This window comes from Eleutherodactylus coqui, chromosome 7, assembly GCF_035609145.1.
Source record: "Eleutherodactylus coqui strain aEleCoq1 chromosome 7, aEleCoq1.hap1, whole genome shotgun sequence".
In the NCBI taxonomy this organism is placed as follows: Eukaryota; Metazoa; Chordata; class Amphibia; order Anura; family Eleutherodactylidae; genus Eleutherodactylus; species Eleutherodactylus coqui.
In genome coordinates this window covers 121077340-121221518 of record NC_089843.1, presented here as the reverse complement: position 1 = coordinate 121221518, position 144179 = coordinate 121077340, and the positions used below count along the sequence as shown (strand labels likewise).

At 42.6% G+C, this 144179-nt stretch overlaps 1 protein-coding gene across 1 annotated transcript; it reads left to right on the top strand.

Moving 5' to 3' along the window:
- Window positions 1-51082: 51082 nt before the first annotated feature.
- On the top strand, window positions 51083-123873 carry GUCY1A1 (guanylate cyclase 1 soluble subunit alpha 1). Its single transcript, XM_066573603.1, has 8 exons — window positions 51083-51434; window positions 79329-79396; window positions 85549-85652; window positions 87597-88300; window positions 106112-106597; window positions 115665-115808; window positions 116771-116925; window positions 119762-123873. The coding sequence occupies exons 1-8, from the start codon at window positions 51183-51185 to the stop codon at window positions 119943-119945; spliced, it is 2097 nt and encodes a 698-aa protein (XP_066429700.1). The 5' UTR covers window positions 51083-51182; the 3' UTR covers window positions 119946-123873.
- Window positions 123874-144179: the final 20306 nt, after the last annotated feature.

Sequence of the window (144179 nt, the reverse complement as noted above, 5' to 3'; positions counted from 1 at the left end):
AGGAACTGTTCCCGGGCCCCAGCCCAGAATGGCCAGCAATGGTTACTCTCCCACCGGATGAGTTTGTCGTGACCGATGCCCAACCTTTGGAAAGTTCCCGGGGTCCGGGGGATGAGGCTGGGGACTTCCGGCAACTGTCTCAAGAGCTTTCAGTGGGTGAGGAGGACGATGACGATGAGACACAGTTGTCTATCACTCAGGTAGTAGTAATTGGAGTAAGTCCGATGGAGGAGCGCACAGAGGATTCGGAGGAAGAGCAGCAGGACGATGAGGTGACTGACCCCACCTAGTTTGCTACGCCTACTGAGGACAGGTCTTCAGAGGGGGAGGCAAGGGCAGCAGCAGGGCAGGTTGGAAGAGGCAGTGTGGTGGCCAGGGGTAGAGGCAAGGCCAGACTGAATAATCCACCAACTGTTTCCCAAAGCGCCCCCTCGCGCCATGCCACCCTGCAGAGGCCAAGGTGCTCAAAGGTCTGGCAGTTTTTCACTGAGAGTGCAGACGACCGACGAACAGTGGTGTGCAACCTTTGTCGCGCCAAGATCAGCTGGGGAGCCACCACCACCAGCCTCACCACCACCAGCATGCGCAGACATATGATGGCCAAGCACCCCACAAAGTGGGACGAAGGCCGTTCACCGCCTCCGGTTTGCACCGCTGCCTCTCCCCCTGTGCCCCAACCTGCCACTGAGATCCAACCCCCCTCTCAGAACACAGGCACTACCGTCTCCTGGCCTGCACCCACACCCTCACCTCCGCTGTGCTCGGCCCCATCCACCAATGTCTCTCAGCGCACCGTCCAGCCGTCGCTAGCGCAAGTGTTGGAGCGCAAGCGCAAGTACGCTGCCACGCACCCGCACGCTCAATCGTTAAACGTGCACATAGCCAAATTTATCAGCCTGGAGATGCTGCCGTATAGGGTTGTGGAAACGGAGGCTTTCAAAGGTATGATGGCGGCGGCGGCCCCACGCTACTCAGTTCCCAGTCGCCACTACTTTTCCCGATGTGCCGTCCCAGCCCTGCACGACCACGTCTCCCGCAACATTGTACGCGCCCTCACCAACGCGGTTACTGCCAAGGTCCACTTAACAACGGACACGTGGACAAGCACAGGCGGGCAGGGCCACTACATCTCCCTGACGGCACATTGGGTGAATTTAGTGGAGGCTGGGACAGAGTCAGAGCCTGGGACCGCTCACGTCCTACCCACCCCCAGAATTGCGGGCCCCAGCTCGGTGGTGGTATCTGCGGCGGTGTATGCTTCCTCCACTAAACCACCCTCCTCCTCCTCCTACGCAACCTCTGTCTCGTAATCAAGATGTGTCAGCAGCAGCACGTCGCCAGCAGTCGGTGTCGCGCGGCGTGGCAGCACAGCGGTGGGCAAGCGTCAGCAGGCCGTGCTGAAACTACTCAGCTTAGGAGAGAAGAGGCACATGGCCCACGAACTGCTGCAGGGTCTGACAGAGCAGACCGACCGCTGGCTTGCGCCGCTGAGCCTCCAACCGGGCATGGTCGTGTGTGACAACGGCCGTAACCTGGTGGCGGCTCTGTAGCTCGGCAGCCTCACGCACGTGCCATGCCTGGCCCACGTCTTTAATTTGGTGGTTCAGCGGTTTCTGAAAAGCTACCCACGCTTGTCAGACCTGCTCAGAAAGGTGCGCCGGCTCTGCGCACATTTCCGCAAGTCCCACACGGACGCTGCCACCCTGCGCACCCTGCAACATCGGTTTCATCTGCCAGTGCACCGACTGCTGTGCGACGTGCCCACACAGTGGAACTCTACGCTACACATGTTGGCCAGGCTCTATGAGCAGCGTAGAGCTATAGTGGAATACCAACTCCAACATGGGCAGCGCAGTGGGAGTCAGCCTCCTCAATTCTTTACAGAAGAGTGGGCCTGGTTAGCAGACATCTGCCAGGTCCTTGGAAACTTTCAGGAGTCTACCCAGATGGTGAGCGGCGATGCTGCAATCATTAGCATCACCATTCCTCTGCTATGCCTCTTGAGAAGTTCCCTGCAAAGCATAAAGGCAGATGCTTTGCGCTCGGAAACAGAGGCGGAGGAAGACAGTATGTCGCTGGATAGTCAGAGCACCCTCCTGTCTATATCTCAGCGCATTGAGGAGGAGGAGGAGGAGCATGAGGAGGATGAGGAGGAGGGGGAAGAGACAGCTTGTCCCACTGCTGAGGGTACCCATGCTGCTTGCCTGTCATCCTTTCAGCGTGTATGGCCTGAGGAGGAGGAGGAGGAGGAAGATCCTCAAAGTGATCTTCCGAGTGAGGACAGCCATGTGTTGCGTACAGGTACCCTGGCACACATGGCTGACTTCATGTTAGGATGCCTTTCTCGTGACCCTCACGTTACACGCATTCTGGCCACTACGGATTACTGGGTGTACACACTGCTCGACCCACGGTATAAGGAGAACCTTTCCACTCTCATACCCGAAGAGGAAAGGGGTTCGAGAGTGATGCTATACCACAGGACCCTGGCGGACAAACTGATGATAAAATTCCCATCCGACAGCGCTAGTGGCCGAAGGCGTAGTTCCGAGGGCCAGGTAGTAGGGGAGGCGCGGAGATCAGGCAGCATGTACAGCACAGGCAGGGGAACACTCTCTAAGGCCTTTGACAGCTTTCTGGCTCCCCAGCAAGACTGTTTCACCGCTCCTCAGTCAAGGTTGAGTCGGCGGGAGCACTGTAAAAGGATGGTGAGGGAGTGCATAGCCGATCGCACGACCGTCCTCCGTGACGCCTCTGCCCCCTACAACTACTGCGTGTCAAAGCTGGACACGTCGCCTGAACTCGCGCTGTATGCCCTGGAGGTGCTTGCTTGTCCTGCGGCTAGCGTCTTGTCAGAGAGGGTGTTTAGTGCGGCTGGGGGAATCATCACAGATAAGCATACCCGCCTGTCAACCGACAGTGCCGACAGGCTAACACTCATCAAGATGAACAAAGCCTGGATTTCCCCAGACTTCTCTTCTCCACCAACGGACAGCAGCGATACCTAAACAATACGTAGGCTGCACCCGCGGATGGAAGCATTGTTCTCTATCACCATCAAAAACGTGGACCTTTTAGCTTCATCAATCTGTGTATAATATTCATCCTCCTCCTCCTGCTCCTCCTCCTGAAACCTCACGTAATCACGCCGAACGGGCAATTTTTCTTAGGCCCACAAGGCTCAGTCATATAATTTTTGTAAACAATTTTTATACGTTTCAATGCTCATTAAAGCGTTGAAATTTGCACCTGAACCAATTTTTATTTTAACTGGGCTGCCTCCAGGCCTAGTTACAAATTAAGCCACATTATCGAAAGCGATTAATGGGTTTCACCTGCCCTCTTGGTTGGGCATGGGCAATTTTTCTGACGTACATTAGTACTGTTGGTACACCAATTTTTTGGGGCCCTCGCCTACAGTGTAATCCAATTAATTTTTTGCCCACCTGCATTAAAGCTGACGTTACATCAGCTGTGCTGGGCACTGCAATGGGATATATTTATGTACCGCCGGTGGGTTCCAGGGAGCCACCCATGCTGTGGGTCCACAGGGAGTTGTAACTGCATGTGTCTACTTCTAAAGAACCCCAGTCTGACTGGGGCATGCAGTGTGGGCCGAAGCCCACCTGCATTTAATCGGACGTTACCTTAGCTGTGATGGGCACTGCAATGGGATATATTTATGTACCGCCGGTGGCTTCCTGGCACCCACCCATGCTGTCGGTCCACACGGAGTTGTAACTGCATGTGTCCACATCTAAAGAACCCCAGTCTGACTGGGACATGCAGTGTGGGCCGAAGCCCACCTGCATTTAACATGACATTACCTCAGCTGTGATGGGCAATGCAATGGGATATATTTATGTACCGCCAGTGGGTTCCAGGGAGCCACCCATGCTGTGGGTGCACACGGAATTCCCATTGCGGAGTTGTAACTGCCTGTGACTATTTATAAAAAAACGCGGTCTGACTGGGGCATGCAGACACCTTGACAGAATGAATAGTGTGTGGCACATAGGTTCCCCATTGCTATGCCCACGTGTGCAGCTCCTGATGCCGGTGGCACAGGATTATATTTCTCATTGCTTTTGTACAGCTTTGTGGGCTATCGCCCCGCCCCTTTTAAAGAGGGTCGCTGCCTAGCCGTGCCAACCCTCTGCGGTGTGTGCCTGCGGTTCCTCCTCATGGCAGACGCACTTATAAATAGACATGAGGGTGGTATGGCATGAGTGCAGCTGAAGGCTGCACAGGGACACTTTGGTGTGCGCTGTGGACACTGCGTCGTGCGGGGGAGGGGGGGGGGGTTGGGCAGCATGTAACCCAGGAGAAGTGGCAGTGGAGTGTCATGCAGGCAGTGATTGTGCTTTGTTGGAGGTAGTGTGGTGCTTAGCTAAGGTATGCATTGCTAATGAGGGCTTTTCAGAAGTAAAAGTTGTTGGGGGGGGGCCCACTCTTGCCACTATTGTGGCTTAATAGTGGGACCTGGGAACTTGAGATGCAGCCCAACATGTAGCCCCTCGCCTGCCCTATCCGTTGCTGTGTCGTTCCCATCACTTTCTTGAATTGCCCAGATTTTCACAAATGGAAACCTTAGCGAGCATCGGCGATATACAAAAATGCTCGAGTCGCCCATTGACTTCAATGGGGTTCGTTATTCGAAACGAACCCTCGAGCATCGCGATAATTTCGTCCCGAGTAACGAGCACCTGAGCATTTTGGTGCTCGCTCATCTCTATTAAAAACCGTGTATAAAGAGCATTTTTTTTTTCAAACTGCACATTTTGTTTAAAAGCGCATGTTTTTCTTAAAAAATGCATAAGGTTTTTTCACAATACTTCTAGTTTTTAAAAAATGCATTTGGTTTTTGAAAACTGCACCTTGCTTCTTGACGTGGTTTTTAATTGCGGTTGAAAACCACAAAAAAGAACCACAGGTGGGAACGCAGCCTTAAATGTCTTAATCTTAAAAGGTATCTGTAACCCCTTAACCCCTTGAGTGGCAGGTTTCCTACCACCCTGTCGTGCCCACCAGGGCAGGTTTTTTAAAATGGTCTAATCATTGAATTTCAACTAGTTTTGCAGTTGCGTCTCAAGAGCCATAACTTTTTCATTTTTCCATTGACATGGCCATATAAGGGCTTGTTTTTTGCGGGACAAGTTGTGATTTTTTAAACAGGGGGGAGGAAAAAAAGAAATGGGGAAAAAAGAAAAAAAGGGGCCATGTCATTAAGGGGTTAAATAATGTATTAACTTCCTTCTCTGGGTCATTACGATGCACACGGATACCACATGTGTGATTGTATTTTTGATTTTTTTACAAAGTAAAGGGAGACAAGTGTTTTTTTAATTTTTTTAATACTTTTTTTCCTTTTTTTTTTTTTTTTTTTTTTAATTTTTTTATTTTTTTTGTCCCTTTAGGAGACTTCCACAGGGACCCATCAGGACCCCTGATCACATTCCGGGGGTCCGATGGTGACAGCCCTTTACATGCTGCAGTGACAGCCCTTTACATGCTGCAGTCACATAGACTGCAGCATGTAAAGGGTTAACACAGCAGAGATCGGAGGTTTTCTCTGATCTCTGCTGTAAGAGCTAGTACCTATCTGTCCTCTGACAGCTAACAACCAGCTCTCCCTGCCACAGAGACCATCGGCTTGCTTCTGACAAGCCGATGGTCTCTATGGCAACTTGTAAACAAAGCAGGACATTGCCGACATGTCGGAAATATCTTCTGCTGGTTTTTCAAAGCCCTTGCACTGCTCTGTGTGGGTCTGTGCAGGCAGAGCACACTGTCACAGCTTGTGGCATTGTGCTCTGCAGCTCCCATAGTGATACATAGCCCGGAAATCTTCCGGGCTATGTTGCTATGAGCAGTGGAGCTCGTCCCCGGAAATTTTCCGGGCGTGCCACTCAAGGGGTTAATGCTCCAGGATGTACAGTTATATCATGGAAGTTTCGGGTTTGTATGAAAGGGGATCGGAAGCCAAACCCGCTTCTAACAATGCGAGTGCTGGCGGTTTCTCACAGCTGACACCAGTCAGAAACAACCACGATCAGAGCTCAAGCTGATCACAGCTTTTAAAGTTTGTGGCATGGCTTGATAGATTGCCTGTCAGATCGTGGAATAATGTATAATACTACAATATAAAACTACAGTATTACATCATACTGCAGGAGCGATCAAGCCCTCACAAGTTGAAATCCCCTATAGAAACTTAAAAAAAAATTAAAAATCAGTTTTAAAAAGTTTGAATAACTTTTTAAAATAATTACCATAATAAAAGTTTTATGATGAACTACCACAACCTGTAGGTAAATGCGTTGAACCAAATCCAAATAACATAAATATGTAGAACTGTGGGTGTTCATATATTAGATATCCCAGACATTTCTAAACATCTATAAGCAGTAGATCTGAAACGATACTACGATCACTGCGATATCTTGCAGATCATGTCAGAGTGACTACCCATCATGAGAACCAATTTCCCTCGGATGGCAGTGGCCCTATCTCTGTCTCGTTCTGTGATGTCTGAAACTAAGTGAGTGTGTGTTGTAGGTCCCCGCCACCCATCAAGAGAGTATAGCGGACTTTGCCAGTGCCCTGATATTTTAATCTGTTTATAATAAAGTAAGAAAATTATTAATTATGTCTACACTGTGAAAGAGTGTGTACACTGTAAAAGCAAGACCCCCTCAAAGATGGCGGAATTGTGTTTTTTTCCATTTCACACCCCTTAGATTTTTTTTTTAAGTTTTCCAGTACATATATGGTACATTAAATAGTACCATTGAAAAATACAACTCGTCCTGCAAAACAAGCCTTGAGACAGCTCACTTGATAGATAAATAAGAGTTAGGATTTTTTGAAAGTGGGAAGGAAAAAACAAAAATGAAAAAAAAAGGGGGACACGTCATTAAGGGGTTAAGAACGACAGAGAGGGAAAATTTAGAAACTCAAATTGTTAAGAACCTTCTAGTGATTGATATAAGGGCTTAATCTTGCCTCTGGATTTATGATTCATTACATGGACACTTCACACACCCATCAGTCCAAATCCATGACCTACGTCATCATCTTATACAGAAAACCTTGGTTTTATCACTCTGGCTTATCTTAATGATTTATTGCCCCACGCACTGTACAATGCCCTGATGTTACATGATTTAAAGGTTGTGCATTTCTTTCAGTTTTTCATTTGTTAATCTGCCTGCCCCTGTTATCCAAAAGCTTAGCCAATAGCGGTGTCACTTTTACAATACTTTTTCATACAACAGTATTTAACATCCAATTCGGAATCCCAGATTTCCAAGTCTGCAAACTTGCCTACTGTCTACAAAGCCATTTTCCCCTTAGACCCTGCTAGTCATATATACACTTTCTATAGATTCCTGTAGACACATAAAGTTCATAACTGCTAGTACAGCTTTCTATCACATGATGTTGCAGAAGATTGGCAAGCTTACCAGATGATAAATATTTAGACTGCCAAATGACTTAAAAAGAACAAAATATTCTGACATAATTCTTACAGAAATAGGATTTGCCAATTTTTCTGAGCAAAACAAAGTTGAGGATTTCTCCTCCCCTAAATACAGCTTTCCTTTTCTTTGGTGTACATGTTGTGTGAGTTTAGTGTATCATGTAAGGTGTTTACTAGCGTAATCAATGCTAATTATTTCCTTTTTTCTATTAGAGTATTCTTGATATAAATATGAGTATTGCTCAGGTGTTGCCTGTGGGTTGTTTTTTTACACTCAAACTTAAAGCTCAATGAGAAATCATTTTATAGTGGAAGTCCTGCAAAGTAATGAGTTGTACAATGTTCTGGCAAAGGATATGAGAATAAGATAAAGTTCCATGAAGAAAGGAACTGCAGTCATTAGGTAAAAGTCTTCTTTTACTATAGAAGCTGTCAAATTGTGAAGTACGTCCCCATAAGAAATGGAACAGCAGGCACAGTTCCTACATTTGACAGACTGTTTGAAAAAACAGAATAGAAGGCTTGTGGCATAAGTTAGGCTATGTGAATATTACAGTTGTCAACTATCATCCGGTGTTAAAGATTGTCCTCTTGCCATACATCGGGCTGCTATGTGTCAGTATAATTTTGTGTAGAATATCATACTAGACTACATTATTCTGTAACGAGGAATACACTATATATATTTTTTTTTTTATAGGGGGAGCCTATAGGCATATGCATTTGCATAAGCCGCCTTCATCTGAGATATATATTGGTAAATCCTCCTGACATTTAATTAAGGCTTGAATGCTATGTGACCACATACGAGCACAATATAGTATGAGCTCCGGGCAAACTTTCACACAATTTTTTGTTAGTTTCACTTTGGTGAAATGCGTCGAAGAGTTGCTAAAATAATAACTTGATATCATGGAGCTATCAGATTATTTATTTTTACCTTAGTAACACGCCAGTACTCATATGCATTGCTGTGGGAAATATCCAGATTCACAGCATGTGCTCAGCAGACACAGGATATATTCTAGCTTTTTCATCTATGTGAAACATGGCATCACGTCCCTATGAAAGAAAATGTCATCACAGCCTATAGCCACTTGTACAAAGTATCACTAAGGGCTCCGTCACATGAACGTTTGGTGACAGTGTATTATGCGCAAGTAATACGGTGTACCAATGTACCATAGGGGCCAATGTTGCCGCTCACACATATTGAGTGAAATATGTGCACAATAAAGATTGCAGCATGTGCTGCAATGCCATTGCATACTTGTTGTGTGCCTGAATTACGTTCGTGTGAAGCCACCCTAAGGCAGAAAAAGCAATAGAGAACCAACCATGATGGGCAAAGGGAAGATTTCCAAAGATACAGTGGGGAAAAAAGTATTTAGTCAGATACCAATTGTATAAGTTCTCCCACTTAAAAAGATGAGAGGCCTGTAATTGACATCATAGGTAAACCTCATCTATGAGAGACAACATGAGAAAACACATCCAGGAAGTCACATTGTCTGATTTCTAACGAATTTATTTGCAAATTATGGTGGAAAATAAGTATTTGCTCAATAACAAAAGTTCATCTCAATACTTTGTTATATATCCTTTATTGGCAATGACAGAGGTCAAACGTTTTCTGTAAGTCCTCACAAGGTTGGCACACACTGTTGCTGGTATGTTGGCCCATTTCTCCATGCAGATCTCCTCAATAGCAGTGATGTTTTGGGGCTGTCGCTGGGCAACACGGACTTTCAACTCCCTCCAATTGTTTTCTATAGGGTTGAGATGTGGAGACTGGCTAGGCCACTCCAGGACCTTGAAATGCTTCTTATGAAGCCACTCCTTCCGTGCCCTGGCAGGGTGCTTGGGATTATTGTCATGCTGAAAGACCCAGCAACGTTTCATCTTCAGTGCCCTTGCTGATGGAAGGAGGTTTGCACTCAAAATCTCACAATACATGGCCCCATTCATTCTTTCATGTATACGGATCAGTTGTCCTGGTCACTTTGCAGAGAAACAGCCCCAAAGCATGATGTTGCCACCCCCATGCTTCACAGTAGGTATGGTGTTCTTTGGATGCAACACAGCATTCTTTCTTCTCCAAACATGAGGAGTTGTGTTTCTGCCAAACAGTTCTACTTTGGTTTCATCTGACCATATGACATTTTCCCAATACTCTTCTGGATCATCCAAATGCTCTCTAGCAAACTTCAGTCAGCCCCGGACATGTACTGGCTTAAGCAGGGGGACACGTCTGGCACTGCAGGATCTAAGTCCCTGGTGGCGTAGTGTGTTACTGATGGTAGCCTTTGTTACGTTGGTCCCAGCTCTCTGCAGGTCATTCACTAGGTTCCCCCGTGTGATTCTGGGATTTTTACTCACCGTTCTTGTAATCATTTTGACCCCACGGAGTGAGATCTTACGTGGAGGCCCAGATCGAGGGAGATTATCAGGGGTCTTGTATCTCTTCCATTCTCTAATTATTGCTCCTACAGTTGATTTCTTCACACCAAGCTGCTTGTCTACTGCAGATTCAGTCTTCCCAGTCTGGTGTAGGGCTCCAATTTTGTTTCTGGTGTCTTTCGCCAGCTCTTTGGTCTTCACCATAGTGGAGTTTTGAGTGTGACTGCTTGAGGTTGTGGACAGGTGTCTTTTATACTGATAACAAGTTCAAACAGATGCCATTACTACAGGTAATGAGTGTAGGACAGAGGAGCCTCTTAAAGAAGAAGTTACAGGTCTGTGAGACCCAGAAATCTTGCTTGCTTGTAGGTGACCAAATGCTTATTTTCCACCATAATTTGCAAAAAAAATTGTTAAAAATCAGACAATGTGATTTTCTGGATGTGTTTCCTTATGTTGTCTATCATAGTTGAGGTCTACCTATGATGTCAATTACAGGCCTCTCTCATCTTTTTAAGTGTGGGAACTTGTACAATTGGTATCTGACTAAATACTTTTATTCCCCACTGTAACTATAGCAAGAAATTTATACTTTTTTTATTCTCAATATCAGAAAAAGAGAGCTCCAGCCTGTTATGATAAATCAAAAGCTTAAAAAACTTTAGGACCTATAGAACCTACGTGAAAAAAGAAAAATAGATATATAGTCATTATAATCTCTGTTTTTATTGGGAAACTCTGCTTAAAACTAAAGTTTCCCATATGTCAGCCTCATACTTGTCATTTGCTACTTTTATCACTCAATCAGATCTACGGCACTCACCATTGCATCAAGATGACATCTGATTGGAACAGCTAGGATGCTGAACTGCAGGGAAGTACAAAATATTATACATGGATATACATTTCACTGATGGTGTTAACTATGATAAAAAGTTGTGTTTGTACTGGAAGTCTTCCTTAAAGGGGTTGACAGAGTTTTTTTTTAATGTTAAAACCCCCGTTACCCATGTAGCAACATAACTAACCAGCAAATACTCTCCCCACTGTGTCCTGTGCCGCCACTCTAGGTTTCCCATCTGACATCATGTTTATAGGCTATTTAGGTCACAGAGCATTGCATACACAGACTGCAAAAAAACGTTTGGCCCTGTGGTAGCAAGTAGAACAAAATGCTATTGCTCTCAGTAAGAGAAACAAAATGTTCTTATAGATATGATACCTTTTAATGGCTAGCAAAAAAAATGATGTTAACAGTAAGCTTTCAAAAATACTTAGGTCTGCTCAATAGGCATCAGACACCTTGCTATACGATGCCTGATGAAGAGACCCAAGTAATCTCAAAAGCTTGCTGTTAACATAATGTTTTTTTGTCATCCATTACAGGTAAAATATCTAAAGTATTTTGTTTCCTTTTACTGACAGTAATAATTTGTAGACTGGATACAATTATATTCAATTCTCAGCTATGGGCAGTATACCAATATAGGTGAAAACCACAGGAGAGGAGACTACGTTTTTTTTTGCTCCAAACAAGTGCTTTGTGTTAAAGCTTGAGATTTTTTGTAGACGTTTTAACTAACTTTTTAGGATACCAGGTTTCTGCTGAAACCTGCTACATAGTGTTCCAAATTGTTTGTCAAATATACTCTCCTCCGAGAAGTTCTTTCTTTAACTGTCCATAGGGGATGTTCTTAAGCCAAGCGGTCTGTAAGTTTGCCCTCATTATTAAAATACATGTCATGCATCGCCTTCCCATTAAAATAAATAGTCAATAAAATGATGGTAATATAGTATATTATTTTTTAAAGGATGCAGAGCGTCCAATACCTCCAATTCGAGTGTTCAGTGTGACGCAGAAATGCATTGCCATTAACCCCTTAATGACATGGCCTATTTTGGCGTTGAGGACCAAGCGATTTTTGGTATTTTTCCATCTCCATTTTTCAAAAGCCATAACTTTTTTATTTTTTCGTCGACGCAGCATTATAAGGGCTTGTTTTTTTGCGTGGCGAGCTGTAGTTTTTATTGGTGCCACTTTTGGGTACATAGGCTATATCGTAAAACTTTTATTATTTTTTTTATGATAACAGGGAGAGAAAACGCATCAATTCTGCCATAGATTTTTTTTTCTACAGCGGTAATCATGCAGCATAAATGACAAACTAAATTTTTTCTGTGGGTTGGTACGGTTACAACGATACCAAAATTCTTATATTTTTTTAGGTTTTTACACTTTTTTGCAATAAAAACCCTTTTTTTTGGAAATCTTTCTTTTTCTCTATAGCTACATTTAAAGTCCTGTAGCTTTTTTATTTTTCTATGTACGGAGCTCTATGAGGGCTTATTTTTTGCGAAACGAGCTGTAGTTTTTGTTGGTTCCATTTTGGGGAATGTACGGCTTTTTTGATCACTTTTATTGCATTTTTTGGGAGGCAAAATGCTAAAAATTAGCATTTTGCCTCTGTTTTTTAGCGTTTTTTGTTACGCTTTTTGATGTACAAAATAAAAGGTGTGTTCAACTTTTTGTACATGTCATTACGGACGCGTCAATACCCAATATGTGGGGGTTTAATTTTTTTTAACCTTTTTTTATGCTAATATTATAAAAAGCATAAAAAAGGGTTTTTTTTACATTTTTGTTTTACATTTTTCTTTTTCTACATTCTTATTTTCTTTTTTTTACACCATTTGAGTCCCTCTGAGGGACTTGCAGCACTGTGCCTATGATCACTGTCATAAGGCATGGCAGAGCTACTGCTCTGCCATGCCTTATCGCTTATACAATGATCATAGGCATAGGCAATACAGGGCGCCAGTGCCTGGTGTCCTGTTGCCATGGTGACAGGCCAGGCTCTCACGATGACATTGCGAGTGCCGGCCGGAGACACAGAGGGAGTGCGGTCCCTCTGTGAACTCTTTCCCTGCCGCGATCTACTTAGATCGCGGCAGGGAAGGGGTTAACAGCGGGGGGGCGCATCTCCGATGCCCCCCCGCTGTTGCAGCGGGACGCCGGCTGTGTCTGACAGCCAGCTCCTGCTGCGGGATAGCACGGGATCATATGTACGTCCTGTTGCGGAAAGTACCAGGCTCCCAGGACGTACTGGTACATCCTGGGGTGGGAAGGGGTTAAGCCGCGGATTTTGCATGCGGATTTACGCTGTGGAAGACCTGTTTTTTTTTCGCGCATTTGAGTTAAAATCGGTTGCGGATAATCGCGTATTCCTCGACGATCGCAGAATTTTTAAGCACCAATGTACGCGTATGGACAGAGGATCATCCGCACGGAAGAAAACACGGCCACATTCCAAAAGTTGCCCAACCCTTTGGAAAAAAAACTTTTATAATGGGAATGTAAACGCCCTGACTCCATTACCTTTGTGCTGGAGTTGAGAAGAGAGCTGCTAGTCTTTTTATCTTTTGGAATACCTCCATTTTTGTACATGTATTAGCTTTTTTCTAGTCTTTTGTTCTTTTGGAATGCCTCCATATTTGTACATGCAATAGCTTTTTGCTAGTCCTTTGTTCTTTTGGAATGCCTCCATATTTCTACCTGTGTTAGCTTTTTTGCTTGTTCTTTATTATTTTGTAATGTCTCCATATTTGTATGTGTGTTAGCTTTGTTCTTTTTTTATCCTAGAATTCCCCATTTGTACATGTGTTGTTGCTACAGATTCCTCACCACCGGGAACTCATTTGTATCCCTGCACTATGAGTTCCTATTAAGCCATAGCACCATCACTGGAATCTTCAGGAAGACCTGCAATGTGATCTGGGAGTGTCTGAGGAGATCTGTCATGTTGCCGCCATCTTAGCATCGGTGGCTTGAGATGGCTGCTGGTTTCGCAGCAGCAGCACAGTTTCCAAACTGCATGGGGGCCCTGGATGGTAATCACATCCGTGTGAAGAAGCCACCGTGCTCAGGGTCCCGATATTTTAACTACAAATATTACTGTCCCGTAGTCCTGTTGTCGGTAGCCAACAGTGACTACCGGTTCGTAATGGTTGATATCCGGGCCTATGGAAGCTCTGCTGATGCTTGCATTTTCAGGGCCTCCAGAATGGGCCAGTGGCTTCTGTCCAACCAGCTGGCCCTGCCAGAGCCAGGGTTGCTTCCTGGTTTTTCAGGTCCAACTGCCCCATTTGAACTTGTTGCAAATGAGGGTTTTGACCTGTCAACCCATGTTATGTAGCCACTTCCTTACAGAGGGTTGGACACCAGAAGACGAGTCTTTAACTATCAACTCACACGGGCTTAGTTTTTCATCAAAGGTGCCTTTGGAATTCTTTCCAGTAAATGGAGAGTTTTCCTTGGCACTATTTAGATGGAACCTGAAAACGCATGCTCGGTAGTTAAAGCCGCTGTGATTCTGCATGAATTTTGCTGGATCAACGATGTGGGTTGAATGGTTGCAGATGATCCACAACAAACGACAACAACAGTTGGAAGTGTGGTTCAGAAGAAATCGAATAGTCCTGCATCTTCTGGACTTCAGGTTAGAGACCGCTTTGTGGACTACTTCCTGACTCCTCAAGGAGAAGTTCTGTGGCAGCTGGCCTCTATCCACAAAGTCTGAGGATCAGGACTTTTCAAACCATGTTGTTGGTTTTTTTTACTGGCTTCCAAATATTTTTAGGTAGCTTTTTTTTTATAGTTAGGGACTTGCAATACAATGAGGACCCTTGACGTGGGTTGCGAGCTGATATAATATGGCCCAATTTGTGCAAGTTAAGTCAAAACAAATACCATGTTGTATATTGGAAAAATTGGCCCATATTATAGACCAATACCTCATTTCAGCCTTTGCTTAGGTACAATAAAAAATATAATATATTAAAAAATGTTTTACTAACAAGATACGAGTGCAGTGTTTTTTTTTTTTGTGGTGCTGGATGCAAGGGTTAAAACTTTTTTTTACAAGAAATTCCTGCATAAAGCACGTTTTTGAAAAAAAAAAAGTATATATATTTTGTCCATGGCCAGTAGAACAAGTATACAGGAATATTCAGTTATAACCATTGTGGATTCGGAGTATACGTCAGCACTGTATGGGTAGTGCTGCCATACAATGTGAATAATTAAATAAACCCAACATTATTTAAAAAGAAATACATTACTTATTTTAGAGAGCATGGAGAAGACCACATTTCATAATGATTGCACCAGAGGGCACTCCCACCAAGTGGGAAGTAAGAAACCTAATCTTCCACAGTTTCTCCAGCACAATGGGGATATTGTTGGATTTATTCTGGTAGTGGTGGGGAGGGGTAGTACCATTGTGTCACAGCCTTATAATGGGACTCTAATAGATTAGCATTCTGACAGCTTTTATGGGCCCAGCTGAAAGCATTCGCCCATTGTTGGGGAGAATATGTCTCTCCTATGTCTTTTTCCCAATTCAGTAGATGTACTTTTTTAAACTGTTTCTCCTCTGTTTCTCTTTTTTCTATGAGGATTTCGAAGAAGTCCATTCCAATTTGGAGGGCGGGGGCTTGAATAGAAAGTCATGGTGATACATTGACAAAGAAAGCACCAATCAGTATCGACCATCAGTGTATTTTTTAATCTGGATGTAATTCAAAAAGTTCAGTCCTGAGAGGTTAAATTTTCCTTTTATTGTTTCTAAAGGAAGTAATTTGTTTTCTATTATCAGGTCACTGCTATGTTTAACTCCTCTCTCCTTTCCCTCCATCCTAATACTAAAAGCTCAGGGATAGGAAAACCAAGACTTTCTACTGGGAGGCGGAATTTCTTTCTTGGGGAGTGCGTCTTGGAAAATTGTATGAGATAGAGCCATGCAGAGGCCATTGCATCTGTGGTGGGGCATTTTGGTAATATTAGGAATTGGTCAAATGCAACTGCTGTGAGGAGGGGATGCAAGGAATGTCCCCTCAGCACCTGACTTTCTATACACGGCCAACTTGGTGCTTGTGAGGGGAAATGCCAGGAAAGAGCCTGGCTGATTAAATTATCTCTATAGTAGGCCATGATGTTTGGTACCCCCATCCCTCCCCTTTCTCTCGTGGCATATAGAATAGAGGCTGCCACCCTAGGTCTTCTTCTCCCATTCCAAATAAATGTTAACATTTATCGCTGTAGTGATAACAGGAATTTCTTCGGGCATAGCAGTGTCAAAGTGTGGAAGATATATAGAATCTTTGGTAAAATCATCATTTTATAAACAGCCATTTTTCCAAGCCATGATGGATTGGGCAAGATCCGTTAGATTCTTTCTAAGATTAGCAATCATGGGCTCCATGCTAAGGGCATGAGATCTCTCTAGGGGAATGGAGATGTTGAATTCTAGGTAGGGTATAAAGGACTCCCTTGGAGGTAATCTTTAATGCACTATAAATAATACAGCATTCTGAGCACTGACAGGGTTATGCACAGATGCAAACATTGAAGAGGTCGTGGTGTTCACATAATCGCTACGGTCCCTTCAATCAGCTGATCAGTGGGTTCCTGAGCAGTAAACTCCCTCTAATCAGATGCCGATGGCCTATCCTGAGGATAGGCCATCAATTTTAAAAGGCTGTATAATTTCTTTAATGTTCATAGTCCAATTCAAGCATGTAAAAGTGTTCACAATGTAAGAATGGTTATGACTGTGCTACCATAGTGTTGAATTGATGGCCATCATATGGTTATGTTAAACTTATATGTATACTTAGTCAATCTCTTAAATCTTGACCAATGAAGGTAAAATTAATTCAGTTCTTGAGATAGAAAATGTACAAGCCTTGCCATCATAAACATTTCAACTAACTATTTGACACATAACAGTAATTATATTCCTTGCACAAAATTGGCAGGAGTATTGGCTTGACTAAACAACACTGTTCATTGAAAAGGCTTTATTTACTACCAAGCAGAGAAATGGCTATAGTTAAATAGCTCATGCAGATAATATGTGGCTTATAAAGGAGGAGGGAACTGCCCCATGTATTTGACAAATCTGTACATGCATACGGAAAAAGAAGCATTAATAAGGTATTTAGTGTGTTCTGTGTAGAATGTTATCACCAATGATATGTAGGCTTTTTAGAGTCCTATTCATGCTTAAAGCTACAACTGCTTTTCTCTTGCCAGTGGGAGGGTCCACTCACATGCCTACCCTTAAGCCATGTCAAAGGCTTGTCACTAATGCTGCATTATATTTGGCTAATGACAAGAAAACAATAGCATAGCTACAGGGGTTGCAGTTGCAACTGAGCCCCTAAGCCAGGGAGTTCTACAGGCCCCCTTCACCACACCAAGGCAGCCTCCAGTATTTTGGTTTCTCCTACTGTTGGGCATCGGAGTAAAGGAAACAGGAGGAAGGATCAAGCTAAAAAATTTCCTACATGATGTGCGGAGGATATAAAAAAGGAATTTATTAGTAATGGAAAGGAATGAAAAATGAAAAGGAATTTGTTAGTCTTGGCTTGAGACGGGTACTAAAACAGTGGGGCACTAAGGGGATATTATTTGTGGGAGACACAAAGAGAGCACTATTACCTTGTGGTGGCACAAAGGAAAGGAATATTATTGCTTCGTGGGGGAACAAAGGTGCTACTAAAGCTGGGAGGCACGAAAGGGACACTATAAATTTGCAGCACTAAGGGCACAAAGAGAGAAATTACTACTGTGTAGGGAGCACTGAGAATAGTGGAGATAGCAGTAGGACGGGGTGCAGCGCTGAAGTGTGTCAGCAGCACCAGAAAAACCCAATCTGGGTAGGGCCACCAAATGCAACAGCAAGATAAGAGTCCAAACCGCACTCCCACATGTTGAAAGGCCTCACGGCCGAAACGTTGCTGTCTCTGTGTGATGGGAGAATAAAGAGTGTATTTTATATAGCATCTCTACATGCTGCCAGGATTTTCTTCTACATTAAGGGGTGCAGGGATGAGTCATCTCTGGAAGAAATCATCATGGCAGTCTGAGATGGATAGAAAATAAAATGGAAAGTAAATGACTCCAATAAGAGAAGACTTCACCAATCAGATGACAGCACCTGTTATCACTTCAACATACACAGACAGAAGCGGCACTCAGGAACTCAATTCCACTTTTTTAAAGTTTAAAAAGGAGAATCCATCAGGTTTATTGTAACTCCATAAAAATGCGACATTACGACACAAGATGCTTGACAAAGACCACTTGTGTCGAAACGTCGCATTTTTACGGAGTTACAATAAACCTGACGGATTCTCCTTTTCAAACTTTAAAAAAGTGGAATTGAGATCCTGAGTGCCGCTCCTGTCTGTGTATGTTGGATTGGAGGCTGGGGAGTCAATGGTCGTTCTTGGTTGCTGACCCCGGCTGCTATACGAGGGGCTGCTGATAAGTCTTTGGCTTTACCCAGAAAGAAACAAGATAGGAAGATGAAACTTTACATGTATTCCACATACTCTCCACTGATGTCAACACACTTCTTATATCAGTATTCCAAGTTTTGTAAGCCTTGCAAAAAAAAAGGATTTTGGTTGTGCCTCAAACCAGTCATCCGTAGCAGCCATGGCATCAGAAATGGTGTGAAATTTGGTACCCTTGAGGTGTTTCTTCAGGTTTGGAAACAGATGATAGTCGGAGGGAGCTAGATCTGGTGAATAAGGTGGGTGGTCAACCAGCTGGAAGCCTAGCTCCACCAGTTTTGCCGTGGTCGCTTGTGCAGTGTGAGCGGAGGCGTTGTCGGAACAAGACTCCTTTGAACAGCTTGCCGCACCTTTTGGCCTTCAGAGCTGCCTTTAATTGGTCCAAAAATCCAATGTAATACCTTGCATTGATGGTGGAACTATTTTGAAGGTAGTCCACTAGCAGCACACCCTCCCTATCCAAGAACACAGACGCTCAACTTAGTGGCTGATTTTTGCACCCTGAACTTATTTGTGCGACGAGAACCACTATTCCTCTAATCTTTTGACTGCTTCTTGGTTTCAGAGTCATACAAATAAATCCAGGTCTCATCCATAGTGACCAGTCCATCCAGGAAGTTTTTATCAGTCTGCAAACGCTGACAAATGGGCCGGGAAGTTCTCACTCGCATGCTCTTCTGTTCTGTTGTCAAACATTTGGGGACGCACTTTGCAGATCGCTTCTTCATGTTCAAATGTTCATGGATGATGACACAAACACGTTCACGAGAAATCCCCATGATGTCTGCTATTCCTTTAGCTAAAATTTGCTGATTCTCCAGTATGAGGTTGTGCACAGCATCGACGATCTCTGAAACAACAACCTCTCTCGGTCGTCCAGGACGTTTCTCATCATTGGTGCTAAAGTGGCCCGTTTTAAATTTGGCAACCCAGTTCTTAACTGTAGAATATGAAGGGCATTGATCCCCCAATGTCTGCGACATATCACCATGAATATCCTTCAAGGACTTTCCTTGCAGAAACAAGGATTTTATCACTCCTCTGCTCTCATTTGCTGTGAATGCGCCGTAAAAACCGAAACTTAAAGTTTACTGATGTTGAGCAGTCTGCAACTGGTTAAGAACTACTCAGCAAAAACAAGGTATTGTAGGGCAAATATTAAAATCAATGCATTTTAATGGTATATATTGGTTATCAGTTGAGAAATGTATTCAACCTTTAAGATGTCAAATGTTCAGATCATTAAATGTGAAGCATGTCAGCATTCAAACCATAATTGCTACAAAGATCTGAAATATTGCTGAAGATCACCAATGGAAATAGCAACTCAATGGAAATATTCAAAAATCAAGAGTTTATACCCCACACCTACAAAAAGGATACAGCATATAACTGTGTATCTTGTAACACACCTCAATGAGGTTTTCTTCTTACAATGTATGGTGAAATTATTGAATATAATCAGGAAGATGTGTTCAGCTGAGCGTCCCAGTGTTTTTATAAGCCCCATCTCATAGGAACAATAACCCAAAGCACAAACATATTGTCTGAAGAGACCCAGTAGATCAAGACTAGTTGAAGAAAAATAAAAAGTTGATATGTTGAAAGAATATTTATAGTTTAAACTAATAAAGACCAGGACAGTATAAAAAAAACCCGGAAAATATGGATCTTCAACTAAACATGGAAATAAAAATGACAGAATGCCAGTTAACTACAGTTTATAGCAAAAACATAACAGTTTGTAGATTGCAAGGCACAATTGTTGACAGTTAAGGATTAAGCAGTGAAAAAAGGACCATGATGGAGAACGGTAGTAACACAGTAGTATGGGAAAACTGTTGTTGCCTCTCTATTATTGCTAGATTGACCCGGTGTTTGCTACGCAAACATAAAAGGTTTCGAAAATGTTTTTTTGTGTTTCATTGCCTATTTTTCTGTCTGTGCCTGTGTCTATGTTTTTCTGCCTCTCCGCTCTCCTTCAGCATCGCCTGCTCTCCTTCAGCGCCGCCCACTCACCTTCAGCGTCGCCAGCTCTCCTCCAGCGTCGCCTGCTCTCCTTCAGCACCCCCCTTTCTCCTTCAGCGCCGCCCACTCTCCCTCAGCACTGCCAGCTGTCCTTCAGAGTTGCTCATCCTTCAGAGCTGCCCACTCTCCTTCAGCACCGTCCACACTCCTTCAGTGTTGGACGTTCTGCTTCAGTACCACCTGCTCCCGTTTGCTTAGCAACGGTTTACTGTCCCCAGGCACGTACCTGTATACTTAACACAGGAACTTTGGGCTGCCCTCACAGGTCTCTCGCTGTACCAAACTCCAATTTTAGGATTTTACGGCGGTGATGAGGGTGTCACTAATCTAATGACAGCAAAATCATCCACCAAAGGTCAGTCAAAGGGGTCAAAGTGTCGTACAAGAAAAAGCCTGCAATCTTATTTATATTAGATGCATTTGTATGTATATATATATGTGTATGTGTGTATATATATATATATACACTACCGTTCAAAAGTTTGGGGTCACATTGAAATGTCCTTATTTTTGAAGGAAAAGCACTGTACTTTTCAATGAAGATAACTTTAAACTAGTCCTAACTTTAAACAAATGCACTGTATACATTGCTAATGTGGTAAATGACTATTCTAGCTGCAAATGTCTGTTTTTTTGTGCAATATCTACAAAGGTGTTTAGAGGCCCATTTCCAGCAACTATCACTCCAGTGTTCTAATGGTACAATGTGTTTGCTCATTGGCTCAGAAGGCTAATTGATGATTAGAAAACCCTTGTGCAATCATGTTCACACATCCGAAAACAGTCTAGCTCGTTACAGAAGCTACAAAACTGACCTTCCTGTGAGCAGATTGAGTTTCTGGAGCATCACATTTGTGGGGTCAATTAAACGCTCAAAATGGCCAGAAAAAGAGAACTGTCATCTGAAACTCGACAGTCTATTCTTGTTCTTAGAAATGAAGGCTATTCCATGCGAGAAATTGCTAAGAAATTGAAGATTTCCTGCAACGGTGTGTACTACTCCCTTCAGAGGACAGCACAAACAGGCTCTAACCAGAGTAGAAAAAGAAGTGGGAGGCCGCGTTGCACAACTAAGCAAGAAGATAAGCACATTAGAGTCTCTAGTTTGAGAAACAGACGCCTCACAGGTACCCAACTGGCATCTTCATTAAATAGTACCCGCAAAACACCAGTGTCAACATCTACAGTGAAGAGGCGGCTGCGGGATTTTGGGCTTCAGGGCAGAGTGGCAAAGAAAAAGCCATATCTGAGACTGGCCAATAAAAGAAAAAGATTAAGATGGGCAAAAGAACACAGACATTGGACAGAGGAAGACTGGAAAAAAGTGTTGTGGACGGATGAATCCAAGTTTGAGGTGTTTGGATCACAAAGAAGAACGTTTGTGAGACGCAGAACAAATGAAAAGATGCTGGAAGAATGCCTGACGCCATCTGTTAAGCATGGTGGAGGTAATGTGATGGTCTGGGGTTGCTTTGGTGCTGGTAAGGTGGGAGATTTGTACAGGGTAAAAGGGATTCTGAATAAGGAAGGCTATCACTCCATTTTGCAACGCCATGCCATACCCAGTGGACAGCGCTTGATTGGAACCAATTTCATCCTACAACAGGACAATGACCCTAAACACACCTCCAAATTGTGCAAGAACTATTTACAGCAGAAGCAGGCAGCTGGTATTCTATCGGTAATGGAGTGGCCAGCGCAGTCACCAGATCTGAACCCCATTGAGCTGTTGTGGGAGCAGCTTGACCGTATGGTACGCCAGAAGTGCCCATCCAACCAATCCAACTTGTGGGAGATGCTTCTAGAAGCGTGGGGTGCAATTTCTCAAGCTTACCTCAACAAATTAACAGCTAGAATGTCAAAGGTGTGCAATGCTGTAATTGCTACAAAAGGAGGATTCTTTGACGAAAGCAAAGTTTGATGTAAAAACAATGTTATTTCAAATACAAATCATTATTTCTAACCTTGTCAATGTCTTGACTCTATTTTATATTCATTTCACAATGCATGGTGGTGAATAAGTGTGACTTTTCATGGAAAACACAAAATTGTTTGGGTGACCCCAAACTTTTGAACGGTAGTGTGTATATATATATATATATATATATATATATATATATGTGTGTGTGTATATATATATATATATATATATATATATATATATATATATATATATATATAGTGTGTGTGTGGCCCTGCCAGCTTTCCCTATGTAGATTTCCTGCTCCTTCCTGATGGGAGTCTGCCGGGCTGTCAGCATGTGTGCCACCTAGGAGGGAGGAATCCAGAGGAGGGAGGATTGCTGCGACCCTGTGCAGTGAAGGACTCTGCCACCTGTGGAGGGAGGAGGACTGCAGCCTCCAACAGAGGAGGGGGAGGAGCGCCGGCGTCCAATGCAGAGAAAGAAGGACTTTGTGAAGCACTTCGCCACCTTTCTTCTGGTGACACTGTCCATTCCGGTAGATCAGCTGTGCTCTGGGCGGTGAGTGATTGGTGGGTCCACGTGGAGTAGTTGCTGAAGAGAACAGCCATGCATGGAGCTAACAGCTATTCTCTTTATATCAACGTCACTTAGCAACGCTTCTCTCCCTAACCACGCGCCCGTAGACTTAACATTGGGAAGGTTAGACAGCTCTAACGGGGGCCTCGCTGTACCAAAGTTTAATTTTAGGATTTTACAGCGGTGGTGAGAATAGTACAAATCAACTGACACCAAAATCAGCCACCAGTGCTCTCGCGAAGAGTGGTGCAGGAAAAAGACTGTAGGTTTTTTTTATATTAGATGTCAGTTATTGAATTTTGAGATTAATGTTGATGTCAAGATTAAACCTAGATTATTTTGGATATATTTTGAGAAGACCCAGTCTATTTAAAAACAAATAAAGGACTGATCGACAAAGAAATGAACAGATAAAATGACAGAAATCATGAAGTATAATTAAATGGGTTTTACAAAGATACAAACTCCCCCCCTTCCCCTTCCCTGCCTTCAGAATAGGAAAAAAGTGTCTGATTGGTAGCTGTCCAACAGCTTTTTTCCCTACTGGTGATGGGAGTACTTGCACTCAACATATTAATGAAGTCTCAGGCAAGTATGCTTGCTGCAGCTCAAATCATCTCTATGAGACAGGCGGAGATTGGCGAGTGCTATTGAATAAACCCTTTAAAGCTTTGTTCACACCACTTTTTTTCCATGCTATACAGGTACTACTTTGTTTTGATTCTCAAGATTAGGAAAAAGGCGCCATTAACTCGAGATGAAACACGATGCTATTCTTCTTCCATTCTGTTGACATTGACAATTGTACAATAGGTAAGATCCATTTGAACAGGGCTGGCCTTTGGTTAGCTGGCACTGAGCAAGGTTATTTTGGCACTCCCCATCCTCTCCACAGCTATCGTAGATGGAAATAAATTAAATTTGTACGACTGCATAATCAATTTTTTCCAACGCATCAAGAAAGAAAAACTAAGCAACTTTGCAAATAATCTTTTGATTACCTATAGTTTTTAATGAACAGTTTCTATATGGACTACAGAAAATACCCATTATTTAATTTTAAGACATTTAGGAAATCTTTGTTTCTAGTACTTTCTAATTTCTTACAGTTTCTCCTTTTCTCCCTTTTCTTGTTTGCTTTTAATATGTACTACTGGTATCTTTTTTTTATTACCAAAGTGCATTAGAAAATATAGTCCCTAGGACTTTTTTTCTAATAATAAAACATTTTTTCTTACCACTAAATTTTGAGTTCTACTTGTATCTTCAACAATGTATACCAAAGTAAGAAACTATTGTAGTGGCCCAGTACATCCATTCCTGGCCCCCTCCATAATATCATGTCTTATGTTGTTGCGCTGTGTAAATCTGTCTAGTCATTCTGTTATATGTATTGCACAGCTGCAGCGTGTGATGGATTAAGTGTTTGCAAGAGCCTGTAGACTGTCTGAAAATGTATCAATCTACGTCCTGTCACGTGGTATGAGTGAGGCTATAAATGTGAGTGCTTGAGAGCGGGAAAGGAGCTCCATGCCTTCTGTGTTCCTGATCAAGAGTGCCAGCTGCATGTGGGTACCCTCAACCCTCATGCAGTGAAGGATGGAAGAGGAGAAGAGGTTCCCTGGATTGACTGTTGAAGCATGAGAGACGAGTGAGCCCTAAAGAGAGAGAGCGTTAGTAAAATGTGAATGTTACCAGTGCAGAGGTACTCTTTGTCAATTGATCATACCCGAGCGTCCTGAAGTCTGGGACCACTAGGTGGAGGTACTCTTCTTCAATTCTTGACCCCCAAGTTTCCTGAAGTCTGGGACTGCTGGGTGGAGGTACGCATCTTCGGTTGTTGACACACGAGAGTCCTGAAGCTGGGGACCACCGTGTGGAGGTACTCCTAATCAAGTCTGTCTAAATGCCTGCACTTTGCCTTGTACTGTTGGAGTTATATTGAAGTAAAGTTTTGCCAGGCCCTGACCGTTCCCAGGGACTTGAGGTACATTATATCTGTCTGCGGCTTCTTTTTTCTTCATCGAAAGTCATTCCGGTGTGTGACGGAACGGTGGCGTCACCCGTGATGACTACTATCCCTATTTTACTGTTTATTGGGCATTCCCCTCCGGAAGTGGCCCAGCGCTGCCCTGACCAAAGCTACATGTTTCCTTCTGGGAGGGAGTGTGGTAAGTGCCGCCGTAAAAAGCCAGCATCTTACCCTCCCCGCTCCTCAACATATGCCCTGTGTCCGGGGGTCACCCTACGAGATGCTGCACTATTACTGCATGCTTTATATTTTCCGTCTGGAGAAGAATCTGGATTTGGCTTATATTCCCAGTCATGTTACAAGGCCTATTAAAAGCTCAGACATTGATTTGTAGGAATGCTGCCTTGTAATAGGTGGTGCTGCAGAGTTATTGTACCATACCCTGTTGCAATTGACTATACAGTAACATAGCAACATAATTTGTAAGGCTGAAAAAGACACATGGCCACTGATTCAGTATATTATCTTGCAATTTTGATCCAAAAAGCAAAAAACCCATGAGGTCAATTTTCCTAATTTTAAGAAAAAATTCTTTCCTGGTGCCAAATCTCGCAATCAAAATAAATCCCTGGATCTACAACCCTTCTGAAGTAATCTAGTGATTGTATTAATCTCTTAGTGAAGAGCCTATTTTTTGGTTTAAGGACCAAGTGATTGTCATTGTCGCATTGCAAGAACCATAACTTGTTGGTATAGCCATATGAAGGCTTGGGTTTTTTTGGACAATATGTATTTTTTAATGATACCACTCTGGGGTACATATAATGCTTTGTATAACATTTATTGAATTTGCTTGTGTGTAGATGGGAAAACCCCTCAGAAATGTGCTATTTTTTTGCGTTCCTTGGAACACACCGCCCATTGTTTTCAACGGGACAGTCAAACACACTGCATGCTGTGCAATGTCATGTTTTCCATTGAAATCAATGGGAAGCACTTGCCGATCCTCCGACACACGTGAAACAAGTGACGGAGGATTGGAATTTCAGAGAAGTAATGTGAGGCATTTTTGCATTAGAAACATCTTGCATGCATGCGTAAAATGCATATTGACAAGTGTGATATCAGGCCAGGTTTCTCAGCCCGATACTGCACTTGCCGTGTGAAGGTAGCCTTAAAAAGATGTATATGCAAATTAAAAACCCCAATTAGTGAGGTCAGTAAGAAGGCGTATTGGCATGACTAAAGGCCCATGACCCTATGATCGCTCAATGATCGCTCAAACGACAGTTTGCGTGACTGCTTTGAGCAATCATTTTGCATAAACTTTTAAGTAGCTACTCAGCTACCTAAGAGCAATTAAGTGTGCAAATGAAGCCTTAGCTTAAAGCAGTTATTACCTGACAGATCTTATCTGTCTTCAGATCCTTTGTTCTCCAGCGGGAAACAATGCTATCAGCACTCCCTGTGGAGAACTGCTGATAAGGCTGAACCACGATTTTTAGGTTGGACTGAATTTAACGATCAGCTAGCAGTGCATGAAAAGTGCACAATGGGCGCGTTTTTAGACGCAACGATTATCGCTCAAACGATCGCTTTTTAGCGATTTTTGAGCAATTATCGCTCCGTGTAAATGGTCCTTAAGGGTTAAAACTTAAATTATTAATGCACTACACCATGGCACTCTATACTATTTATGCAGATTGGCCATTATAGCCCCATTTACACTCAATGATTGACATTTGAACGAATAAACGACTTTTTTGCTTTCGAATACTGAGCATTTACACATAAAGATTTTTGTTTGAAATCCTTGCCATTTTCTTCATCAGCTATGTAAACACTGTATATGTGGTTTGCCCTGATGGGGTGTTTTTATGCAAAGAATCTCTCAGCAGGAGGTTTTTAATTAGTGCTAAGAAAAGCCATTGTCTATGGCGGCATGAGTCATTGTATTTAGCTGGGCAAACAATCACCTTTCCCCTAAAGTCTTTAGAAAGACTGAAGAACTGTAGGAATGCTGTTTAAACCTAACCACAAGTCAAACTAAGGCCTATTTTTATGCAGGCTGTAACTCAGCGATAAATGCCAAGTGAAGGAATAGTGCAAGATGACATTGCTTTTACACGTAACAATTATCGTTCATTTAAATGAATTTTGAGTGATAGTCATTGCATGTATATGGGCCTTTAGGCCGCCTGCACACGAGCGGGTTGGATCCGGCAGCGAGAATTCTCGCCGCGGGACCCGACCCGAGAGCCTGCAGGGACGAGCGCGTACTCACCCGCGCCTGGCGGCCCTGGCTCTTTCATGTGCCGGCTGCCGCGCAGCCGGCGCATGCGCAGACCGGAGCCGGCGGCCGGGTAAGTGCATGCCCCGCACAAAAATAGGACATGCCGCGGTTTGTTTGCCGCGCGAGATTTCGCGCGGCCAAACCGCGGCCGTCTGCATAGGAGTGCGTATTGTAATGCACTCCTATGCAAACTTTCAGTGGCGGAAATCCCGCGGGAAATCCCGCGGCGGGATTTCCGCCCGTGTGCAAGCGGCCTTAGTCTATAAAGAGTGCTGTTGTTAAGTAAGCCGCTGATACATTCCCATCAAATCTGTAATTCTTTAGGACATTATGGTAATAGTAAAAGCTAAAGCTTAAGCCATATTTTATAATAATGCAACCAGAGCATTACAAATCACCTTCCAAAACTTTGATAGACTCATTTAGCAGCAAGTGAAGACAGCAGTCTAATCTCAATAGGTTAATGGCTGTATGTTTTCACAGACCATTAAAAGAGAAAAAAGGGATTTTATTTTAATTATTAGACATATCCCTTTGGAATGGCAGGCATTGAATAGAGCATGCGTGATGTCAGATCCCAGATTAATGTTACAGCACAATCAGAAGGTTTGCATATGCATTTGCTACAGTGAAAATAAAAGGTCAAATTTTATATGCTCAATGAAAAAGTCTTGACGGCCAACGCTAATTACCTGTGAACAGCAAGCAACAGTTGGAACCATATAACTCAGAGACTGCAGCCATAGGTCAATGGGATACAATGTCTTTAGTGATGAAGGGATTCTGTGAGAAATTGTGTTTAAACCTGACTACAATGCTTTGGAATGCTGTCTTTTGTCTTTGTATTATGTAACCTCAGCTTCTTCTTAGCAGGTAGCTAATACAAAATGTTACAGTAGTAAGAAATGTTCCAGATGCAGGAAATCATGTTTGGTTGATGTACTGTAGTTCTATTGACCTTGTTTCCTGTATTTGTAAAGCGTTTCTTTATAAGGGATCTGGGACAGATAAAATGTGTTTTAAAACAACCTTGCTTAGGAGATTCAAAGTAAATGTCATAATGAACAATCTCCAATGGCAATTGTTTTGGAACTTCAAAGTAAAAGCAAGCTTTAAAAAAAATACTGAATGAGAATTCTGTGCAGAAATTACTATCAGATCTAGTATCTCCACTAGACTACTTTGTAACTATGTTTTGTTATTACGATGATTGGGATGTTGAGTTGCCACCTCCCAATTTAGCTTTTACAAGTATCCAAAGGTTACGTTTTGAAGAGGTTGGTAATTTTACAATTAATATTATTAAAGCTTTGCAAATGGGACACTGGGTAATTTAGTAATGCACTTTTATTCATCCACTGCTCTGTACTGGTGAGTCTGTGAACCCTTTTTTAAGGTGAGACCGTTCAAAATTTTTTACCATTTCCAATCCAATTTCACTGCCACCTGCGCACTCCACAACTCTTATTTATTTTCGTTGGGAAAGTGAATTGTGAATTCTTTGGAATAACTCAACAGAAACACATAAAAATGAACTGTCATAGAATCATAGAATGGTAGAGTTGTAGGGGACCTCCAGGGTCATCTGGTCCAACTCCCTGCTCAGTGCAGGATTCACTAAATCATCCCAAACAGATATTTATCCAGCCTTTGCTTGAGCACTTCTATTGAAGGAGAACTCACCACCTCCCATGGCAACCTGTTCCACTCATTCATCACCCTCACTGTCAGAAAGTTTTTTCTAACATCTAATCTGTGTCTCCTCCCTTTAAGTTTCATTCCATTGCTTCTAGTCTTTCCTTGTGCAAATGAGTATAGGGCAGATCCCTCTGCACTGTGACAGCCCTTCAGATATTTGTAGACAGCTATTAAGTCTCCTCTCAGCCGCCTTTTTTGCAAGCTAAACATTCTCAGATCCTTTAACTGTTCCTCATAGAACTTGATTTGCAGACCACTCACCATCTTGGTAACTCTTCTCTGAACTTGCTCTAGTTTGTCTATGTCTTTTTTTTAAAGTGGGGTGCCCGGAACTGGACACAGTATTCCAGATGAGGTCTGACTAAGGAAGAGTAGAAGGGGATAATTACCTCATGTGATCTAGACTCTATGCTTCTCTTAATACATCCCAGAATTGTGTTTGTCTTTTTGGCTGCTACATCACATTGTTGGCTCGTGCAGTCTATGATCTAATAGTTTACCCAAGTCTTTTTCTCATGTGCTGCTGCTTAGCACAGTTCCTCCCATTCTGTATGTTCTTTTTTCATTATTCTTGCCCAGATGTGGGACTTTGCATTTCTCCTTGTTAAATACCATTCTGTTAGTTGCTACCCAAATTTGATCAGTTTCCTTTCAATTCCCTTCTCCAGATCATTTATAAAAATGTTGAAAAACACTGGGCCCAGGATAGCGCCTCGTTTTACACCACTTGCCACATTCTTCCAATTAGAAGTACAGTCAATTAGGACCACTCTTCCAGTACGATCACTCAGCCAGTTGTGAATCCACCTAACAGTTGCCTTGTCAATCCCATATTTGATCATTTTTTCAATAAGGATTGTATGAGATACTTTGTCAAATGCTTTACTAAAGTTAAGATATACTATATCTACCGCATTTTTCTGATCAACCCAGTCAGTGATTCTGTCATAGAAGGAAATTAGATTTGTTTGGCATGACTTATTTATTACAAACCCATGCTGGCTTTGGTTAATTACTCCATTCTCATCCAAGTACTTGCATACATACTGTTTAATAATTTGTTCAAAGATCTTTCTCGGTATAGAAGTCAGGCTCACAGGCCTGTAGTTTCCTGGACCCACCTTCTTCCCTTTTTTTGAAAATAGGGACAACATTTGCTCTTTTCCGATCTTCTGGAACTTCTCCCATTCTCCAGGAATTTTCAAATATTATGGCAAGTGGTTCAGCAATTACCTCCGCTGTTTCTTTTAATATCCTAGTATGTAATTCATCTGGATCTTGAGACTTGAATTCATTTAAGTTCAATAGGTGTTCCCTCGCCATCTCTCTGATTATAGATAGCCTGCATACTTTAATTCTCCCAATAGCACAGGGAAGATCAGTTGATGTTACATCTACTTTCTGAGAGAAAACAGATACAAAATAGGAATTTAAAAGTTTGGCCCTTCTTAACCAATTCACCATTTTCAACTTGTATTCATCCAATAGCATCTTTGACTTTTCTTTTGTTTTTGACATACTCTCAAAATCTTTTTTTTATTGCTTTGGGCCTCTGTTGAAAGCCTTAATTCATTATTAGCTTTTCTGACACTAGCCCTACAGTTTCTGCAGACCACATTATATTCTTCTTTAGATATTCCCCCGTCTTTCTGAAATCCAACCTTGAGGTCTGAGTTTTTTCAGGTTTTCCTCCTCTTGTTATCCAAAATTCAAAGATAGGATCACTCCCTTCTAAGGTTCCAGCCACCCGTACTTCCTCAACCATTCCCTCCCTGTTTGTAAGAATTAGGTCCAAGGTACCAGATCCCCTTGTCTTCTCTTCTACCTTTTGGAAGATAAAGTTGTCCGCCAGAGCAGATAAGAATTTATTAGACCTATTACTTTTGCCTGAGAGAGATTCCCAACAAATATCTGGATAGTTAAAATCTCCCATGATCACTATGTCATGCTTTTTTGAGAGCTTTGCCATCTGATGTAGAAAGAGTTCATCCATATGTTCTGGTTGTTCAGGCGGCCTACAGTAAATGCTTACAATGGTGTCCTTTCTGTTGTTCTCTCCTTGTATTCTTACACAAACAGTTTCTACAGAACTACCATGCTCTGAAGCTTGAATCTCCGTGGAGATTAATATTTTCCTAACATAAGACACCATACCTTCTCCCCTTTTTTAGGTGTATTTCTTATAAATAAGTTGTATCCTTCAAGCCTTGTATTCCAAATAATTTGCATCATTCCACCAAGTTTCCGTGATGCCTATGACATCATATTTCTCTTCCTTGTTTCCCATGCTCTGTGCATTTGTGTAAAAACATTTTAGTTTGTGATCGGTGTCTCTTGTTCCTCTGCTTCCCTTCTGAATTTTTTGTCTTTGTTCTTTCTTTCCACTTATAATAGTAAGGTTCTCAAATGTATTAATAATATGTATATTTTTACCTGACCTTTCACTTCCTTTCCCATATTGTTCTAGTTTAAAGCTCTCCTGATGGGTGTAGCAAGGCGCCCACCAAATATATGCTTACCTGTTTTTTGTAAGGTGCAACCAGTCTAGCAAGCAGTCCATCATATAGGTAATTCACTCCATGGTCTAGAAATCCAAATCTTTGCTGACGACACCATCGACGTAGCCAGTTGTTTACCTCTAGAATCCTGTTCCATCTTCTTATTCTATGGCCATCCACTGGGAGGATGAATGAAAAGACCACCTATGATCCTAGTTCCTTCCGAGGTCTTCAAAGTCTCCGCAGATAGTGGCAAGGTCCTTTTTTGCAGTGTCATGATCATTTTATTAGCAAGTTTTTGAAAATTATTTCTTTCCAATTCTGTGTTGCTCCTCGTCTATCATTAACAATGTCCTGCATAGCCCTGATGTTGGATGAGGGCCAACATATGTTTCTAAGAGTATATAGGACAGCGCTCCAATGTTGGAGGCTGTTCTGCATATGTATGCTACATCTCAGCTCTGTCCTGTAGCATACATGTAGAGAACAGCCTTCAACACTGGAGGGCTGTCCTGCATACTGTTAAGGCCCATTTAGACACAACGATTATCACTCAAAATTAGCTCAAAAGGCATCTTTTGAGCAAATTGCTGCATCTAAACATGTGCCCATCATGCACTATTCGTTCATTGCTGACTTCAAGCTAGCTTGAAGTCAGCAATGTGTTTTATCGGGACCACATGCTGAGTTCTCAGCGGGATAGCGGTGATAGCATTCTTTCAGATGCAGTCCTGCTCGAGAACAAAGCAGGACACCGAATCACAGTGTCGCGTGTAACAAGGCTGGACGACATCTGACAGAAGATCACACAGCAGCAGGCCATGTGTGGTTGATCCTGGAGGCAAGCATTGGGTGGCACATTTGGTATTTCAGCAACGATGTGCTACAGTGGAGTAGGTGACAGCAGTACAATAGCAGGAAAGTTCAATTTTCACAATGACCATGCATTATAACCTATATTGATTGGGGTTCAATCGCTGAAGATCCACAAGAGTGTTCCCAATGACCCCGCGTCATGGACCTAGGAAAACTGTCAATAGAGCCTAGACGCATGGCAGAAGTTCATCTGGAGTGACAAATACTATAACCTGCTAGACACTATGGTTCACTGGGTCTGCATCTGGCATAAACGGCATATTCCATGGGTGTACTGCTGGGGTTCAACAGGCCGGTCATGGCAGTGCCCTGGTCTGAGGAATGTTTTCCTGACATGGTCTAGAACCATTGGTCATCATTCTTAAACAGTGAATGCTACAGAGACCTGTTATCTGACCATCTGCACCCATATATGCTGGAAGTCTTCTCAGACCACATTGCCATCTTTAAACAAAACACGCTCTGTGTTATCGATCTTGATCCCTATGGAGAGGTTGGAGGAACATGACGGTGAATTGTCCACATTGCCTTGTCCTCCAAGTTTGGGATATGCTGAAGAGGGTTGTGAGATCTGCTCCCACTTATCCACAAAATCTGCACCAACTGATGGAGCTACTGCAGCAGACATGGGTTAGGTTGAGAATGGAGCATGTTCGCCACCTTGTGGAATTTGTTCCTTGGTATCTGAAAGATGTCATCACCCAAAATGGTGGAGCAGCCCATTATGGAGTAGATGTCTTTAATACAGAGTTCATTCAGTGAATATTTATATGCAAAATATTGTATGCAGCTATTATGTGAAACGCGCACTGGGGTGATTTGCACTGTAATCTCTATGGGTATGTAGCGGTCTGTGTTATGTTTCATATATGGACTTGCTATGTATGATTTCTAACAAGTGTTTTACTCCTTTACCCTTTACATTGAAGTAGGTTTTGTCAGTCCATATCATTATATAATTTTGACTATCTAAGATACATTTTCACACTTTGTTTAGTACTTGTTTTGTGAGATTCTTCTCTTTGTTAGGCCTCATGTCTACAGGCATGCACGGATTCTGAGTGTGGAATCCTGCAGCGGATTCCACTCGTGCCCGCAGACATGAGGCATAAAATGACATTTTACTCACCTGTCTGGACACTGCGGGGCTCTCCTCTGTTGCGGATGGATCTTTCTGCTTCTGCCTGTCAGATGTGCTCGGCACGCCGGTGATGTGCTGCGTATGCGCCGTGCTTTTTTTTTTTAAATCTCCTACTCTCCCACGGATCCACGGCACAGCCACAGTGACAGCTGCGGGTGTGTTGCGGTGGGGACGGCTTCCATTGACTTTCATGTGATCCGCAAGAAAATGGAGCATGCTACGATTTCTTCCCGCGCATGTGACCCGCATGCCGGGAAAAAAAATCACATCCACATGCCCTGCGGATGCTAATGCATCCCTATAGGCTTCTAGATCAGCGGCTTTCCCGCACAGGAGACACGTGCGAATTTTATAATTAAAATCCGCCCGTGGACATTGGGCCTTAGGCTGGCATTTATGCATTTTTTTCAACCTTCCTTACTTCAACCTTTCTTTTTCTAGGATACAGTGACCTCATATAATTTCTTATTTTTTCCATATGATTGACCGTATTTTTGCAAAATTGCCTAATCTGCCCATAATAATAATAGAACAACAATATAAAATGAATGCTTGAACAAGAATGAAGGGAAAACAATTAGATGATCACATTTTTCAGACTTCATAAAATTATACTGCATATTATGCTTCCTACTTCCTACAGATATGAGAAAGTATAAGATCGGTGTCTTTTAATTAAATTAATTGATTCACATTACATTGAACACAAATAACTTTACTTACCTTTCACGATGCATTATGCAATTTTTATCAGGAAATGTCATAACAAAAGCGTTATTTCAGATTCATTAAAAGTCAGATCTTTAATTCAATGTGTTATTAAACACTACAAGCCTATTAGCATGCGTTAACCAGAGTAAAATGACTACTATGAATCATCCTAATGTATACTAACTAAATAAGCAGGTGGCTGGTTTGGGCTTGTGCAGAGCAAGAAAGAGAATGGCTTTCATGAGCTAACAGCCTGCAGTAATGACAATGACATCAACTTGGCACAGCATTCAATATCCATTTAACTGATTAATGCAGGAATTGAGCTTTTTGGTATTCTGTTCACTATCAGTCTCATAAATGAATGTGTATTGAAAATTCCCAGAAGTGCCCCACTGCTGACCATGACTAATCTTTATTCATTTACAAAGTGTTGGAATTACAGTACTCTCAGGATCTTCATCAAAATAATTGTGTTAATTCTAATGTTATCTCATTCCATTTCACTGTCCTAATATTAACTGCACACTTATTTCTGTACTGTCATTTAACTGTAGACATTCTGAATCCCATGTAGCCCGGAGGACTTCATACTTCCAACATGTACAAAACAAGGAATAATTCAGTTTTTAAAAGTCCATATATTTTTATGTTTAAAAGGTTTTTATTGAAAGTCAAGGTTTTTAATGATGCTTTACAAGGAAGGCACACTAAACATTAAACATATGTACCATCACGTCGATTAGTCCTCTGTTTTAGTGACGATAGCTTGTTTTTCATAATAAACATTAATTTATGTGTTGTCTCTTTTGATATTTACCTGCGTCTGGCGTGAGCCTGATGAGATATATAGTGGTCATTATGAAAGGGCTAATCCAGTGTAGGCCGGGATTTCACATTGATTTCCTAGCGATGGGGGCGACATCTAGTACTACTGTGCAAAACAACCTTAAATAATAAAAAGAGAAGACAGGAAGAGAAGGGTGAGTTAGAAATAAGGAAGAGATAAAGAGACTATAGAAGATGTGGTGCAGAGTGTTAAGGCAGCAGAAATGCAGTCCTTAGCTCTCGCTCACGACCTGAGGGTTGCAGTTTCAATCCCCGCTTGGTTCAGGTAGCCGGCTCAGCTTTTCATTCTTCCGAGGTCGGTAAAATGAGCACACAGCTTGGTAGTGGGTAATAAATAAATTACCCGAAAGCACTGTGGAATAAGTTGCCGCTATACAAATAACAAGATTTATTATTTATTTTTTTAAGATGAGAGAGGAGAGTATGGTGTACCCATCGAAGGCAAACCCCACCCGCCAAGCACACCTCAAGAAACTGATCCATTTAATAACAAATTAGAGTAATAGGTCAAGCTTCTGAATTCTTTCTACTTCATCCATGTAGAGATAAACCCCTCCAGATCCTCATCTTGGCCTGAGCATCTAAGTTCTTCCATGGATCGTAAGTGATATAAAGCGTTCACTCATTCAATTCTTGGGATTGCAATTTTAAAAAAAATGCCAGAATTTATTTTTTTTTACCTGCCCCCAAAAAGAATTAATAACATTTTTACAATTGTCGTTTATGTACTTAAAAATTGTTAACAATAAAAATTAGTTTGCCACGCAAAAAAAAGTCCTCATATGGCCATGTCGATGGTAACATTAAAAAGTTCAGAGCTTTTCAAAAGTGGAGATGAAAATCACCCAAAAATCGTTGCGTTCTTATAGCCAAAATAGGCCAAGTCATGGCTGTACATAATAAAAAGTGTTTTCAACTTTTTGTACACGTCGTTACGGTCGCGTCAATACCCAATATGTGGGGTTTTAATTTTTTTATTACCTTTTTTTATGCTAATATTAGAAAAAGCATTAAAAAAGGGTTTTTTTTACTTTTTTTTTTTCATTTTTCTTTTCTTTTTTTTACACTATTTGAGTCCCTCTAAGGGACTTGCAGCAATGTGCCTATGATCGCTGTCATAAGGCATGGCAGAGCTACTGCTCTGTCATGCCTTATCGCTTATACAGCGATCATAGGCATAGGCAATACAGGACGCCAGTGCCTGGCATCCTGTTGCCATGGCGACAGGCCGGGCTCTCGCGATGACATCGCGAGTGCCGGCCGGAGACACAGAGGGAGTGCGGTCCCTCTGTGAACTCTTTCCCTGCCGCGATCTACTTAGATCGCGGTAGGGAAGGGGTTAACAGCGAGGGGCGCATCTCTGATGCCTGCCCCCGCTGTTGCAGCGGGACGCCGGCTGTGACTGACAGCCGGCTCCCGCTGCCGGATAGCGCGGGATCATATGTGATCTCGCTCTATCCCCAGGACGTATCGGTACGTCCTATTGCGGGAAGTACCAGGCTCCCAGGACATACCGGTACGTCCTGTGGCGGGAAGGGGTTAAACTTAAAAAAAAAAACAAGAAGTCACAGGGGCGGAGGAAGTCCCGACGGTTTGTATACAGTGTCACGGGAGAGGACCCCTTTAAAATATAACCTTTATTAAATGCAATTTAAAAACTTTAAATATGTTTTTTAGGACCAGTAGCAAAAAAAAAACAAACATGTATCAAGTGAGGCTGACGCAAGAAAATTGCATCACCCACGTGCATATACACTAGTGGTAGGCTATGTACTATCTTGAGCACCTACAATAAAGGTGCTGACAATAGCCTACAGAACTCTCCCCTTGCACCTATGTAATAATGATTACGGTGCCAGTGTGAACTTGTTTCTGGCAGCGTAAAAGAGGTGATCAATATATATGTCTCCACCTCTCTAAAAGTGCAAAATCGTGAGTAACCACCCTGCTGGGTAAAAAACGGCAATGTGGGAGGATATTACTCAGCAATCGTATGTAGAGACTGCATGACTCATCATAGCTGTGAGGTGTTGCAATGCTTAAATAGGGGCATTGGAGGTCTGGTAGGTAACCCCCTTTGTTTAGGAATATTCAGGACTGGGTTTACCGACAAAAGTGCGGGGTCAGCATATAACACGACCTAAAGCGGTTTAACCCCTAATCTGAGAAGCCAACTCCAAATGAAGATAAGGAAAAGGTTTGAGTGGCGAATCAAATTTCTGGTTCAAACTCAACATGGATGATAGGTGCAGTGAGTTGGACCAGTAAGTCGGTTCGCTAAAGGGTTCAGATTTGGTTACAAAATTTAATTCATATTCAGATCTCGGTTCAGTTGGTGGTTCTACGCGTTTCGTCGCGAGAGCGACTCATTGGGAAATCATGAAAAAATAGAACCTTTAGAAAGTTTTAAAAATGGCTCAAAAGGAGGATGTTTGAAGTACTGGTTGCCTAAAAATGAAAAGCGACACATGTGAGCCTCCAGAACAACTGTAAAAAAGGAGAGTAGTATAAAGTAGCTGAAATAATAATAATAAACTTTATTTGTATTGCGCCAACATATTCTGCAGCGCTTACATAGACAGGGGATACAGAAAGACAAAAGTACAAACATTACAGAACCACGGTTACATAGTAATCAGTTGATAGAAACAATAGGGGTGAGGGTCCTGCTCCAACGAGCTTACATACTACGAGTAATGGGGGGATACAGAAGGTAAAGAGGCTGGAGATGTGCACGGTATGACGAGGTGGAGAGTGAGGGGTGATATACACATAGACAATGGTCAGACATTTAGCCGTGTGACGGCAGAAACAGTTTGACTGCAGGAGTGGTTTATGATGGCTGGCAGGGATTGCAGTCAATAGGTCAGGGAGCATGTTATCAGGTGGTGTACAGAGGGGTTTGTTTAGGGTATGTGGTATGCCTCCCTGAAGAGGTGCGTTTTTAGAGCACGCCTGAAGTTCTGTGAGTCCTGGATTGCCCGGGTATCCTTTGGTAGTGCGTTCCAGAGGACCGGTGCTGCTCTGGAGAAGTCTTGGAGGCGGGAATGAGAAGTTCAAATTAAAGGGGCGCTCAGTCTGGTTTCGTTCGCAGAGCGGAGAGCCAGGGTTGGGTGATGGATTGAGATGAGGGGGGCGATAAAGGGGGGCACTACGCTGTGGAGGGCTTTGTGGATGAAGGTAGCGAGTTTAAATTTGAATTCTGTATTTAAAGTAAAGCACTCAAAAATAAGAGTGTTACAAAAATACTCAAATAATAGATTAGAATACTCTCCACTATGCTGTCCCTATTTGACTGGGTGAGTGGAAAAGTGGCTAGTTGAAGCTCAGATATCTAAAGCCCTAGTGAATAGAGATGAGCGAATATACTCGTTTCGAGTAATTACTCGATCGAGCACCGTGATTTTCGAGTACTTCCGTACTCGGGTGAAAAGATTCGGGGGGCGCCGGGGGGTAGGGGGGAGGCGTGGCGGAGTGGGGGTAGCAGCGGGGAACAGGGGGGAGCTCTCTCTCTCCCTCCCCCCCCCACTCCCTGCTGCAACCCCCCCACTCACGCACGGCACCCACCAAATCTTTTCATCCAAGTACGGAAGTACTCAAAAATCGCGGCACTCGGGCGTAAAAGGGGCGTGTCCGAGTAGGTTCGCTCATCTCTACTAGTGAACAATCTCATCAAGGCTAGGAGAAATTCCCCATCCCCCATGAAAAATAACAAACAAGGACAAAGATATAGTCTCTAGCCTTAGTGGTAGACTGGAGAGCAAAAAAAAGCAACAAAAAAAAAACAGCAAATAAAAAAACTTTTCCTGCAATTAAAAGAGAAATAAAAAACCCCTACCAAAACAGATTTAATATTGCCACATCCATAAAAGTTTGATTTATCAGAATAACTAGAGATGAGCGAGCACCAAAGTGCTCGGGTGCTCATTGCTCGAGTCGAGCTTTCTGCGATGCTCAAGAGTTCGTTTCGAGTAACGAACCCCATTGAAGTCAATGGGCGACTCGAGCATTTTTGTATATGACTAGAGATGAGCGAACGTACTCATCCGAACTTGATGCTCGCTCGAGTATTAGGGTACTCGAGATGCTCATTACTCGAGACGAGCACTACGCGGTACTCGAGTCAATTCCATTTCCTTCCCTGCATGTTTTGCGCCATTTTCTGGCCAATAGACATGCAGGGAAGGCATTACAGCTTCCTCCTGTGACGTTCCAGCCCTATCCCACCCCCCTGCAGTGAGTGGCTGGGGAGATCAAGTGATCGCCAAGTACTTAAAGTAGTCCCGCCCGCGGCTCGCCTTAGACACAGGCTGGCAGAGATTAGGGAGAGTGCTGTTCCTGCTATAGGGAGAGTGTTAGGCTACTGTTTGCGTCTTCAAGAGCCCCAACGGTCCTTCTTAGGGCCACATCTGACCGTGTGCATTACTGTTGTGGCTGCTGGGAGCAGTTTTGCACAATTTTTTTTTTCATCTTTGGCTGTGCAGACCATTGCGTTCTCAGTCTGCAGTCAATTATACAGAGTGGAGGGGCAGTACTGGTGAGGCAGGGACAGTGGTAGTGTAGAATCCTGTCAACAAGTACCCCAGAAAAGCTCCTTCTTAGGGCTACCTGTGACCGGGTGCATTTTACTGCATGGCTGCTGGGAGTTGCCTCACTATTACCCAGCTAGGCCTTTTTGCAGCCAATGGGTGACTCGAGCATTTTTGTATATGACTGATGCTCGCTAAGGTTTTCATTTGTGTAAATCTGCAAAACCTACGAAAGTGATGGAAACGACACAAAAACGGATAGGGCAGACAAGGGGCAACATGCAGGGCTGCATCTCAGGATCCCCGGTCTCAGAAAAGTGCCCCTGCGCAGCCTTCAGCTGCCCTCATGCCACACGCTGGCTTCATAGCCACACCACCCTGATGTCTATTTATAAGTGAGTCTGCCATGAGGAGGACCCGGAGGCACACACTGCAGAGGGTTGGCAGGGCCAGGCAGCGACCCTCTTTGAAAGTGTGGGAGATAGCCCACAATGCTGTTGAGAATTGATAATAGATTGACGTTCGATCTTCATTCCAATCCTGTGCCACCTCCGTCAGGAGCTGCAAACGTGGGCATAAAGGGGACTCAGCTGCCAGCCCAGCACTTCTACATATCTCCACAATGCAGCAATACTCAGTGTGGGAAGTATGTGAGCGGGCCCTGGGTCAGCCTCTGTCCCAGCAAACACCCTGAGTGGCCCAAGGTGCTGCGAGTGACATAGCAATGGGGACTCCATGTGTCCACACACTACTCATTCTGTTTGGGTGTCGGATTCCTCATCGACAACGCAAGGGGTAAACCATCTGCACTCTGCACCCTACCCAAGTCTGTCAGTGTTTTGGGGACAGACAGGTACAACTCCGCTATGGCAAGTCTGTGTGCACCCGCAGCATGGGTGGCTAGCAGGAACACACAGACGGTACATAAAGAAATCCCATTGCAGTGCCCCAGATAGCTGAGGTTACGTGAGAGGAAATACATGTTGGCTGCAGCCCACACGCCATGCCCTAGACATTCTGTTTTTTGGGGGGGGCCAGATAGGTAGAACACCGCAATGGGAAGACTTAGTGCACCCATAGTATTTACAGACCCCTGTAACATTTACGTGGCAGAAGTATAGGCAGACCCCAGTAACATTCTTGTAGCAGAAGTATAGGCAGACTCCTGTGACATTTAAGTGGCAGCACTATAGGTAGACCCCTGTAACATTTATGTGGCAGAAGTATAGGCAGACCCCAGTAAGAGTTATGTAGCAGCACTATAGGTACACCCCTGTAACATTTATGTAGCAGCAGTATAGGCAGAGCCCTGTAACATTTCTGTAGCAGCAGTATAGGCAGACCCCACCACCATTTCTGTTGTTGAAGTATAGGCAGACCTCAGTAACATTTTTGTAGCAGAAGTATACACTGACCCCTGTATCATTTCTGTAGTAACACTATAGACAGATCCCAGTAACATTTCTGTAGCAGAAGTATAGGCAGACCCCTGTAACATGTAAGTGGCAGCAGTATAGGCAGACACCTGTAACTTTCTTGTAGTAGAAGTATAGGCAGGCAGGCAGATCCCAGTAAAATTTCTGTAGTAATAGTATAGGCCAACCTCAGAAATATTGGGATACCATGAGCATAGGCGAAGGCCGGAAAAATTAGTTGGATAAGAGTGTAGGCGTGGGCCCCAAAAATTAGTGTACTAAGAGTACAAGTGTACCTCTGAAAAATTTATCAACCGAGAGGGCAGGTGAAACCCATAAACATTTTTTTAAAGATACAACTCACTGTTGCTTAATTTGTAACAGAGCCTGGAGGCAGCCCTGTTGAAAAAATTGGTTCATGTAACAGTCTCAATACTTTTGAAACTTAGAAAAATTGTAAAAACATTGGTAGATGTAGATGACCCTTTTGCGCCGCAGAAAAATTGGCCGTTCAGAGCCATGACATGTTGTTTCTGGAGGAGGAGTAGCAGGAGGAGGACTAATGTCAGAGACAGATTGACAAAGAGAAATGCCCCGCTTTCCCCATGATACAGAAGAGTGTTTTTATCTGCGGTTGCAGCGAAAAGATTCTTTAGGTTCCGCTGCTCTCCGCTGGTGGAGAAGAGAAGTCTGGGGAAATCCAGGCTTTGTTCATCTTTATGAGTGTAAGCATGTCGACACTGGCAGTTAACAGGCGGGTACGCTTATCCATGATGATTCCCCTAAACACCCTCTCTGACAAGACGCTAGCGGCAGGGCAAGCAAGTACCTCCAGGGCATACAGCGCAAGTCCGTGCAACATGTCCAGCTTTGACACCCAATGGTTGTATGGAGCTGAGGCATCACGGAGGACGGTGGTACGATCGGCTACGTATGCCCTCACCATCTTTTTACAGTGCTCCCTCCGACTCAGCCTTCACTGGGGAGTGGTGACGCAGTCTTGCTGGGGAGCCATAAAGCTGGCAAAGGCCTTGGAGAGTGTTCCCCTGCCTGCGCTAAACATGCTGCCTGATCTCCGCGCCTCCCCTGCTACCTGGCCCTCGAAACTGCACCTTCTGCCACTAGCGCTGTCAGATGGGAAGTTTACCATCAGTTTGTCCACCAGGGCCCTGTGGTATTGCATCACTCTCGAACCCCTTTCCTCTTTGGGAATGAGAGTGGAAAGGTTCTCCTTATACCGGGGGTCGTGAAGGATGTACACCCAGTAATCCGTAGCGGCCAGGATACGTCTAACGCGAGGGTCACGAGAAAGGCAGCCTAACATGAAGTCAGCCATGTGTGCCAGGGTGCCAGTACGCAAGACATGGCTGTCCTCACTAGGAAGATCACTTTCAGGATCCTCCTCCTCCTCGTCCACAGGCCATACACGCTGAACAGATGAGAGGCAAGCAGCATGGGTACCCTCTGCAGTGGGCCCAGCTGTCTCTTCCCCCTCCTCCTCCTCCAAAACGCGCTGAGATATAGACATGAGGGTGCTCTGACTATCAAGCGACATACTCTCTTCCCCCGTCTCCTGTTCCGACCGCAAAGCGTCAGCATTTATGCTTTGCAGCGAACTTCTCAGCAGGCATAGCAGAGGAATGGTGACGCTAATGATTGCAGCATCGCCGCTCACTATCTGGGTAGACTCCTCAAAGTTTCCGAGGACCTGGCAGATGTCTGCCATCCAGGCCCACTCCTCGGTAAAGAATTGAGGAAGCTGACTCCCACTACGCCGCCCATGTTGGAGTTGGTATTCCACTATTGCTCTACGCTGCTCATAGAGCCTGGCCAACATGTGGAGCGTAGAATTCCACCGTGTGGGCACGTCGCACAACAGCCAGTGCTCTGGCAGATTAAACCAATGTTGCAGGGTCCGCAGGGTGGCAGCGTCCGTGATGGACTTGCGGAAATGTGCGCAGATGCGGCGCACCTTGCCGAGCAGGTCTGACAAGTGCGGGTAGTTTTTCAGAAATCGCTGAACCACCAGATTAAAGACGTGGGCCAGGCATGGCACGTGTGTGAGGCTGCCGAGCTGCAGAGCCACCACCAGGTTATGGCCGTTGTCACACATGACCATGCCTGGTTGGAGGCTCGGCGGCGAAAGCCAAATGTCGGTCTGCTCAGTCAGACCCTGCAACAGCTCGGGGGCCGTGTGCCTCTTGTCACCTAGGCTGAGTAGTTTCAGCACGGCCTGCTGACGCTTGCCCACCGCTGGGCTGCCGCCGCGCCACACCGCCTGCTGGCGAAGTGCTGCTCACATTTCTTAATTGAGAGGTAGAGGTTGCGTAGGAGGAGGAGGAGGGGAAGGGTTTAGAGGAGGTGGCATAGACCGCCGCAGATACCAGAGCCGAGGAGGGACCCACAATTCTGGGTGTGGGTAGGACGTGTGCAGTCCCAGGCTCTGACTCGATCCCAGCCTCCACCAAATTCACCCAATGTGCCGTCAGGGAGATATAGTGGCCCTGCCCACCAGTACTTGTCCGCATGTCCGTGGTTAAGTGGACCTTCCTAGTAACTGCGTTGGTGAGGGCACGATTGATGTTGCAGGAGACGTGCTGGTGTAGGGCTGGGACAGCACACCGGGAAAAATAGTGGCGACTGGGGACCGAGTAGCGTGGGACAGCCGCCGCCATCATGTTTTGAAAAGCCTCCGTTTCCACAAGCCTGTACGGCAGCATCTCCAGGCTGATCAATTTCGCAATGTGCACGTTTAAAGCTTGAGCGTGCGGGTGCGTGGCGGCGTATTTGCGCTTGCGCTCCAAGGCTTGCGCTAGCGGCAGCTGGATGCTGCGCTGAGAGACATTGCTGGATGGGGCCGAGAACAGCGGAGGTGAGGGTGGTGAGTGCAGGCCGGGAGGCGCTTGTGCCTGTGTCCTGAGAGGGGGGTTGGATCTGAGTGGCAGGTTGGGGCACAGGGGGAGAGGCAGTGGTGCGACCTGGAGGCAGTGAATGGCCTTCGTCCCACTTTGTGGGGTGCTCCGTGTCCTCGTCCGTGTCCACGTCCACGTCCTCTAGGCCAGTGTTCCCCAACTCCAGTCCTCAGGGACCACTAACAGGTCATGTTTTTAGGATTTCCTCAGGATTGCACAGGTCATGTAATTATTGTTGGTGCCTCAGACCTTGCCATAGTTGTACTTACCATAGGATACCCTGAAAACACGACCTGTTGGTGGTCCCTGAGGACTGGAGTTGGGGGCCCCTGCTCTAGGCCTACCCCTACCCCTCAGTATGGTGGATTACGAATAGAGCAGACACAGAGCGGTCTGAATAATTATGCAATTATTGGCATGCAGTTGGAGGCTGACAGCGGTTATGTAACGCACATTGCAGTCCCCAAAAAATTATACGCAAGGCTGCAAAAAGGCCTAGCTGGGTAATAGTGAGGCATTACAACTCCCAGCAGCGATGCAGTATAATGCACACGGTCACAGGTAGCCCTAAGAAGGAGCTTTTTTTTCAATTTTTTTAAAAAAAGCTAACAGCCTAGAGAGCGCGTATATGTCTTTCCCTCTATCAGGGGCTGTCGCGGCACTCTGTGCGTGAATTTGCAGGCACACACAGAGCGGTCTGAATATTATGCAATTATTGGCGTGCAGTTGGAGGCTCACAGTGGTTATGTAACGCACACTGCAGTCCCAAAAAAATAATACGCAAGGCTGCAAAAAGGCCTAGCTGGGTAATAGTGAGGCAACTCCCAGCAGCCACGCAGTAAAATGCACCCGGTCACAGGTAGCCCTAAGAAGGAGCTTTTTTTCAATTTTTTTAAAAAAAGCTAACAGCCTAGAGAGCGCGTATATGTCTTTCCCTTTATCAGGGGCTGTCGCCGCACGCTGTGCGTGAATTTGCAGGTATACACAGAGCGGTCTGAATAATTATGCAATTATTGGCCTGCAGTTGGAGGCTCACAGCGGTTATGTAACGCACACTGCAGTCCCAAAAAAATAATACGCAAGGCGGCAAAAAGGCCTAGCTGGGTAATAATGAGGCAACTCCCAGCAGCCATGCAGTAAAATGCACCCGGTCACAGGTAGCCCTAAGAAGGAGCTTTTTGGGGTACTTGTTGACAGGATTCTACACTACCACTATCCCTGCCTCACCAGTACTGCCCTTATACTCTGCATAATTGACTGCAGACTGAGAACGCAATAGTCTGCACAGCCCAAGATGAAAAAAATTGTGCGAAACTGCTCCCAGCAGCCACAACAGTAATGCACATGGTCAGATGTGGCCCTGAGAAGGACAGTTGGGGTTCTTGAAAACGCAAACAGTAGCCTAACACTCTCCTATAGCAGGAACAGCACTCTCCCTAATCTCTGCCAGCTTGTGTGTGAGGCGAGCCGCAGGCGGGACCGCTTTAAATACTCGGCGGTCACTTGATCTCCCCAGCCACTCACTGCAGGGGGGTGGGATAGGGCTGGAACGTCACAGGAGGAAGCTGTAATGCCTTCCCTGCATGTCTATTGGCCAGAAAATGGCGCAAAACATGCAGGGAAGGAAATGGAATTGACTCGAGTACTGCGTGGTGCTCGTCTCGAGTAATGAGCATCTCAAGTACCCTAATACTCGAGCGAGCATCAAGCTCGAACGAGCACGTTCGCTCATCTCTAAAAATAACGCATTAATTATGCATATGCCGAACATTATCAGAAAAAAATACACATTGCCAGAATTGTATTTTTATGGTCACCCCTCCAAGAAAAAATGTAATAAAAAGTGATCAAAGTCACATTTACTCAAAAATAGTACCGATAGAAATCACAGGTCATCTTGCAAGAAAATGAGCCCTCAAAGCCCCATTGACAGAAAGATTTAAAAAATGATGATGGTCAGAAAATGGCAACAGATAATAAATTTTTAACCCCCTTAATGTAACCTGACCTAATTTTACATCCCGGCTGCAGGGTACTTAACGCAACAGGACGTAAACTTACTTGCAGCGGGAGGTGGCCTTTACTGATAGCTGGCCTCTTGCTGCAACTACAGAGATAGATAAGAACAACGATCCCCTACATGCTGTGATCTATGACAGTGAGGACGATCAATGATTGGAACAGGTTGCCATGGGAGGTGGGGAGTTCTCCTTCAATGGAAGTGTTCAAACAGAGGCTGGATATCTGCCTGGGATGATTTAGTGATCCTGCATTGAGCAGCGGATTGGACCAGATGACCCTGGAGGTCCCTTCCAACTCTACCATTCTATGATTCTATGAGATCAATGGGAGAGCACTAGAGATGAGCGAGCATACTCGCTAAGGCAAACTACTCGAGCGAGTAGTGCCTTAGTCGAGTATCTGCCCGCTCGTATCTAAAGATTTGGCTACCGGCTCGGGTGACAGGTGAGTTGCGGCGGTGAGCAGGGGGAAGTGGGGGGGGGGGGGGGAGAGAGGGAGAGAGGGATCTCCCCTCCATTCCTCCCCGCTCTCCCCCGCTGCTCCCCGCCGGCACCCAAATCTTTAGACACGAGCGGGCAGATACTCGACTAAGGCACTACTCGCTCGAGTAGTTAGCCTTAGCGGGTATACTCGCTCATGTCTAGAGAGCACGCATACAACCTCCAGCTTTCAGTATAATGACACAGTCCATGTACGGACGTTTGAGACTGATAGTGTGGGTCCCAAAAGGCAGGTAAGTATAAAAAATACCTCCTTGCATTCCTGGGCACCTGTGCTATAATCACCATAGCTTAGTTTATGGTGCTCATAGACAGTTACAGGTGCCCATGAACAGACAGCAAAAATTGGCATAAATTATAATGGAAACTTACACTATTACATAGTTGGCATAAATGTCAGTTTGTGATGGAAGATCAGACCAAAACGCACAAAATATATGAATATAATAAAAATTATAATAATAATAAACTTTGACTTCACCTATTAAGCGGCTTTTATTTATTTGTCAATTTAAAGTTAACTGCAACTGTGCATATACCGTGTTAAGTGTCAATTTAATGTATGAGTACATACTATGCAGTGTGTGCCATAAATGGGTGTTGTATGGCACTGTCTGGGCACTGCACAGCACTGCCAGTGGAAAGTGTTTATCTGGGAACTGTACAAAGTTTAATTATATTTAGAAGTATCTGTGTTGATAGGGAAAGGGTGAAGTGGAGCGCTAAGTTGCTGTGTGTTTGTCCTCACATAGATTTGGAAGATACGAGTATGCTATTAGTCTTCTGCATAGTAACACAGCAAGTCATACCCTATCACACATAGACTGCAATTTCAGAAGGGACATTGTGCAGGCCTGGGGTTAAGCACATGAACATCATCAACTGAGTTTGTGACTGATGTGTGATGACAACCTTTGTACATTGCTATGGAACTTGCTGGTGCTATAAAAGAAACGTGAAATATATAAAAGAGAGAAAATACTACTGATAACCTATTCTCAGGAGTATTCCGAGAATTCTGTGATCGAAGGAAAACATCCAGCAAAAGGGCACCTGAGAATGTAAACAATTCATTGACAAAAGGGGTCAGAGGAGAATGTCAAGAATTGTTCTGATGAACAGGCAGTGCAAAATCAAGCAAATTGCAGCTGAATATAACACTGGTGCTCTAACTAGAATGTGCGAGCGCCCCAATTGTCATTCCTTAGGACAGATGGGCTATAACAGCTGAGCAGATCAAGTGCTATAGCTGTCTAAGGCTTCTTTAAAGGGGTTGTCCCGCGAAAGCAAGTGGGGTTATACACTTCTGTATGGCCATATTAATGCACTTTGTAATGTACATCGTGCATTAATTATGAGCCATACAGAAGTTATTCACTTACCTGTTCCGTTGCTAGCGTCCTCGTCTCCATGGTGCCGTCTAATTTTCAGCATCTAATCACCGGATTAGACGCGCTTGCGCAGTCCTGTCTTCTTCTTTTCTGAATGGGGCCGCTCGTGCCGGAGAGCGGCTCCTTGTAGCTCCGCCCCGTCACGTGCCGATTCCAGACAATCAGGAGGCTGGAATCGGCAATGGACCGCACAGAAGACCTGCGGTCCACCGAGGGAGAAGATCCCGGCGGCCATCTTCACCAGGTAAGTAAGAAGTCACCGGAGCGCGGGGATTCAGGTAAGCACTATCCCGTTTTCTTTTTTAACCCCTGCATCGGGTTTGTCTCGCGCCGAACGGGGGGGCTATTGAAAAAAAACAAAACACATTTCGGCGCGGGACAACCCCTGCACGGGATAACACGTGCGCATAAACGGTGATGTTTTTATACCTGACTGATATACACGACCATCTGAGGCATTTGTTTCCAATGCATTCGTTCAGACGGGCGAATATATGAAGCGTAAATATGTTGCACCATCAAAAATGAAACATACGCGACCGAAATACAGCCAGCGTATATATGGTGGGTAAAAAGATAGTTCTGGAACTATCTTTTGCCCTATATACGCTGGAGGCTCCCATAGACTCCTATGGAAAAAGAAAGGGAGGGAGAGGCTTTTTAGCAGCGTCCAACACTGCGAAAAAGCTTACAGGTGCCTCTATATAGGCATTTGAAGGGATCCTGAGGATTTTTGCAGAGCGAGGGTTTTCCGGGGTGCAACGTATTTTTTCACTTAAATCGTCGCTCCGGTCGTGGTAATCGGTGAGAAAACGCTGGCTGTGATTGTGGAAAAATATCTATTCAGGCGAATATACGGCATGGACAGAAATTCGTAAAAATGCATACGCCCGTGTGAAAGAGCCCTGAGACTGTATTTAAACAGGGGATTTTCCCGTGCAAGAATATATGATATGGACCATGATAGTATATAATGATATGAACCATGCTGGTATAACCTGGGTATTTCCAGTTTATAATTATATATTTACAGCTAGTATAAGTTATATATCCTGTATATAGTGATATGGAGCATGCTGGTATAACCTTGGTATATTCTGTATATAATTATATATGTACAGCTAGTATAAGTTATACATCTCCCTGTATATAGTGATATAGATCATGCTCATATAATCTGGATATGTCCTGTATACAATTATATATGTACAGCTGGTATAAGTTATATATCCTGTATATAGTGATATGGAGCATGCTCGTATAACCTGGGTATATCCTGTATATAATTATATATGTACAGCTAGTATAAGTTATACATCTCCCTGTATATAGTGATATAGATCATGCTCATATAATCTGGATATGTCCTGTATACAATTATATATGTACAGCTGGTATAAGTTATATATCCTGTATATAGTGATATAGAGCATGCTCGTATAACCTGGGTATATCCTGTATATAATTATATATGTACAGCTGGTATAAGTTATACATCTCCCTGTATATAGTGATATGGACCATGCTGATATAGTATGGGTATTTTCTGTATATGATTGCACACAATTAAAAAACGCATCAAAGTCACGTGTTTAAAGTCACATGCGGTTTTTATTAGTGTATGCAGTTTCTTAAACACCCATGTAGTTTTTGAACACTGTATGCAGTTTTTTGATGCGATTTTTACTTGTGGTTCAAAATGCAACATAAAGCATGAACACAACCTAAGGCTGCCTTCACAGGTCTTCGCAATATGAATGGGGTCATACACGAGCGATATTTCACCGCATGGCACCGCGATGCTATGTGAGAAACCAATTGCGACATGTTCTATCTTGCTGGGTGCTCTCGCATTGCTGTGCCTATTGTTTTCAAGGAGATGGGCAATAGCTTTGCACCACGTGCTAGGTGCACACAATGCGAGGTCTCCCATTGAAAACAATGGGAGAAAATCCGCAATCTTCCACCGCAGCTGACAGCCGCGGCAAGGGATTGCTTCTTCCCCGAAGTGATGCGAGGCTGTTTTGACATAAAAACGTCTTGCATCCTTGGAGAAATCACATGGTGGGGCTCACAATATTGGGGCGGGATTCATGGCTCCATATTGCGCTCACCTATGTGAAGTTAGCCTAAGCGGCAAGAAAAAAATGTTCCACGTAGTCCAAGAAATGAGTCATGTACGGAAAGCTGATGCCAGGGACTAGATCATGTATGCAAATTTGTCTTGCAGCTTATGCAGCACAGCTTAGATATGGGTACGGGTACAGGTGTGTGTAGGTGGGGTGGGTTGCTGAACTTTTACACCTGGGCCCATGAGCCTTTAGCTACGCCGCTGGTGAGGGCCATCTATATATCGAACATGGACAGTGTCTGTGGGGTGTCCGATGCAAGTTGCAACCTCTTGGTAAACGTGCACCCGGTCTTTGAGAAACAGAAAGCCAAGTCTCCAGGGTGCAAAAATCGGATTATCGAGCAGTAGAAAAACATCACCTGGTCAGATGAAGGCCTCCTTCCCACGAACGGATTTCCGCCGCGTAATTCGTGGCGAAAATCCGCTGCATTGCCCACTGCTATTAGGTTCTATTGAACCTAATAGCACAATGCTCACGGTGCGGAATTCCACCGCGGAATTCCGCACCGGGAAATCTCCCGTCCTCACCCGCGGCATGCTCTATTTGCCACGGGTGTACGCGTGGCCGGCTCACATTGCAGTCAATGGAAGCCGTCCGTTCATGCTATCTTCCACTGTAGCACAGCGGAAGATAGCGTGAAAACGCTTCCCCACCTACCGCCGCCGCGTCATATGACGCGGCAGGCGCGTCACATGACACGGCCGGCCGAGTCATGTGACACGGTGGGCGTGTCATGTGACGCGGCCGGCGTGTCACATGACGCGCGGCGGTGGGCGGGGAAGCGTCATGCGGTAGCGAGAACGCCGGATCCGCTGGTAAGTATGGGGTCTCTGGGGGGGGCGCCACGACGGCCTTTGCCGCGGAAATATTCCGCGGCGGAGCCCGTCACGGCCGTGTGCAGTTGGCCGAATCCTGATTTCCGCTGCACCATGCTGATTGAAGGTCAGAATTTGGTGCAAGCAGCATGAACCAATGACCCCTTCCCGTCAGCTGTTCAGAACATATCAGTACCTCCATCTAATTTACAGCAAAAACTATCCTGTCCGCATGGGCCGATATTCTGTGCTAGTGGGATCTATGCCATGATGCACCTCTGAAGTCCAAAGAAGGTCCAAGACCAAAGGGGGTCTCTAATAAAGTGCCCTTTCAGTGTATATAATACTAAACTGCTGGAATTTAGAGAACAGATTTTTCTTTGCCCTTGAAGACAACAAGTCTCCTCTTCACCAGTCCTGTGGGCGATCCAAGCTGCTAGCCACATCAGTGTGCCACCAGTCAGTCCCCTATAGAGGGTGCAGAGGGTGGCAGCTGCAGCCTGTCGGTGCCTCCCCCTCTCCGCCCCGCCAGACTCCAGCAGCCGCTCATGTGAGACCTTCCCTCAGCCTGTCATGGGGTCCGGCTCCCGCTAGTTCCGTTCTTCCTCTGCAGAAGACCACCTGAAGCCGGCAGGAGAGGCACCGGAGCCGGCAGCATGTTCTGCACCAAGCTCAAGGACTTAAAGCTGTCGGGAGAATGTCCCTTCTCCCTGCTGACACAGAGCCAGGGATCAGAGGAGGGCGACGACGAGGCTCCTGCGGCGGCGGCGGCTGCCGGACCGATCTGCACCGACACCACCGTCCGGCAGAGGAGACTGCACGAAGAGCTGCCGCAGAGGAAGAGCAGCCGCACCAGGGTCTACCTGCACACCCTGGCCGAGAGCATCCGCAAGTTGATCTTCCCGGAGGTAAAAAGTCACTTTGTCAAATTCTCGCTGGATGTTTGTATTTAAGGAAATGGGGCGACTTGTGAGAAATGTGTCACCTGCTGCCCCGACTGATAGATGTCGCACATGCGATCGCTTGTCATGGTGCTCTATGCAGGAAAACCTCTGTTTGCTCACTTTTGTGTACTTGGATGTCACACATGTAGCTCCAGGAATGACACTTTTATGAAGAGTCAGTGAGAGTCATTAGTATTTGGGAGGTAAATATGGCACTTCTAACGATGTGATGTGTGCAGCTGTGATATTATGTACAGGACTATACAGTCCAGCAGGGTGTTCCAGACACATACAGAAAAAGTACCTTCAAACAATTCTTCACCAGCTTCACATGTATCATTCTTGTTAGTTACATAGTATGCTAGGCTGAAAAAAGACAAATGTCCATCCAGTTCAGCCTGTTCTCCCCCTCCCTGTTTGGGGGAAAAAAAATCCTTCCCGACTCCATAATGGTACGGTTTATAAGTCATGACATGCTTGTCAAAATTCTACGCAATTTCCTAATAATCACCATACAGTTCTTAAGAATTGTACCACATTTCAAACAGTACAACCTGACCAAAAAAAGTCCAGTACAATCGTGATACACGACCCCCACTGTAATTAAAAAATCATAAAACAACACCCATTATACAAAATCTGGGAATGAAATGTGTCATCTGCATGATGTAGAGATATGACTGGTGGCTTTTTTCTTCTAGTGCCCATTAACCCTCTAAGCAGTTAGTGATACTGAAGCTTGGCGACATTCTTCCTGGTGTGTGTGGTTGTATAAAGCAGCCCTTATGGATGTGACATGTCTGTGTATGTAGAGATCATGTGGGACTATTGATCATTTCTGGCCACACTGTTTCTAGATAAGACATGGGAACTATCTTCTGTTTTGCATTTTAGTTATTTGTTTCTATTTGATACTTTACATACTAATAACATTTGTTACATTGTTGTGACCATAAACAGTGCCAGGACTGACGCAACAAGTGACGCACTGCTAGTGGCATACCAGGTTTTTCCAATCATCTTGCAGTCCTGCAGTACTGTAATTAGCATTTATACGGTGTGACAGCAGCCTGTGTCTGTAGCACAGAAACATAGGGCATTTATTTATTTTTCCAGAGCAGATACATTACTGTTTGTACTGGTATCGTATACCGGAATGCAGGTCGTTTACCAAACGTGTACATTAATGTGTGACCTGCTTATCTATACCACATATTACTTGACCTACTTGCTTATGTCACCTTAATATACATTGACTTTTTTTTAGACATGTGCCTTCCTGTGATTGCTTGTATCCGCTGTTACATATATGTTGCCATGCAGGTGCCCACCTATCTGCAGAGGTTCCTATCCTAGAGGGAAGGAGTCATGCAGGTCTGGCAGATTGGCAGCATCTGCAACAAGAAATATTAGTGGGATCAATGCTAAATGGCTTTTTACAAGAAACACGGTGTCTTATGTTACAGGTTGACTCTCTGCTATAAGCAGATTATCCATTCAAGATGCAAAATGAAGTTTTTTCCCCCTAAAGTAAAAAAATAGCAGTAAATATAAGCTTTTTAGTAAAATTGTATGAAGTGTTTTGTTTTACCTTGTTGTGAGGATCTGGATAAAAGCAATGTGGCTGTTCTTACAGTTACTACAAGGGTGGGTGCTATATTTCCCCATATTCCTAAATATCCAATTTGCTTAGTTAAGCAGTGAACACCCCCCCCCCCCTCCCCATCCTGTATTGATGCATGGCTGATTTTTCCAATTCAGGAATCTATAAAAGAGAGGAGTGTCAGTGGTATGCGTCGGTTGCGGTTGCTGTGCGTCATGTAGTGAATCCAGAACCGCCGTCAATTTTGACTTTCTGCTCCTATAATAGAGCAGAACAATGGAATTGATGAAAAGAGATGTGAACAAAGTCTAACGGCTGTCATACGCATTGGCATTGAAACATTCAAACTTCCCGACTGTGGTGGGCTCTGTAATGTGTATGAGGGTCACTCAATTTTACTCTACAGATGATGTTGCCGAAAGAAGGATGGGGGATGCTGAATTTCAGTCTCCAATTATTTTGTCTCCCAGGAGATAAGCCACAACTGTTTGGCAGTGGATTACCTCTCTAACACATGTATGTCAGCCAAGTGTCCATGTGTATGGGGAAGTTGGGAGATACGTCTCAGCCGGCAGCTGTTGAACGTGTATGGAGGGCCTTAATGGAAGATAACCCAGCAACTGCTCTTTATTATATATAAGACCTTTTCTACAGGTACCCATACACAAAAAATAAAGTTAATGAAAATGGCAGATTTCCACCTAAATGATCATTTGTCACTGGGATGTAACAACTAACAAATATTTTAGCCAACCAATGACACCGTCATCGTCTGGTAAGAAGTCAGCCTCGTCTGAAATTTTAGACCTATAATCGGATGAAGGATCCTTGAGTCTTATGAAAGCTTTTTCATCAGTGAACAATCCTTCTTCAAAAGGACTTTGCCAGCAATATCGTTCATCTTTTACCCGCTGTCGTTGAACATGTATGGCCAATTTGAACGACTGTAATGGCCAGTATGGACTAAAATGTATATAGCTTCATCTGTGAAACAATGGTTCACCAAATGATCAGTCATTCAGTGGTTTCTCAACCTCCAACGTCCTTCTGTCCAATGTGCATGGCCACCTTAAAAGTCCACTTTGAAATCCCAAGAAAATCGTGTGAGATTTGTGCATTGTGAGATGCACAAATCTCGCATGAATATGAACCCAATTCTTTTGAATGGGGCCATATGCATGAGCTACGTTATCCTGCATGGCAGCATGATGCAATGCAGGAAACAAATTGCGGCACGTCTTATCGTTGGGAGTGCCTTCACATCTCCCATTGTTTTCAATGGGGCTGGTGGCAGCATTGCACTACATGCTAGCTGCACATGGTGCGATGCAAGGTTTCACCATTGAAAACAATGGGCGATGTGAGGGATCGCTACTAACCCAAAGTGATGTGAGGCGGTTTTGAGATAATACAGATTAATAATAATTCGCGAGTGCGAAATTGGTCCGTGATTCACTGCCCGATATCGCACTCACCTGTGTGAAATTATACTTAAGATTTTTGAGCAACAGATGCATTTTTCGTTATTTTGTCTTTCTCAGCGCTCTACATAGTAATTGAATATGCGTAGCCTGGCAGTCAATAGCCTACAATAGGCTACACAGATATGGTAAGATTCTGAACAAATGTCTGGCGCGTTAAAGAAACAGATGTATCACGCTTAATATATGTGTAATGCCAGAAGATTGGGAATATACAGTATAGAATGTGCTGTGTGAGTACTGACATGGGGCTCTGTCACTTTTCTATAGATGCTGTACATTGCTAAAGTCACAGTTTCCTTCCTTGGTATCTTTCTGATCTCTTTGACAGCTGAAGGAAAAGCTGTATATACAAGTCATCTCTGGTGAATCGTGCTATACTTTATCTCTGCTGACTTGCTTTCAATCAACCCAGGAATACTCTCCTCTCTAAATGTTTTCTTGTGACATTTTCTAGTCTGGTCTGCAGGCAGCATGTCATAGAACAGGAGGTGCTGAGCAGATTGATATGTAGTTTTGGGTAGGATTGGGTGATTATTCCAAAAATAAAAATTTATTTATTTATTTATTTTAAACCAATGGATAATTCTCGTGTTTAATCTTGATTTTCTTTTTTTTGCTAAATGAACTGAAAAATAGCCATACGCAGAGCCCTGTTTTTGTAAGATGAACTGTATTTTTGGGGGGATGCACATAATGTATTTTTAGCTTTTATTAAATATGTTTGGGGAGATGGAAAAAAAACAAACCCAGAAATTCCATTATTGTTTTTTTACGGTGGTCAATATACGGCATAAATCTTACTTTTAGGCCGAGCTCACACAGTGTGTGGTCTGCGAGATATGCACACATGGTACATAGTACGCAATGACATTGACTAGGGCTTCAGGCCGCCCATCGCCATGCACCTTCTCTGCGTGTATGTACACATAAAACCTGCTATGATATAACATGGTGCAATTTCTTTTCGTGTGAGCGGCAGCCTATGCAATATTGGTACAGTGTATTACGCTCACAAAACACACTCGTGTGAGACTCCCTATTCTGTGGATCACTATGTGTATAGCGATACCAAATGTCAAGGTTTTTCTTATTCATTACTGTTATACACAGCAAACAATTTAAAAAGAAAAGTGTTTTTTTACTTGGTTCAATCCCAAGACCCATAAGACCCATTTATTTCTCTGACAATAGAGCTGTGTGAGGTCTTGTTTTTTGCAAGATTAGTTGTAGTTTCCATTGGTATGATTTTGGGGTACACTGCGGCATTGTAGAATAAATACACTAGAAAGGTTGACTTGGAGCTGAGCTGCATCGGCCTTTTTCCCGCCCACTGCATGCAGAATGACAGCTCTCTTCCCTTTTGTGTACAGGAGAAGTCTGTATGCTGCCAGTGGGGAGAGGTTGGCACAGCCCGCCCCCATGAGGTCTGAGGCGGGCTGTGCCAATATAAAATATTATTACTTTAAAAAAATGACGTATATCATGTAGCGGTGTGCAGGCTTGTGTTTTGCGGGGCAACCTATGGTTTCTAATGTACAATTTTGGGGTACATGTGATTATTTGATCACTAGCAGTACATCTTTTTTCTTTGAGATCGGGTTATCAGAAAAGCACAATACTGGCATTTTTTTTTCTGATAGAGTTCATTTTGTAAGATAAAGTGCTATTTTGATAGAACGAACTGCTATGCATGCAACAATAACAAAGAAGTTTTTTTTTTTGCTTAGATTTTTTTTTCTATTATGAATAGGGGAAAGGGGAGGTGTAAACTTTTATTTATATATTTTTTAATTATTAAAAGAAACGTTTTTACCTTATTTTTAGCCCCTAAGGAGACTTAAACTACTGATCGTTTGATCACTTCTACAATATACTGCAATACTGAAGTATTGTAGTATATTGTATGTCTGCAGATGTTCTATTAGGACATGCCACAGACACAACTTAATAGGCAGAAATGCATGACAGCCCGGGGACTTCTGACATCAAAACGAAACCCCAAGATCTCACCATTCAGAACGTTTAATTGGCCTTCGCGACATTTAGATACCGCTGTCAAAATTGACAGTGACATTTAAATAGTTAACAGTGATCGCTGTGATCATGTCTTTTGTGCCTGCATGTCAGCTGTCAATGACCCGCTCTATACAAACCCTATGCACATCCGCTGTACATGTCTTGTGAATGACAACAAGTGGTTTAATCGGTTATCAGGACTCACAATTGTGTTATGAATTTCCTCTAGCAGGAAAATGGAACTCGTGACAGCAAAGTATTATCACCAGAAGAAGATATTGGTGCTTACTACATTGAGATGCAATATTACCCATTTAAGGCAACCCATTCTTCTTTTTTCTCAATTTTGCCTCCACAGTTTTTTTTTTGTTTTAAATATGAGAAAAGGTTTTTGTTTAAACTTTTAAATTTTTTTGTAATGAAGTTTTTAAATAAATTTGTACATATTTTCTAGTCTCCACAGGGCACTTGAACTTGCGATTGTTTGTTCACTCGTTCAAGCTAATCGAGGCTGTTGCTTGTGGGTGTCAGCTGCAAGACACAGCCAGCACCCACATTGTATGGAGCGGGATCAGTACCCCATCCCTCTCCACCCAAACTCCAAACACACGGGACGTAACTGTACATTCTGTATTGTTAAGTGGCTAAACATCCATGAAATTGATGAGCAACCATGTAATAGAAGTTTCTTAGAGGGTAAACCTCCCTCCTTGAGGTGAACTAAGCACACCCATTTTATCATTTTGTGCAGCTTACCCCAATTCAGCTAAACAAAAAAATCAATCAAGTCCTCTAGGGTATATTTATTTCAGAAGGTACTTATTTTCTTTCAGCCTTTGTTCTCTCTCATTTATTGCTACCACATGTGTAAATGAGCAATGGCAACAGATTTGTTTTTTCTCTGACTTGGAGGTAACCTGTTGCATCTTACCCTCTCTTACTACTCATTTGTAATGGAAACTGGACAATCTAAAACCCTGCTCTTGTTTTCTTAAAGGGAATGTGTCATCAGAAAATGACCTAATGTATAAATCAAATTTTTATTTCAAGCATATTTTTAAGAATTTTTCACTATTTTTTTTTCTTCTCAATAACATGATCTATATTTAAAAATCAACAAAATCCTGATATGCTGCAGATTTCAGACTGACCACTGAATCTAATAATAGGATCCTTTTAGTAATCAGCTCAATATCATCACAGGTAAGATATCAATTAGATGTGTGTGTATGTATATATATATATATAAACACTGGTTCCATCATTCAAAGTAGGTGATAATCCCAGTTTATCTTCTCCTCCTCCTCGAATGTATTACAGAACATGCCTAAAATAATAGTCAATGGGTCAGATCCTATCCATTGTGTGATAAGCTTTACAGTATTTTACAGTAGGAGGCTGCTGTAAAGCAATTCTAATAGGAGCTGTAAAGCATGGCTCTACCTCAAAGGCCAGTTAGCAGCCCCCTCAGTCATGTACAGACAAAACAATAAAAATATCTAGTCAGAAAAAAAATGGATCTGTAAAATGGAACGCTTTCCTATAGGGTTTTAATTAGAAAAAAATAGATGATCCATTACCTTTAAGATAAAACTGTCATTCTGCACTTAGAGGAGACTAAATAAGTATTTGGGTTTCTGTTTTGACTATCACATATATCTGCAACTTAGTTTTCTTCAGGTGTCTGTAGGGGTATTATTGTATCTTGTCCCCACCAGGAAGGTTTGACAGGGCGATTGGGTGACTTTTGTAAGGTCCTTGAAGGTCCTAGCTGTAGAATCTGTACTGCTTTTTGCATGCCCTGGAGGGTTAGGGTTAGGGATTAGTTTTCCTGTCAAGCTTACTTTATGAGCTGTAAATGCAGAAGCTTTAACAGCTAAAAATGTAAGCCTAATAGGAAAACTAACCCCTAACCCTCCAGGGCATACAAAAAGCAGTACAGATGCTGCAGCTGTCCCTGCGCTTACTCACTGTCCTGTCCTAGCATTTATTTGCAGGCACTGTGCCGCCTGTCAGCTCTGTAGTTGCCGCCAATTGCCCCGGGCACTCACTCATGGGGTGTGGTGTCGGTGTGGCTTAGCCGCCGCTTCTGCCTTACCTGCCGCTCAGTGTTGCTGCGGTCGTCCTCCTGTGTGAGGACGGCACTTGGAGTACTGTGCCGCCTCTGCCTCCGGCATCTCTGTGTGCTGGCGCTCCCAGCCTCGGCCCTGTCTTGATGCCGTCGCAGAACGGCAGTGCCCGGTGTCCTCCAGCGCCTCTGCCTCTAGGTGCACGGCTACTCCCAGCATTGCTGCTGTCCTTCTGCCCTCTTAAGAATTTAGTAAAGACCCCTCTCCAGTCAATCAGAAGCTGGGGCATGACTAAACTCTTTGACAGCTGCTACCTTGTCTCCACCCCTAATTTCCGAGGAGTGACCAGGTACAATAATACCATCTCTAGGAAGTTTTGCCATCTGAAAAACAGTTAAGGGTTTATTAAGTCTAACGTTTTTTTAGAAATCTTTTAGATGATTTTTACTTATCACATTGCTGGATTCCTTTATTGTGGCCATTGAAACTTTAGTGCCGAAACTCCAGCTACAAGGTGCCCTTAGGCTAATTGGGCTGATGGGTAGAGTAGCCTAGTGGCCTCTCTACACAGGATGATAGTCGGGTAAATGACTGCACAAGCGCTGACGTCACCACTAAGATCGTTAGCGCCCGTGCAGAGTGTTTACACAGGCAGGCTTCTCACTCAGCACTTCACCTTCTATGGGAAGCGCTGAGTGGGGAACGTTTACACGGAACAAGAAGCCAGCAATCCAGCGATAGTTTTTAAGCAGACTGAAAGTAAGCCATAACGACAAGGGAACGAATAGTGAGCGACTGCTTTGCATTTACACTGCACGAGTATCACTCAAATTCCTTGTTTGAACAAATTTTGAGCAATAATCGTTATGTGTAAATGGGCCATAACTTGCATGCACATTAAATCAGCATCACAGCAGTTTGAGTTGAAACTTAATAGGTGCTGCTGACATGATTTAAAAAGATCATCTTGTGACAAACCCCCTTCAAGTACTGGTTTTGACTCTTGGCCACCAGATGCTTGGTGATTCTTCAAAATATCCTGTCTTCTCAATGCATCTGCAAGCTTATCAATCACTATATATGTGCTAGCTTCCATCTGAGGGGATGCAGGCAATCTGCAAGGTGAGAGATCACACAAGGTTGTGTATTAAAGAGAAAAGAGCATCCTCGGTAGAATCTGGGAGGGTGGTTGGGGGCTGGAAAGGGAATCGCACACTTCTCAGCATCATTGTCTGTCATCACAAGGGAGGTGAGATCGCTCATGAACTCTGGATGTAGAAAGCAGTCCAGAAATAAAGCTTTACCTGTATATGTGATCCAGTGAGTTTACCAGCTTTCTGAATTCGCAGACCTCACATCTAGTATGGCAGGAACACATTCACATGAACAGATGAAACCAGGTGCAGGTTGCAAAAAACATATCAGGGAGTCTGAAAATGAATTAAGGAAACGAAGATTGCAGCTTGAAACTTTCCAATGAGATTTCAGTCAATAGCTGTGGTCATAAAATTTAGTTTGACCACCGTAAAGAAAAAAACCTCATGTAAGGCTGCTGTTAGAGATTAACTGGATCACACCATGTTGCAGATTGAGGTACAAAAAAGACATTATCTTGGTGGACTGCCCAATATTTCTTATCTTTATACACTAATTTCCAACTCTTGAACCTATGTTACTCTTGACAAATATCCTGAATAGCCACTTTTTTAGAGACTTCTGCCTTTTAAAGATTGGAGCCCCCAGCAATTAAAACCTTTGACATGTCCCTATAAAATGTCAAAAGTTTGTAGAAAGTGCAGAAGTGCAGTTGTACTTTAATCACGCCTGCAAAGTTAATAAAATTTGAGGGATCCTACATATGACTGAGGCAGAGGCGGAACTTGAAGCTCCCAGGCCCCGATGCAAAACTTGTAATAGGGCCCCCCAACTATAATGCTTTATTCATAGTACTAGGCTTACTGTATGGAGAAGAGAAGCCTTATGGGCCCCTAAGGCTCCTGGGCTCGGGTGCAACCGCATCCCCTGCACCCTCTATAGTTACGCCTCTGGACTGAGGATAGTGGATGACAAAAGAAAAAGCTCTGATGGAGATAATATGCCTGACTGTGGTAGCATAGGCAGCAGAGATCACACTGTTATGGGAGTTTCACACGTGCATTTTATGGAAAAACGCCACTTTATGTGCAGCACTTGTTATGTTTTTTCCTGTGGTAAAACCCTGTGGTTAGATGTTAGCTGTAGGTCAATGGGAAGTTAAGAAACACAATTCATACATTTTTATATGTTTTCCTCACTGTTAGTTTTCCTCCCTTTTTATTCAAAATGCAGCAGTTTGGCTTTTTTCCATTCTTCCAAAAAAAGGAAAAGAAGCCCCCTAAACAGACGAGTATGTATAAAAAAAGAAATCCACCTAAAAACACCTGTTAAAAAATGATTACAATTCATGGTGGATTTTATAAGCCTCAAAAAACCCATAAAAACTGTGAAGAAAGCCTTACGTCTTGAGCTGGAGGTATGCAGGAGACAATTGTGCTGACCATTTCATATCCAGTATGTGAGAAATATATAACATTGTGTAGCCAAGTCTTTCCTGCTTTAAAATACTAATTACTAAGCGCTTGTTTGCTTCACTTTTCTTCTGATGTTAAACAGTGAAGTCAGTAGCAAATTATGCAGCCCGCTAATTATATTGCCTCCTTTGCTAAGCAAGTAATGATGTTAATATGTGCATAAATTATGCTCTTGAACAACATGTTTGACTGTAAAGGTTAAGCAAAATATTTAGTGTTTACTTGTGCCGTATAATATGATTGTGTTCTTTATCAACAGCTAAGGCTTCTTTCACACCAGCATTATGGGTTCCATTATTTTGCTCCATTATGGGAAAAGTCAAACGGAATCCACTGGTCAAATGGATCCATCCTATGACGGAACCAAATGGTGCCAGATGGACCCCCTAGGTTATAATTATGGCCCTTTGGTTTCCATCCAGCTGTCTGGAATTTACCTGAATGAAATATTGCAATCGCGTCTGGGATTTTCTCATCAGAGACGGAGGCTCTCAACGAAACCTCCGACCTTGATGTGAACACAGCCTAACAAAAAAAGCTAATAATTCATGTTAAACTGGTTGTTTATTGTATGTTTTTCAATAGAATTAATTTGGACTACTTAATTCTTTTGCTTTATTGTTTTTGATTAACAACTGTGGACCTGAACAAATTGTAAGCTGTGACCTAGAGTCCACCTGAACGCCCCCTAACGTAATGCATTTAAGTAAAGCAATGGCAGTTAGGTCTTGGTGATATCATCATTGCAGATTTCCTACCCAAAGAAGACGATAAGGCCTGATGCGCAAGGCAGAAATGCCATATGGAGTCCCATACAGCTCCGAAGACTCTGTGTGCTGTCCTCTGATGCTCATGTGCCATACCAGAGAAATTATCCCCTAGAAGCAATGTTTCTGGGGCAGAATATCACAATAATAAGGCATATAATGTCATGGTTTTTCTGTAGCTGGACTCAATTGGACACAATTCAAGTAAGAATACTTCCATATTAAATCAGAGGTATACTGAGGTACAGTGACCCCATGCATTTCTGTGGGTGCCCTATTATGGCTTTCATTCAACAATACTATCATATGCGTGAAGCCTAAGATCCAGGGACCTTCTACTTTAGTGCCTGTTTTTGGATTCCTACATTCTCCACTAATAAAACAAAAAATGTTAAGATATGAAACGAAAGATAAACATACAGACATTTATTCCTATATAAGGCTTCCTACACATGGCCGAGCTGGGTATCGGGCTCAGAAGCTCTGCTCGTGCGATTTACTGGCGGATGTGAGGCGTTTTCTGTAAAGAAAAAAAAAAAACTTCTCCCATCACTTCGGGGAGGTTGTGATCCTCTGGCGCAGCTTTCAGCCGGGTTGGAGGATCAGCAACTGTTTCCTATTGTTTTCAATGTGAAACCTCACATCGCAATGGCATGCACATTGCACACTGTGTAATGTGTTTTCCTGTCCCATTGAAAACAATGAGCGATGCGTTTTGATGGCATGCCCAAAGGTAGGACATGCCATAATTTTTTACTGCAATGCAATGTGGGGAAAAAAATCGCTCATGCATATGACTCCAGTCAAAAGAACGGGGTCCATATTTGTGCAAGATGTGTGTATTGTGCAACGTAAAACACTCCTATTCCCCTCATTCCTGAATCCCCTTCTTCTTCATTCTTAAGCAAGTTGGCCTTGGCCAAGCCATTACTGAATTAGCGGATGAATGATGACGTTCATATATAGCCTGAGAATTTTTATCATTCAGAACAACATTTATGGACTCATCATTTAACTCATTTTGTACTTTGTTTGATTGTATTGTAATGACATTAAGTTGTACTTGGCATAACCTCTTCACTAAAAATGTCAAAGTTTAATAAAAATTATTGTTACAAAAGAAAAGTACAGGATCACTCGGAATCCAAAAGCAAATCAACCTCTTACTGCTGATCCGTGGTCGAAGTTGAGAATTCACACCAGCAGATTCAATATTAAATGGGGTTTTCCAAGTTACTTTTTAACTACATATGCCCAGGCCCCAAAATAATAAATAAGCCTTTGCTAACCTGCCCCAGATCCCTGAAGGGTGAGCATAGGCTCATTTATTATTTTAGGGCATGGGCAGCTATATTTAAAATAAAGCCTGGGAACACCCCCCCCCCCTCCCCCCAAGCTCCACAGCTCTGCGATAAAATTTAGCATACCATCTTTTTCTGTTTAGAAGTAAAACAAGCAGGTGGGCCTAGTACAATCAATTCCCAACTGGTTAAAAGGCTGCGTAAAGGTGTTTACTCATACTCACAAACGCAATAAAATAGATGCATGTAACAGTAAAATCAAGTCCTTCTAGAACTCAGCCCCCATTGAGTTTTACCTTCAGTCTGGCTTCTTCTGGAGCATAACCTTCAACACCACAGCAGCCAATATATAAGGCTTATTTATAATCATTACTATGACAGCTGTTCCAGGATTCCTAGACGATCAATACAGAATACAGAGTTAATGTCTGCCTGCTTGTTTTTCTTCTAAACAGAAAAAGAAAGTATGCTAAATTTTATCATGGAGGTATGGTGCTTAATACTGAATCAGCTGGTGCGCATTGTCAACCTTGCTTTTGAATCAGAAGGAAGACGTTGCTCCTCGTTTATTTATATTTGGTTCCCTGGTGAAGTGCAACCGAAAACATAAAGGCCCATTTACACAGGCCGAGTGTCGGGCAAACGATGCCCGACACTCATCCCTGTATCCCCGCGCTCCTGCAGGGGACCTAGCAGAGCTGTCTTGCACATGGAGTGGCCAGCAGGGGGGCAGGGCAGTGCAAGAGATTTCTCTCCTCTCGCTCCCCCGCCCCTCTCCATTGAGATAACAGCGGCCGTTCGCTACTGAACTAGATTGATGCTGCATAAAAGATGAGCGATAAAGCTCATCGCTCATCATGCAGTTTAAACAGCCGCCGTTCAGTAGCGAACGGCCGCTGTGTTATGTAAATGGAGAGGGGAGGGGGAGCGAGAGGAGAGAAATCTCCTGCACTGCCCCACCTCCCTGCTGGCCGCTCCATGACCCAGCCAGCTGTGCCAGCTCCCGTGCAGGAGCAGAGGGGCGCAGAGACACAGGGACGAGTGTCGGGCATCGGGCATCATTTGCCCGACACTCGTCCTGTGTAAATGGGCCTTAACTTTTACTTCAAATCTAGATAAAAACAGAGCAAATAGACAAAAAGATACATATAGATACTTTCAACCTGAAAGCACTACTGTTCCTACCATAAAGAATAAGGCCAGCTGCAGATGATCGGATTGGATTCCCGCAGCAGAATCCGACCCTGTGCTCGGCTGGTCACCCAGCGTACCTGCAGATGGTCTGCACAGCGTGCCATCAGACATACGCAGTACAGATTTTCTCATGCCGTCGCTAGGCAATGACGCGGAATCTATGACCCTTCCGCAATGCACATCCGGCTGTGTGCAGCCGGCCTAAGGTGTCAACGGAGTATTTTCTCAAAAAGGGATTGCACTCACAGTCATCATGGTTATGATTAGAGATGAGCGAGCACCAAAATGCTCGGGTGCTCGTTACTCGAGTAAAACTTTCAGTGATGCTCGAGAGTTCGTTTCGAGTAACGAACCCCATTGAAGTCAATGGGTGACTCGAGCATTTTTGTATATCGCCGATGCTCGCTAAGGTTTTCATTTGTGAAAATCTGCAAAACACAAGAAAGTGATGGAAATGACACAGAAACGAATAGGGCAGGCGAGGAGCTACATTTTGGGCTGTATCTCAAGTTCCCAGGTCCCACTATTAAGCCACAATAGCGGCAAGAGTGAGACCCCCCCCCCCCCACTGTCAGCGTAAAGATCGTTTTCCTCTGCCACAGCTGTAACAGCTGTGGCAGAGAAGAACGATGTTAGCCCATTGAATTCAATGGAGCCGGCAATACAGCCGGCTCTATTGAAAGCAATGGGCTGCCGGCGTACGCGGGATGAATTGTCGGGAAGGGCTTAAATATATAAGCCCTTCCCTACAATTCATCCAGAAATGTGTAAAAATAAAAAATATATATATACTTACCTGGTCCCGGCAGAACGATGTTAGCCCATTGAATTCAATGGAGCCGGCAATACAGCCGACTCCATTGAAAGCAATGGGCTGCCGGCGATCGCAGGATGAATTGTCGGGAAGGGGTTAAATATATAAGCCCTTCCCTGCAATTCATCCAGAAATGTGTAAAAATAAAAAATATATATATACTTACCTGGTCCCGGCAGACGGAGTTCAGCGCGGCAGGCTGCAGTTCTCCTGAACTGCTCTGAACAGCTGTGAGTAGTATTCAGCAGCCGGGGATTTAAAATCCCCGCCTGCTGAATGAGAGGCCTCTGATTGGTCACAGCCTGACCAATCAGAGGCATCCCTCACTCACACCCATTCATGAATTCATGAATGGGTGAGTAAGGGCTGCCTCTGATTGGCTCAGGGGCAGGGACAGCTGAGAGCTGCCCCTGAGCCAATCAGAGGCAGCCCTTACTCACCCATTCATGAATTCATGAATGGGTGTGAGTGAGGGATGCCTCTGATTGGTCAGGCTGTGACCAATCAGAGGCCTCTCATTCAGCAGGCGGGGATTTTAAATCCCCGGCTGCTGAATACTACTCACAGCTGTTCAGAGCAGTTCAGGAGAACTGCAGCCTGCCGCGCTGAACTCCGTCTGCCGGGACCAGGTAAGTATATATATATTTTTTATTTTTACACATTTCTGGATGAATTGCAGGGAAGGGCTTATATATTTAACCCCTTCCTGACAATTCATCCCGCGATCGCCGGCAGCCCATTGCTTTCAATGGAGTCGGCTGTATTGCCGGCTCCATTGAATTTAATGGGCTAACATCGTTCTGCCGGGACCAGGTAAGTATATATATATATTTTTTATTTTTACACATTTCTAGATGAATTGCAGGGAAGGGCTTATATATTTAAGCTCTTCCCGACAATTCATTGGGCGTACGCCGGCAGCCCATTGCTTTCAATAGAGCCGGCTGTATTGCCGGCTCCATTGAATTCAATGGTCAGTGCTCGTTTAATCGAGACGAGTACCGCGTGGTGTTCGTCTCGAGTAACGAGCATCTCGAACACCCTAATACTCGAACGAGCATCAAGCTCGGACGAGTATGCTCGCTCATCTCTAGTTATGATGAATAAATGTAGAGAAGAGAAAATATGAGTAAAAAACCCCACCTCATAGGCATCAGGAAGGAAGGATGTATCCCTGAATGATTGCACAGCCCAATAAATTGGCCAATAAATGTGCAATAAGAGGTCCTTCCCAGCAAAAATGAGGACCTCTCAAAAAAAAGAGGGATAGTAAAAACTTGCGGCAAGCAGAATCTAAAAGAACCACCCAGGCAATTCTAGCCCAATGGGGTATCACTATATCTCTGACTCTATCTCTAACCCTATAAATCAGAACGGAGCCTGTTGCCCCACCAGCCGGACTCAAACTGGCTTGATATGCTGAAGATGTCCTTAAATGTCTTTTAGCATCTGGCTCAAATGGATCAGAAGGAAAAGGTTTCTCCTTGTTCATTTATATTTGGATCCCAGGTGAAGTGCAATAATTATTTCATTTACTGACACGAAGGAGATTGGAGACGTATTTATAATATTTGCTGCATGTGAATGCGTAGTGGCCCAGAGTTAGCGAGCCTCTCCATAAGTTTGAATGTGTTTGTCCTGTGCAATCGTATTGTCAGCGTCTTTTATGTGTATGCATTTGATGTGTATCACACATCTGCAGCACTGAAAGGGTTAATGTCTGGGCTATGTCTGGAAAATGCATTATGTTTTATGTCATGTGACTGTGAATCATATATGTGTTTGCAAGGTATATGCAAGGGAGTCTAGTCTAGCAGTCTAGAGGGTTTCTTGCAAGAGTGAGAATAGGAGTCCGTGAGAGATGGACTTAGCAGTGTTTGCTTTTATCCTCAAATTAAAAAAAGGGTTTTACCAGTTTAAGCCACTCTACCCAGGTCAAATTAATGTGAGAAGCCTATTTTGTCAAATGAGAAAAATAAGTCCTGCTAGGGATTTAAAATAGAAAGATATTGGGGTAGCAAGTCCAGTAATGTTACCCACTATGTAGATGACTGGGTGATACAGTACACTGTGATTTTACTTTAATCGAGGTTAACACATCAAACCGATCATTTCTGATGTATGAACATAATCATATCATAAGCATTAGATCCACCTTAATTGATCTACATCTAGTACAATTTAGGAAAGAGTAATATCCATTCTTAAATAGGAAAGAGGGATTATAGTGCAATTTATGAACTATCGATTTGTGTCACTGTTTGGTCATAGTTGGGTGAAGAATTCTGAACACGTAGCAAAATATTTTGCCCAGCGCTACCAGACATTTCACCTACCTCCCTTTTTCAATGCATTCTTACTTTAAAAATTACCATATATACTCGAGTATAAGCCTAGTTTTTCAGCACATTTTTTTATGCTGAAAAAGCCCCCCCCCCCCCCCGGCTTATACTCGAGTGAAGTACAAAAAACAACAAGAAAACCCCGCAATACTCACCTCCCAGTCAGCGTCTGTGTTCCCGGCGCGATGGTCTACCCGGCAGTACGGCAAGCTGCTTGAGAATTCTCCTCACTGTCCTCTCCCTGCCCAGCTTTGAATTCTCCCGCCATCAGCACTGTGTAGGTAAGCGCTGTGATTGGATCAAGCGCCAGCCAATCACAGCTGGCGCTCAATCATTCACAGCCATTTAGTGAATGACATCACTGAATGGCTGAGTGATTTATCGAGTGCCAGCTGTGATTGGCTGGCGCTCGAGCCAATCACAGCTCTTAGTTACACAGCTCTGACAGCGGGGGAATTGAAAACCGAGCCAGGGAGAAGTCTGAAGCAGCTTACCGCACCACCGGGGAGACCATCGCACCAGGGACACAGACAATGGCTGGGAGGTGAGTATTGTGGGGTTTTTTAAGCTAGTATATACTCTAGTCTAGCTAGGCTTATACTCGAGTCAATAAATTTTACACATTTTTTGTGGTAAAACTTATTGACTCGGCTTATACTCGGGTCGGCTAATACTAGAGTATATATGGTATGTTGAAAAAAACAAAATCAATAACTAATTTATATGACAAGTACCTTCCTGATGCAAAAAGTTGGACATGAGAATGTTTAATAGTGAAAAAGGGGTGACTGTAAAAGTTTTATTCAGTGAAGATAAAAGTGCTTAGCATAACTGCAAAGAATTAAAATAATCTGTTGAGGATAACGAACATAAGACCTAATAAGGCCTCATACACACTTTATTGTAGACCTGAAAGTAAAAAGGAAGTTATACATACACGTGAATAAAAAAAACCCCAAGAGATGATTGCAGTAAAACACGTTTATACGGTCCTCACGTGGCCTCCGTACGGTTTTCTAAGCCACCAGCTATTAAACGGGATTTTCACACAACCCCCAGTACTTATGTATTCCATTAGACACTAAAACACTCATATAGCCATTATAGCATTTCTACTTCTCAAAGAAGAGACTTCCATCCTGATGCTTACAGCCTGAGCTTTCTTGCAATCTTTTTGCACCGCTAAAAAATCTTCACTTTCCATCTTAAGCAATTTCCATGCTAAGTACTGTGGAGTTGTTTTAGAGCGTTATACAATCTTTTTCATTTTCAGAACTCCAAAAGAAAATGGTGTAATCTTCTCTGGTTCATACAAAATATGATACAGTGTGATACATACACCTCATTTTTTAAAATGCTTTTATACACATAGCCCACAGCACAATCAGTTCTTTATGTGATCTTTAGTTCTTTAGTTTATCAATGGGGTTCAAATTTTCTGGAAACTTTGTGTCTATATTCGACTGTCGATGTTAATTTTTCATTAATTATATACTAATTCATAAGGTGTTTTATTGCCGAGAAATCCAGGGATGCCTCTTTACACAATTGGGCGATAATTTGTTTTGTAGTTTCCTGGAGGCTGAGGGGATGTTCTCAATACGCTTATTAAGTAAAGGGATCCTCCCAGGGATTCTTATGTACATTGCAGTAGGTTACTGTGTATATTAATGAGTAGACTCTGATCCAAGTCTCTTAACTCTGGGACAGGACCACCAAATGTGGAGTGTGTCACCTGGGGACGAACAACCACGAAAGCAGTTTGGGGAGTAGCCTGGCACTGCATGAGCTATACGGGTGGGAACCAAGTACCAACGTAATAAGACTTTAAATGATGTTTCCAGTATTAGTATGTTACGGGCACTTCTATTGGTGGATTTCCAGATCCTGGACCAGTCATCATCTGATAGGGTGCTACCTATGTCTTTTTCCAAGCATGATACAAATGTTAATTGCGCACGATATAGATCACCTAAAGAACTGGATCCTTGGACCGCTGGGGCCCTATCTCGTGGGGTCAGTGTCCGAAGAAGTAGTACAGGGCTATGTGGTTGTGTTTATAAATACTGTTTACCCTGAAAGTAAGTCCTGACATGGCTTTCGGAGGAGGCTAGAAATATAAGCCCTCCCCTGAAAATAAGCCCTAGCTAAAGTACATGTAAAAAAAAATCAATACTTACCTGGCCCGTGGCGTCCCTTGTTATGTTACTCAGTGCTGCGGCAGGCTGCCGTGTCCTCTGCGCTGAGAAATCCTCTTCTTTCTGGTGACAGTGCTGTGAATACCCCGCCTCCAGCAAAGTGAGCGCTGTGATTTGATTAAGTGCCAGCCAATCACAGCCAGCGCTCGATCATTCACAGCCATTCAGTGAATAACATCATATCTCAGCGCGGAGGAAACTGCAGACTGCCGCATCACCGCCGGAGACCAGCAGCACAAGGCACCAGGACGCCGCAGACCAGGTGAGTATAAGCCCCCTCCTATCCCCCACCGAAAATAAGACACTGTGGCACTTTTGGGGCAAACATTAATATAAGACAGTGTCTTATTTTCGGGGAAACACAGTAGTAACTTATACACTGTTTGGGGGACCGATGTTTTGGGAAGGGAGGGTGTAGTTTATCAATGGGGTTCAAATTTTCTGGAAACTTTGTGTCTATATTCGACTGTCGATGTTAATTTTTCATTAATTATATACTAATTCATAAGGTGTTTTATTGCCGAGAAATCCAGGGATGTCTCTTTACACAATTGGGCGATAATTTGTTTTGTAGTTTCCTGGAGGCTGAGGGGATGTTCTCAATACGCTTATTAAGTAAAGGGATCCTCCCAGGGATTCTTATGTATATTGCAGTAGGTTACTGTGTATATTAATGAGTAGACTCTGATCCAAAGTCTCTTAACTCTGGGACAGGACCACCAAATGTGGAGTGTGTCACCTGGGGACGAACAACCACGAAAGCAGTTTGGGGAGTAGCCTGGCACTGCATGAGCTATACGGGTGGGAACCAAGTACCAACGTAATAAGACTTTAAATGATGTTTCCAGTATTAGTATGTTACGGGCACTTCTATTGGTGGATTTCCAGATCCTGGACCAGTCATCATCTGATAGGGTGCTACCTATATCTTTTTCCAAGCATGATACAAATGTTAATTGTGCACGATATGATGAATGGACAACTCCAGAGTATATCTGTGAGATAAGGCCCTTGGCCTGTGGGTACCTGAGGCAGTAGGATTTATGGTTCAAAAGTTTTTTATTTTGTCTGTTTTGCAAATATGAAAGTTACAGAATTGTAGTATCATTTTCAACAAATAAACATTTCTATGATAACCGAGATAATTTTTCTTTGTCTGGTCTACTTTCTTGTTCTCTTAAACAGACTATTTAGACATTAACATTAACTGTAATACTATCAACATTTATAGCTTGTAACTCTCAAATAGATTTCTGAAATCTCTGGTTCCAGTTACTGATTAAATGAAATAAGATTAGGAACAAAATTTAAACGGTCTTATATAATAACTTCCTATAAAAAGCATTATGGAAATAAAGGGGGGGGGGGGGAATAAGGAGGGTTGGGATGTTAAGAGTGGAGAAGGGAAGAGAGGGTTGGTCTGGGATTGGGAAAAGAGGGGGGGGGGGGGGTCGTTTCACACCTCGAGCGAAGGGTTGCAGTTTCAGGGTCTAGTTGTGTCAAGGAGGCCATTGACTGTGTTTGCGTTGGGGAGTAACCCCCTTTCAAGCCATGGGTCCAAGTCGCAAGAGAAACGGAACTGATTCCACGACATCCAAGTAGCTTGGTGTTTGTCAAGTTTCATCTCGTCTCTGGCACAAAGTTCCTCCATATATTTTATGTGGTCTAACTCTTCTAGCCACATTAGTCTGGAGGGAGAGGTAGAGGATTTCCATTTTTTTGGGGATTATCAGGCGCATTGCCAGGATGAAGAATCTCAGCAGGTAACCTTTCGACTGTGTCAGGGGACCTGGGAACATTGACAATAGAGCTGGGTCGGGGGTCAGCTGTATTTGGTTTCTGCTAACTGCGGTGTAAAGGGAGCCGATTTCCCGCCAGAGGGAACAGATCAGTGGGCTATCCCACCAGATGTGTGTGAATGTTCCAATGTCTGTCATGCATCTCCAGCAGGTATCCGGATACTGGGGGAATATCCTCGCTAATCTTGTTGGTGTCTGGTACCATCTGGTTAAGATTTTGTAGTTTTGTTCTTGTAGTTTGCTGGATATGCTTATTTTGTGGGTTAATGTATAGGTCTTTGCCCATGACTCCTCTGGGGGTGTAAAGTTCAGTTCTCTCTCCCACTCCTGCTCCACCGCTACAATGTCGTGTATCTTCAACTAAGAGCATCCGGTATAGGTTTGAAATTTTGTGGTGCTCTGTGGGCGTTGAGAAGCATAGATTTTCAAAGGGGGTCATGGGGCACCTCAGCTGTTGTATATCTCCTAGTGAGCCAACATAGTGGCACAGTTGTAGGTACTGAAACCACGCTCCGGGACGGGGGCGCCGTTCTCCTAAGATCTCGTGCAATGGTTTAGGGCCGGTGTCAGAGATCACGTCTCGTACTCTTGGGATTGTGTTCGTGGTTGTGTTAATTAACGTGGATCCCCTTAGGAAAGGGGGGCATCTGGGTTTCCTACCAAGGATGTAAGTGGGCCCAGTCTGTGGATCAGGCCTGTCTTGGTCGCGGGACCTATCCAAGCTGTGACCATGTCTTCCATGAATGGGGATAATCCCAGCCCTCTATGTTTCCCCTTGCCCGGCAGCCATATGATCCCCTTGCCCTGGCAATGTATCATGTCTTGCTCCATCTCTACCCATTGTTTCCATGATCTCCCATGAAGAAGGTCAAGAATTCTTTTGGATAGTGTCGCTTTATGGTATAGGGCTATATTCGGGACCCCCATGCCTCCTGACTCTCTTGGACTAGTTAGGGCTTTCCACTTACGCCTAGGTTTAATACCTCCCCATATGAAGGTCATGATCGCCTTCCTAACCCGTGCCAGAAAAGAGCCCGGTAGGGCGATTGGAATTGTCTGGAGGACATAAAGGAACCTAGGGAGTGCATTCATTTTTACTGTGCTGATCCTTCCGAACCAGGACAGAGGGGCTCTTTTCCACCTATCAAAGTCTGACTCTAGTTTGGTTAAGAGAGGTATGTAGTTTTTTATAAAGAGTTTGTCCGGATCTGTAGTTAGTACTGTTCCCAAGTATGTAATTTCCTCTGACTTCCATTGAAATGGGAGGGATGGTTTTAGGATCTCAACTTCTGCATTTGGTAGCGTTACATTGAGGATCAGTAACTTGCTTAAATTGACTTTAAAGTTGGACAGTCTACCGAATCTTTTAAATTCTTCTAGCGTGTTAGGGAGCGCTATTCTTGGATTTCTTACGTAAATCAGCAGATCATCTGCATATAAAGCTACCTTGTGTTCCTTATCACCTGTTCTAATTCCTTGCAGATTGGGGTTCGTTCTAAGTGCACTCGCCAGCGTCTCCATTACTAAGATATATAGGGAGGGAGACAGAGGACAGCCTTGTCGGGTGCCGTTGCGGATACAAATTGGGCGTGATAGTATGCCGTTGACTCTCACACGGGCTGAGGGGTCTCTATAAAGTGCCATCACCCATTCCATGAACCTAGGACCAAGGCCGGTGCGATGTAAGGTTGCCTCCATGAATCCCCAGCTCACTCTATCAAATGCCTTCTCGGCGTCCACCGAGATTAGGCATAGGGGCACGTCTGGAGGCACGTGGCCAGAATTTTTGCGAATATTTTCGTATCTATATTTAAAAGGGATATTGGTCTATAGCTACCACAGGTGGCCGGGTCTTTACCTGGTTTGGGTATTACAGTTATTACTGCCTGTAGCGCCTGGGGGGAGAAGGGGCAAGTCCCTGATATAGCGTTAAATGCATTAAGCATCAAGGGGGCTAATTTTTCTCCCATTAATTTGAAAAAACGTGGGGTATAACCGTCGGGTCCTGGGCTTTTGCCATTTTTGAGGGAGTGGATCGCTTTTTTTATTTCCTGGAGGGTGATGTCTTCCTCTAGGGCCTTTTGTGTGGCTTCTGATATTCGTTTTTGGGCGTAATTATTTAGGTATTCGTCTCTGTCCTGGATCAGGTCTTTGTTTTGTTCCCTGTATTTTTCAGGTAGATTATATAGGTTGTGGTAGTAGTTCAAAAAGTTATCAATTATTCCAGTATTGGTGTGGGCCATTTCTCCCGCTGGGGTTTGAGTTGCGAAAATATATGTCTGGGGTGCCCGGGGGTTTAGGGCCCTGGCTAGGCCTCTGCTGCATTTATTGCCATATTCGTAAAAGTTCCCACATGCTCTATCCCGTCTGCACAATGAGATCTGGTCCATAAGTAGGAGTATTTTATTTTGGGTGGCGGATATTTCCGCTGTCCTAATGTCTGAGGTTGCTTTTTTGTTTAGATTTTCTAAATAACTTAGATGGTCGAGGAGTCCCTTTAGGGTGCTGGCCCTTTCCCTTTTTAACCGTGCCCCGTGTGAGATGAGGATTCCGCGGATCACGCACTTAAGTGCTTCCCACTTAGTCGGAGCGGGGGTGGTATCGGAGGTGTGGTCGTTTATAAAGTTTTCGATAGTCTGCTGAATTTCCTGCACGCAGGTTGTATCATTCAGCAGGTTATCGTTTAGGCACCAGTTAAACTCCTTTTGTTCCCCATGTCTCCCTCTCAGCGATCCCCATACCGGAGCGGGGTCAGACCATATAAAGGACCCTATCGAGCTGAGGGGATTTTGGTCAAGAAGCTTGTGTGAAACTAGTAGGTAGTCTAAACGCTGGTAGCAGTTGTGGGAGGGAGAGAAAAAGCTATAGTCTTTTGTTTTTGGGTGTAATGTCCTCCATAAATCAACTAGCCTAAGGTCGTGGAGCTCCCTGCAGAATCTGCGTAATGCTGTGTGTGTGATTTTGGACTTACCCCCAGAGGAGTCGAGCACAGGATCCAGGCTGAGATTGAGGTCGCCTCCAAGGACGATGTTTGAGCCGTCAACGAAAGCCCTCAGTGCCCCCAGCATCCGGACTCCGTAGCGTACCTGCGCTTGGTTTGGAAAATATGCGCTAGCAAAGGTCAAAATTTAATTTCCGGTTTGAATTTTTAGGAAAAGGTAACGTCCCTCTGGATCTACTGATGAGGAGATAAGTTTGTGGGGAAATTGTCAGTGGATTGCGATAGAAGTGCCTCCTGTTTTTTTGGTGGGATGTGGGCTATGGTGCCAAATAGGTTCTTGATTTTGGGAATTTTGTTGGCCTGAAAATGTGTCTCTTGCAAGAGAGCTATCATAATTTTGTATTTGTGGAGGTGGTCCAATATCTGTCCCCTTTTGGCGGGATTATTCATCCCCCTCACGTTATATATGCCAAATGAGATGTCCTCCATTTGTAGCTGGAGTTACTGTTTTTATTAGGTTGGGCGAGGGTGGTAGAGGTAGACTTTAAGGGGGAGGGGGGAGAGATTAGGAGGGAAGAGGGCTGAGGGGGAAAGGTAGTAAGAGAAAAAAGAAGTAAAGTTTTGTTTAACAGGCCTTATGCAGCTAAAGGTGGCTGCAAGTGGCTTCGTGGTGAAGTGTTAGCAATAATGCTAGTAGTCGCAGTTTTATGCGACGGTTCACCCTGGGTGGGAAGTGGAGGGAGACCTGCAAGGGTGTGATCGGTCTCCGGTTATCCTCCCCCCCCCCCAGAGTGAGTATGGATAAGCTGAGGTACCCGTAACTGGTCCTTGTTATATTTGATTCCTCCAAATTTTTGGCAAACGAAGACTAGAAAATTCTGAGTCCAAACTTTGAATGAGCATAATCAAAACAGGCAACAGGTGAATAGTGTCCTCTATAGTTCTGGGCTATTCAATGGTGGGGTGCGAGCCCCTAGTCAAAGTCCTGCAGCTGTGTAGGTTATATAGGATGCCGTGATGCATTTTCAGGTGTCTTCTGTGTGTCTTCTGCGTCGGTCGCGGCGATGCTTAGGTTGTGCTGTTTGCCACTGGTCTTTGGTCTTTTGTGTTAGTAGATTCGGTGTTGTGGGCCAATCTGGGAGGTTGATCTGCGGGAGCTGAAATGTGTCATAGGAACTTGGGCAGATCTCCCAGTGAGCGCAGGATGGATGTTTTGCCTTCTTTTGTGGCCGTCAGGGAGAACGGGAACCCCCACCTATATGATATGTTGTTTTCTTTAAGTGCTGTCAAGAGCGGTCTGAGGGCTCCTCTGAGTCAAAGTGTATGGCGAGCAAGATCTTGCAGTATGATTATCGGTCTGTCCTTGTGTAGGAGCTCTCCCCTCTCCCTGGCGGCGCGTAGGATCGCATCTTTTTCTTTGTAAAAATGGATTCTACAGATTATGTCTCGAGGTCGTTTTGGGTCTGTTGCTCTGGGCCCTAGTGCCCTATGAATTCTGTCCATTATAATGGGGTTTTCAGGTGAGCGGCCCAGGAGTTGTAAGAAGAATATTTGTGCCCAGTCTTCTAGTTGATGACCCTCAATTTCCTCTGTTAGGCCTCGGATACGTAAGTTGTTCCTTCTATTTCTATTCTCGAGGTCGTCGAGATGTATTGTGAGATTGTGGATCTGGTCTGCCTGATATTGAATGGCCTGTCTGTGTGATTCAAGTATAGCTGTTGTTTCTTCCTGGGTTTCTTCTACCTCTATGAGTCTGTGGCCCATTTGCTGTATATCTGTATGTTTCCGCTCTAACGCTTGTTTGTTAGATGACTCAAATCTGGCGAATAGGGCGTGTAATTCGTCTTTAGTAGGTATGGACATGATGCGTGTTTTCCATTCATCTTTTTCTTCTCTGTTTATATTTTTTAGATTTATGGCACGTTCTGGGCTGCTGTAGGGGCTTGGGTCTGGTGAAATTGACCACCCCGTGGCATCTGCCTTCTTATTTGCTTTAGGGGCTGTTTGTGTCTCCCTGTGGGGTGTATTATGCAGCGTGAGTGTAGGTGGTCTGCTTTGCCTTTTACTCACTGTTTTGCTGCTCTCTGGTGTTGTCTGTGGGGTCTCTTGGTCCTCAGTGCCTGCTTCTTGTTGTCGTCTTGGTTCTTCTTCTCCTGAGGAGCTGCTGGTCTGTGGGCTCTGCAGAAATTGATGCTGTTGCTCTGGCTGCTCAGCAGGGGGGGGGGGCTCCGCTCCACACGCACTCCCTGGGGTCGGCGCCATTTTCACTTTTTGGGCTCCCCTCTGTGGGATATCAGCTCTGCAATCTGCTGCTGTCGCTCCCCTTATCGTTTTTGCCTGCGGGGGTAGCGGTGGTGAGCACTGTTGTGAAGTGCCGGCAGCCTGTGGGAGGGAAGTCTCAGTGCTCTCTGGTGCCATCTTGCTCTTCCTTACATGTGGCCCCGGCGCTCCGAGGTAGCATTCCATGCCGCTTTTTTTTCTCCCCTCCGCCGGTGTCTTGGCCTCTGCAGTCGCCCGCTTCCTTGTCTGGCTCATTTGTGGCTATTTCGCCATTGTTTGGAGGTATTTAGTAGTCTCTAGGGGAGATCTGACCGGGAGCGCTCCTCTCAAGCGTCCTGCTCAGCCATCCGCTAGCCACGCCCCCAGGCAGTAGGATTTAAAGGGGGTTAATGTCAAAGGGGTTTTGTATTTTTAAGGTAAGAGGATACAAAGTGTTTTAATTGTAGGTAATAGAATATTTTAGAGGACGGCAGATTATACTTTCTCTGGAGGGCCGGGTATTTTAGTGAGACCATTTTCGGTCCAGGCTTTAAAAGGATTGTGGTGGATCATTGCCTGGAGAGAATAACAGGTTTTCTAGGAATGGTAGGAAGGTGATTGGGGAGAGATTAGGTTTCCAGAGTATTTAATGGAGTCGCAGATCTTAAGGCCATTTTTGTTCTTTTTTATGTGCTGTAAGGTATAAACATTTTGATTGTTAACTTATTTTTAATGCTATACAACAGTCAACTAAGAATGTATTACACAGATTATTGCAATAACAGCTATACTAAATATGACTATATTATATGGTGCAAGTTGACGTATGTTTCATATAGAGAAGTACTGAACAGTGTAGATGTGATTTCAGTAGCTGAGAGACAGTAAATCACTTACTAGATGATGCACCCACATCTGTATGAGTATCTCTGACTCTCTCCACCATCTGTTTCCATAAACTTTTATTGGTACCATGAGACAGCAGCAAGCGGAGATTGATTATCGCTTCCTGTAATCCATCTCGCTGTCTCTGTTTCTAGAGACGACTTCACATGACAACAGGCAAAGGACAGCAAGTTAAAGGGAAGCCGCCAGCAATTTAGAGTGATTTAAGAAAAAAAACATTCTAAGTAAAGAAAATGATTTGCACTTTGGCTAATTATCACTTTATCGATCAAATAAGCTCAAGAGTGGATTTAAGATAGCAAGCATATTGAAATGAATGGCTGCTAGTGTACATGCACTCCTACGTATATCCTACACCTTATGTATTTCATGGTCTGTAGCTACAGAGTTGTATATTCTACGGTAAGAAGCACATTAAGGCTCAATGTTCATGTGCAAATTTGATTTGCGGAATCTGCGTGGGAAATCTGCAAATCAAGCCGCCCAATGGATTAAAGCATGCAGATTTGTTTTGCGGACTTTTTGGCCCGGAGAACAAATCACAGCATGCTCTATTTTTGTGCGGTTCTTACACGAACGGCTTCCATTGAAGTCAATGGAAGCCATCTGATCTGCAGCACACCCGCAGCTGACACTGTGGACGGGCCGCGGATACCGTAAGAAAGCAGCAGATTTTAAAAGAAAAGCAAAAAAACCCTGTACTACGTCTGTCCGACAGTGAGCCGTGAGGACTATGCACAGTACAGCGAACTCGGAAGTGGAGAGGTCTGCGCGGATGCCACCACCGAAGTAATACAAGTACACAGGGCTCACTGGCCGCAGGCAGGGCTGGATTCCATGTGGGATTCCCCGCACAGAATCCGACCCGCCCGTGGACATTGGGCCTAAGGGTGAATTCACACGTGGCATAAATATTCTGCGCAAAATCCGCAACAGTAATTCCGTACAAAAAAGTATGAATTACTATTGTGAATATAGTGGTGTATTGACAGCGGAATTACTGTATGTTGCAGATTTTGGTGTGAAATTTTGCATCTCATTGAAGTCTATGATGACATTCCGCATCCAAAATCCACAACCAGGTGCGGAAAGCATTTTTGCAGCAGACAATACAGTAGAGATGAGCGAACGTACTCGTTAAGGGTGTTTTCGCAATCGAGCATTGCTATTTTCGAGTACCTGACTACTCAGGTGAAAAGATTCGGGGGGTGAGTGGGGGGGTGTCAGAGGGGAGTGGGGGGGGGGGGGAGAGAGAGCTCCCCCCTGTCCCCCACTGCTACCCCCCCCCCCCCCACGGAGCCCCCCCCCCCCCGAATCTTTTCACCCGAGTAGTCAGGTACTCAAAAATAGCAATGCTCGATTGCGAAAACGCCCTTAACGAGTACGTTCGCTCATCTCTAGAATACAGGGTGTAAGTTTCTGCAGTGGATTTCTCTACTAAGAAAATGATTCCTAAAAGTTACATCAATATGACAAGAATTTGTGAAAATTTTTAAAAAAGGACAAAAATGAGAAGAAACATTTCCTACATGTTGATTAGTGATCCTTGTCATCACTGTTGTTAGCTAATTTGAACTGTTTGCCTTGTTTCCTAGTTTGAAAGGCTGAATCTTGCTCTTCAAAGAACAATTGCAAGACACAAGGCCAAATATAACACCAACAGGTAAGCTGCAGTTCTACATTTGTTATGGTGGTTTTATATTGTTTTCGTTTTAGCAGTAAAGCAAGTTTCGGCAATAGTCATCGCTCGGGCCTTCACCGTACGCCTGCTGTTCTCTAGTGTTTTTGTCGTAGACAGCCAGGATAAAAATAGTCCTGCGTAAGTCCTCTTAATTCTCTGAATGATGACCTGTCTTTCAAAACCATCTGAGCTAAAACTAATCATATTAAAAAGGGGCCAGCATGTCGAGCGCTCGCAATATTTTGCAGCTGCTTCAACCATTCGCCATAGTCTATAAGCATTATTGCGGCTCTAATGAGGTGAATGATAATGTACTTGATGGAATGTTTTGTATGCATGCCTCTATCCGTTGGAACACTTTCAAAGAGTTCGTTGTTACCTTTGGGTATGTGAAAAGTAATTTTTTTCCTTTACTTGACCTCTGTGTGAGAAGTACAATGTCTATCTGATGTTGGAGCTATTTTATATATATACCGCTGAACTCTCCCTTTCTATTGAAGGCGGCACATTAGAAAATTAAAAAGCCCAGTAGTGATGGCTTCTATTAGGGGAATAACAAAGCAGTCTGCCTGCAGGTTGACACTGATTTCCACATCTTTTAATGTTGTCACACATAGGAAGTGAAGGTGCCAAAAGAAACTGATGCATAATCTTGATTCCGAGAGCTGACAGGATGAAAGAACTGTTCAAGTCATCCAGATACATCAGTGTTCGTTCCTTGAAGAATTACATTGACCATTTTAGGTGTAAATATCTTATCTAAGACCATGCAATAACCTTGCAATAAGAAGAGCATGCATGACCTTTCATTGCACAAATGTTGCAACAGTCATTTGGAAAAAATACTCAGTTTCTGTAACATTGTATTTTGTCCAGTAGCAATTTGCACAATTTTTTTTCAGGCTTTATCATTTTTTTTATAATATTGAGATTTCTGCGGTAAATACCGTATATACCGGCGTATAAGACGACTTTTGAACCCCGAAAAATCTGCTCTGAAGTCGGGGGTCGTCTTATACGCCAGTAATACAAAAAAAAGAAAGTGTCAAAAAAAAAAAAATCATTACTCACCTCCCCCGGCGTTCTGCGGCGCTGCTGCAGGCTGTCGCTCCCTCCTGCTCCCCGGCAGAGCATTGCTTTCTGAACGCAGGGCTTGAAATCCCCGCCTCCAGAAAGCTAATACTGTGATTGGCTAACACACGCTGTCAGCCAAGCACAGCCATTCAATGACATCATTGAATGACTGTGATTGGCTGAAGGCGCACGTGTGTTAGCCAATCACAGCCATTCAATGATGTCATTGAATGGCTGTGATTGACTGAAGGCACGTGTGTTTTAGCCAATCACAGCCATTCAATGATGTCATTGAATGGCTGTGATTGGCTGACGGCCCTGCGGCCAGAAAACAATGCTCTGCCGGGGGACCAGGAGGGAGCGACAGCCTGCAGCAGCGCCGCAGAATGCCGGGGAAGGTGAGTAATGATTTTTTTTTTGCTCCACTGTATTCCTGGCGTATAAGGTGACAGTTGGGGGGTCGTCTTATACGCCCCGTCGCCTTATACGCCGGAATATACAGTATATTTTTATACACATATTAGATTTATACAATAACATTTTAAAGTATCCACATTATCTTTTGGGTTATAATACTGATAGAATTTAGCCAGATGAAGATTCTTCATCTCAGATCTTTCTCCCTATGCACCGTTTTCAACTGTTGGTCATTCATTCAATGATATTTGAAGCTGGTTTGCACATCTCAGCACTTTACACAGAGTTATCTGATGTTTTCAGTAATAACACTTCAGTGATGAGTATTCTGCTTGATAGGGATACAATTGACTTTGGGTCTATTTTATCCTTCAGGAACTTAATTAAATTAGCATTACTGTATTCTGTAGTAGTGCATATACAATGCTTTTAACCCTTTCCAATCCACTGTCTGACCTCTGAAGACATTATGATTAAAGGCTGTACAGCTCTGATGTTGGAAGACGTCCGTCGGGGTTCTCTTACTGTATATTGCCAGCCTCTCTGCTGTCGGAGCCTATCCAACGTGTCACCTCATGCAGTACTGGCTTTAGCCAGAAGATAGCGCTATTGCATAGCGGCAGAAAAAGAGTAATCCCCCTAGGAAAACCAGGATACAAATTGGATTGGAAAGGGTTAAGGGTCTTCTACACAGACTGATCATCCGCAGTTTGTAACAAGCACTGATCAGCACTAGCCTGCATGATATGATTGGTGCTCATTGTGATATTCACATGTGGCAGAAGACTGGGGAGGAGCGATCATTTATACAATCATGCCCATAAGAACTTGCGTTTGTTAGCAGTACATTCCTTGTTTATATGGAGAGATATGCTGCAGACAAGTGAGCATTCTTATCTCCGCAGGAAATATCCAATCAGCCAATCAACAAGCGCTTGCTTCTTCATTGGCTGATTGGGGGCATATTCACACGGGCTGATCAATCGAACAACATTTTTATGAATGTTTGTGCCAGGTCTTAAAGAGCCTTAAAGGGGTTTTCTTACACTTAGATATTTGTGATATCTGTTTGCTGGTGTCCCCTGCTCAGAACCTCTGCTAATCAGTTGATCGAAGGGGAGTCTACAACAGACACAGCTCTGTACATTATATAGTGGCTGTGCCTGTATACCTGCTCAAGCCACCTCATTCACTTGAATAAGACTGACCTGGTTTCATGCCATGTGACCACTGAATGAGACATCACATCCCAGAGTAGAGGGTACTCATACGAGCACCGCAGCCTCTTCAGACAGCTTATGGGCTGGGTTCCAGGTTGGCAGACCCTCATCCCTCTCTTAGTGCTGGAAAACCCGCTTTGGTATTCTAGTGACTTAATGTTTTTTCAAGTTTTCAGCCAATCACTGGATAGGTAAAAACTGATAGACAGCTGGGACCTCCACCAGTCTGGAAACAAGAGGCTTGGTCGGTTTCCAAGTGAATAGAGCATAGGTCACACAGGCACACGACCACTACATTCATTCTAGCCCACTGCTAACTAAAGACTGGCATAAGGTCACCAGTCAATTTAGTAAATTTTCCCCATTTTGTCAACTTCTGGAAAGACAGTATTTTTTAATAAAGCAAAGAAGTAAAACTGGCCATTAGAGATGAGCGAGCACCAAAATGCTTGGGTGCTCGTTATTCGAGTCAAGCTTTTCGTAATATTCGAGAGCTCTATTCGAGTAACGAACCCCATTGAAGTCAATGGGAGACCCGAGGATTTTTGCAATGGACCCGCCGGGTACCAAGCTTTTTCTTTTCACTCTCTCTCTCAGCCAGCCAGCCAGCCACATACTGCTGTGGACATGCACACGCTGGCACATCACAGTAGGAAGTGGTAATGCAGGGAGGGGTCGAACACGGCGTGGTACTCGCTCGAGTAACGAGTACCATCGAGTATGCTAATACTCAAGCGAGCATCAAGCTCAGTCAAGCATGCTCGCTCAACTCTACTGGCCATACATTGAGATATTTTCAGATCACTGGCAGATCCAAATTTGATGAGAATTGCCATGAATCTGATGTCTCTGGTCGTCATACACATAAAATTAACAAAGGTTGCTACTAGAGATGAGCGAGCATACTCGCTAAGGGCAATTACTCGAGCGAGTATTGTCCTTAGCGAGTAACTGCCCGCTCGGAAGAAAAGATTCGGGTGCCGGCGCTGGTGAGCGGTGAGTTATGGGAGTGAACAGGGGGGAGCGGGGGGGGGGGGGGGGGAGAGGGGGAGAGAGATCTCCCCTCTGTTCACCCCTGCTCTCCCCTGCTGCTCCCCGCACCCTGCCAGCACCCGACTCTTTTCTTCCGAGCGGGCAGGTACTCGCTAAGGACAATGCTCGCTCGAGTAATTGCCCTTAGCGAGTATGCTCGCTAATCTCTAGTTGCTTCTAAAATAAAATGAATCTGCCTATAACTGGCAGATACAGATCTTGAGTATGTACAATAAGGGCTTTCATAATATCAAATTTTGCACCTCAACATTCAAGACCTTCAAATTTTAGTTTCACTATTTCCTTTAGTTTAGTGGAAAGAATTGTTATGTTATTGCTATGAGAACCTTGCCATTAAAAGTGTATGACTGGCTTAAAAGATCCTCACACCATAGGTCGTCTGAGATCATCATCCAAATTCTGCTTTACAATTTTAGCGGTTAGTGTTTAACTACAATTTAAACATTTAGGCCGCCTGCAGACGAGCGGGTCGGATCTGGCAGCGAGAATTCTCGACCCGAGAGCCTGCAGGGACGAGCGCGTACTCACCCGCGCCTGGCGGCCCCGGCTCTTTCTTTGTAAAAATATTTAGAAGCAGCAGTCAGCAATGACTGCAGTATCTAAATGTCCTCAACTTTTCACTCGTTTTCTAGGGAAAAAAAGACCCCCATGTGTGATAACGAGAGAGCAAATATGCTCTTTGATTGATGGGGTGAAAACATGAAGAAAAGTCCATGTTACATCTCCACTGGGACAGGGAGAAAGACGGGGGAATTACAGATCTTCTCTGCTTGGTCTCCTTCCCCCTCCCTCTTTGCTTTGCACACTGGCTGAGAAGTGACAGCTGTAAATTCAGTATTCCTGACCCCACTTCAAGCAGCTGTAGGTCAGTGCTACTGATAACATTGATAGAAATGGAGCTACATCCGTTTGAATCACAACAAGCTCTGTTTGTCCAAAATGATGTCCTTTTCCTGCAGGACAAATGGAGCGCTTCCTAAACTGTTGAGGGTTAAAAGCCTCATCTGCTGTACAAAGCACTCTCATGATTTGTTCACTCATCTGTATATAGAAATAATAATATTGGACCCTTTCATTACTGGATCCCAGGTGAATACGAAATAACTCTCAATATAACGAGAATATGAATTTTCACACTTTGCACTGAGTTAGAGTTAAGATAAACCTATAACATATTATAAAACAGTTAGGGCAGTTGTAATAAAATTGAGGCTTCGACACAGTGGGAATCTTTGCAGCCATCACAAGGTTACTTGTTTCCCCATAGGTGAATGGGAGAGAGCTGCAGTATCATTCTGGGTAACTACGCAGCGGTCAGTGTTTTGCTACATCTGGCATGTCATGGCTCCAATGAGAAACTGGTTGGTGGGAAGCCAGTTGTTGGATACCCACAGATCTATTGTAGTTGGCCTATCCAGACGATAAGTCATCAATAGTTGAGTACTGGAAAGCCCCTTTAACTTTATATAAGAAAAGTCCAATCAAATATTGTCATGTTTCCATGGAGTTTCCAGAGGTGTATAAAAATGTGTGTGTGTGTGTATATATATATATATATATATATATATATATATATATATATACATCTACATATATCTACTAGAGATGAGCGAGCACAAAATGCTCGGGTCCGCGTTATTCGAGTCGAGCTTTTCGTACAATTTGAGAGCTCTACTCGAGTAACGAACCCCATTGACTACAATGGGAGACTCAGGCATTTTTGTATGTGGGATGCCGGGTGCCGAGCTTTTTTTTTTTTTTCCTAGGTTCGTCTCTCTCTTGAACCTAGGAACGAGCATCAAGCTCGGCAGAGTATGTTCGCTCAACTCTAATATCTATCTATCTAATGTAGATATATATATATATATATATATATATATATATATATATATATATATACACCTCTCTCTCTCTGTGATAATAATGTCATAATCTGTGTATTTGATAACTGTCTTTCCTGATAATTGACTAAGAGCTTCCATACATGTCATGCATCAGTACAACAGTGAAAGCCCTGCCCTCTTCAGAGAAGAGAAGTGTCTTAGTAAAAAAAATTGTACAAATATTGTACTAATATGGCACAAGGCCGTGAACATTTTTTAATACAAAAAAGTAACATTTTATAAAATGACCTCCATTGGCATTATAAAAAAGTACGATGTAAGTGTTTGTGCTACAGGCTTGTATTCCATTACAGAAACCATTATCAGCTAAGGGTTAAATACACAATCCAAATGAACAATTCCTAACTAAATATCAATTAGTGTTACTTGTGCAATAGTACAATAGAGCGGTTCCACACATTCATGTTTATATTTGTCGTGTGTTCATTGTACTGAATGTAATTACATCTGATTGTTCTGTCTGCAGATCTACTTGTGTTACTTTCAAGCTGCCAGCTTTACCAGTGCGTGGAAGATCCAGTGAAAGAGATGATTTTGCGAAAATTGTTGTAGACCAATCAAATGCTGCAGGTAACATTTCTCTGTGTCATTTTCAATTCCAACATGTAACTATAGCCTGTGGTTCATCAGGAGACCATACTGGGGCTTGCAGGATGTGTTGGCTGCAGCAACTGGTGAAGTTGCCGCTTTTGGCCAATTTCATACAAGCATTTAGCGCGGCTATTATGCAGTGATAAAACGTTAACCGAAAATTGCGACCATTTGAAGCATTGGATTCAGATGGCCACGTCAAAACATTGCGGCCGCGATGTCTTATTATACGCTGGCTGATGTTTTGGCGGGGCCAGAAAAGATATGGGCTTTGTCCTATCTTTTGGCCGCAATCAGCCGGCAGCTCCCATAGGCTTCTATGGGAGCTGCCGGCAAAAGGAGGGGGGAGGAAGTTCAGCAGCAACTAGCGCTATTAAACGATGTCAGTTGGCTCTATTGAGCCAGTAGAAATATTTATGCCGGCCATCTATATCCCACACCTGGTCGTGTAAATGGCCGAGAAAAACACAAGATTTAGACGTGACTTGGTTGCGGCTTTTGCTCATTTATGCTTTTTTCGGCCATGATGCGGTCAGCCAAAAAGTGCATGGCCCATGTGAAAGAGGCCTTAATGTGATAAACTGGTATCTGGTCTGTTGTAGGCCACCCATTTAGGCTCCTTTTACATGTAGTGATAAATTGTTCGCACTATTTCTACAGGCACTGGAATTTTGTTCGCTGACCATTAAGTCGTTCATAGTCAATGTACCAGTGAATGTGACCGACTGAACGATTACGGTTTACATATAACAAGCGAACAATAATTTTTCTGCCTGCATAAAATGAATGATGAACGATCGATAAGTGAACAAATCCTCATTCGTCGTTCAATCGTTGGTCATGCTTACACTGAACATTTGTCATTCAAACTTGCACGATCCAATGCTTTTTCTGAATGATTAGCATCGCTGCGTGTAAAAGGGCCCTTACTTCTATTTGCATTGGTTTTCATAGATAAGCTTCACTGTGTGCATTGTTTAAGTTCATAGAACATAAAAGGATCACTTAGGGCTCATTCACATCAGTGCTTTTGGGTTCCATTTTCCTGCTCCATTTGGTGAGTAGGAAAATGGCATTCCCTGCCTGAACAGATCCATCTTATGATGGAACCGAACAGACCCCATTGACTATAACGGGCCTGGCTTTTACAGAACAAAATATTGCAGCATGCGGCACTGTTTCATCCCGCTTTTAAATGGAGTGCAGCAATGGTGGTACAGAAAAAAAATACTGATGCCGATGTGAATGAGCCCTTAAAGGGGCATCTTAATCACCGTTTAAAACTATCCCTTACTTCTAAACAACTTTACATGAATCTATAGTACAAGTAATTATACTAAACAATATATAATGTAACTTAATGGAGAAAAATGTGTCTTTCTACACTTATCAGACTCCCCTCCTCAACTCCTGAACTGTTCACTCTGAATTTACTGATAAAAGTTACAACCTCCATTAGAAGTCTATAGGTGAGAGGGAGGTGGAAACAGCTGCTGAGAAAGAGACAAGCAGAGGGACACAGAGCAACACTGCTGTACCCAGTTCTCCAATCACAACTACACTGCTCAGTAATGCTGTTTAATGTTCTCCATGTTGTTGCTGTTTTTGAGGGTGTGCTACAAACAATTAGGGGAGTAGGATTTCCTAGTCTCTCTGTGTGAGATCACATAACGTATAGTCTCCTTTTTCTGGTGCCCCTCATCTCTGTAGACATCTATGGGCAACTGTAATCGGATCTCAGTGAAGGTGAAAATCTACATCCTCTCTTGAGGGGATTTTACCAGTGATTTCGGATTTGGTAAACTGTTAACAAGGCAGGGGAGAAGGAAAGAAGCCTGAAAAAGTGGCGATTTATGTAAAATTGTTCACAATCGGGGAGACACTTAAACTTTATAGTCTAATGCTAAAATATTTTCTTTCTAGGAATTCCTGTAGAAGATGTAAAAGCATCACTAGGTGAAGAGCTCTTCAAAATATGTTATGAAGAAGATGAACATGTTTTGGAAGTTGTTGGAGGGACGTTGAAAGACTTTTTGAACAGCTTTAGCACCCACTTGAAGCAGTGCGGACAGTCCCGACTACAAGAAGATGGTGGTGGACTTCAAGAGTCAATTCTGTGCCTTGAAAAAGATCCAGATTTTCTAAATGTATATTATTTTTTCCCTAACAACATTACTACACTTATTCTACCTGGAATAATTAAGGCAGCAGCAATTATTTTGTACGAAACTGAAGTGGAAGTGAAGTTGGTCCCACAACGTGTCAATGATGGCAATGACTTTATTAAGGAACCTTATATATTATATTCTGTGCAAGTCAGAAATACCAAACCTTCCTTATCTCCATGTAAACCCCAATCATACGTTGTTATTCCAGCCTCCATCTTTTGCAAGACCTTTCCTTTTCATTTCATGTTTGATACGGACATGAATATGTTACAGATTGGGAATGGCGTTAAGAGACTACTCAACAGAAAGGACATTCCTGGAAAATCTAACTTTGAGGAATACTTTGAAATCCTGTCTCCAAAGATAAGCAGTACATTCAGTGGGATAATGACCATGTTAAACATGCAGTTCACTATAAGAGTAAGACGATGGGACAGTACAATCGAGAATTCATCAAAGGTGAGTCGCCTAGTCATTTACCTTATGCTGTTTATACTAACTACAATTGTTGGTTCAGTTCTGACAACTTTCCGTTAGCTTTTTTTTAGCGTTATTAATTGCTGATGAACCATTAGACTGACCAAGTTTTCAGTCTAAGGGCTTATTCACACTAGAGTATATCAGCCGCCGTTTTCACCGATGGCCGATATACGCTACCATCTGAGCTTTCTTTCCCCTTCCCTCCCCCTTGCCTTCTCCCTGCCTCTCTGTTCCCCTCCGGCTGTTTGGAATGGGGGGCCTAAGCTTCACCCCGTCCCATCCCCTCTCATTGCTAGCTGCGGACAAGTGGCGGGGATGGGGTGGAGTATAGTCTTGCTCCCTCCCATTGCAAACAGACGGAAGGGAGGAGAGAGGCAGAGAAACGGTGAGGGTGAGGGAAGGGGGAAGACAGCTCAGATGGTAGCGTATATCAGCCGGCCGTGAAAACGGCGGCCGATATACACTCATGTGAATAAGCCCTTAGACTGAAAACTTGGTCAGTCTAATGGTTCATATTCGTGAACAATAATGTTTGGGCTAAACTTGAGCCAATGACTGGCCAAGAATCGTATGCTTTTCTCTCGTTGTTTATTTTATGCAGACATAAACATCATCATTGACTCGTTCAGTTTAAACAGCACTTGTTCATACAGCGAATGTGAAAGACTGAGAAAGACAATGGGTCTTGCCTGTCTAAACAATCTGAATGAGAGCGAATGAGCTAGTGATGGCATCGCTCGTTCAAATGAAAATCGGCTCGTTAAAAAGCAGCCGTATCTACAAGTGCTAATTAGAACGCATATAGAACGGCGCTCATGTCATTTTCCTTCAATCGGCTTATGGGGAGGAATGTGTGTAAATACTACTATTCATCGCTGTAAGACGGCCGTACATCTCCCCATTCACACAGGGAGAAGCACAGCTGATCAGTGAGCATTTTTATGAAACGGAATGATTTGTGTGAATGAGCCGAAGAGGAACATTTGGGCCAGTTAATTGAGCCAGTGTAAAAGGATCATAAGCTTTAGCCCATTAATGTGCTCTGAGTTTATTAACTAATGCTGTAACCAAAAAGTTAGCTAATTTATAGCTTTTATACATATATATGATCTATCTGTTCACCTAATACTTCTCATTAACTAGGTAGTAAATAAGTACACTTTTATGGATTCATGGGTTTTCTTAAAACTGCACAGTTGATTCAGTAAAGGGGTTGTTAGGCCCCATGCACAGTATGGTGGCGCACAGAGATTGTACAGATTCCTAGTATATATATACGCCGGTGCAAACCCATAATATAACCTCAGGATATGAAGCTTAACACATAAGGTATTTAACCCCTTAACGACACAGGACATAAGCTTACGTCCTGCAGCGTCAGGGTATGTATGAAGGGAGATCGCCCGGCGGGCGTCGGCTGTTTCTCACAGCCAATCCCCGCCCGCAACAGCTCCGATAAGCTGCGCAGTTCACTGGAGCTGTTAACGCTTTAAATGTCACTGCCAATACTGATAGCGGCACTTAAATTTCCTGGCCGATATTCAGGGGTCCCATATGGATCCTCGCAATGAGATCACAGGGAGCCGTGTGGATGTCTTCGCAGCTGGGGTCCTTCCAAAAGGCCCCAGGGCTGTCACTGTATAGTGCCAATCAAGCCATGCTCATGGGGTAGCTTGATAGAATGCCTACCTGATCGCAGTATGATGTAATGCTATGGCATTACATTATACTGCAGGAGCGATCAAAGCATCGCAAGTTGTTGTCAATTCTGGGGACTAATTAAAAAAAGGAAAAATTAAGTTTCTTTTTTTTTTTTTACTAATTAAATAAAAAAGGCAATAAAAGTTAATAAAACAAACCTTTTGCCATATTTATAAAAAACATAATCTAAATAATAAAACAAAAAATACATATTTGGTATCGCTGCATCCATAAAGGTCCGATCTATCAAAGTAATACATTATATACCCAGAACGGTGAACATCACCAGAAAAAAAAATAACGCTTTTTTAGTCACTCCGTCTCCCAAAAGAAATGTAGTAAAAAGCAATCAAAAAGTCATATACTCCAGAATGGTACCAGCGGAAACTAAAGGATGTCCCACACAAAATGAGACATCGCACAACTATGTTGGTGAAAAAATAAAAAAGTCATGGCTGTCAGAAGATGGCAGCAGAAAATAATTTGAAAAAATTAAATATCTTTAAAAAAAAAAAAAAAGTAGTACAGCAAAAAAAAATAAAAAAATTTGGTATTGTATTATTCACACTGACACATAGAATAAAGTTATTAGGTCATTTTTGTTGCAGTGTGTACGCTTAGAAACAAGACGCACCGAAAAATAGCGAAATTTAGTTTTTTTTCCATTTCACTGCACTAAGAATTTTTTAAAAGTTTTTCAGTACATTATTTGGTACATTATATAGAACTATTCAAAAATACAACTCATTCCACAAAAAAACAAGCCCTCAGACAGCTACGTCGATGAATTAAAAAGTCATGATTTTTTAAAAGGGAGGAGGAAAAAACAAAAATCGGAAAAAAAGGGAGACGAATAAGGCCTTTTATTGTCTATTAGGAGATGCTGGACTATATTAGTCTGCAATTTTGGGTACATTTTTACCAAACTTTAAAATACTTAGTATGGTAAATGAAGAATACATATTTTGTCAGTTTTACAGAAAGATAATTCTGCCCCCTAGAAAGAATTATGTTTTTTTAATGTTAAATAGTTCTGTTTTTCTAAAATTTGTGTCTCAATAGGTTTCAGATTGAAGATATAATTGGAACATGCTAATTACCTTGATTTTCCTGATCTCATGACTGATGCAGTACATATTTTGCCGCACTTGCAAAAATGTATGGAGTATTTGGTGACTAGAACTGTCTGTGAACACTGTTTGGCTGTCTGCTATCTAAAGTGTATGACTGTATAGTATAGTCTGAATTTTTTCACAGTTAGGCCAATAAGCATGCAAAGTGATGTATGATACTGTATTAAGTCTAAAGCCCTATTTACTCACAAAGTCAATCTTTCAAACGACTGAAAGATTGACAGTTTTAGCGATTGTTTTGCATAAAGTGTTAATGGACCCTAATGTCCATTACCACTTTATCAGTTTCATTTGCATGTAAAAGGGCCTGTGGAGTTGTTTGTGGTCTGAGCTCTGCACGCAGCTCCGTTGTTCTCGCACGGGCTGTCGGCAGAATACAATGTAATCTCCAACTCCCATGCAGAACACAGCGTGCGATCTGTGTTATCTCTCTTTGACTGAACGATGGATTTTGGGCTCACCTTCAAATCATTGTTCAGCTGAAGAGTGAACGATAGCAGCATTTACACGCAAGGATTCGCTCATATGTCATCATTTGAATGAATATCGAGCGTTACTCGTTGCGTGTAAATGGGACTTTAGGGACCTTTTACATGGGATGATTATCATGTGAATAATCATTAGATTGAGTGGGTTGCACAATAATTGTTAGGTGTAAATGCGCTGAGCCAGCGAGTGATCAGTGATAAATTATTAGATCACTGATCAGGTCTTTCATGCAGATCTAAAAATCTTTGTTCGTCTGCTGCAAGCCTTTTTGTGTAAACAGGCGTCTTAACGATTTGCTGAATAGAAAGCATTGGCTGAAGGTGCGACTAGAGGTGTGATTATATTCGAATGAACACTTGATTATTGTTCAGTGTTAATGCCTGCCAAGCGAATGATATATAAACGTTACCTTACCGCTGGTTGTATGCTCATATCAATTTATGTTGCTGTGTAAAAGGACCCTAAGCCCACTTGAGGCTATACTGCAACTTTCATCAGGCAACAGCAGTTGCTTGCAAACTGCACCAAACCAGTTCCATGTAAGGGCTTGGTCACACCAGCATTCAGCCTGCATTCATGCTTTCCATCTCTCTCTGTCGTGTTTTTTCCTCATTGATTTAAATATTTTTTGTTTTTTTTAAAAAAACGGAACGGAAACCAAATCTTTCAGTTGCCTTCTGTTCTGTTAGGTATCTGTTTCTTGTTTTATCAGATCAAATAGCGCTGAAAACTGCACTATTCTGTTAAAAACTGAAAACCTAGCAGAACGAAAGTAAATTGGAAGTTTTTGTTTGCTTTCCATTAAAAATAAAAAAACATTTAGCTCATGTGCGGAGTTTGTGAAGGGTGGCTTTTTCTTCATGTTTCTTTTAATAGTCAAAGTGAGCCACCACCAGTACAGGGATGATGAGCTACTTTAGTACTATTCAGACGTACTGCTGTTCATTGGCTAAATGTTGGCCTGGTGCCTGGCTCATGTCATGTGGAGTCATCCAGCAGCCGTCCTTATTTTAGGAAGAGCTGGACTACGCTATAACCCCTCCTTGCCTTCTATAGTCACAGGGCAAGTTGCATTAGAGATGTGCTAGAGATCATTGGAGGACTGTAGCTTCTCATAATACGGTTTCTGTAAGAATAGATGATCTGTTCAGAAACAGCTTCACTTAGATGGAGTCAAGGTAGACTAACATCACCTAAAAACTGATTACATCCAGCATAAAGAAAATTCCAATACACTTGTCGTTTACATTTTTGGTAATTCCAATGCAAATAGTCTATAGGATTCCCACACATAGAACTAGTGCCAAAATCAGGTTTGATACCTTGGATTGTCATTAAGAAATTATTAAATACCCTATGGTATATATCTAGTCGATTTCTCTGTACATTAACTGGAAGTTCACTTCAAGCTAGCCAAACATCTTTGGATTTCCTGTGGATCAGAGTTCAAATAAAGAGAAGTATTTAGAGATCTCCTATAATGATGATCTGCTAACATTCTGGGTAGGGTCTCAAGATGAGTGTCAGCCTGATAGTTGGATGGAACTTTTTGATGTTCTAGTCGAAAGTCAGCAACTCAACTGCTCACAATCTCTAATACATTTACTGGATACAACCTTATACATCAAAAACAATACAACACAAGCATTAATCTGTCATAAGCCTAAAGACCGTCTACCATATCTAAGATGGGACAGTATCTATCCACAACACACAAAGAAGTCCGTGGCCTACAGCCAAGTTTTTTGATACATCCGGTATTGTTCAGACAGTGAACACAGAAAACATCTGTCATATCTGAGGAATACATTCCTACAACAGAGATACATCCACTGGTTATAGATGATCCACAGAGCCGCAAGGATTTCAACGTGCAGCTTCTTGGTCACAAACAGAGGGAAGAGAACAGCAAGATGCCCCTAGTGGTCACATTAAACCTTCAGATTAATACCTTGAGGAAATTTACTGCTGATTCCAAACCCATTTTCTAAGAAGACGAAAGATTGAAAAAAATATTCCCAGCTTTACCTCTTCTCGTACAAACAGCCACCAAACCTAAGGAATGCACTTGTCAGAAGTGCCTCACATCACCATCAGAGACTGGCAGCCTCCCTTGTAACATCAAAATATGCAAGACCTGTACCCATATCTGCAAACACACACATACAACAGGACTATAAAATCCCTAACGCGTTCTCATGTACATCCTCCAACATGCTGTACATTATACGGTGTACAACGTTCCATCAAGAACTCTACATCGGGGAAACAAAGCAAAAACTACAATCCAGGATGAATTTGCAGAGACATACGAGTGCGAACAGCTTGATACACTTGTGGGTAAACATTTCTCCGGACCAGACCACAACGTGACAAACTTTAATGTCTTAATCCTCAAAGGTCATTTTAAGAATGAGCGAGAGAAAAATCTGGGAATTCCAACTGATAAAACCTTTCCAGCCATTAACACAAGAATTGAATCTAATCCCTGGATTTCTGACTCATTACACGGACACTTCACACCCGTCAGCCGAGTCCAGATCTGTGACCTAAATCATCACCTTTTCCACTTTCATTTCAAATACAACACCTTCGTTTTATTGCTCTGGCTTATCTTAATGATGTATCACCCCATGTACTAAAGTCTTCATGTAGCAGCATTTAAAGGTTGTACATTTCTCTCAGTTTTTAATTGATCTGTCTGTTGAAGGGGCCCCTATGCTCTGAAAGGTTGCAAATATCGTTTTTCTGGTTAGCCAAGAATGTTACCATCTCTATAATACTTTTGTCTTTTTTATACAAGAGTATTTAGCGTCACACACCGTAGCTGCAAAATTGAAATAGTTATTTGACAATCAAAGATCACAATCTAAGCAATCCTTCAAGACAGATGCGTAACTCGGAGCCCTTGGGCCCCAATGTGAAATATGTAACAGGGCCCCCTATCTATCATGTGCCATTTATAATACTGGTTCTTCTTATGAAACAGGGGCGGCCTTTGGGCCCCTTAAGGTTCCTGGACCCGGTAGGGACTGCTACCTCTGCATCCCCCTATAGTTACGCCACTGCTTCAACATCTGAACATCTTATGGTAGAAAGAGATGTATGTCTTAGGTTTTTAAGAGACTGAAGAGGACTGAAAACTAGTTAAACCGAGACCAAAATGTCCTCTGTTTCATACATTTAGGGCAAGTTCATACGGGTTTATAATTGTCAGATCAAGCCAAAAAAATCTGACATCGACGTGACCATTTAATCCAATGAGGAACGTCAAGGCCAAGCCTCAAAGTTCTACTGGGATTTTCATGCGGATTGGCTCATGGATTTTGCCTCAGGAAATTGGGGAAATCTGCCTAAATTAACATGTCGATTCTTTTTTGCTACAATCCAGATTTCAGAATTCATATATGGAAAATCCACACTGTATGAACTACAGCACAAATGCTCATTCACAAGTGCTGCTCATTTTGATTGGCCAGGCGATAAAGTAGACCTGATTTTTGCAAAATCACATTGTGGCTAGTTTTTAACAAAAATTAACAGAAAATTATTTTACAAAAAGAGGTGTGTGTGTCCTTTCTAGGAATGCAGCATTATTGCCCTTCCTTGCTGGGGTCTTGATTTCAAATTCCATCAAGAATAACATTTGCATGGACTTTGAAAAACTCCATCCACATGTTGCCCGTGTCAGATTTGAACCTACAACTGCAACTAACAACTGAGCAACCACACTTGTCTATTGTTCTCTGAACGAGAAGAAAAACAACAAAAATAAACACAAAGATAACCTAAAAAAAAAACATCCAAATGTGACTCTTGGTCAGATTTGAACTTACAACTCCAGAACTGCAAAAGCGCATTGCTAACAACTGAGTCATCACACTTGTTTGTTCTGCTCCAGAGGAGAACAACAACAAGAATAAACACAAAAAGAATATACAAAAACATCCAGATGTTGTCCTTGGTAGATTTTAACCACAATTCCAGTTCTGTAATGCAGCAGTGCAAACAACTGAGCCACCAGACCTGTTCTTTCTACTCTAGAAAAGGAGAAGAACAGGAAGAAGAAAAGATGAAGACGAATAAGAATAATAAACACAAGGAGAACATACAAACTCCACACAGATGTGGTCCATAATCAACCATAAACCTAGAACTTCAGCGCTACAGTGCACTAGTGCTAGCCACTGAGCCACAAAACTTCCTTCTTCCTCCTCTTACTTCTCCTTTTTCTCCTTCTCCTCAAGAGAAGAAGTAAACGATCTTATTCTCCTTCCTTTTCACCTTTTCCTTCTCCTTCGTATTTTCCTCTTACCTCTTCTTCTTCTTCTTAACTTTCTTCTTATTCTCCTCCATCGAAAGGAGGAGGAAGAAGTAAATTGAAGAACAAGCATGGTGGCTCAGTCATTAACACTATTGGCTTGCTGGACTTCTAGGTTAAAATCTCTCCAATGACAACATTTGGATGGTGTTTTTATGTTCTCTTTCTATTTATTCCTCCTGTTCTCCTCCTCTTCCTCTTCCTCTGGAGCAGATAGGATAGCTGTGGTGGCTCAGTTATTAGCATTGCAGCTTTGCAATGCTGGAGTTGTAAGTTCAATCTCACCAAAGGGCGACATCTGGATGGAGTTTTTCTAAGTCTATTCAGATGTTATGCTTGATGTGATTTGAAACCCAGCAGTAAAGAACAAGAGTGCTGGCAACTGAGCCGCATTCATAGATGGGACACACATTCACATTCTTCAACGGGCATTAGAATCGGCCATCCTGATTCACGATCCTTTTTATGAAATTGGGTCTAGAGATATTACAGTAATGGCTCAATACTAGTTCACATTCAAAAAATAGAATGCTAAAATGGTGCAGATGTCATCATGGATTTGGGTGCAGAATCCAAGCCTAAATCCACAGTGAAATTCTGCCGTGTGAACAAGGCTTAAAGGCTATGGCTCCGTCTAGGTTTCTCTGTCAATTTTGTTTTCAGCATTTGCGCATGAAGGACTTGCCGCGTGGGCAGTTTTACCTGCTCTAACCACTGTTTGGTAGGGCCCCAAAATTCAAGAATTCTCATCAACACTTCATAGCATGTCAATTTATGTTTTGGATTTTCACACCGTGGAATGCCTATGTAACAAGTCCTGTTTGCCCTATTCTAGAGGTGCAGATGTTTGAATCCCACTGGTGTAGGGTCCTAGACCTAAGTGTTGACACTGCTGAACAACAGGCTGAGAAGTCAATAAGACAACCTTTTAGAGTGGAGTAGGAAAATAGGTATAGTCTGCCTGTAACCAGAAAGCGAACTGCAGTAAAGTACAGAATACAGATATCAATGGTGGGACAAATAAACACAGTAACCATAGAAAGAGAGAAAGCTGCCATGTATGGAAGGGAAAAGATTGAACTAAAGCCACCACTACCAGCAAAGTAAAGAGAAAAATATATGTATTTTTCAAGAAGTGTGAAATTGGCGCAACTGTTTAACGTGAAACAAAAAAATAATGATTGAAAATAGATGTGTTAGCCCAAAAGATCTAAGTTTATTTTTTAAACCAGCTTGTATACACGTTTTGAGGTGTTAGAAGCTGCTCCTCAGTACTTGCTGGGGTTATACATCCAAAGATGCTAACTATGTTAATGAAAACAGGGTCTTTTTAGCTGATACTTCCTTTTTCAATTATTATTTTTCATCATGTTAAAAGGTTGCGCCAATTTCACCCTTCCAAAAAATTACATATATTTCTCTTTTCCCTAATTCGTTGTTCCACACGTTTGCCTATTAGGTATACCGTCGGTTAGGGTCGGCAGCACCTTTCGAATACAAGCTTCTCAATCATACGACAGCGATTCAGCTTCATATCGCCATTTCTTCTTCACTGGGGTTGCTCCAAATTTTTTATTCCATTTTCTCATGCTGCATGGTGATGTAAGGCTTGTGCAGGACTCCTGTGTGTTGGCTTTGCCCTCACTTGGCTGCTCTTCTGCAGGGTGTACAGTCAGCAAAGTGATCACTGCACTGTAGTAGAGTGCCTACTTGTGGTAGATTCACATAGACTCAATTACAGGATTGTTAATTGTGTAAGGACACATTGCTAAATGCTGAGTCCCTATTTTGACAATGATGTCACTGGAACTCCCTGGGATACCCCTTCAACGGAGGCCAATGACGGATCTGTCTTGAATAGGCTATTATGACCTCCGTTAAAGGGATACATTACAGAACGACATTGAATGGAATAGCATAGTCTACTACATTATTGCTTCCCTTTTTTGTGGTATAGTGCTCATACCAGTTAGACGGAGGCCAGAAGGACATTCTTTTTGACTTCCTTTTGACTGCGGAGCCCTGTGGACATGTTTAGCACAGCCATACACACTATACATAGGGCAAAAACATATAAACAGCCCCTAAGAAAGGTAAGTACACATGTATTGAAAAGTTTATTTTCTTGTTAATTAAGGTCATTTGAAATTTTTTTACATACTAGAAATTTTAGAGCAAGCACAATATTTACATTACTGGAGCCATTAGGAAAAGAAATGAGATAAAAATGTGTAATTGTAGTCATTTTCAAATCCATTTTAAATGCATTTGCAAAACATACAGATCTAAACTAAGATGCACTTCAAAACCGTGACAAAAAAAGCATCAAGATTTTCACAATTGGTGAGGATTTTGATGTGGACCTGCAGTAGATTTCACCCTTTCCATTGCAGTGGTGAAAGTTGCTGCAGATCCACAAAAATGGCGTGGATTTTAGCATGTGTTCTTGTCACGGTTTTGATTTGGATTTTGGGGCAGATTTTCCACTAAGTGTGAACGTATCCTTAGAGATGCCTGTGGTCCTACCATATGTATTTTGCCAAAAACAAGTACAGCTCTTGAAAGATCTTTTTTTGTAATTGTTTTTGGTCTGATTTTAGCCAAATAAAATCTGTGGAGGAAATGTTGGCCATAAATGCAGCTGTTTAAAAAAAAACAAAAAAAAACGACACCCTAACCGTGGTGGCTTTTGAGAGGCCCCAGAATATATCAGGCTGATCACCACTGCTCTATAGTACATTTGTAAAGTCTTCAGACCTTTTCACTTTTTTACATTTTGTAATGTTGCGGCCTTGTGCAAATTGGAAAAAAAAAATCTAGTTTTTCCCCATCATTCTGCACTCAATACCCTATTATGAGAAAATGAACACAGGATGGTTGACCTTCTGGTTTCTCTCATCTGCACACAAGATCTATTGAGATTAGCCAGAATGACTATTGGGTTCTTCGTCGTTTATCTTGCCAAAACCCTTCTCCCCAGATTACATAGTTTGCAGAGTCGTCCAGGTCTAGGAAGAGTCCTCATAGTTCCAAACTTCTTCCATGTAAGATTTATGGAGGCCACTGTGCTCTTGGGAACTTTCAACGTAGCAGATTTTTTCTGTAGCCTTCTCCAGATTTGTGCCTCTACACAATCCTGTACTGAGCTCTACAGGCGTTTTTTTTTCTCCCCGTGGCTTTGTTTTGGCTCTGATATGCATTGTGAGCTGTGAGAACTTATCTAGACAGCAGTGTGTCTTTTAAAATTATGACCCATCAACTGAAATTACCAAAGATGGTCTCCGATCAAGGTGTAGAAACATCTCAAAGATGACCAAGAGAAATGGGTGACCCTCAGAACTAAATTTAAAGGGTCATACCAAAGGGTCTGAATAGTTATGTTAATGCAAAATATTACATTTTCACCTTGAAAGAATTCAAGGAAAAATGTGAGTTCTTTTTTTTTATAAGGCCACAATATAACAAAATGTAAATAAAGTGAAAGGGTCTGAAGACTTTCCAAATGCATTGTAAGTGTCACGCTTTTTACAGTCTTCCTTCATTTATAGCTTTTCAGATAAAAATACCTATGTAGCATAAATGCATATACCTAGATGGTATTAGCAATAAATTGCATACACTATGTGAAAATCAATTTATTTCCTAACTCCACGCAAAAGTAATACAGCTCTGCTTATCATGAAAACCATAATTCAGCACCTCATTAGATTCAATACAAAAAGACTGAAGTGAAATGTGACAGATTTTTTTTCTTTTTGGTAAAATAGAAACTAGAATTCTCTTCTCTAGTCAGATTTTATTAAAAAGTTTGCAGAATGTTATTTTGGGGGGCGATTAGTTATTAAATAGATTTATAAAAATGATATTTTATATGACTGGTAGTCAGAATATGCGCATATTTTTCTCACTTGAAAGTAAACTTTTTAGGCCCGCATTCCAGTTTTTTGCAGAACAGTTTATTCTCCAGACAAGCGATTCTTTGTCTCCCGGCAGGAACAGTTTCTGAAAAGCTGATGGCATTTCGTTTGACATGTTAAGATAGGATATAGTACAGCACCTGATGAAACTGTATGTCACATCATTAACTGTGCTGGTGAAGTATCTTTTACTTTTTATGGTTAAAGGAAAGCTCCAGTTAGAAACAAAAAAAAAATCTCAAAAGTGTTTGTATGCGTTCCTTACTGGCACACTGCAAAGACTTTGGAGGGAGTTTATCAAGGTACTTGTTACAGAAGTCACAAATTTAAGGGTGCACTTTTTTTGCACAGCGTTTTCCATTTTTCTGAAAGTGGGTGGGTCTTAACAGGAGGGGCATGGTCTACCAAGGCCTTAGAGATTTACTATAATTTACACATGAATTTGGAAGATTTCTAATAACTTTTTTTTCCTCAAAAAACATTTCTGCTGTCCCTTTACAATTAAATGACGCTACAACATATATGTGTTTTATAAACCAGTAGTCATCCTATTAATTGGCAGATTTTGCTCTAACATTGTCTTATCTTTTGAATAAATCTGTTTTAACAGTTTCAATTAAAAAAAGGAATAGCACAATGGATGGCATTGGTAAAAAAAAAATTAAAAACTACAATGTTGGGTTTCCATTTTTTTGCCTCTATAGAATAGCATATTTTCTTTCCTCCAAAATGATGGTTTCTCATGAAACGGGCACATCGGCAGAGTTTGTCAGCAGAAAAATCTAATTGAAATCAGTGGAGCCATTACATGAAATGTTGGTCTTTGTTTTCCTGTAAAAATATGTAATTACAAAGATTAATGTAGAGAAAAACATTTGCGTGAACAGAACTTAAATTCTGTTTATCATAATGAATAGGCATGCAAAGCATTTGCTATATTTATAGTTAAACAAGTCAATTTTTGGCCATTTTCCAGACATTAACACATCACTCATAACTAGATGAATGCATGTAGCAGCATTTACCTTAGGGACTTACTTCAGAGTTTGTTCATCATTTTTTAGAATTTATATACCATATATACTCGAGAATAAGCCTAGTTTTTCAGCATATTTTTTTATGCTAAAAAGCCTCCCTCGGCTTATACTCGAGTGAGGTAAAAAAAATAACAACAAAAACCCCACAATACTCACCTCCCAGCGTGCGTCTGTATCCCCAGCACGAGGGTCTCCTCGGCGGTGCGGCAAGCTGCTTGAGAATTCTCCCTGCTGTCATCTCCCTGCTCAGCTTTGAATTCCCCCGCCGTCAGCACTGTGTAGGTAAGCACTGTGATTGGATTGAGCGCCAGCCAATCACAGCCGGCGCTTGGTCATTTACAGCCATTCAGTGGATGACATCACTGAATGGCTGTGATTGGCTGGCGCTCGATCCAATCTCAGCGCTTACTTACACAGCGGGGAGATCATCGTGCCGGGGACACAGATGCCGGCTGGGAGGTAAGTATTGCATCTTTTTCTTTACCTAGTATATACTTGAGTATACCTAGGCTTATACTCGAGTCAATATGTTTTACCAGTTTTTTGTGGTAAAAGTTACATCAACATTAATTTATAGGCTAATTTAAAAGATTTTTCATAGATATTACTTATGACACTCATGCTATTGGGTGACTAGTTGGCTTCCCCCTTTGGTTTCTTAAATGGATCATAGAAAACAACATCCATATGGAACCCTGGATGAAGCCACAGGATTTATTAGTCAAACAGAAACCAGTATGGTCTCCGTTTGACCAGGTTTCCTTTTGTTTTTGACATTCATTTGTGCTAGCCAGCATAGTATAGTCAATTATTCTCGATGCTGTTTTTCAATCCAGACGAAAAACCAATATTGGAGGTTGGAACGTAATGTGTGAACACACCCTTATTTTGGCTAGTTTTGTGGTTTTCTAATGTCCCTGTCACTACTGGTAGGATGATGTGGTACCTACAGCCCGGTCAGATTACAAAAGGGTAGTCCTACTCCTTCAGGTACTCCCTCAGGACTAAGATTCGATTTTACCAGAACCTGGATAATGCCAATGTTATTGTACGGCTCGGAGACCTGGACCTTGCTGTCACAAACAACTGAGCATCTGGAGTCCTTTCACATGCGATGCCAACACCAGATTCTCTGTGTCCGTTAGTTTGACTTCATCAGAAACAGCGAGATACAGGCTTGCACGGGGCTTGAGTCAATCACAAAAACAATAACAAGGAGACGACTTGCACTTCATGTTGCACTCTTGTCAGAAGCTGTTCCGGCCCACGGTGCTCAGCAATTGCTAGGAAAATTGAGAGACGACCCCCTGCCGGATGGCGTAGGCCTCCTGGTCGTCCGCGGCACTCATGGGTGCAACAGATAGGTAACGGGACCTCCTCCAACATCAATACTGAATGGAACAATACTCTTGGTCGTGGTCATTCTAGATCGGTGCTACGGACCCTCGTTGTACAAGCGAGATAACTAACTAAGTCCTACTCCTTCAGGAAGACACATTCAGATATGCAGTTGTAAGAAGGCTTACCGTGTCTCCCAGCAGAGTTTCAAGCGTGGAGCAGATACCAGGGCTCTGGTCATTACATGAATAGAGTTAGACAGAGCCATAGAATGGTATTAGCTCAGCATCAGGAATGGTATCTGCTGCTTTGTGCGAAGAGGAACTGGAAGAGCATTCCCTGAACCCTACAAAATTACCTTCAGCGGGATACTGGTCTGCACGTTTCTGACCAAATTCTCAGAAACAGTCTCCATGAGAATGGCATGAGGGTTCAATGTCCTATTGTTGGACCTGCGCTCACAACCCAGTGCCATACAGCTCAAATGGCATTCTCAGAGAAGCTCAGAATTAACAGGTCTACTATTGGTACCATTCATAGATGAGAGCAGCTTCACAATTAGCATGTCTTTCATTCATCAAGATATGATGTGTGATTTGTCTTCCCCTAAAAAATTTTTTTAGCAAAGTGTTCTCTTAATTTTTTTGAGCAATGTACTTTTATATCTAGATTGAAACTACCCTAATTTATAGCAATTGGCTCTTATTGTCAGAATAGCTGCTCTTTGAGCTTTCTTATCTGAGGGGTTTGGAATGGATGACCTCTACTTTTTGTCATGTATTTACCCATGTGGGGCATATGGATTTCTTTAAAATCAGATTTCACTGGCAATAATTTCTGTGACGGTAATAAAAGTTTTGCATGTTTAAAGAGACCCTGTCACCTTCCTATTCCTGCCCGCGCTGAGAGCACCATAATGTAGTGCCTGTCACACTGATTACAGTGATATGTCTGCTGTGTTGATCTGTGCAGTAGTTTTGGAGAAACTTGCATTTAATTAGTAGCAGCCACTCAGAGAATGAGTCTTGCATATTCATGAGCTGCCGCCTAGCCACACCCACCCCACCCTCTAGCCAATGAGTGGCAGCTCTCTCTCTCTTTTTATGCACAGTAATAAGCAGAGAGCTGACAATCATTGGCTGGAGGGCGGGCGGGCGGGCTGGATGTAGCTAGCTTGCAGCTCAAGAATATTCAGGACTACTTAAGGCTGCCTGTCCATGGGTGTTGTGATATCCCGGAGCCGGTGCCAGCTGACAGATCTCCGCGGTGAGCCTGTCTAACATGGTGCTTTCCATAGCAACGCTATGGAAAGGATGCATTGCGTTCTCCACAACCGGAATATCGCCGCGGGGAACGCAATGCAAAAACGCCTATGAACAGGCAGCCTTAAGTAAATTTGCTGCTACTGATAAAAGGCAAGCTTCTCCAAAACTCCTGCACAGATCTACACAGCAGACATATCACTATAACCAGTGTGACAGGCACTACATGATGCTGCTCACAGTTTAGAGGACTTGCAGTTTATATATTGATGTTACCTATAAATGAATCTTATAACCCGCAGCTGGATTCAGATTTCTCTGGTTCCTGGTAGGATTAAGGCCGGGCTCACACGAGAATAAGATTACACATGCGCTATACGCTCATGTGATATGCCCTAATTCACAGGCAATCCAATACACAACTCTACTCACATTAGCATGTAGGAATTGTGTAAAACGACAGCGCAAAAAAAACTGCAACAGGTTCTATTTTGCCGCCTTATTCTTGTGAGAGCCCATTGTTCTCTATAGGTCGTATGTATACGCGCTGTTGCAAGTGGGAAATAAAAACAAAAAAAACACAGGTGGAGATACGCTGCCATGCGCAGCACAATTTCACTGCCATATGTGCCGATAGGTCAGCTCCACAGCAGTAAAACTCTGCATTATCAACACAGCATTTTATGCTTTTGGCCACCTGACCCGGCCTAAGTGAAACTGTTGACATTCTCCTAGTTTAGTTTCAAAATACTTTATTCGAGAAGCAATCACGTTAAGTACAGCTTTTCCGAATGTTCAAGAGAAAATTTCCCCTTGCAGGGGGCAAAGCAAGTCATACAGCGTAGATCTTGTTCTTAAAATGAATGTACTATTCTCTTGCCAACACTTTTTTTTTTCTATTACTCATTTAATTCACTATCTCCAGTTTTCACTAGAGGATCTATATCATCAAATAGTTGTGATTACTAACTTTATCAGTTCAATCAATAAAATTTTAACAAGGTTTTAACAAAGATCAGCTGTGGTCGTCTCTCGTTCCTTATCTGAACACTATCATTTTTCTTTTTTGTCTTGAGGATATCATTTTTAGGTCGACTGGAGGATGTGTCTTATTCCTGGTATGTCTACCATGCTCACCCAGGAATCCCATATCTCACCGAATTTTTCTAGAGCGTCTGCTCCTATTGCGTGCAGTCTCTCGTACATTGCAATACAAGAGACTCTATCAAGCACTTCCCGGAAGGAGAGTTTTCTTTGCCTCCACCTAGATGCAATATGAATTCTTGCTGCCATACAGATCACCTGGATCAGCTTATGGGCTCGATATCTGATCCCTGGTTGGCGATCCCCTAAGAGGAGCACTGCTGGAGTTTTATGTAGGGTTCCTATGAATAGCCTCTGTAGAAGCCTATGTACTTGTGTCCAGTCTTGCTACTACCGGGCATGTCCACCAGATATGGGCTTGTGTGCCTATTTCGGCACATTCTCTGAAACAGAGGGGTGAGGTTGATTGGTATATTTGGTGCAGTCTATATGGCACCAGGTGGGTTCGATGGAGAATCTTTATGGATGTCTCCGTCAAGGTCACCTGATGGCTCCCCTTCGCCACCGTCTCACAGCATTGTCTCCATTTCTCTAGTGACAAACTTATATTTAGGTCCTTCTCCCATTTTTCCATATATGGGAGTTTCCCCTCTCCCCCCGCTTTGTTCAATACGTTGTAGATCAGGGATAAGGAGCCCTTTTTTCATAGGGTCTCTCAGGCATAGTCTCTCGAACGTGGTTAAGTCCGGGAGGGTTCGTGGGAGCCTGAGTGAACCTAAGAAATGGTAGACTTGGTTGATCCTAAAATTCTCAGATGTGGGAGGATTGAATTTGGTTTTAAATTGGGTTATGGTAAGTATTCTGGAATTTTCTATCATATTGTGTATACTTGTGAGTTCATTGATTTTTCACCACTGGAAATGTACCAGGTCCTTACTTGGGGGGAAATTTTTGTTTGGTATCATAGGTAATAGTCTAGATGGATTGGTTGATAGTTTATATTTGTATCTAGTTTCCCTCCATAAGCGTATTGAGTGGTATGAGAGGGGGCTCTTGTCTAGAAGGTTTGTCTTTATTGGACCTGCCGACCAGGTCAATTCTGCGGGGGTATGTGGAGCCAACTTGTATGTCTTCATGTTGACATTCTCCTAGTTTATTTGATCTCTATACTGTAACATAAACTGCACTATTTGTTTTTTGGGAGAATTTTTTTCAGATTGAGAACTCTATGTTTTATTAAGATCGCGTCTTCCAATAATATACAGTTGAATATTCTCTCTACATTTACTGAACTAGCTGCTGTTAATGCAGGATGTCAGGTTCGAAACCTGCATATTTTTTGTGCAGTTCTGAGTGAAAATAGGCTTTACGACCTGATGCAACTCTTCAGGCACTATAAAAGATAACGCATAATTAGTCGGTAATCTACACATAATATGTAGATAAAAAAATGTGATTAAAGGCAAAACTATACTTTATGGGAAAACAGTGAAAGTTATGCAAAACTTAGTGTTTCTAACTATTTTATTTTCTCTCCTGCAATCACAGGCAATGAATCTGAAAGGCCAGATGATCTATGTTTTTGAATCAAGTGCTATTCTATTTCTGGGCTCTCCTTGTGTTGATCGATTAGAAGACTTCACAGGACGAGGTCTCTACTTGTCAGATATTCCTATCCACAATGCTCTGAGAGATGTGGTACTAATAGGAGAACAGGCCCGAGCACAAGATGGACTGAAAAAAAGGTTAGGAAAGCTGAAGGCTACCCTGGAATGTGCCCACCAAGCTTTAGAAGAGGAGAAAAAGAAAACGGTTGACCTCTTGTTCTCAATTTTTCCTGGTGAAGTTGCTCAGCAGCTGTGGCAAGGACAGACTGTGAAAGCCAAGAAGTTTAACAATGTCACCATGCTTTTCTCTGATATTGTGGGCTTCACCGCAATCTGTTCTCATTGCTCACCCATGCAAGTTATCACCATGCTGAATGAACTTTACACGCTCTTTGATTTCCAGTGCGGAGAACTAGATGTCTATAAGGTAATGTCCCATTGTGAAGGAATGTTCGTTGGAGCTATGTTCAGTTTGAATTGATGTAAGCTTTTTTTAGTTTGTGTCATTGTAACATTTTTGTGTTTGTTTTTCTATGTAAAGGAGTAATATTGTTAGTTTAATTTATACACCCAAGTTCACTTCTGTTATCAAAAAGCAACAAACCCAACCTAGGCAGAGTAGAGAGCTACTAAATAAGACCTGCTCCAACTCTTTTGGACATGATTGTCCATTCATTTGAATTACAGTTCTTTTGGTTGGTATTAGTGTATCTTGACGCCACCGGAACTAGGGGGTGGAGACAAGAAACACTCCTACAACCAACGCCTCCAGCTGCATTGGCTGCCCAGGTAAATGGGTGGCCATCATGTCCCCAGGCTGCTGGTGTGAATGCCCCCTCTGGCACTTGAGATTCATGGGCTGCTGCTCCTTAGAATGTCTCCTCCGGTGCTCGGCCTTAATGGGCTGCTGCTCTCAATGTCGGGTCCGCTGCTCGCCTGCTCCCATCATCTCCACAGGCTGCTGGCCTAATATTGCCCTCCGCCGCTCAACATTAATGGGCTGCTGCTGTTTATGTCCACTATCCTGCTGTCTGTTGTAAATCCTCCCTCTGTCACGCTTGGTCTGAATGCCCTCCTGTCAATGTCCCCTCGGCCGGTCGGTGTTGTTCGCTTGCAGCCGTCCGAGGATAGTGACAGCAGCGGAGCTGGGAGGGGTGAAGCCAGCCCTGTGCCGAAGGCTCCACACACACCAGAGTCCATGTTAGTGTGAGCAGGGGACCTCCACAGCAAAGAGCTTGCAAGCGTCGCACCCAGCAGAGGAGACCGTGACAGCAAAAAATCCCGTGATCAGTGTTACAGCAGGGGAGGGGGCCGACCATGCCAGACAGAGGACCGCGATGCAGTGCCGCCGGTTGGGGTAATTGTGAGAAGCGTCGCAGTAGCAACGGCCAACCTCGCATACGTCATCCACAGGACAACACCGGGGTCTCAATTGCCAGATGTGAGCGCTGCAGAGCGGCGGTGGGCCCAACAGTGAGCAGTTTAGCACTTAACCGAAGCTGGCCTGGCCAGCCAATCCAGCAGGGGTCATTGGTTGTGGGAGTGTATCTTGCCTCCACCCCCTAGTTCAGTGGCGTCAAGATACACTAATACCCTTTAGGTTGTCGGTGAGATCAGTCTTAAAGGAGAGGTGAATATATATTCTACTATATTATTATTGTTAGATTTACCACAATGTTGGTTTTGACTCGGGGTGACCATATGGACAGTGTTTTAATAGGAGGCCATGTCTTCTGTTTAAATCTTCAGGCTTATCAATGTTGCGTTCAGAATTTGTTGTGGTTAGTACTTATTTAGTTTTCTTTTTTCTCCTATATGTCAACTTTTTCAAATGCATTTGTCTTTTTGGTGAGTTTTTGAGCTATGTTCACACTAGTTATTTTTCCCTGCGTTTTTGGACCGCAACCAAAATTCACATAAACCTTATACTTTAAAAAAGGAAATGCATACATTGTTTAAAAAACACATACAAAAACATGCAGAATTTCAAAGTAAAGGGGCTACTGTGTTGGAGCAGCCATAGTATAAGACTACTCGAACACTAGGTATTACCCCTTTCCAATCCACTGTTTGATGTCTGAAAGAAGATTCTAATTGAAGGCTGTACAGCTCTGATGTAGGAAGATGTCCGTCAGGGTATTCTTACTGTATATTACTGGCCGCTCTGTTGTCAGGGGCCTCTCCTGCATGTCCCATACCGCAGTACTGGCTCTAGCCAGCAAAATGGCACCATTGTATCATGGCAGAAAAAGAAAGACCCCTAGGAAACCCTGAATCTAAAATTGGGTTGCAAAGGGTTAACAAAAAAAAAACCAAAAGGTGTATGAAGCCAAACAATCACTTTATCAAAGACATACAATTAACACATAACACAAAAATGGAAATGGTTCAGCTCACCTTATGTAGATGTTTGAAAAATGGACAGGTAAATTTCAACAGGATGCACAGAGAAACCTGAAGCCTGGACTCCACACGCAGCAGTGAAAAATGTTGTATCCAGCATCCAAAGAATAAGATAAATCTTGACGTTTATTGTATCAACTTAATGCAATAAACGTCAAGTCATACATTTAACACATGACACAAACAGGAGGCTATATTAAAACCATGGATCCAACGGACAAGGGATTAAAGTGCATAGCAGGTCTCGGTATTAGTATACATAACTAAGTATAAGTCTGAGAGACTCTGATTAGTTAATCGCATGCATATGTTAACCTTTAACTGACAGGGAGTCTCACAGAACCCTCCCAATTCTAGATTTACTACAATAGCTGAATAAATATTTATACATATTTTTTAATTATTTATAACCTGTAAATTAATAAAAACAAGTTATAGTAAACATCCAGTTCATTATTGCACAAAAAATTCTACCATAATATATAGGAGACTGTAAGACCCCACGTCCACGGAAGTGTCACAAATAAACCATGTCTACAGTCTACAAGTTTAAAGACAATGCTACAAAAAGTTTTTATGAATGAAAATAAAGATAACTGCAAATAATCAAACAGTATTAAAGCCATATGTAAAGATAGGACCCACCAATGGAACCAAGAGGCACTCCGATACGCGTTTCATTTCCTTTCTCAATGAGTGACAAACACTCCCCCACCTGCTGATATAGCCCTCCAAATCATCATATGGCAGGAAAATAGCGCGGGACAGAGAATGGCGCATGCGTGGGAATTTACGAGCAAAAACACTCAGCGGTAGGAGTGAGCGCAGACCACAAAGGGTCATACGTGCACACCGACCGACAAATGAAGCCAGGCAGCAAACGTCCAATCAGTCACCATCCAGTGCATGCACACATGGTTTCTGAAACATGCACGTGGTTTTTAACAATGTATGCATTTTTTTGCTGCGGTTTAAAAACATAGCAAAAGAAAGCCAAGTGTGAACACAGCCTTGGAGCATTTATGAACCACAGAAAAAAAATGCAGCAAAAAAAGTGTTTCTTAAGGGAAAAAAACGGCATGCGCATTTAAATAATGCATGCATTTTTTTGATAATGCATACCTTTTTTCAAAATCCTTGTGCAATTTTTTCTTGATGCAGTTTTTTAATGCTCCGGTTTAGAAATGTTAAAAAATTGCATCAACAATGCAGTCGTATTGTGGCGGTGTGAAAGTAATCTGAGCAGAACTTTGCTTTAGGGCGCCCACCCACTGGCGTTTTTTTTCACTGCGAAATTCGCAGGTTTTTTTTTTCTGCAGGGGGTCTATGGGACTTGTAATGTAAAAATCGCGATCGCGCAAAATCGCAATTTACTGCGATATCGCGATTTTGTGCGATCGCGATTTTAGCTTTGCATGTCCCATAGCCCAAAGACCCCTGCAGAAAAAAAAAAACGCTGCGAATTTCGCAGTAAAAAAACACTAGTGGGTGGGCACCCTTACAGGGAAAGTAATCCATTTTTAGAAGTCTGTGGGTTAATCTTCAAATAAGTCTTCCATTTGTCGCTCAAATGTATTAGCCATGGATGAGTAGTTTCAAACAAGAACCACCTAAACCATTTGTGACACAGGGCACCTAGTATAACGTCAGTCAGGATGGAATTTATTCTCTGTAATGACCTAGAAGGAAGCATTCAAAACAATGTATGGAATAGCCATTTAATATTTAGCGAAGCTCTGAGAGAGGGGGTAATGAGGAGACCACCAGATGGCATAGGGAGTCGTCTACAGGTGGGTTTCCTTCTACGGTTTCTCTGGTTTGGCTAGAATTCTTAGTCATGTTTTAGGGCTCTTTAGTGGATTGGAGATTGACTTACAGGGTACAGATGTGTCCTTCCTTAACTTGTCTCTACACCCAACATATCCAGAGATTTGTTTTGTGAAATGTTATGCAAACATGGGAATAAAAATGTTGTCCAGTAGACGCCGCGCCATTCATCCACACACAACCGAGTAAGATAAAAATATATACATTTATTAAACACTGGATGGTTCTGATAGATGCCGTCAATCACCAATGGGTTCCTACTAGAGATGAGCGAGTGTACTCACTGAGGCTAACTACTCGAGCGAGTAGTGCCTTAGCCGAGTATCCTCCCGCTCGTCTGTAAAGATTCGGCTGCCGGCGCGGGTGACAGGTGAGTTGCGGCGGTAAGCAGGGGGGAGCTGGGGGAGAGAGAGAGATCTCCCCTCTGTTCCTCCCCGCTCTCCCCGCCCCCTGCCGCCCCCCGAATCTTTAGAGACGAGCGGGAGGATACTCGGCTAAGGCACTACTCTCTCAAGTAGATAGCCTTAGCGAGTATACTAGATCATCTTTAGTTCCTACGTTTAATCCCTTAAGAATACGGCCCTTTTTTTTTTCATTTTTGTTTTTTCCTCCCCAATTTTAAGAAATCGTAACTGTTTAATTTATCCATCAACATAGATGTCTGATGGCTTGGTTTTTTTGCAGGACGTGATGTATTTTTCAATAGTACTATTTAATATAGTGAAAAACTTTAAAAAATTCTTAGTGGAGTGAAATGGAAAATAAAGTGCAATTCCGCTATCTTTGTGGGGTGGGGGGGTCTTGTTTCTATGGTGTATACACTACCACAAAAATGACAGGATAACTTTATTCTGTGGGTCAGTACAATTACTGTGATACCAAATTTATATAGTTTTTTTTTTTGCTGCTCTACTTTTGGCCGCCTGCAGATGGGCGGAAATTCCGCGGCGGGATTTCTCGCGCAATTTCCACCGCTGGAAGCCTGCATAGGATTGCGTTAACAAACGCAATCCTATGCAGACGGCCGCGATTTGGCCGCGCGAAATATCGCGCGGCAAACAAATCGCGGCATGCTCCATTTCTGTGCGGGGTTCGCAGAGCCCCACACAGAAATGTCACTCACCCGCCTCCGGGCTGCATATGCGCGGCAAGCCAGCACATCAAACAGCCGGACCCGGCGGGCGCGGGTGAGTACACATGGTCCCTGCAGGCGCTCGGGTCAGGTCCGGCCGCGAGAATCCTCGCTGCCGGATCCGACCCGCCCATCTGCAGGCGGCCTTTAAAAGATGAAATATCTTTGGAAAAAAATCTAATTATTTTCTGCTGTCTTCTCCTGATAGCCAATACTGTATTTTTCCATTTAAATAGTTGTATGGAGGGACTCATTTTTTTTGTGGAACGTCCTGTAGTTTCTATTGGTACCATTTTGGAGTACATATGACTTTTTGATCACTTTTTATTACATTTTTTCTTGGAGACAGGGGGACAAAAAAGGGCAATTCTGATGTTTTTTTTTTTTAAATCTTCTGACAATGTTCACTGTCTGGGGTAAATAATTTGTTACTTTGATAGATCGGACCGTTATAGGAGCAGCGATACCAAAAATGTTTTTGGATTTTTTTCATTTAACGTTTTTATTATAAATATGGAAGAAGTTTTTCTATAGTTTTATTACCTTTTTATTTTTTTTTTTGTAATAATTGATAAATCTTTTTTAAAACTGTTTTTTGCATTCTTTTCTAGTCCCCATAGGGAACAAGTTTAATCGCTTCTGCAGCATGATGTAATACCATAATATTACATCATGCCTTGATCTGACAGGCAATATATCAAGCCACGCCACATGCATAGCTTGATAGGCAATCCACAATGGCATCCCTGGGGGCTTTCAGAAGGCTTCCAGCTGCCATGGCAAATGAAAGGTGTCCGTTCTGTGTCTCTGAACTCCAATCAGGGCATTTAAATGCCACTGTCAGAATTGTGGTTACAGCTGTGATCAGCGGGAGCGCTGATTGCAGCTATCGCCGGCAGGTGTCAGCAGTAAGAAACAGCCAACACCCACATTGTATGGAGTGGGATCGACCCCAATTCCCCTCTATACAAAGCTGAACCTCCATGACGTAACTGTACGTCATGGAGTGTTAAAGGGGTTGTCCCGCGGCAGCAAGTGGGTCTATACACTTCTGTATGGCCATATTAATGCACTTTGTAATGTACATTGTGCATTAATTATGAGCCATACAGAAGTTATAAAAAGTTTTTCACTTACCTGCTCCGTTGCTGGCGTCCTCGTCTCCATGGTTGCCGTCTAATTTTCGCCGTCTAATGGCCAAATTAGACGCGCTTGCGCAGTCCGGGTCTTCTTATCTTCTCAATGGGGCTCTGTGTAGCTCCGCCCCGTCACGTGCCGATTCCAGCCAATCAGGAGGCTGGAATCGGCAATGGACCGCACAGAAGCCCTGCGGTCCACGGAGGGAGAAGATGCCGGCGGCCATCTTCACCGGGTAAGTAAGAAGTCACCGGAGCGCGGGGATTAAGGTAAGCACTCTTCGGTGATCTTTTTTAACCCCTGCATCGGGGTTGTCTCGCGCCGAACGGGGGGGGGGGGGGGGGGGGGTTGAAAAAAAAAAAAACCCGTTTCGGCGCGGGACAACCCCTTTAAGGGGTTAAAAAAACATTCATGTATTAACATGTATGTCTGTTCTACTGGTTGGTGCGAAATATTGAATTGGTTTCATATCAAATTGTATAACGTAACACAATTCAAGAAAGGCTAAGGGTGGACACATCTATAACTACCTCAAATAGGTGGCACCAGACGGGCAAAAATGTTTTCATTTAGCAATGACACCTATTGAAACAACTTGTAACTTGCCTAGAGTACATGTTCACCTTTGAGTTTGCTCACACTTTTCAGTCAAGGGTTCATATACTTTTTGACAGTCATAGTAGCATGCTGTGATATTTTATCAAAAAACGTAAAGAAATCAAAACATGGCACACTGATTGCTAAAAAATAAAATGGATCATAATGAGTCTGTCGTACCGTCATGGATTCTCTAAAATTGGAAGCCACCACAGTTCGATCCGAGCTTTTGTGAAACTGTATCAACTATTTAGATAACTATTTCTATAAAAGCATACCTTCTATAATATTCACATCTGTTGCAGCTGAATTTAGTACGATACGATGTTCAGTGATATCTGGTTTTCCAAGACTGCAGATAAGCCTTAGTGATTTATTTATGAGTGACATTCCAAAAATAAGCATTTTAATGACAAAAAGTTCTGTTACATCTCCAATTCACTTATCAAAGTTTTAAATTTAACAGCATATATACAGTCAATTTATTCCCTTTCATGCTCTGGCTGAAGAATCACTATAAGGTCATTAAAATGGTATTGCATGAAATATGACAGTAATGTGGCTGCTTATAGAAAATCATATATGCTCATTGACAAAAAAATAATGCAGCAAGAAAGAGTTGTTGGAATCAAATGAAACTTTATATGTATGAATGTAATGATGATATATGTAAGTGATTACAATATTGGAGAGAGAAGATGAGTTTATTGGGGAAAACTGTACAATTCAAAGGAGGTTTTAGTACCCTGTTGGGCTGCCTCTAACCTGGATACATGATGAGATACAGTAGGGCATGCAAACATACAAGTTCGCTAGGTTATCCTGTGGCACAATTGCCCATAGATATTGCAACTGGGACTCTATATCCTGCATACTCATAGGCTGCCGAAGGTGATGTCATAACGGGTCCCATAAATGGGTAGGACAAGGAAGTGTGGTAATCTGGTGGAGGCATTCCTGGAAAACCCATGCTGTGTCTGGGTGAGCATTATTTTGCTGAAAATTGCCTATTGGAAGTCCTGGCACGAGAGGCAGCACATATGGCCACACAATTTCCGGCACATGTGACTGACTGTCATATGCGATGGCTCACCAAATCATCACACTAGCACTTGTGGCAGTGGGTCACTTCACGGTAAAGGCAGGGTTGAAACCACAAGGCCTCCATACTCAAACACGATCCTCATCATCTCCCAAACCTAGAATTGTCACTAAAGACAATGCGGTTTCAGTCCATAGCAGTACAGGTTTCTTTTTCATGATGCCACTGCAAACAAAGGCAAGGTGTTGGGGTGTTAATAACATGTAATGGGCACCATGACACCAAATTTCCTTCTGCTAGGCGCCTGGGAATCGTCCAGGCAGAGAGAGGGTTCTGTAATAAAGGTGCCACCTGTGTCTGGATGGTGGCAGCTTGTAGGCAGATTAAACAGTCCTCTCTACTAGTGGTCTGTATGTGCTTTCTGGAGACTGTTTGTCGTGTGTGAATGTCCTCACATAATTACTACTCCCAGCACCACGTAAAAGCTTGGTCAGAACGACCTCAATGGCAAGCAGTTCATCAAAACAACCATCCTGCTTCTACAATGATGCGTCTCCTCTCAAAGTCTGTTGGCTGAGCAAAATGTCTTTTAGCAGTCAACCATCTCAGAACAAGAGGTACAATACACAAAAGTAGCCTCTGAGCACCTTTTTATAGGGCTCCAGGGGAAACACTTTGGCCTCATGTCCACTTACACGCACGGATTCCATCTGCTGAATCCCGCCGCGGAATCCAGCCATGCCCACGGATATGGACAGAAAAATAAAATTTCTTACCATTTGAAATTCAACGCAGATCTCCTCCGTGCCAGCCGGATCTTTTTTTTTCCGGCACGGCGGATGCATCCAGATGAGCCGACTGACGTTCCGGAAGCATGCGCAGTGCTTTTTTTTTTTTCTTTAAAATCTCCTGCTCTCCCACGGATCCACGGCATGTCCACAGTGACAGCTGCGGCTGTGCTGTGGATCGGACGGTTTTCATTGACTTCAATAGAAGCCGTCCCTGCGGGATCCGCAGATAAATGGAGCTTGCTGCGACTTCTTCCCCCGTGTGCGATCCGCGCGCCAGGGAAAAAATTACATCTGCATGCTTTTAACTATTTTGCGTATGCATCCCTGTGGGCAGCTTGATTTTAAGATGTCCCCGCGGGTTCCACAAATCAAATCCGCCTGTGGACATTGGGCCTTTTACTGCCTGTTACATATCTGCCCAAGCCATAACTGCATGCCAATTTTTGCAGTAATCCAACATTTCTATCTGGGTACATCAGTGTATTTACCTTATTATTCTGGACATATAAGCCGGATATGGTGCTTTAATGCAAATATTGACATTGTATTATTTTAATATGTATAGGTGGAAACTATTGGTGATGCTTACTGTGTGGCTGGAGGGCTACATAAGGATAGTGAGACACATGCCTTTCAGGTTGCTCTGATGGCTTTAAAAATGATGGAGCTGTCAGATGAAGTCATGTCTCCTCATGGTGAAGCAATAAAGGTCAGTTACCATAAAGACTTCTATAAGTCATCAAGATCCATACTTCTTTGATCTTTGGCGATTCTGTATTTTTGTGCTCCAAATCCCACCTTGACACATGTGTAATCCAATTCTATTTTGCCCCACATCTTTCAACATTTTTCCTTTCACAATTAGCATATCTTTTGCATTTATCTGCCGTTTTTGTTCTCCATAACATCTGTTAACATAAAGTTCTATGCAACATCATGTTGCCGCATACATAATACACCATAATGCTAGGATGGGAAAGGAATGGGATGTCAAAATGTATTGTTAGACCCAACTAGAGATGCGAAGGCCTGAAAAAAAGAAGAAAAAGTGGGGAAAAAAACTGTTTCTTCCCAGGCCTTTTTTTAAGTTTTATAGTTTAAATACTATATTATTTATCATTGGAAAATAACATATTCTGCACACACTTTTTTTTTTTAATTTTTCCAGCAAAAAATGGTTTAGGGAAAAAAACATTTTTTTCCCCAATTTTTTATTTCGCCTCCCCATCTTGAGACCCACTTAAGTCCATGTGTACACTTCAATGATATGTGAAAGGGCCTACATGGTGGCACATGGTATGTCCATAGATCCATATTCTGGCAATGCAGGCAGTCTGTGTGCCACTGTCTGTTGTCTCTATAAAGGCCGGACTCAGACAGCCATAATTCGCTGTGTGCCACCTACGAGAGACATGTGCACAGCACACAGCAAGTATGCAATGTCATTGCCTGTGTGCTGCCAATCGGCATGCAATATCTTAGCATGTATATGCACCAAAATGGAGCATGCTGTCATTTCTCTTGTGCGTGTATTTCACGCAATTTGTGTGAGCGGCGACATGGCAGCCTATGCTATAACAATGTGACTGCAACTTATGGTTTGTTAATACAAAATATTGCTCAGCTGTAATGGATATCAGTTGTTTCCTAGTATTTCCTTTTCTTTTCTAGATGCGTATAGGTCTACACTCTGGTTCAGTTTTTGCTGGTGTTGTAGGTGTAAGAATGCCACGTTACTGCCTTTTCGGAAATAATGTTACACTTGCCAATAAGTTTGAGTCTTGCAGTATACCAAGGAAAATAAATATCAGCCCTACAACATATAGGTGAGTTCTTTGTTTGTATGGTAATATTTAACCATGTGCAGTAAACTTCCTGGGACCTGATAGTAGCCAGATTATAACTTCTTTGCAGTGGCCACCAAAATTGCACAAAAATTGTATTTTATAGGGATAGTTCTCCTAAAAGAAAAACACTGTATGGAGAATGTTGGTTAAAGTATTTAACGTACTCAGCAAACATGTATAGTACATAAATAACCCCCAAATCTTAGTTGAAATATTTCACATGTACAGTTGCAATCAAAATGATTGACGCCCCCGCCCCCCCACTGCAAATTAAGTTTGCTTAAAAAAAGAACAATTTGTAGGCTGAAAATAGGTGACCCATGGAATCCAGGGATGTACATTTTTACTTGCCCTCCCAGTCGTTTTCCCTGTGCTGGAAACCACTGTTGAATGCATGGAGCAACACTGTCTAATTTTAAAACACATCAAATACTTGGACTGGCTAGGGCTTTGCTGACTGATGTTTGATTGCATGTTAGAAATATTGCAAAGTTAGGGCTCCTTCACACCGCTGCATTTTTCATCGGCATTTTGTGGGCCAAAACCAGAAGTGAAACGTACGGAAAGAAAGCATAATGGAAAGATTAGCATTTTCTCCGTAGTTTGGATCCACTCCTGGTATTGGCTCACAAAATACTGACAAAAAAGACGCCCATCTGAAGGAGCCCTTAAGAGAAGAGACCATTGCCTTGCACAAACAAGGGCAAGGATGCAAAAGTATAGCAAAGGTACTGAATGTTCCCAGAGATACAGTTAGAAGCAGTTTCCATGTTCAAAGTTAAAGGAACACTGGCTGCGCTACCAGACCATGGCAGAAAGAGAATGCTATCACCAGCTGCCACCAAATTCCTGAGGAGACAGATGGGGAAAACCTTTTGAGTGACTGCAAAAAATCTGCAACATGATTTGGTGTCAGCAGGCACTGAGATTTTTATTTGCATGGTAAGGCACATACAAGACAATGAAAAACGTCATGCCCAGACTCCAAGTTATACACCTGTACAGACCCCAAATCACAAGTAAAGTTGGTACCAATATCCTAAAAAACCATATAAAGCCACTGACGCTTTGAGTTTCTCTTGTGTTGAGCGATGAAACAAAACTGGAACTTTTCGGGCCCATGGATCGGCGGTATGTCTGGAAGAGGAAGAATGGAGCATACACTGAAAAGAATACCTTGCCTATAGTGAAGCATGGTGGTGGCTCAATGATGCTCTGGAGCTGCTTTGCTTCCCCTGACACTGGAGACCTGCAGTGTTTGGAGGACAAGATGGATTTAATTAAGTGTTAGTAAATCCTAGCAGAAAATGTCATGCTGTCTGTGAAGGAGCTGAAGCTTAGACGCTATTGGACCTTTCTACAGAACGATAATCCGAAGCATATCTTGAAGTCCACCAAGGCTTGGTTTCAGAAGAAGTCCTTGAATATTCGAGTTGACATTACAATTACCTGACTTGAACTCCACAGAAATTCTTTGGTGGGATTTGAAGATGGCAATTGCACCACATAAGCCCAAGAATGTTAGTGAAGTGGAGGCCCATCCTCTGCTAGGGCTTGTTGTCCTGCACTTCATTTCATGAGAAACATATGATCTTTACTTTAGACAGCAAAAAACCTTTTCAATAATGGTGATCTCTAGTCAGAATGAGAGGGAGTTAGGAGGCGTTGGTACTTAGACTACACTATTATGTAATTATAACTAGGTCACAGAAAAAATTTGATCTTTATAGAAAGAGATCCTTTCACAGAGGAAGTCTTCTGGGGAGGTTTCACTGTATTTGGATTGTTTGAAGGTCACAGAAGTTTTTATAACTCACTTGTATGGGTAAAGGCCCTTCAGGAACAATCACCGAAATAAAATTTGAAAACTCAATCCTCATCTATAACCTTTTAAGTTTTTTAGTCATGTTAATTTCCTTATTGATCTCTTTCAACATTCCAATGGATCCTGGGATTGTATAAGTTGTAACAGAAGGAGCTATCAAACTGGTATCAGCCAAGTCCATCCCATAAGGACAGCACAAAGAATCAAGTCCTGGACCTGCCGGTTAATGAAGAGTTTACACATTGACCAATTTTCCAGAAGTGAATCCATAGCTCAGTCTGAATTAAAATCTGCAATATACAGTTATCGGGATATTTTGTATGTGGAGTTCATCGTTGGTTTTGGTGCAGATTGAACCATGAATTCTGCACTGAAATTACAAAACAAATAGACAATGTGAAAACTCACCCCAAGCCATCGATACAGTGTAATAAAGGCCTAGGGAAGAGGTCTGCAATATGGTGAAAATATTAGGTACTCCTTCCCCACTCTTACACCCTCACATTCTCTGAATGGAGAATAATGTTGTTTAATTAGGAATGTGGAGGTTATTGCTTATAAAAAAAATTATAAACCTAGCCAATTTTGAGATAATCAGAGAGAACTGTGCAAACACTATTATTCGATGGCACATTCGATAAAAGAGTTCTAGAGTGGCATGGACGCCTTTCTTGAGCATTACCATACTATATGTTATAACTACTAATAACTTCAGAAGGGTCGCTGATCCAGGGATTATTCTGATTTCCAGATTGGAGTCAAGAAGGATTTTTTTCCCTTAAATGGGGAAAATTGGTTTCCATCTCATGAGTTTTTTTCCCTTCCTCTGGATCAACATTGGGGGTAAAAGGCATGGATGGATATGTCTTTTTTCGGCCTTACATACTATGTTACTAGTTACTAGTGAATTATGCTATATTTACAATGATACTTGAGCACTGTATAACTTGCATTCTATTTTATGATTCTTATTTTGAAATATTCTTTCAGCTTGCTTAAAGATTTCAAAGGATTCAGGTTTATACCTCGATCAAGGGAAGATCTTCCACCAAACTTTCCAGCTGAAATTCCAGGAATATGTTATTTTCTAGAGGCTTCGGATCAAGACATGTTGACCAAGACCTGGTGCCAAAAAAAGTCTGCAGAGGATTTACACGTCAGCAAAACAAAATAGTCCAATTTTATCTATGTTTTGCATATTGTGTAGCAGTATTTCTTAACATGATATTGTCTTCCTTTATAATGCCATTTTTAAGTAACATCTCCATAACAATGTGCTTGTAAATCACTATTGCTATCTAAGAAATGGGCTCTAGAGATCAGATATGTAAACCGCCTCTTCTAATTTCTATCTAGCTTAGAAGTATTTATTCATGTTCAGTATGGTTTTATCCCAGCTAGTCTTTGATCATTCGTGGTGTATCTTATTAAAGGCAAATTTTAGTGTTCCCATTGTTAAAAGCATACATAAAAGGGTTTAAGATTTAACATTTTAATTAGGCCTTTTGTATTCTAAATATTGAAAACAAAGCCCCCACCCTAATCCCCTCCTGTTTTTCTGTTTATATGCTATAGTTGTCTATTATTTTACATTCATGGCACTGGAAAGATAACAGGTCTAAAATATAAGTAAAATTCCTTTAAAAGGGTTGAAAAGAATCAACTTTTATCACCTATCCATGGAATAGATGATAAAAGTCTGAACGGTGGGAGTCACAAATCTTAAGAGCAAGAGTCCGGTGTTCCCTTCTTCTTATCATTCCGGGGTGGCTTCTCCCAGCTGCAATGACTTCAGACTGAATGGAGTGGTGGCCATGCATGCGTGGCTGCCCCTCCGTTTATTTTAATGGGGCTGGCTGAAACAGCTGAGCATCTCTACTTGGCTATCTCTGGCAACCCCACTGAAAATGAAAGGACTGGCACCACACATGTGCAACCACCACTTCATTCAATCTCCTTCACACAGCAGGGGATGCAGTAAGTCCACAATGAGGAGAAGAGGGGACATAGAATCTGTGGGGGTCTCAGCTTTGAACAGACTTCTATCACCTCTTCTAGTGATTGTCGATAAGTTGATTCTGGTATAAGCCTTTTAATATTAACTATGTATATTGCAGTTTCTATCTGTGTTTATCCAGAGAAAGGCAATAAGTTAATTGACAAACTATCTTTCTGGTTGTCATACCAATGAGATGTATGTTTTAGTTTTTCAGAACATAAATATGAACATAAATGTGTACCTAAAGTAACATTTATATTGTAAGTGTGCATTATACAGTCAGGGTGAATTTGTACTAGATAAAGTGCAGAACATGGAAAAAGTTTACCTCAACTTCTTTACAAGTAAAACATGTCTAAAGTAAAAGAAAAACTAAAAGAAATCCCTTATTTTTATATGGAATATGTAGAGTCCACAGACAATCTAACCCGTATTGCAGATAATATATTTTATATAGTCCACATATTTTATATTGCAAAATAGACAAAAGAATCCTCGTGTAGACTCATTCATTTGTTTCCTACGTTTGAAACTGGCCATCCATCGTGCAACACGCTATACATGTAGATCTTTAAATGTTAATATCCAGTGCAACCCTGTATATATCCAAAGCGATACACAACGTTCTAACATTTTCCTATATTTTAGAAATCAACTATGGATTTTATATTGGTGAATATTTTTTTATTATTTATTGTATGACATTGTTCTATCTGTACATTTAAAAATACTGTTTATCATTAAATCCCATAACTATGTACATTTTTGCATTTACACTTATTTAAAAAAAAATGCTTCTGTCCTCGATATTCCAGAACTAATGTTAGAATAGCGCCACCCTCTGTTTCTATCAATAGCCTGTCTCCCTCAGTAAGGCCAAGCTCACGCGGGTGGACCAGATTTCGTATGTGGGGGGCCGGCAGCGGATTCTTGCTGTCACTTATGGGCTGCGGATCGGACGGCCTCCATTGACTTCAATGGAGACTGTCCATGTGGAATCCGCTGCAAAATAGAGCATGGAGGGATACCTGGTGTGGTGAGAGTATGCTTCTGAACCTACAGCGTCTTTTTAGCTTTTCAGAGGAGGTCCTGAGCAAGTACAACTGGAGTAATGCTGTCTCACTCTTTATCCCTTGCTCAGCATTTCCTCCAAAAAGCACCTTCAGAAGCAGCTGCTCAGCACATCAGGGATTCCTATGCATACCTAGTAGAGCAGAGAGAAGCAAGACTGAGCATGTGTGACCACCTCGGAATATTTACTAAGTAAGACTATTTGTAGAAACAGCAGGGGGTGCTACTCTAACATTATTTCTGGATATCTGAGGATGTAGTTTAAGCATTTTTTAAATGTGTGATTCCAAAAATTTTTATGGGCTGAATTTAACTAAAAACCATATTCCTCGTAGGACAACCCCTTTGATAGAAAAGAAAACATACTTTGGTTATAGAAAAAAATAACCAAAGTAGCATTGCTTTGAAAATAGTACAACTTACAATAAGAAATTTAGATGGCCAATTTACACACAACGATTATTGCTCAAATTTCGTTCAAATGAATGAACTTGAACAATAATCGTGCAGTGTACATGCAAACAAAACGCTCACCACTTGTTCAGAAGTCGTTATCTCAGCAGCATAAAAACCATCACTGAACCACGGGCTTGTCGTTCCGTGTAAATGCGCCCCGCACAGCGCTTCACATAGAACATGAAGCGCTGAGCAAGAAGCGCATGACCCAGCGGTGACGTCTGTCTGTGAAAACGATCTGCTCAAGCGCTAACGACCTTAGCGCTGACATCAGCACTCGTGCAGTCTTTTAGCTGACTGCCATCCCATGTAAAAGGGCCATTAAAAATAAGTTAAAGATTATCTCTACATCCCATTTCCTTTTCGTTCTATTAGGTTTTTGTACATGTCATCCATCTGGTGCTGGTTTATAAAATGTAATACTTTTACAGACAGTGAGTTTATTTAGAAGATTAAGTCTACTTTTGCACACTAATTTACAAGTATATATTCTACATAAAATGTTGAAGACGTTTGTACATACATTACATTACTTATTGCGTACTTATACTGTACAAAGCTGAATTCACAGATCTGCTGATTGTTATTGCAAACTGTCAACAAGCTTATTATCCGAAACACCCTTGAAAGCTTATTTGTAGACTCTAATAAAGGAGGGCATTTATAAAGGATCCCATCTAATAAAGGATCCCATACATCAGATACCTATATAGTTCCTGATGTAAGGACAGCACTTTGCAGAATTCAGGCCCCCAGAACAATTTTTATACATCTTTAAAAAAAAAAAAGCTGGGAACATCCAGAGATTTGAGCTCAGAAGCCTGCCTAATTGTAGGTGTAGCTTTGGACTATAATGTAGGCTATAACTCTTCAATGCTAAAGTGGTGGCTTTTTTGGACCATTCTTGAAAATCAGCCTATTGCACCAGGGCCTCATTTGTTAGTGTAATATATTTTTGTGATCTTCTATATATTTATATTTGACACCTATGTCTATATATACAAATAAATACATATTTACCTGCATGCTATAAAGAAAGTATATTTTACGTGTTTCTTATAAATATCTTTTTTTCAAAGAATAATAATTTATAAATGTTAAGATTGGTTAAATATTATCTATATAAGTGTTCGAGATTATGCATATAGAAATTTAACAAAGTCTTCCTGCTGGTGTTGCCAAAAACTGTTAAAACAAGCAGCTTCCAAAATGAATATTTATTTACGTTACTGTGTCGGTATTGTTTCTTCAGTTTGTAGTGGTAGTTACATGAGACGTCTTTAAGAAACGGAACGTGATTATGTAATAATGTTGCAATCTCTTATTAGATGATGTAATGCTGCAGTACAGAGAATTCTGTAGACCACTTCTCACCAAGAACTTGTCAGATATAATGTCACCACCAGAATGTGTTTTCACTTTTGTTCCCTGGAATGTACTTGTTACAAGACAAGCATAGGCTTACTGAATATGAGCATCCAAAAAAAAAAGTCCTTTGTAGGTTACTGAAGCTCTATTTCAACATTCACATTGTAAACTGTAAACGTCCTAGCAATAAATGTTTTTTTTTATTCTACTTATTTCTAAGCTTGTTTTATTTTTGGTTGTTTATTGTAACAGTCAGTTGTTATTCCTGTGCATTTTAAGCCTATCTTATATGAAACTGAAAGGGAGGGGAGATAGATTAGATATTAGAAAAAACTTTCTGACAGTGAGGGTGATCAATGAGTGGAACAGGTTGCCACGGGAGGTGGTGAGTTCTCCTTCAATGGAAGTCTTCAAACAGAGGCTGGACAAATATCTGTCTGGGATGACTTAGTAAATCCGGCACTGAGCAGGGGGTGGGACCCGATGACCCTGGAGGTCCCTTTCAACTCTACCATTCTATGATATTTATCACTTAAAGGAAATAACCACAAATTCTATTAGTTGTACTTATTCAGCAATATGAAACACATGTGTAAGCTTTCATTGTGAGCGACTGTTCAGTCATGACCTCAAAAACTATATGTAACTCACTACCTACATGGCATTGTCACCTGATATTTTCCTTACTGATTACTCCTTTATGTGAGCTCCACTGGGGCACAGCTCTGATCTGTGACTACAGATTATTATCTACAGTGTATACAAGCAGCCTATGGTAGTCCAAAACATGCTTCCTACCTTATGATTGGTTCAGGCTGCTGCACTGTCCCTCCTACCCTCAGCTCTGCCTCGTCTGATTGGCTGCTCTATATAGCACAAGTCTACTAGTAATTATTAGGAAATTATAGTAGCAGTATTTCTGGTGGCACATCACACACACAGCAGCTTGATTACTACACAAGACAAACACAGCTTGCCTTCTCCCACAGCAATGACATCAGTACAGGTCCTTCAGCCAAACGGATCTCTGTGGTGGTAGGTAAGTGTGTTCTGTCAGGACTGCTGAGTTGTGTAGAAAATTATAGTACCGGTGTTTCTGGTGGCACAATGTGCCACACAGCTCTGCTACATGGTGCATGCATTATGATCCCCACACATCACACACACAGCAGCGTGATTACCACACAAGACAAACACAGCTTTGCTCCTCCCACAGCAGTGACATCACAGGTCCTTCAGCCCACCGGATCTCTGTGGTGGAGGTAGGTCAGTGTGTTCTGTCAGCACTGCTGAGTTGTGTCTGACATAATAGCGGTTTAGTTGTATTCTCATTTTGTTATTTTTGTCCTCCCCTTTTCAAGAGCCCTACCTGTGTTGTTCTTCTGTTGGTCAGACTCTGTGTTTTAGATATGTTGTAGGACCTCCAATGACGTCATCAGGGGGCAGAGCGATGACATCACCAGGTGTGGACCATAAGAATCACACACACACATACATACTCACAGACAAGTGGTTGTTAGTAGTTTGATTAAGACTCACAAGTAAGTCAGTGTGTGAAGAGCTGATTATGGCAAGGGTAGAATGGGTAAACTTCAGAATACTAAATATGACTTTAAGATAACTGCTACACATATACTCGAGGGAATAAGCCTTTGTAAAAGGGAATCTAGAAGGTTGGAAGATTGCTTTCAGTAACACAACCAGTTTAACTCATTAAGGATCATAGTGTTTCAGTCAAAAGGACCAGAAACACTTTAGCAGTTTTATGCAGGTGTTGTTTTCTGAGTATTTTCGGCACTTGGTCCTTATCGAGTTAACGGAGGGCTCGGGTACCAGAAGAACTGTATTAAAAGCACTTTAGTTTATATACAAAAAAATTCTAAAGCTTTTTTTCCATTCTATGTCTGTGCTAGGATATGATCTCAAGAGGTTTTGACCTGTTGACAGATTTTATGAGACATTCTGATGAGCACATTTCCTGATCTGATATCTACTGTATAAGATTTCGTGTTGTCAGAGGGGACTTGTGTAAACGGACTTAATATCACCAATGCCATTATTTACAGATGTCTTCGCCTTACCTCGGCTTGAATTTTCTTAACTGCAGTTTTTGGTGATATAAAAACAGTACATTCTCACACGATTCATGAAAAAAGTCTTCATTAAATGTATTCATTTTTTTAACATGGGAGGCTATACGTGACGGATGACATCATAGTCATTCAGTGCAAAAATGTATGTATTAAGGGTGGATTCACACAGGCGTATTTGCACGCACAATATGCAGAGAATAGAACCCATTGATTTCAATGGGTTCGTTCTCATTTCCTGCTCTATTTTTGTGAGCACTTGTGCACCTAATGTCCCCATAGAAGTCTATGGGTGGGGGGGATGGGGCGCAATTGTACACTCAATGCGATGTGCATGTGTGACCTCTGCTCTATTCATCGGAGGATTGTCTGGACCTTTGTTCTCAGACTCAGTAGACTGACCATAAAGCTATCCTCAATTCTGTGGCTAGGGAATAATTTTACATCTTCGTGTAACCCCTTCAAAAATAGTTTTTCACATATTATACTTTAACCTTTTCCCGCTCCAGGGCGTAGTAAGTTTACGTCCTGGCAGCGGGGTACTTCCCGCAACAGGGCGTAAACTTACGTCCTGGGGATAGCGCGAGATCATAAGCCGGCAGGAGCCGGCTGACAGTCATAGCCGTCCTCCCGCTGTTAACCCCTATGTAGATCGCGGCATGGGAGGGGTTCACAGAGGGAGCGCGCTCCCTCTGTGACGTCAACAGGCTCTCAGGATATAATCACAGAGAGCCCGGCTGGTTGCCATGGCAACAGGACGCCAGACACTGGCATCCTATATTGCCATAGCCTGTGATCGCTGTATAAGCGATAAGGCAGGGCAGTAGCCCTGCCATGCCTTATCATAGTGATCATCAGTGCTATACTGTAAGTGCCCCAGAGGGACACAAGTTGTGTAAAAAAAAAGAAAAGAAAATGAATAAAAATGTAAAAAAAAAAAGTTAAAAAATCCTTTTTTTATGCTTTTTCTCATATTGGCATAAAAAAGGTAAAAAAAAAATTAAACCCCCACATGTTTGGCATTGAGGCGTACAATAAGTTGCACATGCTTTTGACTGTGCACGAAAAAAGCGTTTACAAAACGCTAAAAAACGGAGGCAAAATGCTAATTTTTAGCATTTTGCCTCCCTAAAAACGCAATAAAAGTGATCAAAAAAGCCATATGTACCCCAAAATGGTACCAACAACAACTACAGCTCCTCGCACAAAAAATAAGCCCCCATAGAGCTCCGTACATCAAAAAATAAAAAAGTTACAAGAGTTTGAATGCAGCGATTTAGAAAAAAAAAAAAATCCAAAAAAAGGGTTTTTATTGCAGAAAAGTGGGGAAACCTAAAAAAAATGTAAGAATTTTGGTATCATTGTAACCATACCGACCCACAGAAAAAATAGATTGTGTCATTTATGCTGCATGATTAACGCTGTAAAAAAAATTATGGCAGAATTGATGCGTTTTCTCTCCCTGCTATCATGAAAAAAATAATAAAAGTTTTACAATATAGTCAATGTACCCAAAAGTGACGCCGATAAAAACTACAGTTCGCCACGCAAAAAACAAGCCCTCATACGGCCGCGTCGACGGAAAAATAAAAAAGTTATGGCTTTTGAAAAATGGAGAAGAAAATCCGCCAAAAATCGTTGCGTCCTTAAAGGGGTTGTCCCGCGCCGAAACGGGTTTTTGTTTTTTTTAAACCCCCCCCCCCCCCCCCCGTTCGGCGCGAGACAACCCCGCTGCAGGGGTTAAAAAAACAACCCGCACAGCGCTTACCTGAATCCCGGCGGTTCGGCGTCTTCATACTCACCTGCTGAAGATGGCCGCCGGGATCCTCTGTCTCCATGGACCGCAGGGCTTCTGTGCGGTCCATTGCCGATTCCAGCCTCCTGATTGGCTGGAATCGGCACGTGACGGGGCGGAGCTACACGGAGCCCCATTCAGAAAAGAAGAAGACCCGGACTGCGCAAGCGCGGCTAATTTGGCCATCGGAGGGCGAAAATTAGTCGGCACCATGGAGACGAGGACGCCAGCAACGGAGCAGGTAAGTATAAAACTTTTTATAACTTCTGTATGGCTCATAATTAATGCACAATGTACATTACAAAGTGCATTATTATGGCCATACAGAAGTGTATAGACCCACTTGCTGCCTCGGGACAACCCCTTTAAGCCCAAAATAGGCCATGTAATTAAAGGGTTAAAGTACCTTGTATTCATTAGTTCAGGTAGATCTACCTTACATACAAGCAATGTGGTTAAAGTGTGAAAACACCATAACAGGGCTCATACCCACAAACAAATCAGTAGCGTTTTACTGATGTTTGTAATCCTTGGCTCAGCTGGTAGAGAGTGGGTAGAGTTAGCTCTGTGCATGCCCACGTATCACACGCATGCAGTTATGCGCAATGTGATTTTTTTTTTTTTTTAATTCCCTGTTCTGTTTCAGAGCAGGGTTGCGTATGAAAGCACCACCCATACGCAATGTATTGTGTATGGACCATGCTTCATACACTGCCTATACCAATGTATACAGTTCACGCTGCGTGGGAGACAGAGAAATAGAGCATGTGCGTTTCGATATGCACTGTCTTCACACACATTTCCATGGATCAATAAAAGCCCATTGACTTTCATTGACTCCATCCACAGCGTATCATGAGGTCATGCAATGCAAGCGTAATACGTGGTGAAAACATGGTCGTGGACATGAGTGCTCAAGGAGGCTATAATATACCAACAGAGCTGAGCTGGATGACCCTTATAGTTGGTGCTTTAACCCTTTCCAATCCACTGTCTGACGCCTAAAGACATTCTGATTGAAGGCTGTACAGCTCCGATGTCAGAAGACATCCGACAGGGTATTCTTACTGTAGATTACTGGCCGCTCTGTTGTCAGGGGGCCTCTCCAGCATGGAACATACCGCAGTACTGGCTCTTGCCAGCAGATGGCGCCATTGTATAATGGCAAAAAGATAAAGCCCCCTAGGTAACCCTGAATCCAAAGTTGGATTGCAAAGGGTTAATAGGATGTCCATCTAAAATGTGGCTTGGATCTCCCAGAAATCCTCTTCATGTTTGGCAGCCTTTTCAGCATTGGTAATAATGACAAATATTTAGCCTATGCGAATGTTACATTCTACAGCTGACAAATTGCTTTCATTTCTGAGTCTACCCTATTTTATTTCCTGTCTGGAACCAATTGGAGATTGTATAGAAACTAGGAAAATAAAGTTACATTTTCCTTAGCTACTTCAGTTTGCATTTGGGCAACTTCTATTTATACGCCCTATATGCTAATGACTCTGAGCATATCATCAGGGGACTTATATTCTGCTAAACTGCACAACCCCTTTAAGCATATTGCAGTTGGTTCAAGTAAGAAATTTTACACATCACCAGATTTTTATTTTTTTTTTTCTCCAAAAATAATACATTTTTCTACGTGTCAAATAGAGCACAGTGCGGCGATGAACTCCGGGCTGATCAGGGAGAGATCGACATAACGTCTAGGTACAAAGATAGGAGTCACGGGCATCCTTACCCATGGCTGAGATTATATATGTACATATGCACACTCACACAATAGCCTGCAGGGTACAGGTTTAGGGCTCCTTCACACGAGCGCATGCTTTATTACGGTCACCCGCATGCACCGTTAAGTTGCGTGAAGAAAAGACACCATCAAGCCCAAAGCCTAATTAGTGTTTTCTCGTCCATTCACATAACTGGGTGCAACATGTTAGCAACATGTTTCCGGCAGCGTACAATTTCGGTCGCTGATTATGGTGCTATTTTTTCCAGCGCAACGGAAAATCGCTATTGTGAATTAATACATTGGAAGCCAATGCTTCAGATGGTTGTAATCTTCGTCTGACACAAAAATGCGGCTTGATAGCCGTGTAAAAACGCTTGTGTGAATAAAGCCTAAAGCACAGAATTTTGTGAAGTTTAACGGGGAGCATATAAAAAAAAAACTGTTACCATCTTTTAGGAGGCAACAGTCAGTGATTGTTGTGCAAACATGCTCTTGGTAATTTAGATGAGTACAAGGAAAACTCAGATCCAAATTCTGGTCAGAGTTTTGGAAGCCGGACGAACTTCATTATAGTTAATGGGGTATGTTCAGCGCCATTCGGTTCCAATGTGTGCTGGATCCATAAGTTTTGATATTTGTTGTCCTGCTCTGCGGGCAGAGTTAAAGGGGTTGTCCCGCGCCGAAACGGGTTTTTTTTTTTTTTCAACCCCCCCCCCGTTCGGCGCGAGACAACCCCGATGCAGGGACCTAAAGAAAGCTTACCGGAGCGCTTACCTTAATCCCCGCGCTCCGGTGACTTCTATACTTACCGGTGAAGATGGCCGCCGGCATCCTCTTCCTCCGTGGACCGCAGCTCTTCTGTGCGGTCCATTGCCGATTCCAGCCTCCTGATTGGCTGGAATCGGCACGTGACGGGGCGGAGCTACACGGAGCTACACGGAGCCCCATAGAGAACAGGAGAAGACCCGGACTGCGCAAGCGCGGCTAATTTGGCCATCGGAGGGCGAAAATTAGTCGGCACCATGGAGACGAGGACGCCAGCAACGGAGCAGGTAAGTATAAAACTTTTTATAACTTCTGTATGGCTCATAATTAATGCACAATGTACATTACAAAGTGCATTAATATGGCCATACAGAAGTGTATAGACCCACTTGCTGCCGCGGGACAACCCCTTTAAATAGCATGAATAGACCGGAATGGTGGACAAAGGTGTGAATGTGCCTTAAAAAGAGTTAGAGGAGAATACCATAAGTATTGCTGCTAACAGGACTTCTCCTGTCAAAACTATGTTAAACTAAAGAGAAATGTAGCCAAAGAATATCCCAGCATGCTGACCCACTACACACTAGGATGGTCCTTTTCTATGAAGGTTGATTACAGCTGCAGCTCTAGCTGCTGACACTCTAACATGGTCTCTCCTAGTCGCTTTATGAAACAGTGAGAGGAGCAGGCTGATTCTTGCGCTGTGGGCATGATTTAGCATTCATGGATACTGGACTGGGGATTATGGGAGATGTATCCAAGGGGATTATGGGAGATGTAGTAGGAGCAGCACAAGACATCTGTGAACAGGAAGTGCAGGATGTAATCAACAACAATGCACAATAGATTAATCAGAATTAGGGCTTATTCACAGGAGCGTATGAAAACGCCTGCCAATATATGCTACCATCTGATGCATTGGATTCCACAGGCTCCTATGGGAGCCAATGACAGCAGCCGGAGAAGGAAGGTGGTAGGGAGTTTAGCAGCGTGACTGCTAAACTCCCTCCCCCTTCTCATCTCTCTACCCCTTGCCGCTGTTTGCAATGGGAGGGGGCGGGACGGGAGTAGAGCTAAGCTCCGGCCCTCCCATTGCTGGCTGTGGACAAGGGAAGGGGACGGGAGGTTAGCTCCACCCTCGTCCGGCTCACTCCCATTGTAAACAGCTGGAGGGGAGGGGAGCCAGGGAGGGGAAGGGAAGTGGTAGGTAAGGGGGAGACAGCTTAGTAGATAAGCTGTCTACCCCTGCCACATGGCATATACACCGAGCCCGGTCATCACATGGTAGCGTATATTGGCCGGCCAATATACGCTCATGTGAATAAGCCCTTAAGAGGAATGCAGCAATCAAGAGGAAAGGCAATGGATGGACTTACTTCTAGTATTGGGGGATGATTTATGACTATTTTGGAATTTGACTTTGGTCCTAGAAAACCCCTTTAACTATTAAATTGTTCATAAGGTAATAATAAATGAACCAACATAGGAAAAAAAGTGACAAAAACAGCGGTGGTCTTTGGTGCGTGACTGACACAGTTTCCACAGTACAGGAGTAACGATTCCTGCAAATACTGGCCAACTATTCAGGTCTAACTATATAACACTGGTTGACTCCGCGCAGCTAGAGAAGGGGCTCAGCGGGATTTATCTTCTACGAAATAACTTGGCACGTGTCGCAAGTAAGCTGAACAGTTTACTTAACTGCTTACAAGGCATGTACATATCTTACCAAACATCACAGCTTTTATCGCATATGGTAAGCTTAGAGATTACACTTTTTTTTATGTAAATCATTCAAAATTCTTTATATCACATTCCAACTTAGAAAACACAATCATAGGCCTCTTTGGATTATGGAGACTGGGGATTTAAATCCTTTGTGGTTAACATTAACAACTTCTGGCCGCCTTCCCAGGTGCTGGGTATATTCAGCCTAGATTTCCCAGGACAGACAGATCTTTTGCAGCACACTAATGAAAATGTTCTCACGGTCCTCTATTTGCGGTCTCTGGAAACATCAAAAATGGTCAACTTTTCTATTTATGAACTCAACATGCTTACTGAAGCAATAAAACATGGCAGATAGCCTGAAACTGCACTCTGGAATCTTAATGAAAATAGCACAAATTAAAAACACACAATAGACAAATGTATAGTAATTTATAGAGTCATTTTGTTTTACACAATTGACCTAGAATAGCTTTTTGTACCTAAAAAAGAAACGTATTTTTTATAGCTTTTCTTTTGCTTGAGGCTGTTTATTGTGGCAGATTTTTTATTTTAGCATTTGCTTTCTTTAGAATTCTGTGAAACAAACGACCTGAAATAACACATACAATTGTAAGCTAATGCCAATATTTCCACTTTAGTTAAAGGGGTTGTCTGTTTCTAAACTGTTGATGGCCTATGCTCAGGTTAGGTCTCAATAGCAGATCATGTGGGACCCCTGCCAATCAATTATTCTTTGTGCGATGTGCTTGTGCACTGAGCTGATTTCTACAGGAAGCAGACATCTCCATTCTCACTGCAGTGGCCTAGTTTGGTATTGCAAGCCAAGTCTTCATTAATTTCAATGGGAACTTGGGCTGTAATATGAAGCTGGGCCACTCAGTGAGAATGGAGATGTTTGCTTTCTTCAGAAATCAGCTCAGTGCACAAGCACATCCTGCAGAAAATAACTGTTTGGCAGGGGTCCAAGTCAACAGACCCCACCCCTTCCCCACCAAGCCACCATTGATGACCTATCCTGAGTCTAGGCCATCAATAGTTTACAACTCAACAACTCCATTAAGGTGATTATTAGTGACTTTAACATGATACAATTAGTTTGTGTTAGGCTAGATTCCCACACATTGTTTGCTGGTAGTCTGTAGGAACATATAATTGTTTGTCTTAAGGGGAGATTGATGAAAACTGTTGTACATACCCTAGTAATCAATCCCATAGCATAGCACTAATCAAAGTGCAGCTTTCAAGAGCATTCTAAAAAATGAAACCTATTATATTCTACAATTTTTGCACAGATCATCTTTGTTTTTTACCTCTGCTATCATTGAATCGACTTTCCGGTCCTAAACAGATAAGAATGGCTGCCTCTTCTTTGACTACCTTATGCACACTGTGCATTACCATGTATCAGTAGTCTAAGACACTACATGCTGCCCTGACTGTCCAGTGCTGCTCACTTGGGCAGCCCTGGCCAATCAAAGCCACATGTTGGTTCTTAAGGCCCATTTACACGTAACGATTATGGCTTAAAATTCGTTTAAACGACCGAAAATGAGCGATAATCATTACATGTAAACGCTGCCATTGTGCAGTTTTCGTTTGAACGATGATTTAAAGGTGAACTTAAAATCCATCGTCCAGCTACTGGAGATAAAGCAAAAACAATGATCTCTCAGTAGACCTCAGGCTGTTATCTCCGCGGGGAGCCAGCTGATAACATTGTAACCTGCTGGCAGCCACAACAAGAGCAATGCAGCTGTGTGCACATCTTCTGCAGGCCCTTTTACATGCAAATGAAGATGATAAAGTGTTAATTGCCATTAACACTTTATACAAAAAGATCCTTAAATCTTTCAATCTTTCAGTCATTTGAAAGAGTATCTTTGTATGTAAAAGGGCCTTTAGACTAATGATTATCTTTGTTTTGCCCTGCTTGGTACTGCAGACTGAGTCCTATTGAAATGAGGACCCAGTACCAAGTCTGCAGTATCAACTCAGGCCAATGCACAATGTAAGGCGCTGTCTGCTTCCTGCAGCAAAACGGCGAAAAGTGGGACAACCCCTTAAAGGACTTCAATCTGAAATGCATAAGTGTGCTTAATGATGCTGGCTTTTAATAACCATTCCTGTTTTTAATAAAAGCTCTTAAATAGGTTGTCTAGAACTTTTACTATTGATGACCTCTCCTTAGGAAAATCATCATTTTAACCAGCTTTGCTTCTTTTCAGTTAATAATCTACTAGGTTGTGGCTAAATGGCACCGACCGCTGTTACAGTCTGTGAAGTTGTATTTTTACATCTGCATCCTACATTCTCCTTTTTTAAAAAGTCTCCATCAGAAAATAAATATTTCCACGAAAAATCTCCCATGCTATATTTAGAAGTTTAAGTATTAATTTAGCAACGCTGTTCGCTACAATTGTTCTTGCAAACTGGCTGACCTGCTCATGGCCTAGTGTATATTAAGACTCATCAGTAATCATTTTAGAAGTGCATTACCATATGAAATCTAATCTTACATGCGATCAACTTCCTCTGTTTACTTCTTATAAAGAGTAATTAAGCTGGATTTCTAAACTTTTTTAAACAAAGCTTGTACTTTACTTTTCGAGGATTTGTGCTATCCTGAAGCAGGGGCAGATTGGGAAATCAAAGTGGCCCTGCACAAAAATTACAAAGTGGCCCCATGTTGTAGGTGGGGCTAAACTGGCACCAAGTGAGGCAAATATAAGTAGGCAGGGATCACCAAATCGTCTGCCACAGTGACGAAAGTGGTAAAAGGGGAAACCTCTTTGCGGCATGGCCAGATAGCCACAAATTTACTATGAAGCACAGAACATGTTAGGACTGGAGATATATATTAAGATGGCGCCTATTTGTAACCTGTTCAGCCTCCGTTAACATTATAAAATAGCTTATCTGTAGCTGCTATGAGAGACATTTATGTTGTGTCCTGTGCCAGCATGATCCCTGTGCTGACTGACAGCCGGATTCTTGCTGTAATGGTAAGGATCAGAAAGACTCTGATCCCTGTCAATTAAAGGGGTTGTCCCGCGAAACAAAGTTGGGGTATACACTTCTGTATGGCCATATTAATGCACTTTGTAATGTACATTGTGCATTAATTATGAGCCATACAGAAGTTATTCACTTACCTGTTCCGTTGCTGGCGTCCCCGTCTCCATGGTGCCGTCTAATTTTCAGCGTCTAATCGCCCGATTAGACGCGCTTGCGCAGTCCGGTCTTCTCCGTGTTGAATGGGGCTGCTCGTGCTGGAGAGCTACTCCTCGTAGCTCCGCCCCGTCACGTGTGCCGATTCCAGCCAATCAGGAGGCTGGAATCGGCAATGGACCGCACAGAAGACCTGCGGTCCATCGAGGGTGAAGATCCCGGCGGCCATCTTCGCAAGGTAAGTAAGAAGTCACCGGAGCGCCGGGATTCGGGTAAGTACTATCCGGTTTTTTTTTCAACACATGCATCGGGTTTGTCTAGCGCCGAACGGGGGGGCTATTGAAAAAAAAAAAACCTGTTTCGGCGCGGGACAACCCCTTTAACTCTCTATATGCCACAGTCAATAGTGACCATGGTATCTAGGTGATTAGACAGAGGGAGAGAGCTTCCTCTGCCCCCATCGACCCCCAAAATGCAATTGCAGGATGCTGATGGCTAACCATGACAGCCAGAGGCCTAGGAAGGACCCACAGGCATTCCACAGCTGTGTGACTATTAGAATGAGATTTCAGCACAACCTAATAGGTTGCTTTGCCTCTTTAGGTGCACATGGAATAATTCTTGACTTTACTGATTTGTTTAGACTCACATTGTGGGTCTCAATAAATAATGGAATAAATGTTAATAAAGTTTATTTTAAAAAACTACACAGTGAAGAAAAAAAAGTTTTATTTTGTAGAAGTGAAGAAAATTAAACCACACACACAGTGTCACTGTAACCATCATGATCTGTATAATTATCTTTGTACTGTCACTAAACAAAACCCATTATACCTAGATCAACTTTACCAATAATAACACTATATAAGGGCCAAATTATATCGCTACACCATGAGCACATATTACCACCACATAGTGACTAATACCAACATACTGCCAATGAATAAAGACCACTACAACAATATCAATATTACCAATGCTTACACCATATGAGCACCAAATAATGCCACCAGACCATGACCACATATTACCACCACAGTGTTGCTGAAAAAAACACTACACAAATATCAATATTCACCCCCTCCACTCATACACACAGTGACCAAATAGTTGTATATACTAGATCTACACAGGCACTTTGCAGACCGTATAAATGACTACAGTACCATTATATCCAGTGATTACAGGTGATGTCCTCTCTGACTGGAGTTATTCACTTTCCCTTTTTTCTTCATCTGACCGAGACAGTCATGATGAATTCTCCTGGTCACAACTTGTCTCTGCAAAATTAGACACAGACATCTTTGACTCTTCAATTTTCCAGGGACCTAGCTTCATTTTCTAAACATCTATATAATCTTCCCACCCATAATGCCTTTGATATAGCCACACAGTAATATCCTCCTTTTTGTGCTCCCTGTAGGCCCCACATAGTAAGTGCCACTTTTTGTGTCCCACACAAAGTAAGTGCCCCCACTCAATACTAATGCTCCTCTTATGTCCCAACACAGTAAGAATGCTCCATATAAGCCCCCACTCAGAATCAATGCCCCTCACAGGTCCACACTCAGTAATAATGCTCCATATAGGCTCCAACTCAGTAATAATGCCTCATATTCGCCCCACTCAGTAAGAATTCCCATCACAGGCCCTCACTTAGTAATAATGCTCCATATAAGCCCCCACTCAGTATCTGTAACAGCTGTGGATGTGGAACCACTGTATCAACCTACAGGGTAGGTGATGATCATCCATTCCAGCATGGTTGACAACAGACCCCAGCGTGGGAGGAAAGATCCTTAATGCACGAACCCCATAAGTAGATGGAAACTAGGGAAGGTATCTTGCCCTGAAGTAATAACCTGGAGAGGGAAACCCCTGCCTATAAGCGGAGCACTCATCCGATAGAGATGACCCCACGGTCTTCCTCTAGGCGTTGACTGACCCTGACAGGACAGAACAACTATAAAACAAATGACTGAACAATACCGGGGCGTACTGGAATAAAGGAGGTACAGACTGACAACAGACAGCTGGTAGAAACCGCGTATGGCTGTGAGTGCATTGCGCATGCCCGCGTAGTACATGGTCATGCACATTATTACTCTTTTTGTTTTTCTTTAAAATTCCCTGCTCTGTTTCAGAGGGTTGCATATGAAAACATTGCCCATATGCAATATATTGCATGTGGACAGCATTACATACGCTGCCTATATCAATGTATAGGGCTAATGCTGCATGGCACATAGAGAAATAAAGCATGCTGCAATCTATTTCTCATGCGTATCTACACACAGTGTCTACACGCTCATGTGCATGAATCAATAAAAGTCCATTGACTCTTATTGATTCCATTCACCACGTATCATGTGGTCGTGCAACATGAGCCCTTAGAGTGGTTGTCAGATTAGGACCACTCCTGTTCGTATGCCCTATGGCATAGGGGGTGTGTCCTTATCTGTATCCCCTCCATTAAAAAGAACAGAAGACTACTACAAAGAGCAGCTTGTTGTCTAGAAGACTCAGTGCAACTATATGTTACAATTTTGCCTATTGAATTCCATGGGCAGAATGTAAGACCAGTGGTAACAAGCTGATTACCAGCAGTTCCTCATTTGTGTAATGGGTCAATATGTTTAAAGGGGTTGTCTCACGAAAGCAAGTGGGGTCATACACTTCTGTATGGCCATATTAATGCACTTTGTAATGGCCATATTAATGCACTTTGTAATATACATCGTGCATTAAATATGAGCCATACAGAAGTTATTCACTTACCTGCTCCGTTGCTAGCGTCCCCGTCGCTATGGATCCGTCTAATTCTGATGTCTTCTTGCTTTTTTAGACGCGCTTGCGCTGTGCAGTCTTCTTCCTGGTGAATGGGGCCGCTCGTGCCGGAGAGCTGGTCCTCGTAGCTCCGCCCCGTCACGTGTGCCGATTCCAGCCAATCAGGAGGCTGGAATCGGCAATGGACCGCACAGATCCCACGGTGCTCCATGGGAGAAGACCCGCGGTGCATCGTGGGTGAAGATCCCGGCGGCCATCTTGGTGAAGGAAGAAGAAGGAAGAAGGAAGACGTCGCAGAGCGGGGATTCGGGTAAGTAATAAAATTTTTTTTTTAACACATCCTTTGGGGTTGTCCTGCGCCGAACGGGGGGCCTATGGAAAAAAAAAACGTTTCGGCGCAAGACAACCCCTTTAACTCACTTGAGTGAGGAAGGATGTGGACAACTTGAAGTATGTGGTACAGTAACTGCAATGTTGTTTGTGGCACTGTATTCATTAAATAAAGGGATTGGCTTGGATGGGCTGAAAACTGCATAGATATCTAGAAAGTTTGTTACTGTTGTGCGAGATGACCTCTATCTTGTATGAGTATTTTCTGTTGTTCAGCTGTGTAGATCTAAAGGCCCATTTACACAAAGCGATGATCGCTCAAAAACTGCTCAAAAGCAATCGTTTGAGCGATAATCGTTGTGTCTAAATGCGCGGCCATAGTGCACTTTTTGTGCACTGCTAGTTGATCATTAAATTTAAGCCAGCCTAAAAATCATTGTGCGGTCTTATCAGGACTGCATGCTGAGTTCTTTGCGGGTAGTGCTGATAGCATTGTTTCAGCTATTTAACCCATCGGAGAATAAAGGAGCTGAATGTAGTTAAGAGCCCTCTGGCTATTAACTGCTTTCAGCTAAAGGCTTCACTTGCACGCTTATAAGGTATTAAGTAGCTAAGTAGCTACCTAATAGTTTATGCAAAATGATCGCTCAAAGCTGTCACTCAAACTGTTGTTTGAGCGATTGTTGAGCGATCATCGCTCCGTGTAAATGGGCCTTAAGATGGAGGACATCTTGTGTAAGAAACTATTCCACATATACAATGAGAGAGAAATGTATTGGTTACATAAATCTGTTAAACTGAACTTTTCACATGAAACAAGCAGAGAGTCTTCAAAGGAGAAGAACACACAGAGAATGGCATTAGAATAATTGAATTAGCAGATTCCAAAAGATTCAAGTCTGCTGCTAATTGTGCCATGTGGCAAAATCTCTACTGAGCATGTCTGATAATTGCCTTTCCTCTTCTGTGTAAAGTTACCTCTTCTGATTACATCATAAACACTCTCCAGGAGAATGACTTATCAGCACACCAAATGTTATAATGTATCTGAATGTCCCACCTTCCTTTGTTTGAATTACTATATATACCTTTCCCCGCCAAAATTAAAGCAGATGTCTGTGGTATACACATTATAACAGCGTGTTTTTCATTGGCCTCTCTGAGCTCGTATTTACCATATTTATTATGGTACCTACAGTATATCAAACAGTGCTTTTGCGATAACACTGTGATCATCTGTCCAGTCTGTCTTTTCACATCTTTATCTTTTGTCCTATTGTTTTTACTGTACAGTTCTTCAAATGCTTGTCCACAATAACTTTAGTGGATTTTAATGATGCATTATTAACCCATACACATGGGTGCATTGTAGCTCAATGCATGATCCATATGTTTAAAGGGAATCCGTCTCCTACTACGAGCCACATAAGCTAAACTTATGGACTCATAGGAGCTGAAAAACTGAGTCTGGGGATATTTATCATAGTCAGTGCTAGACTTAGGCCGACTTCACATGGGAGTAAGCGCATTTGAATCATGTTTTTTGCATCAGGTTTCGCGTATTTTCATGTGCAACTACGTTTTGCGTTTGCAAATTGTGCGCATTTGCATGCAAAAAAGAATCTGCACCCACGGCCTCATATATTGAGAAGGATTATTAGCCTAATATGCTCAAATTCCCCTGTGCAGGAAAAAGAGCATACTGCATATTTTTCTTCACAACGGAATTGTGCATGCACAATACGTGCTCGTAAATAAACCCATTGAAATCAATAGACTCTATTTTGCGTACGCAAATATGGTCGTGTGAATCTGGCCTTAGGTTAAATGGCATCCTGTGCAGATGCTTAGTCTGGGTGAGATGAAAACCCGGTACAAGACTTCTTCTTGGGCCCCACTTAGCTCAGCCGTTTTTACTGAACTCGTTATTGGAACATAAAAGACCACAAGTCCAGACAGCTGGGTCAGAGTAAAGACAAGTCCATTGTGAACTTCTGATTATTTGCTGACAAATGCTGTATGTTATTACTAGGTGAGCAATATACTGCTTAGTTAGCATCCTGTCAGTCAAGTGTTTTTGCTTCTGTTTTTGAAAAAAGTTTATGTGCTGCAGGTGTCTGATTTTCGTTGCTGGAATAAAATAAAGCTGGATGGACTTTGTATGGACTGTATCCTTTCTAATCCCTATCCGCAATGCAGGCATTGCCACGATACATAAATACGACGCTAATACCAAGCTCACATCGTAAATATTTGCACCAGAACAAAAGTCATAATAAAAATACAAAACTAACCAACCTTAGTACATAGATACAATACCATAATCAAGCTCATAATGTACATACAGTAGCAGAACTAAGTGATTGTGTTGATGAAGCACCTATAGGCTGAAAGTGGCATCGTTAATGTTCGACCATGTACATTTTCAGAGGGAACTAAGAGAATCACCCTGTATATTTTAGCATTTTCACAGTAAATCTTATGCATGCTTCTTTTATGATGCTTTATTGTCTTTTTATATTTTACATTTGCCACGCACATTGTAACATATTTACAGGAAGTATGTTAGGCTGAAAGGAGACAGTGTCCATCCATCCATTTTCTGCTTAATAGTGCTATTAGTGTTCCTTTAACAAGAATAACAACTTAAAAAAACTAATAATTTTTTTAAAGAAAATATCCTAATCGTACAGTTTTACTCTTCAGCTAAAATGAGATGTTGGAGGTAAAACATTCCTGTTAACTGTACAAAACTCTACACAGATGTCTGTAAAGTACAATACAAATCTGAGCATGGGCCATTGTTTCCAATATTTCTTTTGACAAAAGCAAGGTTGGGTCCCTGAAGATGGATCGTCCTTTTGGGATCCAGTCAACTGGCCAGAAAAATAAAAGAAGCTAAAATAACTTCTTGAGTATTAATTGGATTGAAAAGTGTCAATAATTAAACTATCCTTGGATTCAAAACTTTTCCAAAGTTCTCCTGCCTGCTACATTAGAGCTGTGAACTGAAGCTCATGAAAAGACATAAATAATATATGGATTTTTCACTGTTACTAGGCTGCAAAGTTACCATCATATAGTAGAACACTGCCCATGCTATAAATGTGCTCTATACAATGACTTGTAAATAAGGGGCTGCAGTCTTTAGAGATTCGTTGCTTTGCTGTCCTGGCTTTGTCCTACATTGCATAATGTGTTCCATTTATTCCCTTTGTTCCATTTATTATTGTGATGTATGAAAGAAAGCTACTAAAAGAACACAACCTCGGGCATTTTAGCCTCTCAGTAAATGAAACGCTACATGTTCCCATAGAAAGAATAAAACAACATTACCTCCAGTAAACAATCAACATCAGTCCATCCGAGCTGTAGGATGTGACGGGGATTGTATGTGGTCACTGCACGCTAGGCCATTAAGCTCAGTATCTAAGGCCAAACTGAGGGGACACAAAATGAGATTCCTGCTTTTTGTCTGCACTGTGTGAACGATACCCAAAGTCTAATTTTCTAGAGCAAGGTGAGAGCAGTTGCAGTACATAAAAGGAAAAGGCAGAGAGAATACATTCCCAAATTGCGCAGCTTTGATACAGCTGCATGAAGGTTTATTTAGTAAGTAGGATTATTGCAAGCAAGCACAATTGAATAAGGTACCAGCTTTGTTCCACAAATCAATTCTCTGAGATGTTTGGGTCTCTCTCTTAGAGCTGGACAGCCTCCAGGCTGTGTCAAGCTCAAAGCGTAAATGCAGCACCAGAACCAAGCTCAAAGCGTAAATACAACACAAACCAAAGTCAGTTCATCCATACAATACTTTAACCAAGCTCATAACATAAATACATCTCTATGATAAAGTTCAAAATCTAAATACAGTTACAGAACTAAGTAATTTTGTTGCAGGGGTGCTAATTGGATGACAGTGGTGCATCAGAACTCCAGAGTGAAGTAGACAAAGCCAGGAGGAGGATGATTTATCTAGCTCTACAAGAAGTTGCCTTATGGAGGAAGGAGATCAACTGGCCTAGTGAATCTAAGGGAGGTGAGGATGAACCCCAACCTACATCCTTTTGCTGCCCCTCTTACAAGGTGATGGCCAGTGTCCTGTACGACCGCATGGCAGCCATGGTTATACCGTGTTTCCCCTAAAATAAGACAGTGTCTTATATTAATTTTGTTTAAAAAGGTTTAACTTATTTACATGTATAGCTGCCTGGACACTATTTAAATTGGCTTTTTTAATTAAATGTTAGCAGGGCTTGATTTTGGAGTAGGGCTTATATTTCAAGCATCCTCAAAAAGCCTGAAAAATCATTTTGCATCCTCAAAAATTCTGGAAAATCATGCTATGTCTTATTTTCAGGGAAACAGGGTAATTCCCTATCTAAGGCAGAAAAACCATATGCATTTTTTGATGATGCCTACTAGAGATGAGCGAACGTACTCGGTAAGGCCGATTTCGCAATCGAGCACTGCGATTTTCGAGTACTTCACTACTCGGGTGAAAAGTACTCGGGGGCGCTGTGGGTGAGCGGGGGGTTGCAGAGGGGAGTGGGGGAGAGAGGGAGAGAGAGAGAGCTCCCGCCTGTTCCGCGCTGCTACCCCCCGCTCCACCACGCACGCCCCGCCCCACAGCGCACCCGAGTACTTTTCACCCGAGTAGTGAAGTACTCGAAAATCGCGGTGCTTGATTGCGAAATCGGCCTTATCGAGTACGTTCGCTCATCTCTAATGCCTACCTTTTTATAGGTGTTTTATGCACTTGGATTTCTTGATGAAGTTTTATTTCTGCAGTTTTTTTTCCTTTAGAGGAGCCTATGAGAAAATTCCAGAAAAGACTCAGAGTATGCAATGATTTTGAAAAAAAGTGCAGAAGTGCCAAACAATGCAACAAAATAGAAAAGAATAAGTTATACACACAGACAGAATTCTAGCATCTAAAAGTAACAGTTTTGACACACATGCCAAAATTGCAACTTTTAGGGCTTGTTTGTCATGCCCCACCGCTCTTTCAAATGGTGGTGGGGGGGGGGCAGTTTTATGGGACATGGCCACACATGGCCCATCTCTTTTACTATAATCTACACCAGAAACTAGCATAGATTACACCAAGAACCTCTTCCAGCTCCTGGCCCACAGATGAAACAAATATACAGATGCAGCAGCACCTTCCCTAAAGGATAGCATGCTACATTTTTTCCATAGACTACCAGGAGCTGCTACGTTATTTACGTAGCATGGTTGCTGCTAGTTTGACTAGCCGTGTTACGCTGTGACGCATTACCTCAGTAGCACATTAACGCAGAATGGTTTAGCTGTTACGTTTATTAACTTATTAATAGCACAGGATGTACAGTTACATCCGGGCTTTATATGGAGCGGAATCACTAGCCGATCCTGCTCCATACAAGGCAGAAGGTGTCTGTCTGTCATAGTAGTACAGCAAAAGTAATTGTACTGACCCACAGAATAAAGTTATCAGTTCATTTTTACCGCAATGTGTATTCCGTGAAAACAAGATTCCCCTAAAAAAAATTAATTAAATTGAAAAAAATGGTAGAATTGTGTTTTTTTTCCATCTCACCCTACTTAGAATTTTTTTAAAGTTTTTCAGTACATTGAATGGTGCATTACATAGTACCATTGAAAAATACAACGCGTCCCAACAAAAATAAGCCCTCAAACACCTATGTCAATAGAAAAATAAAAGAGTTGGGATTTTTTGAAAGTGGGCAGGAAAAAACGAAAAAAAAGGGCCATGTAAGGGGTTTAAGTGGCTTGAGCCTCTTAATACATTCATCACTGCTAGATGGGTGCAGGGTTTACTTAGTCCTGAGTATGAAATACTCTTTCACAGTGTGGACACTTTAAAATAATTTTTATTAATCGCAATAGTTAAAAACGCAGGGCACATAGGAGAGAACCCGTACCCCTATTTTAATATAGAAGGGGACAGGGACCCAACACAAACACAACAATAGCATACCACCTAGGGTACAAGAACTAATGTGGTGGTTAGCTGATAGTGATACTAAGGAAGATCGCAGTGCGGTAGATAGAGAACTCCGCACTGTGAATTAGATGCCAATGAAATAATGTACCAGGACTTCATAGAT

Bases quoted from the DNA above. Each gene is read 5' to 3' on its own strand.
- GUCY1A1 (XM_066573603.1), top strand. From the start codon at position 51,183: ATGTTCTGCACCAAGCTCAAGGACTTAAAGCTGTCGGGAGAATGTCCC. The intron at 79,397-85,548 runs GTAAGCTGCAGT...TTCTGTCTGCAG, and splicing joins GCCAAATATAACACCAACAG to ATCTACTTGTGTTACTTTCA. The intron at 106,598-115,664 runs GTAATGTCCCAT...TAATATGTATAG, and splicing joins GAGAACTAGATGTCTATAAG to GTGGAAACTATTGGTGATGC.